This window comes from Lichenostomus cassidix, chromosome 7 (assembly GCF_008360975.1).
Source record: "Lichenostomus cassidix isolate B80296 chromosome 7, HeHo_3.0, whole genome shotgun sequence".
NCBI lineage: Eukaryota > Metazoa > Chordata > Aves > Passeriformes > Meliphagidae > Lichenostomus > Lichenostomus cassidix.
In genome coordinates this window covers 2,423,336-2,535,000 of record NC_139488.1, presented here as the reverse complement: position 1 = coordinate 2,535,000, position 111,665 = coordinate 2,423,336, and the positions used below count along the sequence as shown (strand labels likewise).

General features: G+C 44.8%; 2 protein-coding genes and 2 long non-coding RNA genes across 12 annotated transcripts in view; 1 reads left to right on the top strand and 3 right to left on the bottom strand.

Moving 5' to 3' along the window:
- LOC146434307 (uncharacterized) overlaps positions 1–12,966 on the bottom strand; it is an 82,485-nt gene extending 69,519 nt beyond the window's left edge. For all 3 annotated transcript variants that reach the window (XR_014853254.1, XR_014853256.1, XR_014853255.1), the window contains exon 1: positions 12,886–12,966. This is a non-coding gene — a long non-coding RNA (uncharacterized LOC146434307). The remainder of the gene's footprint in view (positions 1–12,885) is intronic.
- A 2,398-nt stretch (positions 12,967–15,364) lies between these two features.
- On the bottom strand, positions 15,365–21,166 carry LOC146434306 (uncharacterized). Its single transcript, XR_014853253.1, has 3 exons — positions 21,038–21,166; positions 16,391–16,486; positions 15,365–16,121 (listed from the first exon to the last, which is right to left on the bottom strand). It is a non-coding gene; the product is annotated as an uncharacterized LOC146434306 (long non-coding RNA).
- Positions 21,167–36,665: 15,499 nt separating this feature from the next.
- FN1 (fibronectin 1) lies at positions 36,666–88,493 on the top strand. 7 transcript variants are annotated; one of them, XM_085065732.1, is made up of 46 exons: positions 36,666–36,883; positions 37,117–37,245; positions 38,717–38,854; positions 40,652–40,783; positions 40,911–41,048; positions 43,425–43,583; positions 44,985–45,179; positions 45,656–45,835; positions 47,307–47,483; positions 47,902–48,054; positions 49,890–50,018; positions 51,586–51,729; positions 53,512–53,633; positions 54,848–55,025; positions 55,148–55,324; positions 56,890–57,018; positions 57,134–57,223; positions 57,766–57,960; positions 59,274–59,546; positions 62,518–62,784; positions 64,346–64,440; positions 64,743–64,911; positions 65,186–65,272; positions 65,991–66,182; positions 68,496–68,768; positions 69,809–69,991; positions 71,244–71,333; positions 71,462–71,731; positions 72,030–72,146; positions 72,501–72,665; positions 73,317–73,472; positions 74,215–74,328; positions 76,011–76,280; positions 78,078–78,265; positions 79,320–79,407; positions 79,575–79,751; positions 79,971–80,060; positions 80,269–80,448; positions 80,963–81,052; positions 81,876–82,336; positions 82,880–83,018; positions 83,908–84,072; positions 85,115–85,240; positions 85,805–85,911; positions 86,452–86,562; positions 86,855–87,716. In XM_085065732.1, exons 1-46 carry the CDS (start codon positions 36,727–36,729, stop codon positions 86,927–86,929), a joined length of 7,440 nt encoding a protein of 2,479 aa, XP_084921858.1. In that variant the 5' UTR covers positions 36,666–36,726; the 3' UTR covers positions 86,930–87,716. The 7 variants fall into 7 exon arrangements, with proteins under 7 accessions (XP_084921858.1, XP_084921854.1, XP_084921856.1 ...); XM_085065727.1 differs by lacking the exon at positions 68,496–68,768 and adding an exon at positions 87,758–88,493 and having other exon boundaries at positions 36,667–36,883; positions 86,855–86,973; XM_085065729.1 differs by lacking the exon at positions 68,496–68,768 and having other exon boundaries at positions 36,667–36,883; positions 81,876–81,975; positions 82,105–82,336.
- Positions 88,494–91,329: 2,836 nt separating this feature from the next.
- On the bottom strand, positions 91,330–110,560 carry ATIC (5-aminoimidazole-4-carboxamide ribonucleotide formyltransferase/IMP cyclohydrolase). Its single transcript, XM_085065724.1, has 16 exons — positions 110,403–110,560; positions 109,774–109,900; positions 108,558–108,634; positions 107,522–107,588; positions 105,216–105,304; positions 103,769–103,920; positions 103,481–103,637; positions 102,183–102,308; positions 101,984–102,091; positions 100,677–100,762; positions 100,041–100,130; positions 99,011–99,139; positions 97,988–98,080; positions 93,099–93,281; positions 92,098–92,253; positions 91,330–91,646 (listed from the first exon to the last, which is right to left on the bottom strand). Exons 1-16 carry the CDS (start codon positions 110,422–110,424, stop codon positions 91,527–91,529), a joined length of 1,782 nt encoding a protein of 593 aa, XP_084921850.1. The 5' UTR covers positions 110,425–110,560; the 3' UTR covers positions 91,330–91,526.
- Between the last annotated feature and the right edge of the window lie 1,105 nt (positions 110,561–111,665).

The following is a 111,665-nucleotide window of genomic DNA, read 5'->3' as shown; positions in this document are numbered from 1 at the left end:
CAGAGCTGCTGTAAATAAAGACTACAGGCTTCAAATATGGCATAATTTGTCTACCATGAGTGCTACAGAAAATACAGTCTTGCCTGTAATATATTGGTTAAATATATATAAACACCACAGATATTAATATGAGAAGTGTAAGGCAGAACAGGACTTGGGGAGCCAGCTCAGCTGAGAGTGCAGGAGCACAGGGAGATTACCCAGCAGATGCCCCTGGAATGTAGAGCCATCAGGCTATCCCTCTTGAAGTTTGATTATTTAGCCATGATTAGTTAGGTGGATGCTAGTTTGGACATACCCATACTAGTGACCACAGGATGGAATGGACTTTCTTCATATTTAGTAGAAGCCAAGGGTTTTTAAAAGCATTCAAAAAATACTAAAGGCAGATGGGCACTCAGCATGAAACATTTCAATTGTCCCCAGGTATGAATAGAAGAATCTTCATGCCTGATTAGCCTGGAAATCTAAAAATCTAATCTTCAGCTTCAACTGCAGCTTCTCCTCAGCTTGGAACATTTAGAAAAAGCTCTCCTTAGTGGGGAACTCCCAAGTATCCTCCGAGCAGGAGGTTACAGTTTACAGCTAAATTGCTCCACATATGTTGAGAATTATTCAAAACTCACATTTAAAGAGTGATCAGATATCAGCAACTTGATTATTTGATAATTATACAGAGTTTTAGAATGGAACTTTTTGTGTTGTAGCACCTGAGAAAAGAGACAAGGTATAATATTAAAGAGAAGCATTTGGAGATTGGGAAAGAAAAAAAGAAGCTCATGAATGGGACAAGGATGGCTTTCTACAGAAAATCCAAGTGTTCAAGAGAAACACTGGCTGGCAGAAAGCATGGAGAAAGGCGTGGAACAGATGAAACCACATGTGGATTTACCAGTGTCCTAAGATCATCCCTACTGGAAATTCACTGCTCATCTGCAAGAACAAGGGATTATTTGACCATAGCTGGATAGAAATCAAAACCCTCAGGAACACGGTCTAAAATGCAAGACAACATCATTCTTGATATTTTTCTATTTTGCTCCTTACATAAGAGAAGGAAGACTGGACCCAATGTGTCTTTGGGCTTCTTATAGAATACACAGACTATTCTGCAAGTTTTTGGAGCTGCAGAAATGCATGTAACAGCTGGAATCATATTTAATGACAAGTTATGGAAGGAACAACCTGATACATGAAATAAAGATAAGAAACAGCACAAGGTCTCAGAGAAGGTCACTTGAAGGCTTGTAAGACACAACAAAAGGGAAAATCTCAGGAGAGATGCCCAGGTCAAGGTGCAAATCTGGAAGCAGCAGGGTGGCAGCAGCTGGCTGTATTTGAAGAGACACGTTTAGGAGAGGCTGGAAGTGGTGTGGGGTTTGCCTTCCATCAGCAACTTTCTCACAGCTGCACAGGAAAATAGAAAAAACACAAAATTTATCTTAAAGTGTCTCTAGCTTTTTATGAGGATCACACTTTTTTCTAACAAAGACAACCAGAATTTATGTACTTTCCTTCATACCAAAGCAATAATACAAGCCTTTACATAAGTGTTTAGATAAATGTTTGTTAGTCTTACAGTCCTAAGTGATGACTAAACCCGGATAAGAAGTTTTGGCAGAGACCAGCAGCCAGGACTGAAGGAATGTTTTACCAAAAAGACAATAATAAGCATTTTTGTTTGCTTTAGGTTAGTGGATAAGGCATACAGGGATATTTGAAGTCTTTATTCAGGTCCCTGCTCTACTTTGCTGTGCCGAACACACTAGGATCATCTACAGGATTGTCAATTCTGATACAGATCTTGTTATAAACTTCTAAACCACCTTAACAGAGGTGGTTTGGGATAAGCTTTTCATCAAAATATGTACGTTTATGGTAAAATTTTGCATTGGGGAGGCTTTAATAATACATTTTTTTAAAGCTGTAATAATACAGATTATCCCTCTGAAAAGAAAGAGTCGCCACACTGATTATCACTCAGGAGCTAGAAAATAATTCTGTGCAAAGTGTAAATCAGCTCATCCAAGAAATCAGATTATCTTCTATATCATGTAAATAGATACCCCTTTTTCTATTGAAATCATTGGTTAAAAATAGAAAATTATGGATATTTGACACACACAGAAGTAACAAGAATGGCTGAGACCTGCATGGTTATGGTTGCTGTGCCACAGTGCTGCCACAGTTATTTTGACTTCTACTTTTCCAAAGTGTTCTTTTCTGGCAGAACATGGATTATTTTCAGCTGGATTTTCAGAAGCAAGAAGCTGAAAAAAGTTCTTCAAATACTTCATTTTCGTTACAAAACTGTATCCTACCAGATCTGAACAAAACCCAGGTGAATCCAAACTCCTGCTTTGGAATGCATATTGACATAAATCTGTAGTGTCCATCACAGCATATTTGGGGGAAGAATTTACTGCTGTTATACATGATTTTTACAATAATTTTATTGCATATTCTTGAGGGCATCCTCTCAGACCAAGTTCTCAGGGTTTCATGTTTTTAAGGTTCTTGTTTTTTAAAAGTATAGGAATTTCAAAGCAGCAGGTATTTCCACATGAAAAGTCCCCACTGTTGACTACCAAGATCTAACACTGAAGCACAAAAACCCCAGATAAAACCATGGATAACACAACATTCCCTTTAAGCCTTCACTGCTGTCTAGCTGAAAAACTACAGCTTGCAGAGTAACTTAAGCCAGTAGGGCGGGTGTCTTATTTTAAATCTGAAATGCACAATAAAAAAAACCCTTTAACTTATGTTTATTTATAATGACATTGATCAGACCAGCATTGGGAATATGTATAAACATCACACTGTCATAGCTAAAATAACATCCAAGATCAAATAATAAAACCTGGGATATGGTTTTGAACATACAGAGTTGATTTAAAGCTGCACAGCTCCACAGCAATACCATTTTCTGAGGCACATATTAAACTCTACAAACCAAATTTATCATTGTCCTAAAGTGCATGCTCTTAATTATGCTCCTGTTCAAAAAAATCTTATTATTGCTTTGTGAAATGCGTGCATTGCAAATGGAAAAATTAGAAGAAAGATACATTAAATGTAAGACCAAATAAACCCTTTTCTCATGAATAGCTAAACTGACTGTATTTAGTTTGCTTTTCTGTTTGAGTGTTTTTCTCTTAGCAACAAGGGGAAAAACAGCCTTTTAACTATAAGAAACCATAACAGTAAGAGCATAAAAATTGACATAGAAAATAGGCTATCTGAAATGACCTATAACAAATCACTTACACTGTTTAAGCTATAAATTGAAGGTATTCCTCTAACTTTGAAGGAACGCAGTTTTGAGTAACTACAAACAAACATTTAGAATTGTACTTTACACAAAGACATTCTTCCCAAAGAGCTTTACATGTGGAACCCATTCAAACCCTAGGAAACCCCTGAGGACTTTTATTCAGACTATTTCCATCTCAGTGAGATTATTCATTTATTTAAAATTAGTCACCAGTTTATGTATTTGTAGAAGTGAGTGTGCATGAAAGATTTCTTATATTCCACTGAAATGAAGAGACCTCTACAGCAAGACAAAGCTGTTCAGCAGCTCTACACCACAGAAGGCACCAAAAAATAAAACCATCATGTTCAAGGAAGGCAGAACACAACAGCCTAAGTTAAAACTTCACCAGGACCAGACTTTACATCATTTCCCCAGGCAAAAAGCACAACACGAGCTATTCAGCAATATGTTCACAAGTCAAAACTTTGCCTCTGCATCTCAGAGGTGGTTTATCTTAATTTAGCAAACCCCAGAGGAGAGTGCCAATGATCTGAGTGCCATTAGCATCACCTGCATGAGATGAAATATCGCACAGCAAAGCTTGGAGAGGAACATGTTCAAACGTTTTCCAGCCTGGAGGCTGCAGAATTTCTGAGTAACTGGAGGGGGTAAGTTTTACTGAAGTATTAGCATACAGCTGACAGAAATAAAACCCTCTGAACCTGTTATCATCCTGTAAATCTCAGGCTGGGAATGACGGCCATGGCCTGTTAGGCAGGTCTCACACAGCCCTAAAGTCTCCCTAACACCTCCCCACAGATCAGTGTGATGAGCAGCAACAAGCCAGTCCTGAGCTCTGCTTTTCACAAACATATTCCAAACAAATATTGGTTGTCAGTAAACCACCAAGGAAAACATGCACACCTTTGCACCTTCCAGCATGGCTTGGAAATTAATGACCCGTGAGTTGGCAGCACACTTTCTTGGGGTTGGAATAATTCAAGTAAACTACAATAGCAAAGTGCAAAGCAGGATTTTAACAAGAGACTTCCCAGAGCATGGAGGTCTCCAGCAAATTCCTTTTCCTTAATCTCCATTACTGTATAACCAGCTGCTGTTTGTGAGCTTTCTGAGGAAGCTCTTATCAGGTGGGGGAAATCAAGGGTCAGAAAGAGAGCTGGGCACTGCTTAAGCCTCTCCCAGCTTTTCTTTCTTCCATCACCATGCTAATCTCAGCCTGCATATTGCCCACAGGTAAGAGTCAAGCCCTCCTGCAGTTAGGAGAACAGAAAGGCAAAGAAGATTATGATCTTGAAACAAGATGGGAGAACCAGGTGGAGTTTGCTGCCATCCCTTGAAGGGTCAATGTGGCTTTAGCAGGACCAGTCATATGCTCAGTGAGTTAGCTGACAGCAAGGATGGGGTCATCCCTCCCCCTTTTGCTGTACAAACTTCAGCAGGCTCTGGGAGCCTTGCAGCATCACCAGGACTTGGGTTACTCTTAAAAACCTAAATTGATCAACATTGAAGGCTGCAAATAAATTGTCCTAACATTAAACACCTAACATTAAACTGCCCTCCAGCATTTAGGACATAGCTGCAGAAGCTGTTTGTAGAGCCAGAAGAGATCAGCAGGTGCACCTGTGCTGTCCCAGGCTTCTTGGTAGTTTCATGGTTAACTATTTGTGCATGTGACACAGACTGTGATACCAAGTACTGCTCACTCTGGCCTGATCCCAGAAGCTCTGGGAGCTCAGTGCTAAGCTCAAGCTAAGAACCCTGCAGCTTTTGATCCACTCAGCAAGCTGCATCTGATATCCCATAAGTTTTCCCCAGCACTCCCCACAAACCCACCACACATCCTCTGAAGGCACAGTTTTGGCTTATCACATTGCGTTCCCACCAGAGCTGCCACACAAATCATCTTGGGGCACACAGAGATGCAAATAGGATACCACCTCATCAAAAATGCACCTTTTGGTAGGATTTGGGAAGCAACAACTTCCTGCCACAGCCTATGGCAGCTTTGTCTAAGCAGTTCTGCTGACTGAGCTACACTATCAGTCTTGGAGGAGAGACATTACCATAGAAATGTGTTTCCTTTCAGCTTACTTAGTGTCTCTTGCTCAGTTTCAGAGTAGAATTGGCTGCTTTCATTCTGCATTTTCATTTTGACTCCAGCCCACAATTAAACTGTAAGTAGACTTGAGCTGTATGTGCTTATTGGAAGTGGCAGACTGGTATGCCTCCAAGTTTGGGGAATAACCACACTCACTGCATCCTGCCACACCCAGGGGAGCCTGGAACCAAGTGGCACCAGCTCCTCTGCCCTAAAGCACCCTCATTCTGTGTTTGGGCAAGCCCAGAGCACGCAGTGGTACCTGTGAAGATCAAGGGGACATCAGCAGACAGGATCAGCTGATCCAGAATGCTGGAGTTTACATTTCCTGGATGGTTTTTGATCAACAGGCTGACTGCATCTTTTGTTGATATAAAATAACAAGTCAAACCCTGTTGATGTCCTGCTGCCTGTGGTACACACTCAGAGCAGCTGGTTTTCATCCCTCTGGAAAGCAGATCCTTCTAATGCATCCTGGAAACAATCCCTTCAAGGAAGAATTCAAGACAGAGAGGCAAAGAGGTTGCTGCATGAGGAAGTCTGCAGGGTTCAGCCACAATCTCTTTGGGGTTAACTTGTGACTGAGAGAATAAAGGGAATGTGATGGAAACTCTGGATGTCCTATCAAGGCATCATCACTTGGTACAATGGAAAATGATACATGGCTGCTTATGGGTGCAGGAGCTCCTACCATGCCAAGCTTTGCCTGCAGCAGGACTGTATGGATACACCTTCAACAGGAAGATAACCAAATTTATCCTTAAATTAGCTATAGGCTGAGGTCCTCACATAGCAAAGCCAGAAGCAGTTTAAGAAAGTCCTGAGCAGAAAGTATTATGTTTGGACAGACTGACAGGGCACCAATATAACCCTACTGCTGCTGACTAAACCTTTTCACTACAAAACATAAGCCCCAACTACGTGCAGGAGCAGGTTTTTAGCATGAAACATGGAACTCAGAAAAAAATGCAACTGTTTATATGTATAGTAGATAGCTAAGAGAGAACTGGCAGCATGAATCAGAGCTGGTTTGAAAAACACTCCCAGGACTTGTCTTTAACAAGGCTGACAACCTTTTGGTTTCTGAAATCATTGCATAGAGAGCTTTGAAGAAACAAAGAGCACTATAAAAACATCACAGAGCCAAGTAAACACTCCACCCTAATAGGAAGTCTCTCCCCCCGTTCCTGATCAGACATTTTTGCGTGTTTTCAAGCCTGAATTTCAGATCCAACCTCAGAAGTCCCAGTCTAATGACTATTGGACAAATCCCCAGTACCATGCAGTGAGGAACCTTATTCCAAGCAGTATCCTCACAACAAAAATAAAGCCAGTACTCTGGGTTTATGTTGGATTTCCTGAGTGACATATCTTGGTGTAAGGTACGCAGGAAAATTCAGCTAGTTACAAACAACAACTTAAAAGCCATTAAAAACTCCAAACTGGAAGCAAAGCTTCAAAAGTCAGCATCAGATTTCAACTGATTTTAATCCTGTGGGGTTTGTGACAAACTCGCACCAATGTCATACACGATCAGCTGTTCTAAAGTCTGGTGCAAAATACATCTGTTTTAGAACAACAAAATCATCCCGCCCCTTTGGATTACCCTGTATTTTGTATTAAAATAAATTTATGTACGATGTGCCATATTTCTCTTCCCTGAGATCCTCCTGGAATGTCACTAAAGCTTTTTGCCTTTGTCCCATTGAAAACTTCCTAGTGCTGTTTAAGCCCCTTTGCACATTTCTGCCTAGGATTGTGGCTACCATTTACAGGTAAAATAGCAAAGATTTTTTCCCCCAGAAATGGTCAAGAGAAGACACTTTAGTACAATTACTGCAAGGACAAGGAGCCACACTCCTGTAGCAGTCCTCAGATAACTTCTTCACCTCAAATATTAGCCATGTCCAGAGCAGAACATGAGCCAAAATATTTGGAGATCCAAAAAGCACTGAATCAGAATGTTTTCTCCATTTGCACATTTGGAAAAAGCCAGATTACTTTTGGCTTGTAGAGTGTGAGAAAGTTCCTACTCAAAGCATTTCCAAGAGAGAACAAGAGCTAAAAAGCACCTTCACTCAAGAAATATTTGTTTCCGGAACATTACAGCACTGGTTGGTAGGGGTTGTGAAAAACTGGATGAGCATTAGTTCTCCTAAAAGCAGGATCAAACTCCAAATTTTCTGAAAAGGTCCATCCTCAATAATTAGTGCAATTGATATTTGTTCAATTGTTTTTCAGTTATTGTATGCTCTCAGTAACCAGCTCCACACATGCTGGAAAATACAATCCTGAAGGCTTCAAAGACTTGAAAAATTAGGAAGTGACTTTCCACTGGTTTAGCGAGTTGACCAGTATGAGCTGTTTGAACATTACCATAACAAACCACCATTACACCACTTAAAAATAATATTTATCTACTGCAGTTGTCTGTTACAAAGTCATCAACTTTGAGCAGTTTAAAAATGGCATTAAATTATAGGGTGGAAGTGCTTAAACCGTTTTATTTGCAGAGAATTTGCAGGACAGTTTTGCTCTTTTACCAAGAGCTGGCAGACAAGGATTTCACATGTTTTTATGATCATGGCATAGAGGAGGTTGTGGCTGATACAACCATTTATGGCCCGATCCAAACACTACCAAACTTTGCTATTTACTGACATTCAGTACCCTCAGACATTTACATCTAATCTTGCAAGAGTGGTCCCATCAGGACTGGTTTGTTTTGGTGACCTAAACAACCAGAGCCAGCCAAGTGCCATTACTCTGGATGTGGGGAAACACTTTATTGCAGGACTGGCATCAGCACCTACTCCACCCTCCTCACAGCAGCCAGAGCCAGGGCAAAATGAGGCAGAAAATGCTGCTTCTATGCAAGTATCACTAGGAATGCACCCAGACCTTTTTTCCTCAGCCCAAAACCAAAGTTCTATGGCTGATAGGAAGGACACCGAGTTATAAAACAAGATTTCTCAAATCTGTTCCTGGTCCATCACCTAACCTTGTGACCTAGGACAAATTATCTTTTCTTTGTCTACCTTGTAATACTTCTTATCTACTTTAAGCTCTTTTGGAGAAGCCAAAGAAGGGAAGGAAGGATACAGCTCATGGTTTATCCATATGATCTAGAGGTACAGGATTCCTCCCACGTTGTGACTAACATCAGTAAGATGCATTAGTGTTTTTTTGCCATTATGTCTGCACAGCCCAACATCATCAAGAAAGCAACACTCATGTCCTGCTTTAAGTGATAAACTTCCCAGGTAACAGACACTCCTCTCAGCATGTGCCATTCCCTGTGCATCACTGAGCTCTCATTTAAAGAGGTAGAAGTCTTTCAATGAGGACAAGCACAGACCAGAGCAGACAGCAGCCCAAGGAGACAGATACATACTACAGAATATTTTAAATAAGGGAATTAACTCCTTAGTGCTGACTCACAATATTTAGAGGGCAGCAGGAGGTCGATTTGCAATGCCAGGCTCCCACCTCTGCTTCCATGCTCCAGTGATGAATCAGCAGTCTGACTTTTAGTCAACACAGCTGAAACGTTTCTTTGCTGTCCCCACTCATGATGTCCTGGTGTGGAGTCACTGTCAGCTGCTCTGGGATGAGGCAACAGCCAGTTCATCCTACAGCTAGAGAACGAAGCAGTCACAGCTTCACCTGTGGCATTCCCAACAGGCCTCATGTTTGAGAGCACAGCTCCTGGGACAGCAGGCTATGGACACAAGTGGCAGATGGGGAGAGGGCCACAGGGAGCTGTGCTCAGCAATCCTTGGCAGCAACAGCTTTTCAGCCTGGAGGTTTCTCTCTTCAAGTGTCCTTCCTTTCTGCTCACCTTTGTGGCTTCCCTCACAGCACTCACAGAGGCAGACTTGGCTAAAAAAGTCCCCAAAGGACCTCCTCCCTCCATAGCCCCATTGCAGCAGGATCTTAAATTGATTTCTTCTATAGATGTTTTCTTCACAGTCTTTCTTCAACACTTAAATATGTCCCTCCCAGCTTCAGACACACAGGAGCTCAATTGCAAGGCTAATTCCTGTCCATAGCATTGATACTTGGAATTGGCACACAGTTATTGATCACAGGAATTAATTCATGGAAGTCACATTCTTGGAAGTAGATGCTTAAAATGGGGTTTGGCACTTCCCCTACCCTGCTATTCAAAGTTTCCTTCCATATGTTGAGCACAGTCAAAACTCCCAACTGGAGATTTCACTTTTACTGGAAACCTCCAAGTTAGTTTTCTTCCCATATTAGTGAAGTTTCCTGTTTCAACAATTAAATTACCATTTTAGGAAAATGTCTGCTGGAGTCAAAAGAAATGATTCTATCTCAATAAAATTGAGACGATTTGTTCAAACAGTGGTGTTTTGAAGCTTAATAATACTGCAAACTCAACGTATTTCCAGTGAAAGCATTATTGTGAAAGGAAACCTTTCATCTTTGTTTGCTTACGTAACAGAGCTACACCAGTGCCAGCATTTACCATAAAAGTTTTGGATTTGTTAAAATTAATTTGTTTGACGTGGAAATTTTCTGTCAGAAAGCTTCCTACCACATGTGCTGTCCAGAGCTGCTTCCTGAGCCGTCAGCTCAAGGCTCAGGGGGCAGTGGGCTCTGCGAAGAGGAGGCAGGAGGATGCAGACAGGACTCCAGAGATCAGCACCACCCCACTGCTGAGAGACCATTGTTTGCTGTCAAACAACGTTCAGCACACAAGCTTTCTATTCCTTTCACTGACTCCAGCTTCCCCTGTTATTTCTTCAGCTCCATTTTTGCATGGTTTCCCCACCTCAGTGATTTTTGGTCAATAAACCAAGAGGAAAAAACAACCCAAAGCTGTCAATATATAACTTATAAAGCTTCCAATCTCAGTTTCTCCCAGCCATGTCTCAGGGTGGTAATTATCCAGGCAACATCCACACTGAACACACCAATTTACTGCCCTGCAGGTTTCAGACAGGTAAGTAGAGTAATGTGTATCTATAAATCATATTTCTATCCAGGCTTTTGAAAGAGATATGTAACATTTAATAAGTGGTAGCCTTTTTGTAACTTAGGACTAGAACCTTAAAATACTTATGTTCAACCAAGTGATGGCAGATACCACTCTTCTACTCTTGTATTGATCATTAAATGCTTCTTAGAGATAGATCTCATATATGCAAAGGAATTAATTGCACTGATAACTTTCCAATAAGTGGAATATATGTTTGTTCAAAAGTAGCCTTGATATTCTACTAGTATAATCAGCAAATAAGCCAGAAAAAAGTGTCAAAGCAAAAAACCAAAGGGCTGGCCAAGAAAGAAGAAACAAACAGATTTAGGGGCAGTAATATTAAGATTGGGATGATTCAAATAGTGGAAGGAAAATGAGGAATATTGGGCCACAGACTGCAGCCTTTTCTGCTTCTGCTGTTGGTGTGATGTAGGGACAATGCATTTCAGCCACTGTTTGGAAAATGAGAAATCTACTTCACAGGTGTAAAGCCAGAGGTGGGAGCAGGGATAATGTGGTGGATGACTGTGGCTAGCACAGGTCTTTCCCATGAGAATTTTTTCCTGTGTTCTATAAACAAAGATAAAGTTTGGATGTTATTAAAAACAGTGTCTCGAGATTTGGACAGTTCAGGCCTGGCCAGTCAGGCCTAGGGGGAGGTTTCTGACTGACCAACCTGAGTGACCTCTGAAAAGTCTATGTAAGTTGGAATTAAATAATAAAAGCACTTTTTTTATGCCACGCTGAGAATCCAGGTCTTCTTTCTCTGCTAGCGGCTCAACAGCGACAGATGACCATGGCCCAACCTCCCAATTCCCTCCTGACAGGGAGATTTTAGTTTGCCATCACTGCAGAAAATAGAACAAGCTCCAATTCTGTTATTCCATCCAGCTGCTGCCTGCACTCCCAATACTCCAAACTGACTGTGAACAGAGACTGGGCTCTCAGCTAGTTAAAGAAAGGAGTAATACTTAGTTCTATCAAGCTCATAACCTCCCCAAGCTGTGAGCTGAACACTCCTTTCAAAAGCAATGTTGAAGCTTGACCTCCTGGCTGCAGGTCAAAGGAGTCATTTCACTACAGGAGAGAGCTGCAGGGTGAAGCCCAAAGACACTGATGGATGCAGCTGAGTGCAGCCCAAGCATTTGGAATTGCCTGGGCTGGAATAAAAGTACCAATATGGCATTTCAGTATAAATGGATGACACTCAACATGATAATGATAATGGTTTACACTTCCTCCTGTTGAGCCCTTAACAGCCAACCTTGCCAGAGCTGTAGAAGTCAGGAGCAAGGCAGGGTGAGGCCATAAATATCCAGGAGGGATCCTAACAACTTTGTGATAGGAGGTATTAGAGTTGGTGATTTAGTTTGGCATTTGCCCAAAATCCATTAATTCTGGCATAAATTTCCCACCAGCCTGTACGACCACAACCACAGGCAAATACGACAGCAAAGAGCCATTAACTTGGACAAGACTTGCACCCCAGCTCCATGCTCACAGATAATCCAGACAGGAAGTATCCAGTTTATCCTTAAGAGATTGGTTACAAGTACTGCTCATCATCTATTTAATTTCACTGCATGTAGTTGCCAAAACAGGCAGTGAACAGGAATGAGAAGAGATAGTGGTTTACATTTGGACTTCACTCTGCCTGCTCCCCAGGGACCAAAAGCATGTAAGATAGGTGGCTCTGTGAGTGGAAGACAGAAGAAATAGGATTCCTCTAACCCTTAGCTGCTCCAGCTGCTCTCTGTGCCACCCTCCATAAACAAGTCAGTCTTTGTCTCAGCCTGGACTTCTGTGCTTTGCTCAAAAAGGGAAATATCACTCTGTCTAGACCTCCTTACAAAAGCACTTTCAGTGGTTTTTGCAGCAATATTAACACTTCCTCAAACAAGAAAATAAGACTTTCACCGTTTGAAGATGAGAACAAAGAAGTGGGCTAAAAAACCAACAACAACAACCCACTTGAATTGGGATAATTCACAAAATATGGTAAGCTCCTATTTACACTCCACACTTGTTTTTCAAAGAAATTTGTTTCCTTGTCATAGAGGCCAAAAACTGATTTTTTTTTAATGACAAAGAAATAAGCTTTATTTTTCTTCTGTTGGATAATAGGAAGTTTGCAAGCACTATCTGAAGTGTGCAGAAAAAAATTATTCCATTACCTTGGCCGGGGAAAAAGCAAGAAAAAGCCCAATATTTGTAATGCTGTTTCTCAAGAACATCATGGGCAATGTTTCTGGTGAATCAGTATCTCCATGGTCAATCACTGACCATCCATTTGCTCATTTCCCACACAGGCTTCTGTACCGTGAATGGCCTCAACTTTTCCACATAGAAACATAGAGAGATACCTCTGAATATTTGTATTTATACAACTTTTTTTTTGCTCTTTTTCACATCAGCAGCTAGAATAGTTCTCTAACATGTAAAACTCACTGAACTACACTGAAAAACACAACAGCTACCTCAAAACTTGATGAAGAGCATTACCTGCTGAAAATTTTGAGGCTGCTCTCTTTGCTCAGTCACAGAGCACTTGCTGATATCAAATATAAGTGTTTGCGCAGGAAGGCACTGAAAGAGAGCACACACACAAAAAATCACCTTAAATTGCTTTCGAGGTTTTTAGCCAGTCTCACACTTCAGAGGTACTCAGAGGAAGCAGGGTAAAATGAGTCCGAGGGTTTATTGCAGTCACCCCTAGTCAGTACCAGCAGAAAGCACAGGCAGCACGAGGCTGACTATTCCCCACTTTAAACATCCTCTTGGGCTTAAGGGAGAGATGAAGAGTCAGCTCCACGCTCTGTACTGCTTTTCAGGTTTTAAGGATAGTGGTGCATAGTTAGAATGAAGCAAAATAGTCAGCATCTAAAAACCCCTTTCACACACAGACACAGCAGATGCTGCAACAGGGGATTCATTCTTCAGGGAAAAAAAATAGCCCAAGAAAACAAATTTTTACACTTTTGAGCTGGGAGGAAGCTTCATGTGAAGTTAGGGCAAACAGTAGGAATCCAAGGAAACAGGACAACATAGCCTATCCCAGGAATACCTTTCCCGAGCCAGGACCCACAAATAATTTTACACTACAAAGACAACAACTCAAGCAGACTTTCCCTTATAGCGTACCACAGCCAGCCCTTCTCCTCCATTTAAAGGGTGCGAACAGCAACCACGCGGTCCTTACCACGGAATCCACCGGGAATCCTCCCCTCCTCCCGTCCAGTTGCCACCCCAGTAACGAGCTTGCTAATGAGCTCGCTAACGAGCTAACGAGCATCAGCTTTCTGCTTGTGCAGCTGGGCACGAACATCGGGATCCAGGCTGACAGGAGTTGAGGTTATTTGATTTCTCCGTTCCTTTCCAAACAACTGAAAAGACCCAGTGAATTCAAAGCTTAATTTGGTTCAAATTTTGTTCAGTACACGCTAAAATTTTGTATTTCAGAGGCAAGGATTCAGTCCTTCTTGCACTACTCTCCCTTTGGCTCTGCTGTCTAAATCCCCTGCCATGCACAGGGGGTTTGTCCATCTTAGTGATGCCCTGAGGGCTTGAGAAAGATTAACATTTTCCATCAAAATTCTGCTTTGACCAGAAATTTACAATCAGTTTTCCTTTACCCCGAATATATTAGAGGCAACAGGAAGGGGTTGTCAGTTTTAAATCACACTCCTCGCCCAATTTATTTTTCATCCTATTAATGTATTTATTTCTAGCCACAACCTTTAGAACCATCAGTGTTCCTCTTATTAATATTACAACCCATTTGATTTTAATTATCACTCATTTACAGGAAGGGCGTGGCCAAATTAAACTGTAATTTGTCAACCGACAACTCTCATTTGCAAAAGAAAACAGCTGTACAGCCAGATTTTTTACCATCCCTCCACTAAGAAAAGCTGAAAGAGAGGAAGAACTCCAACAAGGAAAATGTGTGACAAAGAGCTTTATTCGTTCTCCTGGACACTTCTAACCCTCACCCTTTAAGCAGCATATCCTGCTCCCAGGGGGATGAATAGCAAAACTCTGCCTGTTCCAGTGGAGCCAAGGTTGATTCCGTGGCTGGAAGGGAACCGCAGATGAAATTCCGGGTTACTGGTCCAGGAGCATCCCACATCATCTGCTACACAGATGTGTCCAGATGTGGGGTTGGCCGCCTCCTGGTCCAAGGCAGGCACATTTTACAGGAAGACAGCTCCCAGGCAGGGCAGGGTATGGCTGGAAACCCTCTGAGCTTGGGATTTCCAAGGACCACCCTCACCTCCATCAGCAGCTTTATAATGAATTTTTACAGGTAGAGTCTAAGTAGCTGTAAATATTCTAGGGTCAATAGATCATGGAAGATATAGAGAGGGATTTTGCTTATTAATCTGCAGACAAAAATAATGCTCTAGCAGAATGTGGTCTCAGAAGGGCCAACAGAAGGCTGCACAAGGGGCCCATCCCATGGCTGCACAGACAAAAGGGCTTTGAGAGGAAAACGTATCCGCAGACCTGCAGGAATGATTGCTTCCAGAAGAATGTAGGAAATCCTCACCGGAGGGAAGGCTGAGGCCACTGACTAATCTGGTGCAAGGCGAAATTACTTCTTCACAGTCAGAGACCATTTAGTTTGGAAAAGACCTTGAAGATCATCTAGTCCAACCACTAATGCAGCACCACTTCTGCATCAGGGAAATTATGCTGATTTGCAGAAGCTTCTGCTCTGTGTCTAATGAAGTTGCACACAGAAGTTTTCTCAATCAGCATTTTTCCTCACACTCACCAAGAGCTTGTGTGTCCCCCTCTGATGGGTTGGTTGGAAGGTTTGTTATTTTAGTAACATTCCCCACCACCCCATGGAGGAGAGTTGAAAATTGTCTTGGAAATAGGCATTTACTCTCAGTTAGAATCAAAACATCAGAGGCTCTGCTCAGACAAAGAGACACTCTGGAACCACACTGTCACATTTCTCACAGACATAGCCAGTAATGCTACCAAAAATGTTGCCATTTATTGCTATTTTAATGGGCCTTTCAACATCTGGTTATTTTCCTAAACACCCCAAGTTCTGCATTACATGGTAAAACACTGGTCCTGTTGTTAAATTCTTGTTTCTTATGTTAAGATACGTAATAAAGCTTGAATCTAATCTAACATCTTTAAAGACATCACCCGGTAGGGAAGAAGAACAGGATTTTCTGAGCCAGCCATGTCCCAGGAGTAGGAGCATCAGACTCTCAGCAAGATATGGATCAGAGGGGATTTCTGGAAGTCATCTGGTGCAACCTGCCTCCTCTTCAGAGGAGAAACAGTTTTGATCAGATTCTTCTAGGCCTTTTCTAGGCAAGGTTTAACAATAAAGCCACTTCAGCTACTGTAGGAAGCACAAAGACACCTCAGTTAATCCAGGCAGGCAGCAGAGTAAATCCATTGATGGGAAGGTATAGGAAAATGGATGGAATAGTATATAAAAAGCATTACTTTTTTCTACCAATCCTACCCAGAATAATGACCATGAAATTGTTTCCTCAGAGTTCATAGTTTCATAGAGTTCCTGTGGTACATCACCTCTGGATCTCCATAGCGTTATAATCCAGGATTCTCCAAAGACCTCTTCTGTGCTTTCAACACCTTTAATTTTACCATAAATCTCAATTTATTTGGCATTTTTCTTAGCAGCTCAGCTTCTAAAGGCACAGGGTACTAGAACAATGTCGACTTTCATGGTGAAAACCCTTGCTAGACTGTGGAGGAAAGCAGAACAGAGAACCTTACAGATTCCAAGGCCACAAGTCAGAAGCACCCCAATTAATTTTATTAGTTCAACATGCAGTGAAAGCTGATTTGCTACTGAGCCACATCGGATATGGGCATTCTCAATCATTTCCCCATTAGTGGAGCTTTCATAACATCTCTCCTGGGCACATTCAGACCTACTCACACCTGAGCGAACACTTCAGTCTTTCAGTCACAAGATCTCTCTCCTACTCAACCATTTATTGCTGAGCCTTACAGTGACAAAATTATCCTTGACATTTCTGCTCTTCTTGTGCAACTAGTCTGCATTACTCAGTGGGTTCAGAAGTCGAGGGGAGAGGAGGATGATAACCTAAGGAAAAAAAGTGTAGGCAACACAGCTAAAAAGATCTCACATTTGTAATCCAACCTCATCTTTTCTAGGAATGTAACTCCCTTTTTAAATGACTCTGCTTGCAAGTAGAAAGACTCAAAGCAAGGCTGAAGCTGAGAGCAGAATTTATCACAAGGAAGCTCAAATGGGAAATGTGTTATGTTTTAGCATTACTCTATGGGTGCATAGACAGATAATATAATGTTTTATCCTGGGAAGTGGGAGGCATGGAAAACACCTGCTGAGAGGATGATCACTTCTTTAATATATTAAATACAGGCATGCTGTAAAAGCAGATCACCCCATGCATTATTGAATTAAAAAATAAATATTGCATTGGTTTATATCCTGGTTTCCTGTTGCTCAAGAGACATTTGTGATGAGGTTTCTGAGGAAGCAGTGTTTCACAAGCAGCTATCTAGCTGCTGTGTCATGTTATGGAACAAGACTTTCTTCAGAGCGTTGGACTCACCACCCATTTGTCTCAACAAAATTCCCTGCAAATATTTCTCCTTTTTTTTCCTCTCTACTACCAGTTCTGCCCTTTGTGTCTGACTGATGTTTCTCCACAAAGAATGAGAAACCCACTCTTTTCTATGATCACTTTACTCTTTTTCTAATAAACCCCTACTGCTAATAATCACTAGCTACCTAATTAATGGCCTGTGGTTAGAAAGCAAGATGTTATTGCCTGCGTTTTTATTCCCTTCCACTATGGAAAGTGTTTAACTTTTGTCCTCATTTTGACCCTGCCTTTTGGAATTATTTTTGCTTTGTAAAAGGCAAATTCCCAAATCCTTGTTCTCAGCAATTTCTAAGGGTCCTAAATCCATGAACAGAAGAACCTCTTGCTGCAGGAAATGGAGTAAATCTCCCCCATTTTCAGACATATTGACTGTTTTTATACTTCTGACCATTCATTCCGCATTGGATCCAATTAAGAGTCACTCCCTGGATTTTAAAGATCTCCAAGGTACTCATCTTGTCCTGCCACTCTGATCTCATGTTATCTTGGTCCACCAGAGACTCATTGTATTGCTTTCACTTGTAATTCTGCTCTGCCTAAGTCACCCCAGTAGAGGATTGTCATTTCATTTGCGTGGGTCCATCTCTTCAGGACTCTTTCTCCTGTTGCTGAATCACTTCCTCTGCAACAAACTCCTTTTTAAAAATCAGGCTATGTAAGAACTGATGGTAAAGCACTTTACAACATGCTTTTAGAAAGACCCACGGGAGAAAACGGTTGTATGACAATATTTCTGAGTGCAAGTTGCTTGTCAGGAAGGACTCCACTTAAAAATCACGTTAACAGAACCACCCAACTTCATAAAGCCAGTTTTTGAGGCATTAAGTAGACCTTTGGTGGTCAAGACCAGCTGAATGTATTCCAGCCCCAGAACACTGAGTAGGCTGTGTAAATGGCCTCTGAACTGCTAAATTACATGGCATTGTTTTTACTGAATGATTAAAACACTCCAACACCCACAAAAAACTTCTAAAACAGCTGAGCAAATGGTTTCAGAGGGTGTCACACTTTTTCCTTTCCATTTTTGAAACACGCACTTTTCCACTCTTGTACTGTTGTAAATAAAAATGGTCGGACAGATGTTAGGAGAAAACAAATAAAAGGGATCACAAAGCCCATTAATGCAAAATCAGCCTGTTTGGAGCTGAAGATATGGCTCACAGTTTCTCTTAAAAAATAAATACAGATTCATGTGTCTTTATTTCAGTGAGCACAACCCATGTTCATTTTATGGTATCTTCTGAGCAGAGTGAAGAGGAACGAGCCATCACCCAGAGAAGGAAGAGCACAGAGAAAAGAATAACAGTAGAATAGAAAGGCCAGAAATTCTTCTCAAAACAAAGCACATCATTAAAGGAGAAAAAAGCTCCATTAAACATAATATCTGAGACAGCAACTATTTTTTGTACCTTATACTAGCACCACAAGGCTTAAAATGATGATCAAGAACTCTAAAGCACAATGTTTTGTAAAACAAACTACAAGACAGTCCTTGCCTTGAAGTGTTTACTGCTTCAGCATGGAAGGCAAGAAGCAGAGGAAAAGAAAATCTAGGCCCTGAAGAATTGTAACAGAGGGATTGGGAACAGGACACTTATTCCCCTGATACCAGTTAAATGTTCAGTGAAACAACTCCCTAGTCTGTTATTTTCCTGCAGAAAGAATAGATCTCTGCCACTTAAGAAGTGTTTTTAATTTAAAACTATTTTTACTTCAAAGTCTGATGTGCTGTTTTGTAAACACATCAGTCTGGTCTCTCACCAGTGACATTTTCGTATCAATAAGGAAAATAAGAAAGGCAGCAGAAAGGAATTGAGAAGAGGAGGAATTTCAGGACACAGGAGTGGCCCAAGAAAGCTGCACTCCTGTGGTCACAGGGACCAAGGTTTTCCAAAATCAGTAGGTCCACAGACAGGATTGCCAGCTGGGCTATCCTGAGATGGGAATCAGTGTCACGGTGACATGACCTTGGTCGTGCCACAACACAGTCACAGTTCTCAGCTGTCTTTCATCACCATTTACAACCAGACATCAGGGCAGGGCTTTCCATACTGGCAGATTCCTGGAAGCACTTGGCATTCTTGCAGCACTGAAAACAAGGCTATGGAGGAAAGAGAGGACATTTTGGAAAAAACCTTTTGGTCTTCTTCAACTCCAACTGGTGCCCACAAGGATGGACCTTGTGAAAGTGAACTGGCACCACCTGAACCTCTTGACACTGAATAGCTGACTTGGAAGAAATAGACGTGAAAGGAATTTGGGTATCCACATGGCAAACATGAAAATAAGCCCTCTTTGTACCTATATGCAGCAACAATGCCCTGCTCTAGCAACTGGGACCAACACTGAGCTGTGTCAACATATGACTCAGAAGAGGAGGAGGAGAAGATGGAAAAACAGGCCAAAGAAAGGCAAAGCTGCTGGAAGAAAAGCAAACAAAAAGCAGCAGAGAAAGCAGCTGTGCTCTGAAGGGAACGTGTGCAACTAGGAAATCAGTTAAATTACGGGGAAATTCACCTTTCGTACTTCCTTATGCTCCCAACAAGCCCAGCTCACATTCTCAGAGGGGGCAGGGGAATGAAAAACATACTTGGGGATAATTAAGCAAACACAGGATGATTAAGAAGGCAAAGCTGCTCTCCCTCCGTTCCAAACCGCCATTCCCACCACCCCAGCTGAGAGCACATTCCATCCTTATTTTTCCAATCAGCCCAATCCTGAACTGCCAGCTGCTTCCCTAAGCAGGGAGTACAGCAGGTTGTGCAAGCGAGCAGGACAGAAGTCCAACCATGCAGGAAATGCATCAGGAGCTGATAAACCCCATGCAGGTATGGGGTTTCAAGCCCCATCCTACATGCTACACCTATTTAATAGAGCAGGGCAAAAAATGCCAGAGATCTCATGATCACCACTTGAAAGACCCTGAAAAAAAAAGAGAAAGTTGCTTTCATTTGGTGGCCTGAGACTGTAACACAGAAACAGCATTTAACAGATTCAGGGACATACCTGTGCAAAAGTTAGCCCTAATTCATTGGAATTTTTTATGTGTCACTGAGGTTCAGTACAGACCTGTGTTTGAGGTAATAAACCAGCAATCTGGCTTTCCAATCAGAGCAGACTCACATCCAAGGCATTTCAAAAGCCCTGCAATTTCAGCATTTATTTCCATTCCAAATTAAACAGGAATATTTCATTTCAAGATTCTGATCAAAACAGAATCAATCTGACTTTCATACCAGGTTTTAAAAGAATTTTTTTTTTAAAAATTTGAATTAACATAAACTTAAAAAATCAGATTTTCTGTGTTTTTGGGGGTATTTGATATTATCAAAATGCTGGATCTGATTGTCTGGGTATTTTGTGGACATTTTGGTTACATTTCCGAAGTTCTGACTTTGAGGACCTAGTACCTTCCAACAGCAAAATATTCCATTATGGCATTTGAGTCCCACAGATTCTCACCCAGGAGTACACTTAACCCCTCAGGTCATGAAAGAACTAGAAAAAATAGCCATTAAGGTAAGCAAAAGGAAATAATACAGATTCCAAAGAGACATAGAAGGCATTGCCCAGCACTTTTGATGCCACCTCATGACAAGGGCATAGGATAAAGTCCACTAAGGAGGTAGGAAGAGTCAATTTAAGGGGATCTTCCTGCTTCTCCCAGGAGGTACCACTCTACATCATTGACTGTATCTCATCACTAAAAATCCCATCCCATTTGCCACAGGCGTAGGAGTGAAAGCCCACAGCCCTGGCTTAGTTTCAAATGGGATTTCGCCTGCTTGTAATTTCAGTTGTGGTTTCAACCAGAAGAAGTTGCTGTTCCTCTCTTGTTCCTGTAACTGCTGCTATGCAGGGATGGTGCGTGGATATGCTGCTTCATTCCTCCTGATCCTACTTTCTCCTCACTAATTATTTCCCTTGAATAAGTGTTTCCACTAAGGAATTATTCTAGTGAATAATTATCCTTGTGAATAAATGAAAGCACTTCAGGATCTTACAGGGTGGAGCTGTGGAGCACATCTCCCATCCCAACTGTTGAACAGCTGGAATAGCTGTACCCTTGGCCTCTCTGCTGACCTCCTCATTTCAAGCCTCTTTCAGAGCTGCCTATGGTAAGAACAAAGCTCTGTAAGAGACAGCTTATGAATAGTGAGGTCCTCGGTGTAAACCTTTCTGAGGATTCCCACCCACTCTGTTTCAGGGAGAGTGGCTCCTCTGGAATCAATTAAATTACTCCCAACTGCACCAGCTAAAGATCTGCTCAGGTTATTCTCATTCCTGCTTCTTGCCCCAGCTCTGCAGCACAGGAGTTCATGCCTCCACAAACACCCTTGATCATCTCTCTGTGAAAATCTGTCTATGACTGGTTTGCCCGGCTTTGTCTACACAACATGCTGGCTGCTGTAATGTCAAGGTATTTGCATTGCCAGGAAAGTCTTGGGTGTGAAAGGAAATTTTAATTTCCTCCTTAGCTGAGCACTTTACAATATGTGTTTTAATAAAACAGAGAGAGTCAAATTATTGCTTGTAAATGCCAGTGCACAAGAGAATTAATTAGGGCAGCAGCAGTCTGGCTGTAGAGCCTCTCTTGAGAGGCTCATATGCTCAGGACAACCAGAACGTGGATTCTCTCAATAAAGGTCTCCTCAAATTGCAAGCTTATGCATTTAGTCTCTATGCAAAAAGTCGCTGCTTTTGAAATCAGACTGATGATACACCAAGGGCCAAGTTTATCTCTGTTCCTACATTATCATCCATCAGCCCTGAAGGAAATGGTGATCCTGATATGAGGGAGGTGTGTCTGCCAATGTGTCTGTAACCTGCAGGAGATTATAAACTATTTTTTTATAGCTTCCAGCAAGAATATATCTTGAGAGGTATTAGGCAAGATGGCATAATAGTCCTGCTAATCTGCTCCTCCAGAGATTGGGTTTAGGCCAGTACATAATGTTTTAGTCAAAATAACCCCCAAAAATGTAGAGGACAATCATCTGCTATGTGCTTAGATCCAATAAATACCCGGGGTGTTTAATTGTGCATCGTTTTACATGCTGTAATCCCTCCACCAACACCTCAGTGCAGCTCAGAATGCTGTCAGTCATCTTAAGCTTTCACAAATCCTTCAGCTGACTGTAGGAGTGAGGCGTACTTTTGCTGTCTCTCAGAGGGCAGTATAAACTCTGGCCCATCTACCATAATTAAAGGTGGGGATACAAAATTAGGTGGAAGTGTGAGATGGGTGTGCCTCCAGAGAAGGGAACAGGAGTGAGCAGGATCTCATGCTGGAAGGATGCTGGGGTGGGTCAGAGGATGGAGGATGCACCCCTGGAGGCAGTTTGGGTGTATGAGAAGAGGCTGAGCATGCCCATCAGGAGAAGCACCACCAGATGGGGACATTAAGTGAAGGGAAAGTCCCCTCCTGATTGACACAAGTGAGAAAACAATTGCTACCCCTACCTGCCTGCAGACAAGGGGTTTGTGTGAGTCTGCTCTTCCAGGCTCTGCCAACGACACAGCCTGTGAAGATCTTCCAATATGATTCAGCCCAGTTTATTTTGAAAAGCCCCACATATCCACAAACACATGTACAGGAGGCACGTAAAGTGCAGCTTGTGTTGGGAGCAGAGTTGCTGGGTTTATACAGTTCAGCCAGAAAGAAAGGAATTCTTGTTGAAACTTGTGCTGTCTGTTGCTCTGTATGCAAACTTCACATATTTCTTGGGATGCTACATCCACAGCAAGTAATCAGAATGCGTGGAAAAAAGGAAACATTTGCACATAATCCAGTTTCCATTTCTGCTTTGCTGCTGCACATTATTAGCACATTGAACATAACTGCTAGTGCTCGCTTATGAAGACTCTGAATAAATCACTTCTTTGATCTCTTTCAAAATTCAAGAGAAAGAACAGATAAGATAGGCTAAGGATTGCATTAAATCTGATAATGTTTAGAATTTCTTCAGTCGTGAATGCTCTTTTTTCAGGGACTGACGTTAAGTTAAAAATTCAGATATTTCCCATTAAAACATAGTTTCCAGGTACAGCTATCAAGAATAAATAGAACATAACTAGGACATTTGTATCTGGCCAAAAGTCACCAAAATTTCCAAGAATTCTCAAGGAGACCATCAGAATCCAAAATGACCTTGACATCACCTCTGAATCAATAACTTGACATCTGATGGAGATGAGTGGAGATGCTCAGCAATAAAGGAAGCTTATGTGGTTCAGCAGCAGAACTCAGGCAAAGAATTAAGGAATAAGGAAAACTTCAGAGTGTAAAAATCAATGAGATGCTGTTGCCAAAAATTAGAATTCTCATTTTGGGCTGCAGGAAGGGAGAAAAGCAGTAGAATAATGTAGACAATACTCAGAAGATGATTCCCATCCTGTGCCTGATCAGCTGTGATGCCACTCCTGTTATTCTGAAGCCTTTCAACAAGCTGTGTAGGGACAAATTGTAAAGAGTCTAGAAGGAAGCAGTAGGAAAGGTATAAAAGATGATCAGACATGAAAGTGAGTTTTATCTGGGGAAAGAAGGAAGGAAAGAAGGAAAGAAAGGGAAAGGAAGAAAGGAGAGAGAAAAAGAGAGAAAGAGAAAGAGAAAGAGAAAGAGAAAGAGAAAGAGAAAGAGAAAGAGAAAGAGAAAGAGAAAGAGAAAGAGAAAGAGAAAGAGAAAGAGAAAGAAAGAGAAGAAAGGAAGAGAGAAAGAGGTAAAGAAGAAGGGAAAGAAGGGAAAGAAAGACAAAGTGGAGGGAAGGGAGGGAGGGAGGGAGGGAGGGAGGGAAGGAAGGGAGGGATGAAGGAAGGAAGGAAGGAAGGAAGGAAGGAAGGAAGGAAGGAAGGAAGGAAGGAAGGAAGGAAGGAAGGAAGGAAGGGAGGGAGGGAGGGAGGGAGGGAGGGAACATCCACAAGGAGAATAATTTAGTACAGTTTTTTAGCTTGGGTGATTTAGGAAAAACTTTCTGCGGTAGGAAAGTGCAGCCCTGATTATAGAAGCAATCTCCTTCACAGGAGGGGCTCAAATCAAGGTCAAGCCAACATGTTCTGGACCACTTTACACCTCTGGCATGTTCAAACCCCGGACTGGAGCATGTGATTGTTTGGATGCTGTAACATTGCTTTCAAACAAGTACAGGCACCTGCAGTAACCAGCTCTCCATCCAATTCCTCTCTGCAGTCAAGATTAAAAGCTGAAGCCTTGAACTTCTAAGAACCGATGGAGTTCTGCAACACACATGAAAGTAGCTCAGATCTAAGCACACTAAGTGGTTGACATCAGGATCTACAGAGCAGAGATCTCCATATTTTCTTTCATTCATTGTACATTATGTCATTCCCACTTAAGACATCCAAAATAGCTGGATTTATGACCCTTCAATATACTTTGCAGGAAACAATCCCTGCATTGACATCTTTCCTCTCTGAGTTCTCTCAGTATTGTTTTCCAAGTGAGTATCAGGATACTGAGAAATTTTAATGGATATCAAACTGGTTTATTTTTTTCATTTATTGTTAAAATTTGCCATGACATTGAAATTGAAACATTTCTCTTTTTTCATTACATAAATGATACACTTGGTTTGTTCAACATTAGGGCTTTTTTCCCTACAAACATGAACTTGAAAACTGATTTTCTCCCTGTTAACTTTCAGTTTTTCAAAGGGGAGTGCTGCCAAACTTTTCTGACTTGAAGAGAATTTAAAATTGAATTTGAAAAGAACTTCAGAACTCGAAAAGAGCACAGTTAGCATCATGTTATTCCATGTAGCACCTGAATCTAGGGGAAAATGATCCATGATTCTCTCAGATGCATTTGCTTCAGAAAGGGCAGCAGGCTTTCAGAAGGATCTGGCCACAAGTGAATCCCTGTGGAACACAGGGGGAACAGTTCTTGCAATCCCAGTATTTCAGTTCTTTTAAAAAAGGAAACAAATTTCTTAATGCTGCAAGCTGAGTAAGGGACAATCTGCACAATAACAGAGGTGTGTTCAAGGGAGGATTCCTGGAAGAATGGGAAAGGAATGGCTGAAAATACAAAATACACAAGGAGTCAAGGTATTTCACCGTAGTGGTAGGAGTGATGATAAAGACAGAGATGTGCGAGTCAAGGTTTGCCCATAAAAGCCTTTGATCTTTTAAACAAAATGAAAACAGGCTGTCACACCAGCATAAAAGATGGTTATTACTGTAGACATAATAGACTATAAATTCACTTTTTGTCTGGCTTGGCCCTCTGCCATAAACGTGTTGCAAACATCACAGTGATGCCTCATAGCCTTCCTTGACATAGCATCCTAAATTCTTTCCTTAGAAAGTGTGCCTCCAAATTTCCATGTGCATACTGCTAATTTAATTCCTCGTGTCGGCTAGACACAAAATTTTTCAGATATTATGTATCTGCAGAGATGTAAGTATTCAGTAGAACAAGAGAAATCCAACTTGTTCTCAGGAAAGTTTTTCCAAGATCTTGCATATTAGATCCCAGCCATATTAGAACCTGTCCACCAGAGCACCACAGAGCAATAACACCACTGTTAGCAGATAAAATTAACACCTTCTTCTTGTGTTTCTACTGCTTCCTGCTCTGAGCCCACTGTAGCAAAAGGGAACATTTGCTAAAAATGTCACAACTTTAATTTTAAAAGAAGTTTTGTGATCCAATGTAGCAACAATTTTATTTCAAGAAACATCTGGATTTTATTAGATGCAAACACAGTTGGTAGAAGTTGGGGAGAGTGGGGAGACAAAAAACGCTCTCCCTGGAATATTTTAAACCAGAAGCATTCATCATGCACAGCATACCCTTATAATCTAACACAGGGGTTTAGGGTGATGGTGCAGCTCACTGCAAAGCTAGTGCTACTGCAGTGACTTACTGTATTTATACTTTCATTGCCACTGGCAGCTTGCAAATGGTGACAGGTGAAAAGTTTCCTTTCTTTGCAGGATTCAGCAGTTGCTTGCAGCCTCATTCAGATTCCTTTACTGCAGGAAAGACTGAAGACTGATTTCTGGTCATTTCCAGGGTTATGGATATTTGCTGAACCTTTTCCCTACAAAAAAACCCTTTATTTTTGGGAAGTCATCACTCACAGATGATGTTTGTGATGCACTCCCTGCTCTTGGCTCTTCTGGCACCAGTTTAACAAGGCCATGTCTTCTAGTTCCCACTTAATAAACATTATGTAATTTGTTCATTTAGACTGAATTTATATTTAGTAGACACACAAATACAAATTTGAATGTGAATCTAAATTTAAAAGTCACAGGTCGCAACATCCTGAAGTTATGCTTGGACTTAAAATCATTATCAAAAAGCAGTTTTTTAAAGGAAATTTCTTCTTTCAATAAGGCAGAACAAATCAGTGACTGATATCCAGAAAGTGTTACCTTCCCTGGAGGTAAGGGTAGTTCAGTTTATTTATATTCTACCATTTAGGAGAGAATTTAATCTAAATGGACTTAAAGATGTAATCAGCCACCCTTAGCTGAGGCATGTCTGCAGCATCCCTGTGCACTCATAAAAATAAATGGTGTGCATAGCACTGGACACACTATTGAGCGTGGTTTTAAAATTAATTTTATCTCTGTATGACCCCTGATTTAAAGTGCTATGATCTGCAAATTTTTCCGAGTGTGTGCCTAACCATCAAGGCGTAGGTATGCCTGGGATGCTCTGGCATATTCTTCCATCCCTAAAAAAAAGGCAGTAATGAATGTAGCATGAATAAATAAACAGATTTCTGGAACAACTCAGTAGCACTGAAACCTGCTGTGTGGCACTCGAGGACAACCGCAAATTAATCATTTTAAGATTGTCCTGAGGATGGATTAAGTTCAGGACATTTCCTCTTCCCTCCTGCATCTTGGCTATAACCAGCAATGTTGGAAGACACATTTTGTGTATCTGAGAATCCAATCTAAAAAGCCATTTAGCACCACTCATAAAAGAGTAAGCACACAAGAGTATAAGCACACAAATATTAACTCATGAGGTCTCACTAATTCATGGTATGAACCTACACAGCTCTCCAGGGAGGGGGCTTTGGCCAATATGCTTGAATCATGGGAGGTATTTTTCTGGATACCAAAAGGATTAGGGTGCTCCATTTTCATTAATAATCAGGCACTGTGCAAGGACCGACAGTGTCTTTGAAAATTCTTCTCCATGTGTTCGTTTCAGTATGAAATCATCTGGTGGGCTGCATCCTCCAGTGGGTGCATATCTGTTTGTTTCTTTTAAAAAGCTTGACTGCTTCCAAGAGCAGGAATAACCTCTTAGAAAGACCTAATCAGCGTATTCAGATCATAACCAATACAGCACTATAGGCTTTTATTTCCTGTTCTGTGTTGATTTTTAATTAACGTTGACATTTATATATAAAATAGTTGGTTTTCAAAAGGCCAACTGGAAACTCTCTTGTGGATTACCTCATCCAAGCACAGATTTTTTGGTGTGCATATTTGTAATTGTTTGAAGGTTTTCCAAGCATATCTTAAAGTCACACCACAGTTCTCAAACACATGTATAAGAATGCTATAAGGGTATGAAACTTCAAAGAAAATAAATTAATTTTACATGGTAATGATGCTTAGAGTTTGTGACGGACACTGGACACAGAAAGAATATTTAGGCCCACATCCTGTGAAGGCTGACACACAAATTTAGGGATGTAGCTGCAGCCCATGGATTTGGAGATAGGCATGCACAGTATGTATGCTTTTGTGAGATTGTTCTGGCCTGCTTCAAAATTAATGCCACTTTATGGGTTTGATTTTGACTTTTCTACAAAGAAGGCAGAATTTTTAATGGTCCTAAAGCATCAATCCTTCTCCACGAGTTGAGACAAAAAGAAAAACATTAAACAGAAATTAGGTGACTGAGCCTACTCCTGAAGAAACCAAGGTCAGAAATGGTCTCATTTCAATGGAACAAAGTCTAGTAGTAAAATTTCTGCCTTCCTCTTGAATATTAGTCTTCCTTTGCTTCTCTCCTCATGCGTCTGCCACAGCTCTCATCTCTCCAGCAGCTGTGATCTGCTGCCAAGATTTGCTCTACTCTCCCTGTAATTTATGACCCTGTCACGCAGTTTATTCACACACACTTTCCCAGTGGCAAGGCTGAGGATGCCAAGGTATCTAAATGCTGCTCACAGAGGTGCAGAGAGTGAGCTCTGGAGAGACAAAGCACATGCCTGCCTTTATTCAGGTGACAGTTGAGGTAAATCAAATAGTGGAATAACCGCAACAGGTAAAGCTACACACCTTAATTAGTCTTTGCAGGGTCAGAATGTGAGCCTTTCAGCTACAGATCTCGCAGATCTCCAAGCTGTGAGCTGACAGCAGCAAGGAATTCAGTGCCCTGAGCTGCCTCTGGCTTAACAGTGCGTCCCCCAGCTGATCTGCTTCCCCTTGGCAAGGTTTCTACCAGACACTGCTCCTAGAGGAGCCAGGGGCTTAAATGACATGGCTGTATGGACTCAGGCATGAGGACACCAAAACTTACTGTCTTTCCATGAGTCTCAGGCCCACAAGTCTCTGGGACCTGTCCTATCAATCTCAGCTCACAAACACAGGGCAGTAGATGTCCTTAGGTAGACCTGAGCCCCAGGCTTAAACAAGAGGCTTAAACACTAGTATTCCAGAGCCCAAAGCTCTACCACAGAGTCATCTTACAACAACACTGGGAAAACACTACCAGTTTTGCTGTGATCCTTAGGATTTGGTTGTCTTAAACATTTCTTTCCCATGCACAGATGCTCCATCTTCTATAAAAAATTCCTATCAAAGGTATGTCTCTCTCTTCCTCACTTTGTTTTCTGTGTAAGAAATATCTCTGGCTGATTCACTTGATAGAGAAGAAAGAGTAGTTTTTAGGATTTATGTATCAGGAAAATTTTCTCTAAAGAAATTAGACTTATACAGGCCCTTTGCAGCCTTCCATTTCTATGTCCCCAGACACCACTGAAACAAAATCTGAAAAAAGGGAGAAGGAAGAGCCTGTCAGGAGATAAATGCTTTGTGTAACATTCATTTTCAATACTACACATGATGTTTCTGACTGTAAATTAATTGAAGAGACTTTCTGTCAAAAACTTTCCCTTCATTTTATGAGCATGTAACCTTCACTTTGTGCTAATGCACTCTATGGAAAATGTGAATGTTGTTCCTGGAAAGTGAGCTACGATTTCTTTCCACATTGTGTATAAATCTGGAGAGTATAATCAGATGCAGAAGCAATGTATATCTCCAGACTCTGAAGCTTCTACCTTCCCCTATAAATCTTTCAGATGTGGAATGGACAGCAAGTGGGTTCATACTAATCCTGCCAGATTAATACCCCAATGTGATGATATGTATTTAGGTAATGTTTACTTCAATTTCTGCATGACCTGCCTAAGCAAAAATGTGCCTCCAATAAATATAGCTGGCTTGGGACATATTCAATCAGTACAAACACCAGATGCATCATCAAGAGCTTTGGGATATTTGTTTTTAGCATATGACCACAAGATATGATGCATCCTTGAAAAACTTCCTACTTCACTTAATAATGATGTTCAGCTTTTTTGGTGTTGCCAGAAGCTGTCCTGGACAACATAATGAGACACTTTCCTCTTTAGACTGTGTCAAACTACTCAGGCTTTTTCTTTTTTTCCCTTGGAAAGAGCTTTTTTTTTTTTTCCCCTCTGTTTCTGTGTCTGTGGAAATGCTAGTCATTATCCTAGATCATCAAGGATAATTTTCAGCCTGCAAACAGGCTGAAAATCTGCTCCTCTTAAGAAAAATGTGAGTTTTCTTGTTCAGTTCAGTGGGCTGGACTGCAATCACCTTATTGTAAGGTAAGAGATTTAGTTTTCCATCCACTGCATGCCTAAGTGCCTGCCTGGCCACTGCTCCCATGCCATTACAGGAGAAGTGTTGCCAAGAAAGTGTAGGGCAAACTACAAAGCCATCCCTCTGCCCAGCAGGCAAAGGTGCTGGCTGGTCTTGACAGGAGAATTCTGAAAGAGCAGAGATGTGTCTGAATCACCAGCTTTCCTGCAAAAGACTTTGAAGCTTTAAATCAGTGTGTAAGTGTTTGGAAGTAGTGAAACAGATTCCTGGAATATGGGCATGGCTCCTTGTTCCGGGCAAACTGACTTGTTTTCACTTGTGATGTCCCAGTGGAAAACCTCTTGCAGCATCTCCAGCTAAGCCAATCCCACACACATCATGGCTCAATCCTATCAGTGATAAAACTTCCATTTCCACATACAAACTCCTTTGGTGTGGCTGTATCAGGATAGATGGCAGAAAGAATTATGTAAAATGGCCCATGAAACCATGGATATTTATTGTTACTACAGTAATTCATCAGCTCAAGAGTGAGGACACTGCAAACTCTTTAAATACTGTCAGAAAGGTAAATGAAGTAAATGATGGCTGTTGGAAAGCTCCAAATCTGTATGATTTCATGGATAGTAGCTCGCTACAGACTGAAAATACGAGCTCTGAGCCAGTCCAAGATGCAAAGAAATCCCAAAACCAGAACAAGGACCAGAATCAAAAAATGTATGCAGACTATCATCAGTTTTGAGAGCCAGAAAAAAAATTCAGCTGTGGCTAGCACAGGCTTTTCCCATGAGAATTCTTCTTGTGTTTTATAAATAAAGATAAAGTTTGGATGTTGTTGGAACAGTGTCCCAGAACTTGGACAGTGCACGCCTGGCCAATCAGGCCTGGGGGAAGGCTTCTGACTGACCAATCTGGGTGACTTTTGAAAACTCTATATATATGATGAAATCAAAACAATAAAGGTCGTTCCTTCTTGCCACTGAGAACTGGTGCCTTCATTACTCTGCTAGCTGCTCAACAGCGACAATCAGCAGTTGAAAAGAAAGAAATAATTCAAAGGATTAATGACAGAGGAGAAATTTTCTGAGTCAGTATAGAAAGTCCTTTGCCATGAGGCCCAGCTTTGAACCAAAATGAATTCAAGCAAAACTAGAAGGTAACAAGTAGCCACCCCAGAAACAGTTAAGCAATGAGATTTTGGATTAAGGTAGCTCCATTTATCAGCTGGACTCTCATTAGAGGTTTCCAATGAAAGTGATGGGAGGAAAAAACTCTTTTCAACAGTGATTCCTATATAGTACCAAAGCTCTCCCTTGGTAAAGCTCCCAGGGGAGAATCATACACGCAAGTAGCCTTGACTTCAGATTAACTATGAGTTGACAGATTGACACAAAATGAAACTCCAGCCTGCTTTATTACAATTTCTTGCTAGAAGCTCAGCCTCCACAAAGGGTTTGAATAAGTGAGAAACAGCCCTTCTGCCTTATTCTGGGCCTCTCTCTGGGCTGCATTCCCATCCACAGAAGAGAAAGAGTTGTGAAAGTCCCACAGGAGAAGTGACACTATTACTGGGCCATAGAAACAGCCAAGTTAAAATAAATACATCAGAAACCAAGGAACATCTTGCTGGCCTGGAGTGCCGGAAGGCAGAGGGTGGAAGAGCAAGAAGAAAGTGAGAAAGAAGACAGGGAGAAGACTGAAGTTCTACCCCAGAATCTGGAAAGTACAGAGCAGGAGGCCAATGAGAACTTCTGGGCAGGGCTGAAAAACAAGTGAAAGTGAGAGCTTCTCTCATCTCTGAGAGTGCAGCCAAAAATCAGATTACTTACAGTAAAAGAAGAAGAAGGAAACAAGAAAAAAAAGAAAACCCCCTCAAAACTGGCAGCAAAGAATTCTCCTTGGCTCCATGTAATGCTGGGTGGAAGGGGTAAGAAAGAAGCAGGGGACAAACTGCAGCTTGAAGTCAAAATATTTCCCTTCTGGATGCTCCTGGCACAATTCAGCCCTTTGTGACTCTCAATTTCAACCCCTTATGCACTCCCCTCCCTATAATCACCATACTATGTGGCTGTTTGCTTGCTCAGTGTATTCAACTTCCTCACAGCAAGCCAAGCTCAACCCAGCATTATTTCTGGATTTTAACCAGGCCTGCCTAAAACCAAACAAGACTCAGTGTGGTTTGCCATATTCACTGGGAGAGAATAAAAGGAATTGCATTCAAACACTGGGGTTTGTGGCCAAGTTCACCTCATGCTGCTGGTGGTGACATCACTGTTATTTCACTTTGCTTTAGTACTTTTGAAAGCGCTGTGGAAAAAGGAAGGTTTCAGCTCTGTTCCTGGGCTTTGAGGGAGATGCAAGTGTTCCTAACAACATGGACATTGCTAACTGTTGTCCTTTCATTAGAAGGAAAAACCATCTATTAGTCAAAAGTCAAATTATTGTTAGAAACCCATAATGACTAAATAAGAACAGCCACCAGAATGCGAGCAGGGCAGACATCAGCTTGGGAGATGGAACAGCCCTCAAGAGAAAACAGTTCCAACTCTGCCTAAAATAACATCTTTCAAGAGTTGGCCCCACTGTGCTCGGTGTCAGACACCAAGCCAGGTCCCACAGTCCCAACCAACGATGCTCAGGACACATCCTGAAATGCCGACTCAGACTTCCTGAGCTGTCCTGAGAGTTCCCAGAAGGGCTGCAGAACTCCCTGTTGGGGCATCAGGATGGGGTTTTCAAAGGGTTTAGGGCAACATGAACAGGACTCAGGCATCTGTGAAGGTCTCCGCCAAACACCTCAAAATGTGATGAAGAACAGGTTTTCTTTTCAGCTCTTTGAAGCTGGTCCTGCCCATCCAGAAGCTTCACCTGGGAACAAGGGACTGTCCCATGCCACTTGCCTGCCAATTCCCATTGTCATGGATCTAATGAGAGTTCTCATTTTTGTTGATGTTTTGGCATCAGGAATCATGTCAGGATCTCAGTTTCTATTCTTAAATCACTTGTATGTGATGTAAACACTGCTTTAAAATTCAGGGAAACAATCAATGTGAAAGCCACAGGAGAACTCCTCTACCTGGGAAAGAACGGAAATCTCTTCTCCCTTGCCCTTCAAAGCTGTTCTCTTAATTTTACAGGGAGTGGCTCACAAGGGTTAAATGCCTGGGGCTGACAGGACTGCAGACTAATGCAAAACAAGAGCTGTGGCTGCAAACTTCTCAGCACTGGCAAACTACAACAGTTTGGGTAGACCAAACTAAATATCCTAATCCACGGACAGCTAGAGAAAGGAAATGCGTCTTTCTGTGTTGATGACACTGAACAATTCGTTGAGAAGGACTAGGGAGGAGGGAGAAGGAATTTCCATTGAGTGTGCCAAGGATCCAATTAATGTCCTGTCACAGAGCATTTATACCCGATGAAGTTCATTCCTGCACTGAGAGCCGGCATAAAGTTACGTCTCCCTGAAGCTGCAGTTAACGGGCAGAAGGAACGGATTTCATTTCCAGAGTGATGTTCCGGATTCCTGGACGAGACACTCAGCAGTGAATGAAGCACTGTGCAGTAGAGCCTCAGCAGCCTTGAAGTGAATTTTGCTGTGACCTAACAAAAACCACAGACTTGAAATTGTGATGATTCAGAAATTTTCAGTTCGCAACAGGGGTTCTTGCAAAATATTTGGGAACTGCAGGAAGCATTTAATGGTCTCCCTATGTCAAGGAGAGGAATCCTGACCTTTTCTCTTCATGATTCTCATTCCTTATAAGCAATAATTTTAGAAGGAGATGATGAGGCCCAGGTGGCCTTTTTTTCTAAGGTTGCTTATAGAATAACAAGTGACTTGGATTGGTTCTTCTGTACTGATTCATCCTCTCTTTACTATTGGAATTGCTACAGGGACAGACCATGCTCCCAGTCACACACACAGTTCCCCATAAGCATGTGCAGTAAAGGAAATCAAGTGGAGAGGTTTATCTGCAGAGCAATGCAATGGAGCAACAAAAGTCAGGAGAACCTTATAAGGGCACGATCTTTTCCTAGCCAAGAATCGAAAAGGTAGGATTTCAGTAGGAAAAAGAATTTGAATAGACCAAGAACATGAATCAGAATACCAATGGCTAAAGCAGAGGTTTGGGACATTCCTAATCCTTATTTGGATGCAGAAACCATGAAGGGGTGGTTTATAAATTCAAACTGATGTCATCTGAGGGAATACTTCAGGTGAATCTTCCTGTTAGCTTGAGGGACAAACTGACAGCAGGACAGACAAAGGAGCTACATCCATTTCCCAAAATAAATAAGAGACTTCTCGCAAAGTTTAACAGCATGCAGTATAATAATTACTACATGCTTGTGCCATAATTCCTGTCAGAGATTCCTCGAAAAAAGGAACCAAGCTGTTCCAAATCATCTTGAAATACTACTTGTAAGGCTGTTTCTGGCTGCTTGTAAATGATGGCTATGCAAGAAACTAATTTGAGCATCACTGGAAATTATAATTTTGTTTTGTGTGCTTCCAGTAATGTCTTCTTAAACAAGGATCTTACATTTGTCCCTGTATTTGTGTAACTAATTCTGTGAAAAGCATTAGACACAGTCACACGCTTGCTGACACTGTCTTTTCTCATTCAAATTTCAGACAATACAATTTTCAGTTTGTGTAAATACTTATACTGCCCTTGAAGATCTAAATGCAGTGCAAAATGATGTGAACTGAACTTAAAATAGACAGAAATGAGGTAAATGTCAATAATTTAGCCTTCATGGGAACTATACCTGATATATGAACCTTTTATATGCCACTTGCAAGTAACTGCTAAAAGCAAATATTTCTTCCTCATGTTTGCTTTTTCCACCCCATCCTGTTCCTTAGGTACATAGTTCTTACATTCAAGAAGGTTTCTCCCAGCAAATGTTATATATCATAACCCTTCTGTCCTTGAAAACTTCTCATAACCCTTTCCTTTTCTGTGTCAATTGAGCTTAATTAGAAGCTCGTATGAGCAGCAGGATCCATTCACACATTCATTGGATCTATACTCAATAACTGGAAGATGACCTCAAATTGCCTCCTCATTGCACATTTGTGTTTCCTAGGAGGGAAACTCCTCTTTTCCACTGATTTCCACTCAGTAATTCTTCCTTTGGACCAGGCTCGGTAAAATACATCCAACGCTCATACACCAACATTTTCTGACAATATGCTTTTCACCTGGCTTTTATCAGAGAATTCCAGACATAAGCTGGAATGTGAGATGGAATTTGAGGATGATACATTATATCTTAGGTCTCAGAAAAGCAGGAGCAGTTTCTGAAAGCAGGTTCTCATTTCAAGAAGCTGGATATTTGCTGGTTTATGATGCTGAGTCCCACTTCAAAAGCTAATATGCTCCCCCTCTGTGGCCACCTTAGTTCTGTGAATATTATGAGGGATAATGTGTGTCCGGTGACTCAAAAAAATAGATAAATAGAAAAAAAAGGCAGTGCGGTGGATCTAAAAATAAAAATTAGGAAAGGTGGGAATTAGCTTACCACAGCTCACCTCAATTGCCAGGTCCGGTTTCAATTTCCAGTAAGTTTTCAGCAGAGTAGCTTGTGCAAATGTATCTGTGGGCACTCCTCATACAGGGGAAAAGAAATTTCCTTGAAAACAGATACCTGACATCACAGCTACGTCTTTTCCTGGAACAGAGCACACGTTGGATCTGTACTCTGCCTACTGACATAGTCTTCATCCCAGGAGTGGTATTACTGCTTGCATGTTGGGCAAGATAACTCAGTGGGTTTACAGTAAGTGGAACCAGAGCTTGGTGCCAAAGACCTCTTATGGAGAACTGTGGATGTTCACCTTAAGATGTCTGGAAACAATGTAGACTACTTCATACTCAAGTTTGTTGGAAGAGTTGCTTTTAGACTTCAGGAACCACAGCAGACTTTTTAGATTAACAATCCCTTTGCCAAGACAGAGTATGTGTGAGAGGCATGAAAATGGTTAGCAACACAACCTTCCCGTATGATCTAAACTTGGGTGCTGGTCCAGGTACTGTACCAAAGCGGGGCATGCGCTGTGCTTTGTTCACTGGCAGCCTGAGAGCCACACTTACTGTGCACACTCTCTGCTTTGCACTGTTCCTTCACACTAGGGAACAGAAAACCCCCCAGAGAGCAGAGATGCCCATGGGAAGAAGACACATGAAAGAGCTTGATAAAATTTGTGTACAGCAGGGCATCACGCTGAAGAACCTTTCTACTTAACAAAGGTTCAACACCTAGCATTTCTTTTTTCCACTTTTCTTTTGTTCTCAGAGTTGATTTTGGACAGCAAGAAATCACATCAGAGAAAGAGGGTGTTAAATTTATTTTCAATGGAATGCAATGACACCGACTTTTCCAACTGAGGTGTGAAAGCTTTTAACGTTGAGTTCCCGGCAGTAGATAAAACATCACTCAGGGTTTCTCTTTCCCACCCGTATGTTACACCTCACCTTCTCCCCTGTGCAGAATATTAGTCCTCCCGAACGGAGCAGTATCCACTTACAAGCAGCGCTGCTCCAAGGGAAAAAGAAAAGTTTGCCTCTCCCCTCCAAAAAAGCCATTTTGTTCAGCCAGATGTTCTACAAAATGGCACGGCCGCTGTGCTTGAGGGGGGCCGGGCCTCCCACCCCGGCGAGGCTCGGCGGGGCGGTGGCAGCCCCCGCCCGGCCCCCGGCGGCGCCGAGGCCAATGGGCGCTGGGGCGGCGGCGGCCACCTCCCCCCGCCCAGCCCGCCCTATATAGCCCGGGCGGCGGCGCCGTCCCGTCCGTCGGGCTGTCCGTGCCGAGCAGTACCGAGCCCAGCCGTGCCAGGATGCCGGGCCGCACCGTGTGGCGGCTGGCGCTGCTCGCCCTCTGCCTGGGGGCCGCGGCGGCGGGGGGACAACGCCGAGGAGCCGGTGGCAAGAGCCGGAGGCAGGCGCAGACCCAAACCACCTCGCTCCCGCAGGGCACCGCCGCGCAGGGAAAGCGTGAGTACCGCCCGGGGCAGGGCAGGGCTCGGCGCGGGGCTGGGGACGGCAGCGCCGGTGGCCCCGGGGGCTTTGTGTGTCCCCCGCGCTCGCCCTCAGCCGCCCCTCGGCTCGGCGGGACGCGCACACGTGTGCGCCCCGCGCCCCTTCCCTCCCGGCTGCTGCCCTCGGGAACGCCGAACTTTGCTTTCTCTTCCCCCTCTGCATCCCCGTTCCTCCTCCTCTCCCCCCAGAGACCTGCTATGACAATGGACGGTACTATCAGATAAACCAGCAGTGGGAACGCACTTACCTGGGAAACACGCTGGTCTGTACCTGCTACGGTGGCAGCCGAGGGTTCAACTGCGAGAGCAAGCCCGAACGTAAGTTGGTGGCCCCTTTTGTCTGCATCGAGACCCCAGCACGGCTTTTGGTGCCGAGTAAGCCAAGCCTTGTACGAGTTAGGGCTGGCAGCCCAGGTTTTCCGCTGAAGTTTGGTACTTAGGGTCAGTAATGGGATCTACACTCAATTACACTGAAGATCTGGCTTGGGATTTTAAGAAATGCTTTTCATTAGCGATGGGCCTGCCACCAGAACCCTGAGTCAAACATCACTCATCTCTCTGGAGGATTGGATCTAAACATTAATTTTGGAGCCAACCTCTTCTTTATAATGAACTGAACTGACTCCTGGACTCGCACGGGGAAGTTCAAATCTGGAGTCACTTTGCAGCTCTGGCTCTGCTCTGTTTGATTGCTTCACCCCAACTTTTCATAGCTGTGCAGTGTCGTCAGCTTGTTTAAAAATATTTCAACTTACAACTTTCCACAGCCCCCCGGCCGTGCTGTGAGCTTTCTATAATTGAGTGTAAAATGAGATTGTTTAGTCTGTGCAGAAAAAGTTTAGGGAACAGAAAGAGGTTTAAATGTAAGGTCTGCTGCAGGATGCATCTCTCCAGGATTCAGTGTAGTTCAGATTATCAGATACAATCTATCTGTATTTATTGGTCTGAAGCCACTGGTTTGCCATAATTTCTTTATGTTGCTCTGGAGATAGAAGAGAAGAAAAACTGGTTCCTGGCTGACAGTGTTCATGTAAGACAGATGTGAGCATCTCAGCCATCTGTTTTGCAAGGCTTGTGTGCTGCTTGCCTCACGGCTGGAGTATTTTAAGGAGTACTCAGTCCCCTTACTCCATAAAAGAGGGTTCCTTCTCCTGCAGAGATTTCCAAGTTTTACAGTTTCAAAGTCCAATAGCAAGTTATTCTTAATGACACAATGAATTTTATCTGCCCAGCAGTGAAGAAAGTTGTTCTCCTGCAGATCTTGAGTCTGGTAGCAGCACTGATGTTCTGTAATCACACAGGCATGAGTGTGAGCAGTACACAAGTAGTGAACTTTGCTGTTGACTTTGGTGGGACTGCTGCAGAATTTGGGAGTAATCTACTCAATTTTTGCTAAGTCAGTGCAAGGAGGATTAGCATGACAAAGCACACAGCTTCCAGGGGTTGTTTGCTCTCCTGTCTTCTGCACTGTTGGCTTTGAACAGCTGGGATTGATGCTTTCAGGCACGCCTGCCATGTGCAACTTTTGGCTCCCCGAGGAAGGGAAGAAGAGGTTGTTGAGGTTATTCAGCATCATGGGAATCTTGACAGGGCAAATTTCACCCAACTTCCTCAATTCTGTTTCATCCCCTGAAGAAAGAGGAGATTGATAGGCATTTTTCTCCAGGAAAAAAGGACTATTTGTGTGAGGAGGCTAGGAATGTGTTTCTGTTGACTGTAGATGTTACTGGTGTGGTTACATAAAGTGTGTTTTTTTTTTTTTTTTTTTCTTTTTTTTCCCCCCTCATAGCTGAAGAGACTTGCTTTGACAAATACACTGGATCCACTTACCGAGTAGGGGAGACTTACGAGCGCCCCAAGGACTCCATGATCTGGGACTGTACTTGCATTGGAGCTGGACGTGGGAGAATCAGCTGCACCATTGCCAGTATGTAACTAAGAGCTATTCCTAGAGCTATTGTTCCTTAATGTCATATTTTCCAGAGCAATTTACACAATATTCCCAGTGCCTATTAGCTGGAGTTGCATGGGGTTTAATCCAAAGCCTGCTAAAGCTTTGAAAGTCCTTGCTCCATGTACATACATTTGCACTACCAAAGTCCTCTTTTATTCAAGAGGTCAAGTGCTATGTGAGAAAACATAGGCCAAAAATTGCTGCTAGTGTCCAGCTGTACAGGTTAGTAATTTATTACATACAAGAGTGTGTTACATCTTCACAGGCTCAATTATGAAAGTAGTTTTTTGACTGGAAAAAAGTCTGCTCTGCAGCTGGTGAGTCAAAATAACACCATCAGCATTAATGGGACTAATCAGAATAAATGATAATAAATGCCACTTGAGAGCCAGTCCTCCATCCTCCAAAAATGTCATCCAACGCTTCTCTGAGTGAACTGGGATTTGATATCCAGACAGCAGCTTAATGTGTTTCTGCAACTCCATTTTCACTAGCCTGATCCATACTTTCCTCTTGCTCTTCCCTGTCTTCCCTTGGTCCTTTCTCCCCAGTTCCCCTTTCACGTCTGCCTGGAAATCCTTTCCTTATTGAGTCACTGAATTGTTCACAATTTCCCTTCAGTTCATAATTAGACTTTCTGTGAGCACAGAGGAAGATTGCTGTGTGTCAGGATTTTTAGACTGAGATTTCAAAGTCTCTGATGTACCTTTTGAGAAAAGTCTTGCTCTTAAAAGTATCCAGTTTCTTGTGTAAGACACACATGCAGATCCTAGTAGTGTTGCCACAGAGGACTCAGAAACCAGCCATCATTGTAGTATGGGAAAAAAATAATGCATTAAATCTAACAAGTAAAGCTGGAGCCCTTCTGAATTTAATGGCATTTTATTGGGCAGGGATGATAAGTGTTGTAAGAAAAAGAGTCAGTAAGGAAATTGCGAGCGTAAGAGCAGCCTTGTTTCCTCATCATCAGCCTGGTTTAGAGCTCACTGGAGAATCTCACTGACTGCAACTGGCTTTGAATCAATCTTCAGAGCTCCTAGATTGCCTGCTTTCATAAATGAGCCCACAAAACATTTTACTGGCTCCTAATAAATGATGGGATGTGGGTGTATTTTTCTTTTTTTGTCTTGGATTCTTCCAAAGAAGCAAATCCTGTGTGTGCAAACTGCCTTGCACCATGCTCCTCCCTCAGCCTGGGCTGCCTCAGGGCTGTGGGGCCCTGCTGGGCTGGAATATATCTTCTCAGGGCAGGCTTTCCAAACCCAAGAGATCTAATTTCCCACTGGACTGTCACACCAAGCATCTCCTTATCCTCCACATGCTGTTCCTGGCCACCATGTCCCTCATGAATGGCCGCAGAGAAGCCCAAGCAGGGTCACCTCAGACAAGATGGAGGCAAACCCCCCCTCAGCAGCCCTCAGCCTGAGACTGGCTGGGAGGGAGAAAGGGCACCTTTCAGGCCCTGGCATTCCCTTTTCACCAGCCAGGCTTTGGCTGTGGTTTGGAACATGGAAGGGTTAGGTGAGGGAGAGGACAGGACGTGGGAGGTGCGGAAAATGGCAGACGCCATGTGAAAATGGCAGGTGCCAGTGGAAAATGTTGAGTGCCGTTTTACAGGCTGATGCCCCCCTCATTCTCCTCACTGTCCCCCTCCTCGCTGCCCCTTGCCCCAGCTGACCCCCTTTGCCCCAGCCAGGTGGCCCTTACCTTGTCACCGGCATGCCATCCCTGGTGTGTCCCTCACCTCAGCTCGCCTCTCTCCCCCCACAGATCGCTGCCATGAAGGCGGCCAGTCCTACAAGATCGGCGATACATGGCGCCGGCCCCATGAGACAGGCGGGTACATGCTGGAGTGCGTGTGCCTGGGCAACGGCAAGGGCGAGTGGACCTGCAAGCCTGTGGGTAAGTGGCTTCTCATTCCTTCCCCCTCAGCACAGTCAGGGCGTGTGGGGCCTTTGTCGTTTGTCTTCCCTGAGGTGTCCCCATGGGGAATGCCCTGGGTGGGCTCTGATCCACTTTCCCCTCACAGCTGAGCGATGCTACGACAACACTGCTGGGACATCCTACGTGGTGGGAGAGACCTGGGAGAAGCCCTACCAGGGCTGGATGATGGTGGACTGCACCTGCCTGGGTGAGGGCAGCGGCCGCATCACCTGCACCTCCCGGAGTAAGTGCCTGCCTGGCAGCTGCTGCCTGCTCTGTTTTATTTATCTTCCTTGCTTTTTCTTTAATTTTCTTATTTATTTCCATCCTCCGTGGGAAATGAAAGTTGTTCCTTTGTCTGCCCTGTGCAAGTAAGGGTAGATTTTGAGAGGGCTGGCTGTCCCTTGAGAAATGGCGGGAAGCAGACCCTTGTGAGGGGAGAGGGCTGTGTGTGGTGTCAAGTCTGGGAACATCCCCCCAGCTGGTGATCAGTGCTGGGAACAAGGCTGCCCAGATTATTTGGGGATTTAATCTCCTGGAGAGAGAAAGGTTTAAGGAATCTGTGTGTCAGGTGAGCCACAGCTGGGCATCTCCCAGGAATTTGGGGGAATGGCTCTGCCCAGGAAGTGGTGGACAGTTTAGCCTAGGATGTCCATTTCTGTGCTTTCCGGGAGGCTTCTGAGGGACAATCAGGTGCTTTTAAAGTTAATACCCTTTCCAACAGCAGGATCTGCTAGATTAAAATATTTTCTTATTTTTTTGTCTCTACTACTGTTTAATTTGTGTTAGCTAAACCAGGGTTTGTTTTGTCTGCTCTACCATCTCGCTATCAGTTTTCCCACCCCATTTCCTGCTCCAGCAGAACAGGTGATTTTCTAAAAAAGTTTTTGCATCATTGATGGACATTACCGTAAATACTCCATTTTATTTGTATTTGCACAGCAAACAAGTCTTTTAAGATCCAAAATCTTGCTTGTTTATTGACCTTCTGTTCCAGTCCTGTTAACTCCACCACAGAGCTTGCTCCTATCTCGGGTTTACACCAGTTGCCTCAAGAAAATTTAACTTTGTACCTTACACCTTGGTTTTGCAAGCTTGAGAAGCTCTTCTGTAGCCTTTCAATTGCCTCATATTCAGTTGCTTTAGGGCCCACAAGTAATGGATTTTTGCTGATACAAACAGCAGACCTGTAAAGAACTAAAACACTGAGGAGGATTGGGATTAAAATGGAAGATATGGAAAGACTTGGTCAAGAAATAAGCTATAAAAATCAACCCAGCCTTGACAATATTAAGTCTGTTAAAGACACATGGGGAAAAATCATTAGCTGTCAAATAGGAATGAATAAAACAGAATGTGTTTGTGAATTTTGGAGGACTTATTACTAATAAAATGTATTTGGCAGTAGCTTTCTTTCCATAACTCAGGTCTGCCCTGTTGTATCATGGGGGAAATTGCAATATAATGACCTGTTCATTTTTAATTTTGTTTTCCAATTACAATTGAATAGAGAAATTCAAATTTGTGTATATAAAATAATACCTCTAGCCCACAGAGTGGCATTACACTTCAAGTATGTGCTGCTTTTATATGTCTTTTATGGCCAACACTTTCCAGAATCACAGCTGGTTGCTTCAGTGGCATTTCAGCTTTTCATTAAGAGCAGTGTCCATAAGACATGTTTTTTTCACATTTGAAAAATTACATGATGAATACCTCACCAATTTACCATTCTTCTGGCAAATGCTTGATTTTTGGCCATCTTAGCACTGTGAATCAGTAACATGTTTTCTACATTCACATTCTATCCCATGTCCTCTCTCAGTGGCAATCTGGCTTAATGCATATGTCCTTCCACAGTTCTTAATAAATCTATGTTCATTGATCCATGATTATATTTGAGCCATAGTATCAAGTTTCCCTTGAATAAGAAGGTAAAATGTTGTAATGGAAGAAGAACTAGTTAATCCATGTGGATCTGGCATCCAGACAAAAGTAGTTTGTTGTGCTGTCCTTTGAACCCACTTACTCAATTCATCAGAGGCTGTGGGTTATTAAAGAGATTTAGAAAGTCTGGTACTCATGGTATGATTTGAGCAGCTTATGTTAACTCCACTGCAGCTTCCTGCAGGCTTCTTTTGGAAGAAATGGGATTTAACATGTTGCCCTCAACCAGGTTTTAGTCACTTCCAGATGAAAGAGAACCCTGAACTTGAACTGTGCCCTGTGTATAGTATGAAATGACCCAGGCTACAAAGTTTTTTTCTTAAAAGAAGTGGCATTAAAACAAGTGAAACTTTGAAGGTATATGCTAGACAGAATGGGTTTAGAATAGCTTTAAAAAGTAGCTCATTTTGACAATGGCCACAAGGTGAAAGCGCAGTTGTGGAAATGAATGGAAATTTTTGCTGAGGCTAAAGCGCCAGGATTTTGGGATGCTTTCAACCTGGCCAGTTTAGTGCACATGGGAGTTGCAATAGGGACTCCAGTGAATGAGTTGAGTTCTTAATTAAGGCTTTAAACCATCAGCTTGTTTGATAGTGTTGGTTGTTGAGTACTAGCAACTGCCCAGTGAATCCACCCAGTGCGGGCACAGCTAAGAGTCATGTTCCTTACCCAGATCGCTGCAATGACCACGACACCAAGACTTCCTACAGAATTGGAGACAACTGGAGCAAGAAGGATAACCGTGGGAACTTGCTCCAGTGCGTCTGCACCGGGAATGGCAGAGGGGAGTGGAAGTGTGAGAGACACACATCCCTGCACACCACCAGCACTGGTAAGTGGGACATCATGGCATGGAACATAGGGAAGGGGAGAAGAAATGGCATGTTTTGGCTGGCTAGGACTCGGAGTTGAATTGTTCCATCCTAATTCAGGTATTTCAGAGTCTTGTCTGGGAAAGATCAGCAGCAAAGAGGGTCAGAGTTCAGGAGAGGCTCCTTGTTTGTGCCTGTGGAGATAAGATTAATTGATACCTTGTTTCCATGCACAAATAGGGCTGGCACATACAGATGGGGTTGCCTGCGCAGTCAAGGGGCAGTAAATCACATCTAGAGCCCTGCATCCACAGGAACTGTCTTTGTCTTGGGAGCATGGCACTCCAAATTAATGTTTGAACTTTATGTATTTGCCTCAGGGTAGCTTTCTTGAAATGTCCCTAATTTAAACCCCACTGAGACCATCTGGTTTCTTTGACATGATAAATACACCTACTAATGGCTGAGCTTTAAAAACCTCAAAATGCCAAGGAATGTATACAATGCTGTTTTATACTTGTACATGAGATAGCTTGTAATTTTGGTATGAAATATTGCCTGGTTTACAGATAGCATATTTTTTGTGCCCAAGGTTTAAATCTTCAGCTCCTAAATTCTTTTTTTGTCATTTTAAGGATCTAGGTTTCTTATCAGTGAGTGCAATGTAGAACTTCTGTTTTTCTGCAGTGCCTGCACTAAATTTTTCTTGGTAAATGACCTTTAACTGTTTGGTACCATCAGGTTAACTTCAAACTCTCAGAAAGTCTAAACTTCAAAATGCGTAACACTTCAAGGTGCCAGTGTTTTGTTTCCGTTATTTCCCCTATTTCAGCAGAGCTGAATTTGTGGAGGTTCCTGTGGGGGTCATTAGCAAAAATTTATATGATGTAGACAGCAACAAGCCTCTTTGTCTTTCAGTATTATTCCAAATGATAACGTGCCGAAAACTTTGATTCAAAATTTTAAAAGTCCAGAGTAAACGAATCCATTTTAAATTTATTCTTCTTGTTTTTCAATGAGAAATTCAAAATTATTCCTTTTTTTGCCTTATCTCCAGACTTCCTTGGTATTTTTTTGTCTTTTCACTTATTTTTCTATCCTGCATTTCCTCCAACTAATTTTTTTTTAAAACAAAAGAATGTTTTCTAAACACCTCATGTGAAAAGCAGTTTCTAAATCCTTTCTAAAGCCACACTACATGGTTGGAAACCAGAAGCTGTCATTAGCAGAAGGGGGAGTCGTTCTTTTAATTTTGAAATTTGCTAAGTGGAATAATTAAGCTGCGTCTCGGGAAGCTTAAGAGAGCTGTGCCTTCCGTCTGATGGAGTGCCTCAGGTTTTATTATCTCAGTATTGAATGGCAGCATTCTGTTGCCCAGCTTTGCGTGCCACATGTCCCTTGTGTCCCGTGCTGTGCCGCAGGGTCTGGCTCTCCCAGCATCACCAATGTGCAGACAGCGCTGTACCAGCCCCAGCCGCCCCAGCCGCAGCCCTACGGCCAGTGCATCACCGACAACGGCGTTGTCTACTCCGTGGGCATGCAGTGGCTCAAGACACAGGGCAGCCAGCAAATGCTCTGCACCTGCCTGGGCAACGGAGTCAGCTGCCAGGAGATAGGTAGGAGTTGGTGTGGGGTGCCTGTTCACTCCTGTGGTGTCTTTAGCACTGTCCCGTGGCTTAACTTCTATGTAGAACCGTTCGTGTGAATATCAGAAATGCCTTCTGAAGAAGACATACTGGAGAAGGGTGCAAGGGGGGAAGAAAGAGTTTGGTTATTTGGATCCTGGTTGTGTAGGGCACAAACGTTTCCCAGTGAGCTATATATAACCTCCTGAGCAGAAAGAGAGCCCCGGGGAGCTGCATTAGTAACTTTATTCAAATGGAGCTGCAATAATATATGTCTGGAAAAGAATGTAAAATAATGCCACAGCTGTGGAGCTATCTGTTGGTGTGTATTGGCCCAGGTCCATGGCAGTCAGTGTGGGTTCCCAGCAGCCAGCAACTTGGCCTGGAGGGACTGTTGCTGTTTTAGAGCCCTGAGATTTGGGGATTGCTTTAAACCACAGTCTAATGCTGTGATTTTCTTTTTGAAGCCGTGACCCAAACGTATGGTGGCAATTCTGATGGAGAGCCCTGTGTCCTGCCTTTCACCTATGATGGAAGAACTTTCTATTCCTGCACCACCGAGGGCCGCACTGATGGGCACTTCTGGTGCAGCACCACTTCCAACTTTGAGCAGGACAGGAGATATTCCTTCTGTACCGAGCAGAATGGTGAGTTCTTCTCAGGATCTCCACATGCATGGGACCCTGGTGTGGAGATGGAGGAAGGAGCAGAGGACACAGGAACAGGCTGCCTGACCAATTCCAGCAGTCTGGAGAGAATCAAGGCAGCAAGGCAGTGCTGTGAATGGAGGGCTGCCTGATGACAGAGCCCTTGTGTGCTCCTGGCATCTTCAGAGGGTGCTGCAGATGTACCCTTTGAATCCTGTTCTCTCTCCTCTGAGCTGACCTTACAATGGGAGTACCAGGTCAGGGTGGAGCTTTTGCCCAAAGGATGCTTATCTTTGGCTTTGCTTGGATGAATTGCTTCGAGCAATGCCCATATTAGGCTGCAAAGAGGAGGATATCCATGAAGTACAGTTTGTGCAGTCCTGTCACTCCCTCCATCCTGGCCAACTAGCCATGCTGCCATATATAGCAGCGATCTTTGTGTGATTTGTGGTCACTGATCAAGAGCTGGGGCATGACTAATGCAGCAGCATTCCCTCTTGTGTGTGGATTCAGTGTTCCCTTCACAGCACAGATCTACCTGTGTGGTTGCCCTGCCTGGAATGCCTGTCAGACATCCATGGAGCAGTGTCCAGACAGCTTTTGTGGGATCTGACCTTGGAAAGAATATTTCTTATTCCCACATGAAAATACTTCTTACACTGCATAGACACTTTTAAAAAAAATTCTGTTCTACTTTGGTTGTTTTTTTTCCTGATGAAAGGTAAGCCTTTCTCTGCAGGGCGTATAATACTTTCTTTTAAAAAAAAACAAACAAACCAACCATCCAAATGAAAAAAAACCCAAACACTGTCCCTGTCCATGCACACATTCATGTTTTAGAGAGGCATCTTGTGATACACTGTGGAAAAGAGAAATGTGAATTTAGAAAAATCTCAGTAAATGTCTTCTTGTTCTCCAATATTTGTAAAGCAGAGTTGCTCAAGAGGTGATTAGTTCAGGTAGATTACAGCCCTCTTTCCACTGCTGCTTGCAAAACATGAGGCTTCCAGGCTACAGAGAGGTTTTGGCTTGTGCTATTGTACATGACTAAACTGTAACCCTTTCCTGAGGGTGAAGGCTTCCCTTAGAGCTGAAAGGCACCACTGGGAAATAGCTTTGGGGAGATAATAAAGGTATGCTGGGAGTTTATTCTATTCACTAGGCTTTGGGAGAAGTGATCTACAAAGCTACTCCCCAAACACAGTAAGCTTTGGTTTTCCCTGTTCCCCAGGAATTCCCATGGATGGCTCTGCAGCTCCTTCCAAAGCAATGCTTGAACTGAACTGACCTTGTGCAGAGCTTATTTTTCCAGATTTGAATTAATTAAAGCCAAGAAAAGAGGCCTGTGGATAATATACAGGGCACACATGCGAAAAAGGAGTGCTAGTGGTTTGTTTTCTAAGCTCTTCCATGCATGTTAAAACAGAGTGCAGGCTGAATTTGCATCTGTTCTCTTTTCATTTTTGTACAGTTTTGGTCCAGACACGTGGTGGCAATTCCAATGGTGCTCTGTGCCACTTCCCCTTCCTGTACAACAACCGCAACTACACCGACTGTACTTCCGAGGGACGCAGGGACAACATGAAATGGTGTGGAACCACTGAGAACTATGATGCTGACCAGAAGTTTGGATTCTGCCCCATGGCTGGTAAGGCTGAGAGCCATAAAGGGGTTATGGAGCACCTGTATGTGGTTCTTTGAGCTGGAAAGTGAAGACCTCTCTGGTCAGTTATTGATGACTTCCAATGAGCTGCATCGCAGCCCTAAGCTCTCTAAGGCATTTGAAATTCAGTTTTGTTCTTTTTCTCCCCATTGACCACCTCTAGCAGAGATTTAGGCAATGCCATTTCATCTTTGCTACAAGCCAATGGTAGGCATACTCCTCAGCTGGTGCAAACTGGTGTAGATCTGTTGGAGAGCCTAAAATTTGAGTGGGTGCCTAAAATTTCCTTGTTAAGATGCAGAAACCACTGTGTGGTCTGAAGGGGCATTTAAATGCCCCTCAGTCCTAAAGACCTAGTAAATTGTGGGCCTCATAAATATCTTCTTGCTTTCTTCTCACCCAGCCCATGAAGAAATCTGCACAACCAATGATGGTGTCATGTACCGTGTTGGGGATCAGTGGGACAAGCAGCACGACATGGGCCACATGATGAGATGTACTTGTGTAGGAAATGGCCGTGGAGAATGGACCTGCATTGCCTATTCACAGCTCAGAGGTACTGATTTTCATGTTGATGTCACCACTTTAGTCTAGCTGGGGGATGGGAGAACTTGGTGCTCTTCTGTGTCATTGTGGGCTCAGGCCCAGGCTCAAGAACTGCAGTTTACTCTTTGGAGTAAGAAGGGGGGAATTAGAAGAGCTGTGAAGTTCTTGTCTTGTTTATGTGCTGAAAAGGGATATTCCAGCCTTTGCAGGCTCTCAAGCAGAAGCAAACCTTGATTATCTTGATTGTGGTATCCCTTCCCTCCTTTTGTCTACACTTAAGAATTGGCACCACTATGATTTTACAGTGAGCTCAGTATAAACACCTCCCTGCCTCAAGAACAGACAAAAATCCAGACTAGTCTGAAGTTTGAAAGCAGAGCTGTTCTATTTTATTGTTCTGCAGTGAAATTTTCAATTCCTCTCAGCTGGATTAGCCTTTTGCTGGCTAATCTATATGAAAAGCTGGCAGGAAAGCATGGAGATTACTCTTATTTATTTACTCATTTGTGTGAGTGGTCCAAGTGGAGAAGTACTTAAGCAATACCAAAAAAAGAAGACTTAAAAGCACAGACATTTGATCATCCTACAGCTAGCTCACAACATTGGCTTCATGTCTGGAAAAGGCAGGGGGGTTGCTGTCAAGAGGCCAAGAAAGGACTCTTTAACACCACTGCTGAAATGGGATATAATTTATAGGGAAAGGCTCACTCAAGGGCTTTGGAAGTTGTTTTTTTTTTCGAATGTGTGTTCCTTCAGAACAGTGAGAAAGGCACTGCTCAAAGTTCTGGTCGGTGCAACTCCTGTTTCCACTTACACAGCTAGTTCTTTGCAGTTCCATTCTGGAGCTGAAATGGTCTCTCTTGATGAGGAGGGTAGAGATGCTTTGCTTTTTCAAAAGGCAAAGGTTATCTAAGTAGAGCTGTTTAAACACAGCAGCCAGACCTTGGCGCCTGCAGGAGAGTCTGAGCGCTCCTTGGTTTATCCTGATGCCATGCCCATGGTGTGGGAAAATATGATGGGGAATGAAAGCCTAGACTGACTTCCCAAAGGACAGATGGTCCAGGCTTGACTCAGAACTGAACTTGGGTCTCCTGGGTCCTACTTAACAAAACAAAGTGCTTCTGGGGTGGTTTTCGTATTTGTTTTGTCTTTCTACTCCTTGCTGTGATTAGACTGGCTGTAGGAATTCTGGGCCAGATCCCATATTGACACTGAACCTAATAGAGTGATACCATTGTACTTGAGCATGGGGTCTGGTTACGGTGTTTGGAGGGAAGAGGAAATTGGTAGGCACCAGCAGCATCTTGTGTGCATAATAGATCTGCCTCTGCCTTCAGATTGCTACAGAGAGTAGCAGAGATACCCAACAGAATAACATCATGATGGTGGTTGTACTTCCTCATTGTATCCCTATGAATTTGGAGCAGCCCTCTTTTCCTTGTGTAGTTCCAGTGATTTGAGGCAGTACTCACTGAGGAGTTTCAGTTGAGATGTTCCTCAGAGGAGATGGTTAGAGAGTCAGTGTGGTGGTTTAGATTTTTGTTCACACATGGAATCTGTCCAAAGGAACAAGGCAGTTCTGTAGCTGGATTGTGTCTGACAGACCTCTTTTCTGCAAGTGTTGCTTATTTGCACACTGCTGATAGATGAACTCAGGAGCAGGGGTGTGTATGCAGCATTGTAATGGTCACAGCTTCCAGGAGGACCCCTTTCTGCTTGAATGGAGTGTCATGGTCAGTCTGTGTGCTAACCAGGCAGAGGGAATGATGTCTCTAGCAGAGGGACTAAGGGTTCTGTCTTAGTGCTTAGACCTCTTGCTGACAAGCTCTCTGCTCTCTTCCCCAGACCAGTGCATTGTGGATGGTATCACCTATGATGTGAACCAGACCTTCCACAAGCGTCATGATGAGGGGCACATGCTGAACTGCACCTGCTTTGGCCAGGGTCGGGGCAGATGGAAGTGTGATCCTGTTGGTAAGTCACCAGCTGTCCCCACTTCCCACCACCCTTTGTGGCTCTGTACCAACTGGTTGTGGTGTGGAGAAACTAGTGTGTGAATTTGGCTTTCTGTCCTGAATTTGCACAAATGCACAAAATTGCACAAATTTGGCTTTCTGTCCTTTTCTTCCACTTTCTGTCCTGAATTGCACAAATGCAAAAATAGAAGCAACACTGGATTTGCTGGAGGGTAAGTGAAAGGGCATTTGTTAATTTAAGGACCCAAAGTTGTGTCCTTAAATTACACCTACCACAGAAGAGTGATGATTGTGGCAAGCATATGTTCTAAAATGTAGCAGGTTGTGGCAGCAGGGCAGTTAGCCCCAGGCTGTGGTGATTTGGCTGATTTCTGGTACCTGAGCTGTCAGCAGGGCTCTCAGCCTAGACACTGATAGAACATGCTGGACATTGATCCTAGGATCAGTTTTCTTTCCTTTCTCTATCATAAAATCTTCCTGAGTTTTCTCCCTGAACTGAGGAAGGGGCACCAGTGTATATTTACTTACCTTGGACCGAATTGATTTTTTGGCTGCCCTTTGTTCTGGCAAAGAGAGAAAGCCCAGGATGGGAACACATGTTCATAGTGCTCTGGAGGTTAGCTGAAACCATCATGGTTCCCTGCAGGAATGAGATTTCATCTCTTCTGCCTACCCACCTTCCCTAGCAAACATTGATTGGAAGATAAGACTTGGCTGTTTGGTTTGCAATTACTACATCCAAGGGAGCTTCAAACTATTGCCAAGAAAATCTATTAGAAATTATTACTGATGAAGTTCTGCTTTATTAACAGTAATATCTGTACATGTTTACTCAAGGAACTTGGATTGTAAAGCTCCTGAAAATTACTAGTTGGAAAGAAGGGGTGGGGGGGTGGTTTCTGCTATCTGTATAGGTGCAATTAAAGTTTTAATTTTGTTGGCTCTTGCTAAACATAGCACTTGTTTATCCAAGCAAACATAATGCTAGTTCTCACTGAAAATTTCCATTGAGCCAGGCATACAAGCAGTTGTCAGAGTAGGAAGTGTACTGAAGTGCTGTACTGTGTTGTATTTACACTAGTTAAGCTGATTACAGGATCTGATCTGTCCCCCTTTGGTTTATACAATGGTAAAGCTGGAAAGATTCTGCTGCAAATTCGTGAGATTTTTAAAACATAATTGAATTCTGCTGAAGGCAGGAGGAATTTTTGCCTTTGATCTCCTTGAGAGCAGCATGGTTTAGCTTTGGATGAGAAATGAGCTTAGTTGGCCAGGGCAGAACTGAGCTCCAGAGTGGATGAAATCCTTTCTAGAAGGAACACCCCAGTGAAATGCAACACAGCTGAATTAGCCCCCTGATATCTAACTTAATACATGCAGTGCTATATCAAGAACCTTGATTTGAGCTGCAATTTCTGTTTCCACTTTGTCTTTATGTAAATATATTTGTAAATAAACATTGTTGTTGCATTTCTTTTTGCAAAAGTCTTTTGGGACTTACTCTTCTATGTAGATGTTTCACTGTAGTTTTGGTTACAGTGGTGAAGTGTCTCTTTTGCCTTCAGACCAGTGCCAGGACTCAGAAACCAGAACCTTTTACCAAATTGGAGACTCCTGGGAGAAGTATGTCCATGGGGTCAGATACCAGTGCTACTGCTATGGCCGTGGGATTGGAGAATGGCACTGCCAGCCTCTGCAGACCTACCCAGGTAAGAAACCCAACAGAAAATGAGCTCATCTGCTCAGTAAGACTTGGGGGAAGCTGACTTTTCACCCCTAACCTGTTCAGCTTTCTGTACCTGATGCCTTTTAGTTTCCTTTTAAAACAGAACAGATGGCCCCTGTCCCTGGGCAGACACAATCTGGTGGCAGGGGTTTATAAAGGGGAGCCCAAGCTGTTTGCAGCTATTCCTGAGGCCAGGATTAGTTCAGAGAGTGACTGTCGGTGCACACAACAACTTGGGTTTACATTGCCTCTTGGTATATAGTGATATCACACGTGTAATCTTCAACTTATATTGCCTGAAACTCACACATGTGTAGCCCTTCCTTTTCCACTCATTACAGAAGCGAAATCCATCATGGAACAAAATGTTTTTCCTGATCAGTGCCCCAAAGAAATTAAATATTTGAACTCTTGTTTGTCCAGGCAGTTCCAGGAACTCTTTATAGGGATGGGCAATGCCTGTTTGTTGGTTGTTCAGCTTCAGTTCCCCGAACAGAATATAAGGGGAACCTCTCTATTTTCGTGTTAAAGTTTGCAACTGCCACTGGCTTAATCTGAATAAGATGAAGTATTAGGGCTTGCTGAGCTTCATTGACTCCTGTCAGGCTGCTTAAAGAGACATCTCCCTGAGCTATGTGAAATATGCATGCCTTTAGCCTGGAGACCAGAGCTTTGGGCTGCTTTAGACACAAGAGTGACTGAAAATGTGTAAATAAACCAAATCTAATATTTCTGAATGTAGGTTTGGGGTTAGGTGAGCTTTGAAATTTTCTGCCTGTGGGCTAAGGCTTGTTTGCCTTGAAATCCTGTTAAATGGGGAATAGGTATGTATGTTACATGGTTGTCCAAATAAATTATTATTAGAAATGTTGTGAATGAGGTGAGGGTACAGCTATTTAATGGCTAAAACACTTTCCTGCAGATTCCAGGGATCTCTTTGCTGGGATTTTCTGAGAACTAATGTGAGGACAGTGCTGCTGAGTGTTCAGTGAAACTTCCCAGCGGGACTGGGGGGGACTGAAAGGAGAACCATGGGATCATAAAACCTGCTGTCTATTTGAGAGTTTTGTAGAGAAAATAAGCGTGAGCCTGACCTAGCTGAATGCAATCAGTAGTCTTAAGCATTAGAGCACTGCAGAACTTGTATTTTCATGAGTTCATGGGCCTGTTTTGTTTTTTGGACTTCCACCAACCCTTCTGGTGGGGTTTGTGTGCAGAAGACAAGTCTCACTATCTGTGGAGTGCTCCACAGAGTCATGAAAATTTGGTGTTTCAAATGAACTGATGAGGAAATGTAGTAAAATAGTGAGAGATTAGTGTCTCTCTTCAGGGTGTATTCAATGTCAGATCAGGAATTTCCCCTCACCATGCTTCGTGATTAGACTTGGATTTGGCAGATGGTTTTTGTCAGCTTCCCTGCTGCCATTGCAGAAGATAATGATGAAAATAGTTGCTGAGAAGTTCCCTCCATCTCTTTGAATGATACAACTTTGCTTTGCAAACCTTTTCCATACTAGACCCTCTCCCATTTTCCATTTAATTGATAACTCACAGGAAATGAGCCTGAACAGTGCACATTAACTCCCCACAGAATATATTCCGATTCATTAATTTTCTAGGCAGCAATGAAGCATTAAGGATAGAAAGACAATACAACTGATTTCCTGTCTATAGAAATATGGTGTGAGCCTGGAAGTTTCCTTGCTTTTTGGTGACTCCACGACATCCCCAGCATGTTAAAACTGGCAATTCCTTTATTTTTCAGGGTCAACTGGGCCTGTTCAGGTGATCATCACAGAGAGTGCAAATCAGCCAAACTCCCACCCCATCCAGTGGAATGCTCCTGAGAGATCTCACATCACCCAGTACATCTTACGCTGGAGGCCGGTGAGTGCCACATTTGTCATCATCATTCGTTCATCAAAAGTACTTTATTTGGCTTTTTCTGGTGTCTGAGAGAAGTGGCTGACACAATTTCAGCAAACTTGAGTTGCTTATTCAATGTCTTTGTCCTCTCGAGGTCAACAGCTACTCTTGAGCATCAGAGAGCCAGTGCTAGATAGACACTTGATGTTTTCCTGCCCAAACTTCACTGGTTGCTGTGTTCATAAAGTATTTTATTAAACAAGGCACTAGCACAGCAAGCAGAGAAGTTTATATCCTTCCTCACCTTAAGGAATGTAAATCCTTGTGGAAGTTTCTTCATTCAAAGAAACACTGTTTTAGGAGCATGCATATCCAGAGACAACTGGGATACATTTTATTCTATTAATGAGGAGGTAAAAATGAGTAAGGTATGAAGACATAAACAGCTAAGTGTAGGATTAAATAAACAGTCACTCCCATCTTCTCTAAAGTCTAAACCAAAGCTAGTTAACCACTGCTTGTTGACTGATTCCTCTATAAGGAATGATTTGGTTTAACCAACACAGATGAGCTGTGTTCCAGCTCCCCTGAGTACAGCTGCTCAAAAGACCACTTAATGATTAAGAGCATTAGTACCTCAATGCTGCCTGTTATTGGGAGAACAATAAAGGCCCTGATCCAAAGCCATTCAAGGCACTCAAGTCTTTTTTACTGATTTCAGTATATCTTGGATGAAGGCCTGAGTGAAATGGACTTTAAAGCACTGGAGTACAAACCTCAGAGGATGGAGCATTATTTTAAAGCTTCCCATAGAGTTCAAACCCAGGGTAGAAGGGAAGGACTTTTCTGTATATTGTTTTCAGATGATGGCTTAGAGTGTTATTATGAACAGCCTTCAAGTGTATGTTTCCCAGCCACTACTTCGTGCCTTACTGTGCTTTTGTTGAAGGAATGAGTTGAGTTTATAACAAATAGTGTTTCTTTTAAAGGGCAAAGTTGAAAGCTACGTTGTTTGCAATTTACCCCAGTAAAACCTGATCACTCAATGCCATTAGCCCTGTTTCTTGGCATACCTTTGTCATCTCCTTTGACTTGATTCTGTCTGTGCATTAAAGCCATGCAAGTCATACCTGTTTGAATATTACAGTGATTAGTAACCACACAGCAGGTTAGGTCACTAGATTCCCCTGCTTGCAGGCTAGGGAGTCTCTCACTATGAGTGTTTTTTCTTGCAGAAAAACTCTGGAAGGCAGTGGAAGGAAGCCACCATCCCTGGCCACCGGAACTCCTACACCATCTCAGGCCTGAAGCCTGGTGTGATCTATGAAGGACAGCTCATCAGTGTCCAGCAGTATGGCCACAAAGAAGTCACCCGCTTTGATTTCACCACAACCAGCACCACAGCAGTGACGAGTGAGTTGAGCAGTTGGACATCCAGGAAAACCTAATCTCCTTCACCCAAGTCCTTGCTTTGTGCATCCCACTTAACACAGAAGTGGTGGTGCTTAATGCAACCTCTCTTTCTTCTCTTGTAGGCAACACTGTTTCAGGAGAGACAACTCTGCTTCCTCCCGTGGTTGCTACTTCAGAATCTGTCACTGAAATCACATCCAACAGCTTTGTTGTCTCCTGGGTTTCTGCTTCTGACACAGTTTCTGGATTCCGTGTTGAGTATGAGCTCAGCGAGGAGGGTGATGAACCACAGTACCTTGGTGAGAAAAGTGGGATGTGCCAGACCAAAGCCTTGCTCACAGTCAGTGCCTCACTGTTTTGTGGCAGTCAGCAGAGCTGGTGTAAACAGTGAGCATCTCCCTGTCTTTCAGTTGGAGTCAGTTAGAATATGAGAGTGGCAGGACCAACTCAGATTAAAAGCTCACTTAGTTCATTGTCTTTTCTCCATTAATGGCTGTAAGACAACAATGCAAGTATATAGCAATGCCTCCTCAGAACACTGTCCCAGAATTCTGCAGAGGAAAGCTCCCTGAGCCTGGAGGGGTGGATTTGTAATAACTGTGGATAGATATATTTTATTCTTTTTATCTCCATTAATTTGTCCAGCTTTTTTTTTCTTTTAAAATCATGTAAAGTTACTGGCTTCCACAGCACCCTGAAGTGATCAGCAGTGCAGATGAGAACTAGATCTGTTTTTTAAACCTGCCTCCTGGCTAATTTCCTTTGCCATACCTTTGTCCTTCCATCAGAATGGACAGAACGAAATCTTTCCCAAATGCCCTCTCTTGGCTACTTGTTATCTCATGGATACCTCATGTTCCAGTCTGTTCTGTCAGTTGTTTTGTTTGGATCAGATCTTCCTCATCTTTGATAATATGACAACTTAGCTGAGCTGGGAAGCTGGTTAAAGGCACTGGACTCAGACACAGGAATGAAAACTGCTTTTCCAACATCTGCTGTAGACCCTTTATCACCACATCTAATTTCGTCTTAACTTCTTTTTCCTCATTTTCTGTCTTAACAGTGGTAATAACAATATCTCACCTCAAATATTTGAGGTTATAATAGTTATTGGGACATGAGTGTGATAGAAGAGCATGACAAAAAGACTAGTAATCCCCTGACCTAGTAATTCTCCCTAGACTGTTGCTCCCCTGAACTCACAGGCTTGGACACTGAACAAAAGTGGCTCACATGGGGACTGCCAGCACTGTCACCACACTTGTCTGCCCAGATAGCTGAGCTGTGCTGTGAAGCAGCTCCTGAGCTCATCTGTCTACAGACAGAGGTTTACAGGCAGATTGAAAGGCAATTCCCAGTTTCCCATACGATACTTGCCTTCAGTCTGGCCAGCAAGGAGCTGCTTCTTGGGGAATTTTCTACATCTGGCACGTAGGTGGACATCTGGGAGAAGGGAGCAGGAGAGAAGTTCACCAGCCCTCATAATGTCATTCTTCTTCACTCATGAGTCAGTGTTTCCACATAACATATTCATGTGAAAGTTTTTCCATATATTGCTGTACTGAAAATGCAACAGTCAGAGTATGAAATGATTATTCAGCTGAGATGGCTACAGTGTGCAGGGGGCTGCTGCTCAAGTTGCTCTGCCATATCCCACATCCAGCCTTGCTGCCCTTGGTGGTGTCTGATCCCAGCTCTCCATACAGCTTTTCTGCAGTGAACCGAAGACAGTGCAGAAAAACTGTTTTATTGCAGGAAGGTTGTGCTTCAGCCCGGATGAGAACAGACATCTCTATTATTTAATTTGGAGAGAAAGCATGAAGATGGAAATGTTAAAATTTTTTCTCTCCCCTGCCTTCCTCAGATCTTCCAAGCACAGCCACTTCTGTCAACATCCCTGACTTGCTTCCTGGTCGCAAGTATATTGTTAATGTCTACCAGATCTCTGAAGAAGGAGAGCAGAATCTGATCCTGTCTACTTCACAGACTACAGGTATGTGAGGGTGGCTGTTGCTGCACTTTGAAAGCTGTCGTTACTGTTTGCTCAATAATTTAGTTACCTCTTATCCTCACACTTGCTCTCCTCCTCTGTTTATTCCCTTAAACAGCTCCCGATGCACCTCCTGATCACACAGTGGAAAGTGTGGATGACACATCCATTGTCATCAGCTGGAGCAGACCACAGGCTCCAATCACAGGTTTGTCCCATTGGAGAGCACCCATTCTGCACTATGGGTAGAATCTGAAATGCAGGTGAAAAAGAAAATTAAGTGTAACTCAGGGACAAAGTTAGTGCAAAATTCTGCCCAGCCAGAGACTCCAGCAGCTGGAAAGCACATGGGCATTAGCATTTGCTTGTCTTCAGTGACTGAACTGAGCAATTTGTAGAAGGCTGGATGTAAAACAGTTCTGTCTGGATTTGTGTTAAATAAAACCAAGCCTCAAGACCTTGTATTTGTATCTGTCATCCAGACCATCCCATACTTAGCATGAGAACTGTACATGCCTAAATGCACATGTCAGACCTCAGAAATATTCTAACCCAGGTCAGATTGTGCTTTGGAAGGTGGTGTGAGTGTGTGGTCTGTAGGTGGGACGTGAGCACAGGCAGGCTGCAGGTCCTGCTGAAGTTCAGGACTATTTTTATCAAAGCTCAGTAGGGAGATCAGTCCAGCCCTCATTTCTAGCATTCTTTGTGCTTACTGATTGTGCTGAGGATTACATATTTCTCTTGCTTCAGGCTACAGGATTGTCTATGTACCCTCTGTGGAAGGCAGCAGCACAGAGCTCAATCTGCCTGACACTGCCACCTCTGTGACACTCAGTGACTTGATGCCAGGGGTTCAGTACAACATCAGCATCTATGCAGTGGAAGAAAACCAGGAGAGCACTCCTGTCTTCATCCAGCAGGAAACCACTGGGGTCCCACGCACAGGTAATGCTCAGGCTCTGGATTCCAGCCACTGAGTTTTCTGTTGCTGGCTAAATGAATGCTTAAAAGAACTCAGTTATGGATTTGTGGGTTTGAATTGTAAATTGCACTGGTATTGAAGTTCTGTGGTAAAATCATGCTTATTGACACAGCCAAGACACCACTGTGCATTAAGAGGGTTGTAATTCCTAGGGATTGGACTGCAGGCAGATCTTGCATTGTCTGCAGTAGAGAGATCAATTTCCCAAATTATCTTAGGGGGATTCTGCTAAGAATTCTTCTGAAGTGCCTGGTGTATCACCTTGCCCCAGTACTTGGCTCACAGATGTTGAAGGTTGTGTACTCAGACACCACAACACACATTCAGATTGTTCATCTGACTTTTCCCTCTCCCTTCCAGTCCTACCCATTATTTTGCTTTGCAATAAAGGGGATGGGAGATTGCTCAGCATTGACTGATGTGCCAAAACAACATCATACGATCTAAACATGAGGCACCCACTACTTAAACTACTGGTTTAAGGGTTCTTTAAGTATCCAGTTGGACTGAATAACCAAACCAAAGGAAGGGATAGTGAAAGAATTGGGATCTCATGTGGTAAGCAGTGGAATCTGATGGTCCTGCAAGTTGCAAGCACATGTTTGCAAATGGGAATTTACCAAGAATGAACTCGGCTCAATGATTTTATGGTTTGGCATCCACGTCTTCCAAAAATGTGCCCTGGTTAACCTTAGGGCAGTATCAGTCCTAGTCTCAAGAAACTTACTTTAAACACAGGAATTCAAGAGTGCAGTACTGTGGCCCAGCACTGAGGGAACTGGATTTTGCCTTTGACTACAGTAAGGCCAGATCAGCCCCTGTACTTGTTTAATTATAAAAGGTGGATTTCAAGTTAATCACAGACATTCAGAACATGCTGTGGGTTTTCAAAACCCTCTCTTTTAATTCTAAAAGGAGGTTACTGCTTCCAACCCCTGGAGTACTTTTTTTCCCTCAGGCTCTGCTTCTGCATATACTTGGAGTTCTGTAGCATATTACATCTGGTCTTTTCAGTTTTTTCTGTCACAGCAAGATACTTTCTGAAGGCATAAAATCCTTTAAAGTAGATAGTGATGTTTGGAATTGTAGTCTGCTTGAATATTGTCTGGGAATGTGTGTAGGCATGTTTATAGTTACCCTGACTTTTTTTATTTAAGTATTCTCGGGCTAGCTGCTGTTCATGCAAAATTCACTTCTTTTTCCTTCCATGGAAACCTCTATCTTCCCCTCCTGCTGAGGGCTCCCTCTGACAACTGTTGTACCCCTCTGCTTTCAGATGAAGTGCCTTCCCCCCGAGATCTGCAGTTTGTGGAGGTTTCTGACATCAAGATCACCATCATGTGGACCCCGCCGCAGAGCCAAGTGTCCGGCTATCGCGTGGAGGTGATCCCTGTCAACCGCCCTGGCCAGCATGGCCAGAGACTGCCCGTCACCAGGAGCTCCTTTGCTGAAGTCATTGACCTGATCCCAGGAACAACCTATCTCTTCAAGATCTTTGCTGTAAACCAGGGCAGGGAGAGCAAGCCTTTGACTGGAGAGCAAACCACCAGTAAGTGTCTTTCCTCTGTGCTTTTTTCAGCCTTTTGAAGCGTGTATTTCTCTGTCGCTTGAAGAAATGTATAAACAGAGCATTTGAAGTGCAACAGTTACAGCCCAGGAGGTATCCCATCAGTAGGATGACAGGGCTGGGAATTCATTCAGTCTAACAATGATCTCTTCAGCAGATTTATCCTCCTCCAGGGCTTTCCAATGGGAGTTTAACTCTCATGGCACTTTAAAACAATTTCATATGGCTGGAATTCAACTTTTTTATTACTGACTGAGAATTGATGGACCCTGCAGTTCTTTTACAGCACAGATCACAGCCTGTGATTTTTATAATTTTTTTTTTTTTTTGCTGATACCTTAGGGCAGATTTCAGCATGACTTAGAAGCCTTGCTGAGGTTCCTGTGAAAATCCCCATCTCCCTTCTGACAGCTCCATACCTGTCTGGCTCCACTGGCAGCACGAGCAGTGGTTGCCTGCACATGCAAGGAAAGCTCATTCAGGATCCCTCAGAACCTGATTGCTGATGATCTAGCAGCAGTGCAGCACCTCACCAGTGTGAGGAAAAGTGCACTTTGTCAGGCATTGTTTTTTGCTTTGCAGAAATGCAGAGAAGAGAGAGGAGCAGCGGCTGGGCAAGATGTAGGTGTAAGAGTAGGAGTTTAATGGAAGAGTAGGAGTTTAATCTGGGTTTGGGTGTTTATCTCCATTTTTGATCCAGGAGAAGTGGATCAGACAGAGCCTGGGACATGGTTTGTTTGATCAGATCTTGTTTATTGGGTAATAGAAGGGTGGCTGGTGTTTGTGGGGTTCTTTGCTGGGTCACTTTATTCAAAGGGACAAAATTCAGCTGTGTGCATCTGTGGCTCTTCTGATACTTTTCAGTAAATAAGAGCAACTTTTGAGAACCTGGCCTGGCTCTTAGTAATATGAGAGGGAAGGAAAGGAAATGGGATAATTTGTGAATATAGCCATGCTGTTTGAGAAATATCCTTAATTACATCCATGAAGTTATGAGCCATGAATAGTGCCTGTCCCTTGACTGTGCAGGGAGAATGGGATCCTTATGTCTGTCCTTTGACACATAGGTGTCTAATTGGAGCACAGCACAGATGGTGTGAGCACCCTCCCTCCTCTTTCAAGTGAGGCTTTCAAAAGCAAGGATGCGACTTAGGAATCTGAACTCCCTTGGAAGCATTTAGAACAAGAAAGGCTCAGTTCTCAGTCAGATCTGTAATTTTTTGTGGTTGTTTTGAGGAGCCTGGGCTAGGTGTAGGGTTCCTCTGAAAGTCCGCGTAGAGGTGTACATGGGAGTATAGACATTTAATTCAGACAGCACAGTGCCAGTCACAAATGTCTGGAATCATTTTCCATAGGCTGTGATCATCCGCGTAACTGCTTTGCCTAAACCGCATGGCAGAAACTATTCACATAAATTGCATCCTGTAATCGAAAGTCTTGGGAAACAGAAATCATTCAGGGTTCCCAAGGAAAACCCTGCAGCACAAGTCTCTTCCCACGGTGTAAATGTGATTCTCTTTTTGGCCTTCGGTTGAAAAGCAGTCTACAAATAAACTGAGTATGTGCGTGTGGGTTTTTAATCTTCTCCATTTTCCTCTAGGATGGGGAGAGGAAGTGATAAAAGCCTAATAGAGCTGTCAAATTAAATTGGGCAGAAAGGAACTGACTTTAGGCTACACGTTTTAGGAAGATACAATCTTTTCCAGATGAGATTTAACACAGATCTAAGTGCCAAAAAGGGATAAAGTTGACTTTCAGCCTGTGGGTTGGAGATGGGCTTAAGCAGGGTCACACTCATCCTTTCTCTTTTAGAGTTATCTCACCTGTTTATTCCTGTGGTGGAAGAAGGGAGACTTCACTTCCTTTTTCCTCCCTCCTCAAAAATGGAGAAAACAACAGGGGAGAAAACAGAAAGGACAAAAACTGCTTCCCTCTGAATCACTGGGAGAGTGGTGAAAACATTAATTTTTATCACCAAAATAGTACTTCTTCAGAAGGAGGAAAAAAGCATTTGCCAGCAAAAAAGAGCATTGATGAAACCTCTTCTCACTGCTCTTAGTTTCAATGTATGATTAGAACCTAGAAAAGGTGGGGAGACTTGCCAGGTGAACACTATGAGCTCCTTGCTGCAGCCAGTGCTGCCCTGCTTGTGTCTTGCCTCAGCCTAAGGCAGTGACATCTCCACCAGTCACCAGGCTCCAGGGTGGTGCTGAAGGAGCTGTGCCGCCTCAGTCTCTTGTTTATATAGTTATCTCGGTTATCAGCTTCAGCAGCTTCCCAGGGGCACTGATAAAAAGGGGAGGAAGCCTGGTAAGAGCTGTTCCTTGAGTCCCAGGGGAGAGATGAGCATGCTTGGAATTGTTGTATGGTTGGTTCCATGGTGTGAGTATTTTTGAGGAGATCTAGGAACTTGTTTTCTGCAGAAAGTCGCTGACTATTACTTATTTTGACATTCAAATGACAAAGTAGGGGTAGTTTATTTTGGGAAGGGATTTTGAGAGGACTGGGCAAGGATTTAAAAGAATAAATCTTTTTCATGGAAAAGGGCTAAAATTAGGTTTCCGTGCTTATGCTGACAAGTCTAAACTGAGCTGGTTTTTAAAAAATGCTCAGCGCTCATGAGAAACTATTGAAATTCCTGAGTGTGTTGGGTTCATCTGTCTTGCCTCAGCCTTTAGGCTGCCTTCCCCATGGGATGCACACATGGCAGTGACCCAGATCAGTGCAGCCCAGATTGCTCAGGTCTGCCTGTCTCAGTGTATTAATGGATGACACTGAGGCATGGATGTAGAAGTGAAATAACTCTTTCCAGCTCTCCCATGGTCCCACCTTCTCTCTTCCCTACTGTTGCACTCGCACAATACATCAGAAATTCGGGCCCAGTGGTTTGGAAGTGGATGTGAAGCAGAGATTGAGCTGGGAAGCTGATGGATGTTGTGCTTTTCCTCCGCAGAGCTGGATGCCCCCACCAACCTGAGGTTCATCAACACCACGGAGCACTCGGTGCTGGTGCTGTGGACACGGCCTCGTGCCATCATCTCGGGTTACAAGCTGACAGCAGGGCCCACCAGGGGAGGACAGCCCCGCACCTACAACGTGGGACCCTCTGCCACCAAGTACCTCCTCAGGAACCTGCAGCCTGGCACTGAGTACACCGTGTACCTCGTGGCAGTGAAAGGCGACTTGCAGAGCAACAGGGAGACTGGAGTCTTCACCACTTGTGAGTGAGACACACACATCACATATTCCTCTTCCTTTATGTCCTGGCCCTTCTTCAGAACTTGTGCTGAAAGTGCCTATTGTGAATTGATTTACAGGAGCAGCCTTTTGAAGTAGCATTCCAGCAGAACAGCTTGGGAAATACTCCTTGTTGTTCTTTCTGAACTAGCTGGCAGGAAAAAGACTTACTTGCATCAAAAAGCTTTTAGTAAAATACATTTCGGCTTTCCTGATGGTTAAAAACAAGAGGGAAAACTTCCTGCTGGTACCTAAGTTTTTGCTTAACTGGATGTCAGAGAAATTTGATTTTACTTGATCTTATTGCTTGGTTTTGGCGTGACAAATCAAGGAAAGCATACAACTTCCTTAAAATGGGCAAGGAATAATTAGTCTGTCACTTATATAAAGCTGAAAGCAGTCATTTCTCAAGCCCAGCCATACCATCTAAGGCAGCTCAACTGCAGCTCCCCAAACTGACACAAATATTGCATTCTGTCCTTTTACTATTTTTTCTACTTTTCAGTCATCTGTATTTGTGATGCTGGCTTGGAAGAAATATTAAGCAAATTTTGGAAGGAAGGAATTCTGTAAGAACCCACATATGCTTCCAGAAAGAACAAATAGATACAATGTTTAAATAATGATGATGCCATCATAGAAACAAGCAAAATTCAAAGCCAGCCAAGCCCAGAACCACATCTGCTTTTCAAAAGAGAATGTGGTTTCTTTTAGAACAATGTGAAACTAAAATAAGGGCTCAAACTTTTAATCAGAGTAACATTGTTGACATTGGCAAGGTGCTTTTTGCTGACAGACTTATCTATAAATACCACTCAATTAAAATGTGATTTGGTATCTTAGATTAATACTGTCTTCAAATGCTGGCTTGTCTGAATGAAACCAGTCCAGTTTTAAACTATAGATATGATTATCCAAGCCTCTTCATTAATAACATTACTAACAAGGTCATTTCAGATTAAACTCAGCGGTGTTATTTAGGCTGATTCTGGGATACACAAAGGCTTTGGCCTCTGTGTGATGTTTCTGATAGATATCAATGAGACCACAGATGCCTCAAACTGACTTTGAGCTCCTTTCTGCTGACTTCACAAGATGTTGGTGAGGGATGAGATGGTCCTTGCTGGGACAGCTGGATGACAGACAAGGGTGTAGTGTTCTGCTGACTGGAAGACATATGGTGTGTGAATAAAAAGAAAAAGCAGAGTTTTGAGGAACACTTTAGATATCATGCCAAAACTCAGTATTCCCCAAATTCTTGGGGCTGGATGCATAGAGGATCATGCATCCAGTTGAGTATTTTTGTTTTCCTCAAGAGCAAAAGGTCTGGCTGCGATTAGGCTGCTTGCATACTGTGTCTGTCAAGCCCAGCAGCAGAAAATAGCCATCTGTCAGATCCTTCCCAAATCACTGGCTTTTCAGAAGTGATCTAGTTCAGCACTCATCTCATACCTCTGGCTATTTGTACTGCTGTAGGTCAGGTTTTCAAACTGATAGGAGCCAGCACAGCAGGTAGACTTCAACTCTGTCAATTCACTTCACAGATCAGCCTGCTGGCTCTGTTCCTCCTTTTAACACAGAAGTGACTGAGACCTCTATTGTCATCACCTGGACACCTGCCCCAAGGATTGGTTTCAAGGTAGGAGGAGCTAAGTCCCATGTTGGTTTTCCCTCTTGTAGATGGGAGGGAGGGAAGGCAGATTAAAGCCATTTCCTGTGGACTGCAGTAAAGATGGCAGCACTGGAAGAAGTGCAAAGGGAGTGGGTCTGGGTGACAGAGGTCAATGCAGTCATGGGGCTTCAGGTCAAGTGGGAAACGTAAACCACAAGTTACAGGATTGACAGCAGGAGTTTAGCAAAAGGGCCCATAGTGCTGCTGTTGGATGATCAGTCAGGATGCTGAGATCTTGTGGCTGACAAGCAAACCTTGCTCCCCTGCAGCTGGGAGTGCGCCCGAGCCAGGGCGGAGAGGCTCCGCGCGAGGTGATCTCGGACTCGGGCAGCATCGTGATCTCCGGGCTGACCCCTGGGGTGGAGTACACCTACAGCCTCACAGTGCTGATGGATGGCCAGGAGAGAGAGACCCCCATCGTCAGGAGAGTCACCACACGTACGACACTTGCTTTTCCACCATCATTCCTTCTGCCACTCCCCACATCAGTGGCTGCCTTCTGGGAGGCAGTTCTGGTCTTTCCTTCCTCTCATGGTTTGGTTTTTGTTTGATGAATAGGTGACAGTAGCTCTGTCTCATGCCATGTAGGATCACCACAGGGTCATATTTTTATTTAATTCTAAAGGTTGAGGATATAGTGGGGAGAGGGGTGCTGAGGCAGCCAGCATGATTCTCAGGGCCATCAGTGACCCATTTGTCTGAACATTTGCAGCTCTGGCTCCACCAACCAGCCTGCGCCTGCAGTCCAATCCTGATACTGGCATCCTGATTGTGTCTTGGGAGAGAAGCACTTCTCCAGGTAACCATGTGAGCTCACACTGTGCTCAAATCTTCTCTTGTGAAGTGTTAATGCTTGTTCTGTGGTGCCTTGCAGTTTGGTGGGAAATTTGCTGTTGATTAATTTAGAAGCATGTACATTTTTCCTTAGATATATTTAAGGATATAATTCAGAGTTAACTACAACTTGCCTTAGGACTCTTAATGATTTTCATTCCATGTAAAATACTATTTTGGAGCATGAATGTGTTGGAATATTGCAGCTGCCTTAAATATTGGAAGGGTTTCTTCAAATATCTCCAGTGGTTTAAAGGTAGTTGAAGGGAAGGAAAGCAAAATGGATCACAAAGATTTTTTGGAAGTGACAAACAGGTTTGTGCTATTGAAAGTGAGCATGGAAGTTCTGAAAGTGTTCAGGATGAACTCTTCTTCCACAATAGCTGATGGGAGCTGCACAATTGACTCCCATAAAAGATGGATTGAAAGTTTTCAGAAACCCCTGTGTGTTGATAGCTGAATCTTTTCCTGACAAGTCCTGAGATTTTCAGTTTGGTGAGGTCTCAAAGGGAGCTGAAATGCTGTGAGGGTGGCATGGCTACCTCCTGGGAAGCTCTTCCCTTCTGGGCTCAAGGTGGCAAATCACTTGTAAAATGTCACATGCTTGCTTCAGTTGTTGCACTGAGGTCTGATGGGAATGGATCCAGCAGGAGATTCCTGACACTGGCCTCTCTGTATTTCAGGCATCAGTGGCTACCGTGTGACCACTGCTCCCACTGATGGGCAGCAGGGCTCCACCCTGGAGGAGGTGGTGGGTGCAGACCAGACCAGCTGCACCTTTGAGAACCTCAACCCTGGTGTGGAGTACAACGTCAGTGTCTACTCTGTCAAGGATGACCAGGAGAGTGTACCCATCTCAGAAACCATCACCCCAGGTAATGAAAGGATGAATGGCTCTAGGTTGAATGGCTGAGCCTGCAAGTTCTACATTGCAAAACTTCTATTGGTCTGGTGGTGGAGGGCTTAGACTTCACATTTAGTCTCCAGAAGCAGAATAGCCATGTTCCAGCATCTGTCAGAGCAGCTCCCGTGGAATTCTCTGCACAGGCAACCTACTCTGTGTGTCACAGGGTGGTGGTAAATATGTGGATCTGTTGTATCAGTACACTGAGCTGGGCAGCAGCAGGGATTGAACCTAGCCCTGAAGTGCCCCAGCATCTGGAACACAGCTGGTGGGAACAGGAAGTAGGTGAACAGAGATATGAGTGGGAAGTGAGCACAGGAGAAATTCTGGCAGCAGTAGTGGCAGAAGATCACTTGAGCACAATGGGGAGGGAAGCCAAGATGGAAAGGTCCCTAGCTTTAGCACTTGAGACACAGAGTGGTGTGTGCCACCTCACATGACATGTGTGGGGACTGCAGAAACTACAATAGCCACAGTAACAACATTAATATGCGTTTCCCTAAATGGTTGCATTTAGTTTTCCTTTGTGAGGGCTTTGTTTGTTTTTGTTTCTGCTCAGCCCTGAGATGATGCCAGCTACTGTGTTTGCTTGCTCTTGTAACACTGCTTTAAAATTTCTGTGCTTCACTGAAGTGCTGTGTTCTCCTGGGGGTGAACTAATAATATTGTGATGCTGCAAAGTTATACAGTAATAGCTTTAGCCCTTCACCATCTTCTGATGGGGGAAAGCTAAGAATGTATGTGTCTGGCTTTTACAACTCTTTAAAGGTGATATGGTACATGCATTCCAAGTGGATAAACAATTATTTTACAGAAAACTGGCCTTTTTTTTGGTACTTGTTCTGTAAAATAAGTGTTCTCCTAGAAGGACATTAAAATAGAGCATAACCACTATTATTAAAGCAGTATTTCTATTTCATAATTCCTTTTTAAACTAACCTGTAATGAACAGGATGGATACAGAGTCCTGCATCTTTGACTTACTTACTGGTGTCTGATCCTGAGTGAGGAAGAGCATCCATTAGTTCCCACTGATTTCAGGATCATCCTGATAAAGTTGCACAGCCAAATCTTGTGGCTTAAATTAATACCAGTTTATTGACTTGAGCAACTGAAGATTTGGTCATTGTCAATTAAAGATGCATCTAAAATTACCCTTTCCCTGCCCATTTCTGCTGGTCTTAATGTGCAGGAAATGAGCACTTTTGCTAATGGAATAATATCAATAGGGAAAACAGTCCCAGCTGTGCTTATTTTCCCTACAGAATTCTAGCAGCATGTAAAAGGTCATTAAAGAGCATCCTTATTCAGGGGCTAAAACTTGAGATTTTGAACAATTTTAGCCAAATACGTATTAGCCAATTTTAGCTCTTGGCCACATCATGTACTGGGCATAACTTCTGAATCTGGAAATGTTGTCACTCTGATAGAATTAATATCATCTAAAGGTCATTTTTAACCATTTATCCTGTTTCCAAGGAGGTGCTTTATTGCTCACTGTTCCATGTCATCTGTTTTTAGCACATGTATTGCAGGAGTTAGTTGGAAAGTAGAACTTGAGGAATTCTGGGTCGGATCATCAAGCTACTGCAGGGATTTGAGAGTTTTTTTCCAAGTCCAGTGTAAATAGTTCAGACAGTGGATGATCTGCCCTGTAACTCTGTGAAGGTTCTCACTAGCTGAGGGTGTAGTCTTATTTAGCCCCTTCAAGTGAGTTGATATATTTATGATCCCAGTGATAAGAGTTAGAGTCACCATTTGAACAAAGCAAGAATTCTAGAGGGTCAATCAACTGTTATTTCAGAGTTGTTTTATTTATAGTTTAATAGACTTTTTCTCTTGTAGTTTACCTGTAGAAAGAAAAAAGGGCTGTGTTTTTTCTGCTTCTATTTTTGTCAGAAAATGATGGGTCTTTGTGGCTTATCATTGCTCAAAGTAAATGCATTGCAAGTTAAGTGCCTCTTGTAGGGCTCTTTGAAAATTGTATGTCTAAAGAGGATCTGAGGGGATCGGGGTTTCAGCTTCTGCCCAGGGAAGCAGCTGGAGACTGCACTGAAGGGTAAATATAAAAAAACCAAATTGAAAACAGCAAAAGCAAAACCACAAAAAAACCACCCCATCAAACTCCTTTTTCCCCCAAACCCCAAGATAAATTCTGCATATCACCGCAATTGCTTCCGAAGTTCTGTCGATGTTAATAGTGATGAACACTGCTTTTCTCTCCCTTGTCTTTCTTTTGCCTCCGTGTGTCTTTGCCTCTCCCGTTTGCTCTTTAACTCATTAGAGGTGCCCCAGCTCACTGACCTAAGCTTTGTTGACATAACTGACTCGAGCATCGGCCTGAGGTGGACCCCGTTAAATGCCTCCACCATTATTGGGTACCGCATCACAGTAGTTGCGGCAGGAGAAAGTGTCCCTATTTTTGAAGATTTTGTGGACTCCTCAGTAGGATACTACACAGTGACAGGCTTGGAGCCGGGCATTGATTACGACATCAGTGTAATCACACTCATTAATGGCGGAGAGAGCGCCCCTACCACTCTGACACAGCAAACGGGTGAATTTTGAAAACTTCTGTGTTTCGTGACGTGGGTGCTGTCACTGGCTGTCACTGGCTGTCGGGGTGACGGGGCTTTGTCCAAAGAGGAATTGAGCTGCTCGCTGTGGGGAAGCCAGACAGACCCAGCTCACTCCCTTCCCCAGGTGGCAGCTGGGGATGGATGTGTGCTGCTCGTTTTCCAGCTGGAGGCATTTTAATACCATGAATGACTGCAGACTTGCCGGGCCCATTCACCTTCTGCTGTTCAGATTCCCAGGATCCAGTTGGAGTCAAGAGCCTGAAACATGAGCTGTGTATTCACCAGACTTTAAAACTGTGATTCCCCAAAATAGGAGTGCTAAAGGGCGGAGCAGATCAGCAACACCCTCCAGCCTTGACAGCTGTTTGAGCTTCCAGCAGCCTGTTTCTGTGGTGGCTCCACTCTTTCCACAATGCCCCAAAGGATGCAGATGGGCACCACTCCCTGAGTACATGCCAGTGACAGCCATGCCACACCTTCGAGGGTCTCTATAGTGCATGAGCTGAAGGCGAGCTGGAAACTGGTTCTTGCATGAAATCCTGTTGTTTGAAAGTCCTGAGGCTGTAAATCCTTCGACACAAGTAGAAGTAGAATCATAGGAAATTAGCGATATACCCTCTCCTCTCCTGTGTGTGCATGTATGGATTCTAGATGAGATTACTTTTCCATCTGTAAGCTGCTGTATGGCAACTTTAAACCTCTCTTGGCACCACATCTGTAATACAAAATCCAGCTGCTAGAAGCACATTACTGAAACTTGCTACCTTGTTTTTAAATTAGCCCCGTGGGGTGCATTTAACATATCAGGAATTGCCAAGAGGTTAAAGCAGCCTGACAGTAGTACAGACACATTTTTCTCTTAACCATAGTAGAACCAAATGTAGTTTAGAAGTCTGTTTGCATGAGTCTGGTGCAGTAGTCTGTTGTGCATGAGATACTTTCTCTGGTGATTGATTCCCTGAACAGACATCTTGCTAATGAATCTGAGAACTGAGGTGATTTGTTCTTTGCCGTGTAGCTGTGCCTCCTCCCACCGATCTACGCTTCACTAATGTGGGGCCTGACACCATGAGGGTGACCTGGACTGCCCCAACCTCCATCGTGCTCAGCGGCTTCCTGGTGCGCTACTCACCCGCCAAGAAGGAGGAGGATGTTGCAGAGGTGACAGTCTCACCCTCAGACAACATGGTCATCTTAACAAGTAAGTGGGTTACCTACAGAGGTCAAACATAAGAGGCTTCTCATCGTGAAATCATAGAATTGCTGAGGCTGGAAAGACCTCCAAGGTCATCGAGTTGGACTGTCAACCCAGCACCACAATGCTCACCACCAAGCCATATCCCCAGGTGCCAATCCACACACCCCTGAACACTTCCAGGGATGGTGACTCTCCACCTGACCAGCCTTTCAGTGAAGAATTTTTTCTTGATATTCAGCTGTGACCTCCCCTGGTGCAACTTGAGATCCTTCCTTGTCCTATCACTTGTCACATGGGAGAGGCTGACCTCCAAGTTGCCTACAACCTTCTTTCAAGTAGTTGTAGAAGGTGAGAAGGTCCACATGACACAAGATGAGACAAAAAAATTTGCTTAAGGGCTGGCCAGATTCTCAACTGATCTAAGCTAATGCTGCAAGTAGCCTCATACAAACTCACACTAAATGGGGTTTGGCCTCTAGCTTTACCCAGGTTAAAGCCAAACCACAAGCAAGCTTTTTTCCTATCAATCCAAGGACAGTGATGAATCAGGCTATGAGGCAATTGCATTGATTTGCAGCCTGGTTAGGTATTAACAGTAAATACATGTTGTTCACCTGGTTTGCCAAAAACGTCAAGGACTTGCAGTGCAGAGGTTCAGGGAGAGGATCAGAATATGCAAACAGTCATTGCTCCTTTGATTATGTGTGCTCAGACCAGAAAACACATACTGTTTAGAACCTTACAGGGCGTGGGAACAAAATATGGGCATTTTCAAAAAAGCTGACACTAATTTTTGGGGCAAAAGCTGTGTTGTATTTATAGTTGGGTTTTTTTCCCTCTACTCTAGAATCAGGTTGGTTGAATGAGAGACAATACCTGCTTTCAGAACAAAAAAACTAAATCTGGAGCTTGTCTGAGTTAGAATAGCTGTGTTGGAAATCTTGGCCCTATTTCAGTTTGTATCAGCTAAAGCTTTGGCCTGGTGCATAACTCAACTACTAGGTAACTAGAAGGGATTCTGTGAAAAGCTAATTGCTTCTAGTCAGGCTCCACAAACTAATGAAGCGATGACACAGGATATAAGCAACCACAATGCCACAGAAATAACTGATTTAAACTTTTGATTGTCCTGAAGGCTCAGATCGTCCATCAAGCAAATTATCTCTCTTAAGAAACACAGTTAAAATTGTGTAGGTTGATTAACTTCTTGCTATTAGCAAAGAAACGTCTAAATTCCTGTTCTTCAATTCCACAGACCTGCTCCCTGGTACTGAATATCTGGTGAAAGTCTACAGTGTTTCTGAGCAGCATGAGAGTGCACCCTTGTATGGAATCCAGAAAACAGGTACTTGGATGCACATGTGGTTAGTGGCATCCTTTAGGAACTCCTTAGTGGGACTTGCTTGCCCTTTTTTGTGTGAGGATGCCAAGCAGATTGGCTGAGCTCAGTCTCTTGTCCCTTGAAACACCCAGGTCTGGATTCCCCCACCGGCCTCGACTTCTCGGACATAACCGCGAACTCCTTCACGGTGCACTGGATCGCTCCCCGTGCCACCATCACGGGCTACCGGATCCGCTACCAGCCGGAGCAGGGCGGGGCCAGGCCCAAGGAGGACCGAGTGCCCCCCTCCAGGAACTCCATCACCCTCACCAACCTGCTACCAGGCACCGAGTATGTGGTCAGCATCATCGCCGTCAATGGCAGGGAGGAGAGCCTGCCCTTGGTTGGCCAGCAGACAACGGGTGAGCCTTGAAAGGATTCTGCTTCAAAGTTACTCTCAAGGTTTGGAGGGTCCTCTGGCAAAGTAGTAGTCTGATTTAGGAAAAGGTGGGATCTTTTCCCATGCTACTTTCAGATGTTTCTAGGCCCAGCAGAACTATTTTCATTGAATCCAGTCCAATGCCATATGGTTTTTAACCAGATACATCCCTTTGGAGAGGAGTGTGCACTGAGCCAAAGCAGATGAGCATGGTATAAGTGGAGTATGTAGCTGATGTAAAACTGTGTTTAAACTCTCTTCCCAATTCTCCCATTTTCTAGTGTCTGATGTCCCAAGGGACCTGGAAGTCACCCCTACCAGCCCAACCAGCCTCAAGATTTCCTGGGATGCTCCTGCAGTGACAGTCAGATACTACCGGATCACTTACGGTGAAACAGGTGAGGGCAGGCTGCCAGTCACAGAGTCGAAACTCTATTCTGAGGCCACCAGAAAGCCACAGCAAATAGCAAAGGCACCTTGGACTGTAGCAGACATATAGGTGCCTTTTTTAAAGAAGAGCAAATCATATTTTATCTACCCAAAAGAAAGAGCATCTGGAGTGTTCCAGTAATGAGACATGGTTCTGTGTGTCATTCTTTTCCTTGGAATGGTCAAAATGGCTTTGACCCAACAACCACTGAAATCAAAAGGATCCTCTCTCCAGCTCGATGCATATAGGACTGTCCTGTTTTTGTGATTTTAAATGTATGCTTTACAGATCCATTACATTTTTCTCAACCTACTCTTCCTAGGTGGAAGCAGCCCTGTGCAGGAGTTCACAGTGCCTGGCACTATGTCTACTGCCACCATCACTGGCATCAAACCTGGTGTTGAATACACCATCACCGTGTATGCTGTGACTGGCCGTGGAGACAGCCCAGCCAGCAGCAAGCCAGTCACTGTCACCTACAGAACAGGTGAGACCTGATTAAACCAAACAAGACAAAAAGCCCCACATTTGTGTTGGCTTTTCCCCATAAATGTGTATCACTGATCCCTGGTTTCTTTCAGAAGTCATGGGCTGTAAGGCCATCAGTTTCCAGGCAGCTGCATATCTTGGTGGCCCAGCATGATAATGAGAGGGCACAGAAGGGGATTATGGACTTGGAGGAGGGAAACCTTGTGAAGCCCATATGGGGGTGAAAGCAGTGCTTGACTGCTCATTGCAGAGCAGAAATCCCACTGGGCTCTCATAATGTCACTGCAGGCTTAACTCTAGTGCCTCACTGTCAGATTGTGTGATCCTGAGGAGACCTAACTTTTTAACTCCCAGACTGTTGTCTCATTCCTGATTTGGATATAGTCTAATCCTACTCTGGCTGTAGCTGCAGATAAAGGCATTTAGTGGCCTTTAAAACAACAAAAATCCTCAGCTAACATTAATATGAGGTCAGTCATGCACACATCGTGGTTAAGGCTTTTTTGCTCTAGGCTAACATGAGGGACAAATAAATAGCAACATGTGTTTTCTCTTCCAAGCAGTGCAGAATAAAATTCAGGCAGGACACAACACTGGAGGGAGGGTTTCCTTTACCAGCATACTCAGAAAAATTGTTTTTGTTGCCCAGAAATAGACACACCATCCCAGATGCAAGTCACCGATGTCCAGGACAACAGTATCAGCATCAGATGGCTCCCCTCAACATCCCCAGTCACAGGCTATCGGGTGACTGCTGTCCCCAAGAAGGGACATGGGCCCTCAAAAACTAAAAATGTCCCTGCAGGTAAGAGTCATGTCATCCTTCACTGGATCTGTAAAGAATGGAAGATGTGACCACGAAAATCTTGCTGCTGCTTGTATGTTTTTTTACCATCCTGCTGACTTTCAGTTGTCTCATGCAGGAGAAGCTAGGGCAGATTTTTGCCCCAAAAGTTTCATGTTTCTTTGACACCACTGTACTACCAAAATTTATTCCTGACAGCCATGGTGTGTCTGAGAAGCACCTGCATTTCAAACAAATACCATTGGATTTTCTAGCATCCAGCAAAACCTGCTCTGAAATCCTTCTGCAGGTCACATAACGTGACCCTTGTTCATGGCTTGGGCTCAGTCACATACACTGCAGGTTTGTAGTGTACTACCTGTGGAACCTGCCCTGTCAGCTCTCAGGAACACTGCATTTTGTGAGGATCAGCAGAGCACTTGGGGATGCTTGACCAGCTGGGTCAATGATCAGTCTTATCCTGGAAAATGATGAAAGCTGGTCTCCCTGTGCTTTGTTTTACCCACTGTGCTAACCTGCCCTTTCAGCTGTGGGGCCTTGGAGCAGGTACAAATTGCAGTTGTGCACTGCCAGAGAAGCATGGTGCAATTTAAAAGCAAATTTAGTTTGTCAGTCCCACCTTGTTTTAATGACACTTACTCATGGCATGACTTAGACAGGCCATTCATTCAAGGCTACTTTGAGGCCAGCTCCCTGCAGCTTTGCACTGTTCTTTCTGACTGATGGTGTTCTTTCCTGCCAGATCAAACTCAAGTCACTATTGAAGGTCTGCAGCCCACAGTGGAGTACATGGTCAGTGTCTATGCTCAGAATCAGAACGGAGAGAGCCCGCCCTTGGTTCAGACAGCTGTCACCAGTATGTATTTCACTTCATGGGTAAAAACAAATACTATCTTTTGATGTCTGAACCTACCATCATGTTCCCAGGGATAGCAAAAGCCAGGGGCCTGATCTCCAGGAGAGTGTGAGGTGGCCTGCCCTGTGAGAAGTACCACGCACCTCAACTGCAGATGCTGGCAAAAATGCAGTCCCTGTGCCTCAAACACTGCCAAAATGCAATTTCTCACCCCCTCAAAATGCTGCGCTTCTGATTTTCTTTCACTAAAGCCATAAAGTCTTTTGGGGTTTCGTCAGCCAATCAGTGGACAAAATGTGCCAAGATCTCCTCTGTATGGAGCTAGGTGGCAAAGGTGATGGCTGTTAAGGGACTGGACTGGGCTTGAGGACACTTGCCCTTTGTGAGGGAGTAAAGGAAAGTATGTGAGTTATACCAAGAACCTGGGATGAAGCACTGCAAAAGAAAAGACAGCTCAGTCCTGGAACTGTTCTGTCTGTCTGTACAAAATAGCAGTCCTGCTCTGGCCACAAAGGGGACACAAGAGGGGCCTTGTAACTCAGAGATATCTCTGAGATAAAGTGCCTTTTGAGGGACACCTCTGGGGTAGGGATTTGTGTCCCTGTTGTTCCCCTGCTCAAGCTCGTATTCAAAACCACAACTCGGCCCCAAACACTACAGAATTGTCCTAAAGACACCTGGAGCTTCTCCAGAGCTTTGCAGAGATGAGTGAAGAGTCCACATTCAAACTAACAAATTCCTGGACAAAAATCACCTTTGCCAACTAGATAATGTAGAAAATTGAGGACTAATACAACATGGCAAATGAAAAAGCTGAAACCGTGTAGAAAAGCATGATTTTGATCCAGTATGAAAATGACATGCCAGATTCTTCCATTTTGTGTAACAGATGGGTGTATTTCTGTGATAGCCACTCCAGACTTCTGAGGAGCAAGGTTCACTTTCCCTGCCATCCAGCACTGAGCTCTTACCTTGCCAGGAAAATCCCACAAATTGGTTTAATTGGGAGCTGTGCATATCACCCACTTCCACCTGTGGACATTCCCTGTGCACTCAATACAAAGCTGAAAAGTTTGTTTCTAACTGGGTTTACAGTATAATGTGCTGAGTAATTTTGCTTTCTTGATGAGTGGTTAATTGGATATTAATTTATGAAAGAAAATAGCGGGATGGATTCTTCTTGGACTGGCACTTTGCACAGCAGCTCACAGGAGTGAACAACAAGTGTAGCATGAACCCAGACTTAGTCAGGTGGGTTCTCTGGCTGCCTTTGTCACTAGCAACCATTTACGTGGGGGAAATGGGTCTTAAAATTCCCATTTCTTTTTCTTCTCGTGTCCACGTTTAAGGTAGCTTCATCCTTCTAGAGTTATGTAAAAAGGGATTTGGTGCTAAGTGGACCCAAAATAGATAAAAATTGGTGTCCTGGCTACTTTGAAGGTGGCAATGCAGGTCATTTTGGTTTCAACAAGGACAAGATTGGTTTCCTGCTGCCTGGCACCTGCAAACTCAGCCTTAGGGATGTGAGCATGTGTGCTAGGTGCAGCTCACAGGAGAATCCAGTGCCCCCTTGCCACGCCAAACTGAAAACTGCTTTGCATGTAATCGAAATGCTTTTTATTTTCCTCACCCCACAACCTGCTTTTTATCACTTAACCTCTTACCGTTAATTTGCCTAACAGACATTGACCGCCCTAAAGGACTAACATTCACTGAGGTGGATGTTGATTCCATCAAAATTGCTTGGGAAAGCCCTCAGGGGCAAGTCACCAGGTACAGGGTGACCTACTCAAGCCCTGAGGATGGAATCCATGAGCTATTGCCGGCCCCAGGTGGCGAAGAAGACACTGCTGAGCTGCATGGCCTCAGGCCAGGTTCTGAGTACACTATCAATATCGTTGCCATTTACGATGACATGGAGAGCCTGCCCCTCACTGGGACCCAGTCCACAGGTACAGCTCCCACCACCCCCAGCAGGCCATGGCAGCAGCGCCTTCTGCCCCTTCTGTGGGGTAAAGTGTGCTTCCATGTGCAACTGGTGCTCCGCGCCGGGACAGCCCCAGGGGCAGCCCAGGGGATGGGATTGCTCCTGAGGGATGGCTTTGCTGGGGCCAGAGAGCTGCTTGCCAGCAGAGTCAGCCTGCATACACATCAGGGAAGGGCAGAGAAGAGAGCAGGCTTGAAGGAGCAGATCCTAGGGAAAGGAGGGAAAGGTGTCTAGTAGTGTCCTGTCCCTGGTCACAGAGTGTGATCCATGGGGACCCACAGTGCTCTCACAGCCCTCTTGTCTTGCCTTTGAGGTATGGGACACCTGAAAACACAGGTAGTGGTCAACAACAGGGGTGAGGGCAGCTTTCATCCAGCCTTGCTGTTGGATGGAGCCAATGATCAGCAGGAAGGGCTAGGAGAGTGCTGAACCCTCAGGTCCCCCAGAGCCTGCAGATCCCTCGCTGGCACTGCCCTAGGGAGCACAGCCCACTGCATGGCCACACCCTGCGCTCTCATCACCTCCACAGGAATGGGAAGAGTCCCTTCTGTGCCAGGCTGATCCAGCTACCATTCCATGCACTGAAAATTCCTTGGTGAGAAAGGAAAATTATTGCAAGGAATTAGCTTTACATTGCTTCCAGCAATATGGGATCCATTGCAAGCTTCCAGCATTACCAGATGTGACTTTATTACAAAGACAGGTAGCACCTGTGTAATAAAGGTCTCCCATTCATTTGTGGCTGAAAAGTTGGCACTTTAATTCCAGGGGTGGAATAAATTCAGAGGGTCCTAGTGCACAGATTTGCTGTGCTAAACTGCAGCAAAGTGATGTAATGATGAAACAGCTGGCTGACTACCTGCCAGAAATGCAAATACAGTACTTTTTAAACCCCCCTCTCTGTGGTTTACCTTTTGTGGGCTGTTCAGAAGTGGATTTGAAGTCATTCAAGACTTTCCATTGACTCTCATGGGCTTTAGATTGAGCTCTGAGCAAAGCAAGAAGGAAGAATTATCCTGTATTTCCACTCTATAAAATTGGAAAACTTTCACAGCAATGTGCCATAGTGGGCGCTTATGGTAAGGTGTATCTTTGCTCTGTTCACAGCCCCAGGCTTACCAACAGGCAAGAAGATATTTCAATGGACACTCCCCTTTTCATGCAGACATTTGTTTGTAAGGATATTGGATGTGTTAGCTCATGAACAGGCTCTTGTGTGATGAGCCTTATGGCCACCACAGCTCTGCTTTTCCATTGCCTTGCTCGCTGTGTGACTGTAAAATGCTTCCCCTCTCCATTTGCAGTATTTTTATATCTTCTCTGCAATTCCTGAATCTCCTTCCTACTTAGTTTTGTAAATCATCCACTGTATTTTAGAAATGGACAGAGGCAAGTGGAGCAGGATTAAACCATGAGCTGTGTGATGAAAAGCAGAGACTGGTAGAATAATTAAAACACACAGGCCTACTCTAGATTTAAGCACCTTCCCAAGCCTTTACCTTATATCATAGCAAATGTCATTGCTCACTTAACTTCAGGGTTGAAGCCTTGATATCTCCTTATTTCTGCTGGAAAGTGTTCCTGTAGATTTGAGAATCTCCTCCTGAATACCATGTCCCCTCCCGTGGTGCTTTATGCCTGTGTTTGCAGAAGGCACTCCACTTTCCTGGCCTAAAACTGTCTCATGTTCAGGAGAGAGTATTGTCTTATCCAAGGCTGTCTTTTTTTTAAAATAACCATGTGCCAATCTGGGGTTTTGCAGCAATTCCACCTCCAACAAACCTGAAGTTTACTCAGGTAACTCCCACCAGTCTCACCATCAACTGGAATGCACCAAACGTTCGCCTCACTGGCTACAGAGTCAGAGTGACCCCCAAAGAAAAGACTGGTCCCATGAAAGAAATCAACCTTTCTCCAGACAGCACATCTGCAGTCGTGTCTGGCCTGATGGTAACTTTTTTCTTTGTGTTGTGGGAAAGAGATTTTGGAAGCAATTTCAGATTCCTGGGTCGGGAGCTTCAGTTGGAGTAGATTGTTACACCTCCTAAGGGTCTGAAGATGGTGGCAAGTCAGACTGTAGCTACTCAGTACTGTAATTTTGGTTTTTTTAAAGGCAAGTAATTGGCTTGCTGAATCTGCATTCTACCCCCTTCCTCATCTAGCACAGAGAGACTGGATGGCTAATCAAATGCAAATTATCAGGTTCACAATCAAAAGTAACCCAGCAAAATGCTTTTACTCATCTTTCACAAAAGAGGTCAGATAAAGTGATCTAACGCAGAGGTTTCAAGCTGTGATATGGGAGCTCTGCCAGTCTATTGCCTATTTTTAAGACATCTGCAAAATACAAGTTAAAAATGCAAGTCTTTTGTGAGTAGGCTGAAATTTGCTATATAGCCATCTTCTCCACTGGAAACATTTCAGGAGTTCCTGAACTGGAGAAGGCTGAAAATCACTGCTTTTATGGTTCCTGCTATCTTAAAAAGCTACTGATCTGTTTTTAAGGAGTTTTATGAATCATTTTCAAAAATGAGCCTTAAAAAACATTCTAATCTAAGTGGACCCATGATCTGATGCAGCCAAGGACAAAAACCCCCATGCTGTTACTTTCACAATTCTCTTTTATTCACATTGTTTTATTCCTTATCATAGCAAATGGCATCCATTAACCCTGGGAAAAATAGGAGGGAAATTAGGGTTTTTCTGAAGAATCAGCTTTGAAACACAGATTCTAAAATGAGGGGTGACAGATAAGCTTCTTCCAGGATTTCTTCTGCTCCTGAGTGTGTACATGTGCACTGCTTGTCAGGGTCCATGTCTATTCTTTTATTACAGCTGGAAATAATTACTATTATCCCATCAATCCTCTGATTTATTTGAAGGTTTCATATTTCAGTAAGTGGTGACTGAGAAAGGTAGCTTCACCAAACACTGACTGAGGGCAGGAGTGTTTCCCCCTGTGCTGGGTCCTTCTCATAATGTGGTGTAACTCTGTCCATTCTAGGTAGCAACCAAGTATGAAGTGAGTGTGTATGCCCTGAAGGACTCCCTGACCAGCAGACCAGCCCAGGGGGTGGTCACCACCCTTGAAAGTAAGTGATGGCCCTCCCAAATGACCACTTGGTGCAGAGGCTGGGAGCCTTCTCTCTGTCCAGAGTGGGGCTCTGCACAAAGCTCCATCCCAGGCTTGACCAGTGCTTGGCTGGTGAGATTCCCAATCCCCACTGTGCTGACAGGATCCCTTTTCCTTCTGGTACAGATGTGAGTCCCCCTCGCAGGCCCAGGGTGACTGATGTCACTGAGACAACCATCACCATTACCTGGAGAACCAAGACTGAGACCATCACTGGCTTCCTAGTGGAAGCCATCCCAGCAGGTGGCCAGAATCCTGTTCAAAGGACCATCAACCCTGAGCTCAGGAGTTACACTATCACTGGTAAGTGAGGGCTTCTGCAGCTGCAGGGCCATATCAGGAAGTGCATTGGGTTCTCGTTTTGAATTTCCTTAATGAGAAATACTGTGGGAACAAGAGTTGGGAACAAATACCTGTGTTACCAAGACTAGGCTTCAAGGAGAGTTTGTTGAAAGACATTCTGATGGCCATCTTAGGTGGCTTCCTCTCACTGCTAACATTTGTGTTTCAACTCCATTTCAGGCTTGCAGCCTGGCACTGACTACAAGATCTACCTGTACACTCTGAATGAGAATGCACGCAGCTCCCCAGTGGTACTGGATGCCTCCACTGGTAAGGATCTTGTCTGACTTTTCTGCTCATGCTAACACACAGTAAACACATATGGAGTTGTCTATATCCAACCACATTCAATATTTGCCATGACTTACAGTGATAGGTTTTACTCCTGAGTTTGGGAAGGGTATCAAGCAGGTGTAGCTCAGGTAAAAAGATGCTAGTCCTTTCTGCATTTGACTTGTTCCCTTTTGTTTCCACCCAGCTATTGATGCTCCTTCCAACCTGCGCTTCCTTACAACCACAAGCAACTCCCTGCTGCTCACCTGGCAGCCTCCCCGAGCCAAGATCACTGGCTACATCATCAGATATGAGAAACCTGGCTCACCAGTCAAGGAGGTCCTGCCTCGCCCCCGGCCCGGCACCACCGAGGCTACCATTACTGGTAATGTCTTTGTTGTGTCTGGGAGCTCTTCACCTGAATTTGAAGAGAGGGAGGGGGAAGGCTTAATTATAAAATGCGTTGATGATTAGCTAATAGGGAAAGTTGTGTTCCTTTATTGTGGTTTCCAGTACCAGAGAGTAGTGCTATAAACACGTCTGTCCTGCAAACACATTCCACTTCACTGCTCAGAACAACCACCACATTTGAACAGTCCAGATGTCTGTTTCCATTGTCACCACAGTTGTTGTCCTTGCAAGGAAAAAAGCCTGTGACTCTGGCACCCCACCAGTCACACATGCTGAAGGTCCCTTATGGTTGGGTCCATGATCCCAACTGACATTGCAAACTTGCTCTGAGGAACAGGAGGCTGACTTCTCTGCACTGTCCTGAAAACCTCGATCTGAAATGCACATACCCAATACATCTCTCATTCTGCCTTAGATCTCACACATAGTCTTAAAAGAAAAGCAACTCATAAGTCTAAAATTGTTTTATGTCCTTCCTCCCCCCCTAGGTTTGGAACCTGGCACTGAATACATCATCTACATCATTGCTGTGAAGAACAACCAAAAGAGTGAACCACTGATTGGCAGAAAGAGGACAGGTAAAACAAAGCTCTGGATTGTTCTGTGCCAACAGGAGATGTTGTCTTCCACTTGGGGAATACAATGTGGGAGACACTGGAGGACAATTGTGGAGGACTGAAATAATGTTTTTTAAAACATCCTGTTCACATCACTCAGCCACACCTTGTCTTTGAGTCAAATAGGCTTTGTAAGGAGATTTTCCTTTCTAGGATGAAGGAGGTAGACTTCTGAATTTATATTAATCACACTTACCTATGTTTGAACACTAAGAACAGAACAGTGTGCTTGGTGCTGGATTCTTGCTTGGGTGCTGAATTGATAATTAGATGAGGATTATCATTACTAACACATGATGGCATCAAATACAGAATCCATTCAATTTGTTGCATGCTGCATTTCTCTTACTTTGCAACCTTCACAGTACAAGACTGAGATACCTATAGCAAGCAAAATAACAGCTGAACATCCAAATATGACCGAGGAGCAAGTTTCTTCCTGCTCACCAGTGATTCCTCTTAAACTGATTACCTGCAAATTTCTCTTATAATCTCTTATCAATTTGTGCAGTGGTGGTGGCTTCTTTTGATTGCAGTGTTCAAAAGTGTTGCTCAGCTGTATGGAAATTTTCATACCAACACACTTCTTATGCCTATGGGTGAAATACAAATACACAGAGAGATGGAAATTACCTTGACAGTCACAATGAGGTCATAAAAAGTGTGTTGCATCCTGGGATAATTGCTAATATTTGATGCTTACAGTGGTGTAATACAGCCGTTTAATTTGCCATTGTTCATTTGCCATGCTTTGCTTGATGGGCTCTAACCTTTCTTTGGGCAGACGAGCTCCCCACGCTGATTAGCCGACCACACCCCAACCAGCCTGACATCCTGGACGTGCCTTCCATCGACCAGGGGACCCCTTACCTCACCAACAATAGGTATGACAATGGCAACGGTATCCAACTTCCAGGCACCTCTGGGCTCCCTCAGGCTGTAGGACACCAGGGGCAGCAAGTCTTCTTTGAGGAGCACAGGCGGCCTGGCCCCACCACAGCCACTCCCCTCAGGCCGGGCTCGCGGCGGCAGCTGCCCAGCGTGGACGAAGCCATTGAGATCCCGGGCTACCAGGTGCCCGTCATCGTGGAGCCCTTGTTCCCTCACTCCAGCGGGCCCCGGCGCAACGACACCGCCGGCCAGGAGGCTCTTTCTCAGACCACCATCTCCTGGAGGCCACTGCTGGAGAGCTCTGAGTACATCATCTCCTGCCAGCCCATCAGCCAGGACGAGGACACTCTGCAGGTAACGGGGCTGTCTCAGCAGAGGGATGGTGTAGCCTCACTTGGGGCAGCAGTCCCTTTGCTGTGCTAAGAGAGTGACAGGAATTAACCTAAAGAGTCTGTTTAATACATGGCTGAGACTGGGAAGAGTAAAACCTCCCTCCTCTGCTTTATGGAAAAGCCTACAGGATAAAACTGCTAAACCTGAAAGCTTTGAAATGGTGTCAGCAGTGACATTTCACCAGGGGAGAGGACAGTCAGCGAGCTGAGTGGGAGTTTCAAAGACTGAGGTGCTGCTTCTCCAACCCAAAGACTCCTCCTATGTCTCTTGGTTTCTGTTTCCCTGAAATGGCAGAACTAACCCCTCCTGATCCATAGTCCAGAGTAGCCAAGTTTAACTTTGGTATTATTTGAATTTTTCAGAACGTCCAAGGGTGTTCTGGCTCCATCATGGTACAGAGCATAGGGCTCATCCTAAACACCCTGTCTTTCCAGTGAGAGAGGTAACACCTAAGTGGTATTCCCACCTCCCTCTCTGGTGACCTGGCACTGTCTCTTGTTGCAGTTCAGGGTTCCTGGAACTTCCTCCAGTGCCACACTCAAGGGTCTTACAAGAGGGGCCACCTACAACATCATAGTGGAAGCCCTGAAGGATCACCGCAGACAGAAGGTGCTGGAGGAGGTGGTCACAGTTGGCAATACTGGTAAGGAACAGCCTTAGGGAGTCTGGCTGAACCTGTGCAGGCCCTGCCTCACTCCCCTAACTCAAGGTAACCTGCCTGGTGCCCAAGCTTGACAATGGTTCAGAAAAGAAACTTCTCCTGACGAGGACAGCTTGTAGCAGGACACTGGGACAAGTGATTTGTGAGGTCCTCTGGTGTTGTATAACTGACACATGCTGATGGTGGGATGAGAGCTGTCCTGATCTGTTGTGTAACCACAACATGCTTTGAGGCTCCAGACACACCTCAAGGGCCCAGGAGAGACCAAGAGATCTGGTATTTGCTGTGCATAGAGAGAGTCAGAATCACTGATGTCTTCTGTCTGTCATAGACTGGATTAAGACCATCAGATCTTGACCCTGATCATCACACACTGAACTGGTGGTTCTAAGGCACACACCTGAGGTGACAAATCACTCTGCCCAACAGCAGGGTCTGCTCTCCTTCTCTCATCCCCCTGCCATGAGATGGAGCATGCAGCACCCCAAAAATGTGCACATGTAGCTACCAACCCCCTGCTGTACCTCAGCATCTTACAGCACATTTTTCCTTAAAAACAGGCAGAGTCAGGTTGTTGCTCACCAGCAGCAAATGCAAAAACTCACACTTGCCTGAAACTTGGCAAATCAAAATGAAAATAGCCTTTGTGTCAGTTTTTTTATCGTTCAACTGCTCTGACACATGCAAATGGAAAATAAATCACAAGGAGCCTGGGCTGCTGACAGAACCATCAAGTATATGCCCATGGGGTAGCTCCATTACTGCCAGGATATTGCAAGAAGAAAAAAGTGTGTATTCAGTGAAAATCAGTGTGTCTTTCAGCAGTTCCCATTGCCATGTGTGATGCCTGTTTCTTTTCTTTTTGTTCCAGTGTCTGAAGGACTAAACCAGCCAGCTGACGACACCTGCTTTGATACTTACACTGGCTCCTTCTATTCCATTGGCGAGGAATGGGAGCGCTTATCTGAAACTGGCTTTAAGCTCTGGTGCCAGTGTTTAGGCTTTGGCAGTGGCCATTTCAGATGTGACTCTTCTAGTGAGTAGCTTGCTGTTAACCATCCCCATCCCCACTGTCCCCCAGCACCAGTGCCATGTTTGACAGAGCCAACCTGATCCAAACATGATGCAAAGGAAGGCAGGATCTGAAGTCGTTAAACCAAAGCAGTGTTTTGCATCGTGGGAAGTGATGGAAAACTTTGGTTACCTCTGAGCTGTGCAGCTAACCTAGAATTGCCATTCAGCTACATCAGCCACAATCAATATTGTGTTGATAAGTGACTTTTTTACTTTGCCAGACATGTCTAGGTAATATGTTAAAGTGTGGATTTCAGTGGGTATTACAGACAGTGCTGGTATTACAATAAATCTGGCTTGCATTGCAGGCAGCCTTTGCAAAGCAGCTTGCAAAACCAGTTTCTAATTGTCTAACACTTCTGCCCAGGGCATTAAGTTTTATTCTTTGCAGGACTGTGGTTTACATGGAAGAATATCCAACTTGACATAAGGGAATGGAACAAAAGTCTGTGATTGAGCAGTTCAACACAACACATACCCAGCTAATTGAAATTAGGCTTTAAAATTGTGGAATAAGCTCAGCAAAGAGAGTATTTCTGCAATTTGCATAGACTCAGAGGAGTCTATGCAAAGACACTTATATTACAGGATTAATATTTGTATTTCATTATTTGATACACATGGCTTACCCATTGTGTCTTGCAAGCCTCTGTGATACGATTTATACTGGATATTTGCTCAAAAAATGAGCACTTAAAATATTTTTCTCTCCTTTCCTGCCTCACAGCTATTAAATTCCTTTTCATTTCTCCTCTTCTCCTACAAACCAAACCTCTTCTCCCCACTCTTTGCCACATTCTACTTTTTCCTAGGAGCCTCTACCCATTTCCCAGAGCTGGAACAGCCTTCAGCAGTTAAAAACTGCAGGAGCTGAACCCATTTCCTCCTTGGGACTTATATGAGCTGAAAAGATTCTTTCTCCTGCCTTTCCTGAGACAAAGCCAAGCTGTTTTCTTCCTGCTGCATGTGCAAACTCCTGATTCTTGTTCGTCTACCTTCTCCAGAGTGGTGCCATGACAATGGAGTTAACTACAAGATTGGGGAGAAGTGGGACAGGCAAGGGGAGAATGGCCAGATGATGAGCTGCACCTGCCTTGGCAATGGGAAAGGAGAATTCAAGTGTGAACCTCGTAAGTCTCTTTCTGCTGTTAGTCTGAGCTCCCATTCAGGAAATCCCAGCCTCTCAGCTCTGTCCTGCCAGGGGGACAAGCAGAATATCAGTGTGTCTGTTTCACGCTGAACTGGTGACAGCTTCAGTCTGTTCTCACAAGAGCTGAAGGCATAAATCTCACATTCCTAGCTTGAAAAGAAGAAAACCATTTGTTAGCTCAGGTCACAGCACACTGAGCTCCTGTCTGCCTCTGGCCCTGGAGCTGCACACCAGGGACATGTCACTGTGCTCAGAGGGGTGGATTACCCCAGCTGGACTTTCCTGCAGGGCCTGTCACCTCAAGCTCCTTTGGCCTTCACAGTGTGACTTAAACTGCATTGCTCTTGTCAGGAAAATACCCTCCTGTTGTAGTTTAAAGTGTCTGGAGAGCTGTGACCATGACTGATGTTCCCCTGCCAGTCAGGGAGCCACAAGGGGAGCACACTGGCTCCTCTGATCACCAAGCTGTTTTGAGAATGCTTAAAGCCAAGCACAGGCTCTGCTTTAAGCATTCTCAAAACATGCTCTGCCTGTTCCTCCACAGATGAGACCACATGCTATGATGATGGGAAGATGTACCACGTTGGGGAGCAGTGGCAGAAGGAGTACTTTGGAGCCATCTGCTCCTGCACTTGTTACGGAGGACAGCAGGTAAGGAGGAGGGATGTGTTGTGTTGGACATAGGGAATGGACAGGAGAGGCTGTGCTGGGGTGACTTCTAAGACTGCTGGGTTTCAGGTCATGAAAAGGGCTAAAATGGGCATCTAGAAGAAGAATAATTGGGAGAGCTTAAGGACTTGCATCAGTGCCTGCGTGGTGTAACACAGGAGCAGCCTCCTTGCTGGTGGTGGCTCTGTGGCCACATGTATGAATGTGTATCAATTAATGGCTTTAAGCTGAAGGAGGGTAGATTTAGATTGGATACCAGGAAGAAATTCTTCCTTGTGAGGGTGGGGAGGCCCTGGCACAGGGTGCCCAGAGAAGCTGTGGCTGCCCCTGGATCCCTGGAAGTGTCCAAGGCCAGGTTGGACAGGGCTTGGAGCAACGTGGGATAGTGGAAGGTGTCCCTGCCCAGGGCAGGGACTGAAACAAGATGAGCTTTAAGGTGCCTTCCAAGCAAACCAGCCTGGGATGCTGTGAGCCCTGGCAGGTCCTTGGCCGTGGCACTGACAGGCCCGTTGTGTCCCTCAGGGCTGGCGCTGTGACAACTGCCGCAGGCCCAGCGTGGAGGTGGCTCCCGAAGGCTCCGCTGGCCACACCTACACGCAGTTCACACAGAGGTACCACCAGGCCACCAACACTGTGAGTACAGCTTTCCTTCTCTGCCCTGTCCCACTGTGACTGTGGTTTCGTGCTCCCCAGTAGTGCATGACTCCCCCAGAGCACACACACCTGCTTGAGCTGCCCTTCCACACACACTGGCAGTGCCTCAGGCCCGGCAGAGCCTCTCCTTGCATGCTCCGAGGCCAAAGTGCATGGAGTGATTTCCAGCTGTGTGCTTTGTGCTGGGAAACAGCCCCACGGGCTGCCAACAGCTCCCAGCACAAACCACACCCAGGACAGAGCTCTAACTGATTTCCTTCCCTCCTGACAGAACGTCAACTGCCCCATTGAGTGTTTCATGCCCCTAGATGTACAGGCAGACACACAACATCCACGGGGAAAGTAACATCGAGCAAGACTTCTTGCGGCCATGGCAACAGACAAACCAAAGTATAAACCCCTATGTGCCACGATTACCATCCAAACTGGAGTGATGCTAGCAAAACTGCATCTAGTGAGAATGGCTCCCTGCTCTGGAGCCATTTTCCCAGCTTAAGCTCAACTCACAGCTTCTCCAAGCGCCACTCTTGGAGTGTTTCAGACTTTTCTCATGATTGATAGCGATTGTCTTGGTTTTGCTCAAAGTGTTGAATTCCAGTCAATATTTTCAAATTTAAAGGGGGGAAAGAAAAGAGGGGAGGAGGGGGAGAGGTGGTAAATTACAAATTTGGTGGGGGATCAAAATATTAAGGGGGAGGGAGGGTGTAGCAATTCACGGTTCCCGTGCTATGCAAGAACATTTGAGTACAACATTACTGAGGTTTAGGGATAGGAAAGTCCACCAAACACTTCTGCTTTCACATAAGCGTGCAGCCAGCAATAAGATAGGAACAGCAAATCCAATCACTGTGATATTTAAAATATGCACAGTCCTAATTCTTTCTTGATGATCCTAGTATTTTTCTAGCTGTATCTTTATATCTCATACTGTTATTTATCAGTTTTGTTCCCCTGACCTTCAAGTGTTTTTATATGGGAATAAAATGTATGGAAGACACTTAGTATGCAGTTGACAAAGAGGAATTTGGTGTAATTATGATCAGTGATTATTTTTATACTGTAAGTGCCAAAGCTTTACTACTGTGGAAGAGAAGAAAAACCAACTCTTTTAATAAAAAGATTTACAAACCAGACACATAGTTCAAGTGATTCTCTTTGCTGCCGTGGAATTTAGGATGAAGATGATTATTCTCAACCGGATTATTCTGAGCGGGATTATTCTGAGCGGGATGATTCAGAGCTGGAGTAACATTGCCCTGACACGAGATGGAACAAACATCCCAAAGAAGCATGAAGTAAACCTCGAGAGAATATTGGTAGAGCAGTTTGTTAATTAAAGGCTTCCCGCTGCACCCCTGTCCCCGTAGAGCGCAGACAGTGGGTAGGTATGGCATGGGCAGGAGGCACAGGCTTGCTTGGGGGCAGCAGGGAAAGGGAGGGAGAGGCAAACAGCCCCTGCTTTGCATATGAATTGAGCTAGAGCTGGTTCCACACCTAGAATCAAATAAGCTTTCAGTGGTTGAGCTGCCAGAATTAGCGAGACCGTCCAAACCTGTGAAGTTGAATGTGGTCAGAGATTCAAAACCCAGCCAAGAGCTGCGCACAGGGTCTAAGCCTGGGTGTTACAGGCACAGGCCCCTTGTCTCCTGTGCTTCTACCTCATGGTGAGGAGGGAGGTAAACAAAATGCTCCTCCCAACCCTTTGGCAAACAAAGCCAGTCGTGATTAGAGTGAACCAAGCCAGCAGTGAGTCCCTTCGCTTGCGCTGCCCAGACCTGTACAGCCTTTGCAAACGCAGAACAGGACAGGTCCTGTCAGGATTGCTCAGCCCCTTCCCCTCAGCTGCACATGCACTGTACTGCTCCAGTCCCTGGGATTCTCAGCATCCAATAAAGCATCACCTGAAAACACAGTTTGGCTTGGTGACATGTGGCAGTTGCTGTCAGGGATTGCTATCTACAAACCTCTGCACAGAGTGGGGTTATTGCAGCAGCAATCAGTTCTACCCCACCAGCGCTCAAAAGCTAACCACTTCCCTTAAAAACCTGAGAACTAAAGCTGGCCTAGACAGAGACACCAAAGAATAATTTCCCATTAAACTAGATTGGTTTTCCCAAGTGCAGGCTACATATTTTGGACCAGATAACTCTGCAATGATCCTCCTATAGTCACTTTGTCACTAAGGAATTCACTTCATGGACACACTGAAGAAGAGTCACAGTCCCCCTCACCTCCTCCCTCCACTGTCACATCACTTGGACCAGCAGCAAACACCTCCCTCTCCCCACTGGGAGCATTTAAAGATAAAATCACTTAAACAGCACATTTTCACAAGCCCCGTGTGGAGGTTTGTTCCTTAAAGCACAAGGTGCTCACAGCACTGCCAAGCCCTGCAGCACTGAAGCCCTTGGCAGTTCTTTTCCACAAGAGGAGGCACATCTCCACAGGGTTTGTCTGCTCAGCTTTGGGTAGAGCCCAGGAACAACCTGAGTCAGGCTTTCTACTCCAGGGAGTAGTCCTTGGTGGCTGGAGGAAAAAAATAAAAACCTCTGCTAGTGCCTGCCACGGCCCAGAATGATTCCTCCCTGCTCTCCATTCACTTCCGTGCTGTGGGAGCTGTTCTGCCAGCACAGGCAAGGTGCCACTCAGTGATGGTGCAAATCCCAGCCTGGCAACAGCTGCTCCTCAGAGCACATCAGCTGAAGGGACATTCCCTTTCCTCTGGGAAACAGACACCAATCAGAGCTCACAGTCCACTTGTAATCCCTGCAAACATCCAAGGGAGAGGTCCTTCCTTCAGCCAGCAGATCAACAGGCTTCAGAAGGGACCACCTCAGCCTTTTCTTACAGACAAACACTCCCACAGCTTCAGGGGGAAGGCTTCAGGCTAGTTGAAATGGTGACTGCAGCCCAGGGGACAAGCCCTTCCCAGGGACATTCCTGTGAAGTCATCTCACCTCTGGAACCAGACTAGAGATTTTTATCATCCTTAATCCAGTCAAGTGAGGCAGGGTGGTCAAGAACTCGTTTGGGACATTGGACAATTCAATTCCCCCACTCTGACAACTCCTACCTATCCTTTACCCTTACCACAGGCACAGCAGGAGGCAAAACCATCCCTGAGGTGCTGAGATACTGTTCACAAGTCATGCAGCACAAGTAGGACAGCAGACATGCCCTAGACAGGTATCACCTTAGCGAGACATTTCCTATCTCATGCACAGATCTCACCTGGAAGGTCAGTACCTATTACCTTCCCTCAGTAAAACAGACTGCAAACAAAGGATTGGGGCAATACACAGAACAAGAGCTGCCAGATTCTTGCTGCCTGTCTCTGTTTTAGCCAATGCTGTAGAAGATGCAGGTGAAGAATGGGACAGAGATTCCCCAGAGACCCTGACAGCAGGGTCTGTGCCAGCTACAGCCACAACACGGGACAGAGAAGATATGTAAGGAACATTTTGGACTCTTCTCTGTGGAAGAAAGGGTCCCAAAGCCCAACTTTCAAAGTTAAATTCCAAGCAACAACAATTCATGGGAAGCAACAGCACAGAAAATTTTCAGAGGCCAGGGTTTGGGTTAGCACAGCAAATGGGCCAGGAAGAAATGGACAATTTTTATTTTGGATTGCTGTCTTAATCTGTACCAAAAAAAGTAGAATGCTCCCTATCCTGTCCTGCCTAATCCACTCACTTGGAAATAATCCACTGTAGAGATCAGAAAAGAGAAAATAATCCACTGTAGAGATCAGAGAAGAGAGGAGTTCACTCCCTTTCAGGCTGGAGCAAGGGCAGATGGAATGACAATGTTAAAGGAGAACCAGTGTGTGGATTATGTTATTTTAAATAACTCACATCCCCTAGGAAGGGTCTTTGCTTTGCTCCATTTGAACCCATCTGGATCAAACAGACAATCAGGTAAAACAAAATACATGGCCACAGTCACAGCAGGGCAGCAGCAAAGCCAGGAGCACCCCAAATTTCACCCACCTGTGCAGCCCTGCTTGGGCCAAGGGCACAAGTGCACACTCCCTGCTCTGCACCAGCTAACAGCTGAGCCCACAAAAGTGTTTACTGAAATACTCTGGGCTGCTCCTGGGCAAAACTGAGCAGATTTCATAAAATGGAACCAAAAAGAGAAAATCCCTTTGGAAAGGGCACAGTGATTGCCAGCAAAAACATCTCTGGGCTCTTCCTTCACTCCTCTCACTGCACTCCAGATTTTCACTTTGCTTTTTCCCAATCAAGACTTCAAATCTGCTTAATGCAAACTGTGGGCAGCAGAGGAGGAAAGTGGCTCCAGACACTTCCCCCCTTCCAGCCTGTGAACCCTGCTCTGCTCCCAGTATGGGAACAGGCCTGGCAATGCATCTTTCACCTTGGAGAAAGCAACGTGGCACTCCCAAAGCACAGGGTGTAGGGCAGGATTCAGTGCACCAAACCCCAGAATGCCCCATGCCACTGACATGCTCCCCTCTCCTCCTCAGGGAGAAGGGTAACAGATGAGAAGCAGCTGGGGAGAACTCCCTGCTGACTCAGAAAAAACTCCTGCAACCCAGTTCAGTTCAGTACAACACAGATCTTTATCAGTCACATGAGAAGCTGAGCAGAAGCCAGGCTTTCACACCATTCCACAGGCCATCTAATGAATTAGTAGAGTCTGCACCACAAAACCTTCCTCAAAAACAAACCTTTTTCCTGAGGACACAGTATTTGGGTGACAGGGACCACACTGACTGCACACAGCTAACAATTTTAAGTTTATTTGCAAAAAAGACACTGGTTTTCTACACTGGAAGCCAACGTCTAACGCTTCCTTCTCCCTTACCAGGGGGTAAGGCCTTCCCAGAGTGACCAACTCTTGCTAAGCACAGGCTGCAGGAGCCCCCATGCATGGCAGTGACACAGCAGGCCTGGCTGCAGGTGAGGCTGTGCCCAGAGGGCTCAGTGGTGGAAGAGGCGCAGGTTGGTGTGGATCAGGGTGATCCCCAGCTCGTTGCACGCCTCGATCACGACGTCGTCGGCAGTGGAGCCTGAGGGGGCAGCGATGAACTGCACTCCACTCTGCACAGACAGGGAGGAGTGCAAGGATTAGAGGATGGAAAACCAAAATCGCCCCTGGATGGAGCAGTCCCAGTCTTTACCCATAACCCACCCAACAAACCAAGGCTTCCACCCCCAAAGCTGCTCCTTAAGGGAGCAGGAAGTTCTCTCTGCTGTTCAGAAATAACCCTCAAATGGTTCCTCTGGAAGTGACAGGCCTTGTATTGGTATTATTAAATGGTTTAATAAACTTTAATCTCCTTTTGATCCCAAATCAACAAACTGAGTAGTGGCTGGATAATTACTGTCCTTGTGAGACCAGAAACTACCAGGAACATCCTTCCCAGGATCTGCTATCCTAGCCAGCAGTGCAGGGCAGGGACTTTGCTCAGCAGTGCACACAAAATGAACATGAAAAGCTCAGGCTGCACAGACATTCCACCCCAACCTCCTGGCCCTGCCATGACCTTACCCGCTTGGCTCTGTCAACGTTATCCCTGAAAGGGAAGAACGCATCAGAGCTGAGGGACACAGCAGTCATCTTGGCAATCCACTGCTTCTTCTCTGCTGCTGTGAGCTGCTTGGGCACCTCTTCAAACAGGGCCTGCCACTTCACCAGGTCCTCATCCTGCAGGGACGAGAAGCCAGCTCAGCCCCAGAGCACAAAGCTCCCAGCAATTCCTGCCAGGGGGATGAGTGATGGCATTCCTCTGACTGGGCTTTCTGCTCCATGACTCTGCTGCTGGGAACTTCATACCAGGGGGGTTTAAAACACACCACCACCATCAGCTCTTTTTGCATCCTTTTAACTCCTTCCCTCTGCTGGCCACAGGGCTTGAAGGATTCCTTCTCCCCCCACCCCTTTTCAGTCCAAGATGCTCTGCCTGCAGCATGCTGCTCCATAAATGCCAGCAGGCACCTGGTAGATGACTTAACCCCTGACCAACAGCAGCTTCATTTGTGATTCACTTTCTGAAACGGCAACTGCTCCAGCTCTTACCCCCTTAAACAAGCAACTGCTCACGAGGTGATTCACAAGCTGCCTCATCCAGCTCTTGGCTTTTGCTACTTAAAAAGGACATACTATTTTGTTGTATCACTGTGGCCTGTAACGGGGAGGTCACAGGGATTGAGAAATGCCACACAAACAAACAGCACTGGGTGAGAAGGTGCCACTGACAGGGCAGGGAGAACTAGAACATCAGCTGTAGGCTGAACACCTCCTCACTGCTGGGAAGAACCAGGAGCTGAAGCCAAGCTGCTCACTGAGGCACAGCCAGGCTCCAGCACTGGAGGGGCAAATCAGGACACTTTGCCACAGGGCCAGTAAATGACCTCGGGGGATTACCACCCTGGGCCCAGGATCCCCAGCTCTCTGGGGTCACCCCTTACAACACCCACAGCAGGGGTAATTCCTCCACAAAGGCTCTGGCAGAAGCTGTGCCTGCAGGGCAAGCAGTGAGCAGCCCTTACCTCTCCGATGGTGTCAGTGACATACTGATCGATGGCGTTGGAGATCTCAGCCCTCTTCACACCAGCCTTGAACTTCATGCCCAGCACTCGAGGGTGATGCCGCAGCCACCAGCTGTTGGCCTTGTCCCCAGCCAGGCGCGTGCAGTGGATCCTGGACTGCTGCCCAGCGCCGATCCCGATCACCTGCAGCCCGGGACACAAAGCAGGCTGAGGTCACAACCACAGCTGCATTCCAGACAAGCCACAGAAAGGTCTCCCACAATTTAGCTGCTCTTCACCCAGCTGGAAAGTGTAAGTAATTAGTGGGGAGAACTTGGGAAATGCCTGCATCCCTGATCCTGTAAATTGGTTACAGGGCCAGCTCTCTGCACTGCTAACTTCCACAGCTCTGCTGAGCTGACAGTCACTCTCAAAACACTTATGTTCTTTCACTCTTCTAAATAATATAGCTGCAGCCATCAGACTCAAACCCTTAACCTCAGGAGAGTGATACAATTATGGCTTTTAAGACAAAACAAAATCCTGTAGGTCACAGATACAATTGGGACTGCCAAGAGCTGGATGCCTTCCTGCCCCTTCTGGAACAGGGCACTTCAGTCAGAGCATTAATGCGTGAGCCCAGGTCACCCAAACACCATCATCTCTCCATTGAGTCAGGCACACAGAGCTTATCCACATCATCTGAGAGGTGCAGGGGATGAGGGGCAGTTTGTCTGGCAAGGCTGATAAGAAAGTAAACCCACTGCTCACTCAGGAATGCTGCTCAGTGGCACCAAAACACCCCATGAATTGTCAAGGCCCTGGAGCTAACACACATCTCCTGTGCTGCCATCTGCCAGAATACAGGCTTTTCAAAATAGCTGCTGCTAACCTTATTTAACAGCACTTGTGCTTGGTCTCTAACAGACAAGCAAAATCCATGGCATGGTTTTATCTTGAGGAAGCTGCTATAAAATACAGCACTTGCTCAGCTTCTGTAGCCAGACCCAGCCATCAGGCATGTCAGCTTGGGCTGGTAACTTTGGTCATCCTGTGGGTCCTGCTTCCTACAGAGCTCCTGCCATTTCAGTCTGGAGATCTGACAGGAAACACATCTCTCCCATCATTTCCCGCTCAGCCACAGCTAAGCTGTTCCCCACTGTTCTCCAGGGATGCAGTGCTGAGGCTGGAGGTGCTGGCCAATGCCTCAGAGTTCCCAGCTCAGCCTGGGACAGATGGTAAAGCCATAAGCTGGAGGCTGCCCTCAAAGCAATGAGTCATTTGTCTTCCCATTCATCAAGACACGGTGACTTCACCTCTTACCAGAACCATAAAACATTCTGCAGGATCCTGTTCCCCCAAGGAGCAAATGAAAGGTTTGGGCTGCTATCAGATAGAATCTGCTCAGCCATAACTGAAGTCATCAGTGCACAATAAACCCACAGGGATATTGGTGGTAGCACAAATATGGAACAGATGCAGTTTGTTATGGTTTAGTGGCACCTTGTCCCTGATAAACCCTGCTGAGGTCCAGCCTCTGCTCTCAACCCTCCCAGTTAAACCTGCAGGGAACTCTGGTTCCCAAAGGAACTCCATCCCAGCTGCACACTGGTGTGCTGTCTCTTCCACACAGGTTTATCCTCCCTCCCTGCACAAAGGAGAGGGCTGGCTGTGCCACACAGCACACCAGGAACTGCCACCCAGCCCTTCACAGTGGGACTAGCAAGGCTAGGCTAAAGTGGGGATTTTTAGCTGGGGATGCAGATGTTGGAGAGTATCAGACTGACTACTGCTAGCAGGGGCCAAAATACCATGAAACATCCCTGAATTTCTAAAATATGAGTTTCTTCTTCATTCTGCCCTTTCCCAGCCAGAATGGTGCCTCATCTTCACCATGTCCCATGTGAGCTGTGACCTGGCAGTCCTGTGATGGAACAGGGTGCTCTCCTACCTGTCAGCACCCAACAACCTTTCTAAAAGAGCCTTTTCCTTTCCTCTGTGAACCACTCAAATATATCATGTATTTTTTTGACCTAAATTTTGTCAAGAGATGAGTAACTGAATTTTGGCTTGTATTCAACGACCCCAAAGTGGCAGGGACTTTGTACTTCAGTTGATCAAAGTGATGTAGCCTGTAAACTCTTCACAAGCATCCCCAAATCTACAGAGATTTATCTGCAATGCTGGTTCGAGCCACTGTTTTGCCTGTTTTAGAACCACAGGTTTTGATGGAACACTGCTAGGGAAGATTTCCTCAATCCAGCCTGGAATTTCTGGTCTAAAGAAGAGAAATAGGTGGGTCAAGCTTCTGCTCAATGCAACCTCTAGACCTGAATCCTGCCTTTTTCACTTTATGAAAATCCTTTTTCCTACACCTCATCTCTCCCTTCCCCCATACAAAAACACAGCCAAAACCTCAAAATCCTCCCCAAAGGAGCCATTCTCCTCCTTTTCTACAAAAAAAGTTAATTATGTTTCTTCCAGAGTTTAATCTCCTGGGAATCCAAAAGTGCTTAAGCAGAGCCTATTAAGTGTGAGCAGTGAAAGGAGACAGCAACACAGGGTGAGTAGAAAAAAAATATTACTTAATAGAAAAAAGATTGGGTGAAAATTAAGAACTACTTGACTAAAACACTTTGGTTCATAGGAGAGTCAAACATGCTCCATAGCTGGAATGCTGTGCAACAGCACAGAGTGGATGAGATGGATAATGCCCAAAGGATTCTTGCAAAATGATCCAGATTGGTCTGGGTTTACTCAGATTTACCCTGGATAATGAATGAAAACAAATACCCTAAAGACACTTGGAAATATAAAAACCTAATAAAGGACTTGACCACTGGGAAGAGAAACAAAACAATGAAGTCACTGGGAAAGTGTAAGGTAAATTAACAGGTTTGTTTTATGCTACTGTACAGAGAATAAAGGAAGAATAATTTTAAATTGCTAATTTAAAACATGATGGTATCATTAAAGCAAGTGTAAATCAACATGTTACAAGCTGAAAGTCAGCCAGAACAAGTGCAAGTGTTTATTGCAATTAGTGGCAGCTGGCTTCCTGCAAATTAAGTGATACTCAGGTCCAGAAATGCTTCCCACTCCACACTTTCCCAGAATGTACTAACACAACTACCTTGCTGGAGTGGCTGATCCACTCATGAGCCCCATGAAGCCAAGCTGTCAAACATTGTGGATGTCTCACACACCAGAGCTTTCCTAGGCATCCCCCTTTCCTAGGGATGCTGGGAGGCTGAAATCACCCCTGGAAAACCAAAAGCAATGGGACTGAAGGCAAGCTGGGACTTCCCAGGCTTGGCTCATGTAACCCAAAGCAGGTCAGACCCTGGAAGAGCATTTGAAGTGTACCAATGTGGAAGCTGCTACCCATAATGTATTTGGTTAAAATCTGCAAGCCACCCTTGCAGCCCAGCCAGCTGAATCCCTGCCTGCCCAGGCTGCTTCTCCCTGCTCCTTCCTGCCCTCTCCCTTCTGTGTGCTACATCCATTACCACACACACTCTGGAAACATCTGCAGCACCACGTTCAGCCCAGACTTGCAAAAGCACCAGGGAAATTGGAAATTGCTGTGATGAAGGAATAGGAGCAAAGACAGTGACACCTCTGTTCTAGGGCTGTGAGGTCTAACACTCCTGAGTGCAGAGAATCATTTAAAAGAAAAAAAAAAATCACCATAAACTGGAACAAAGACAAATGCTGGATCTCCAGAGATATATTCTGAGGAACCACAAAGCACACAACCCCAGGAAGCCCTGAGACAGCACTGCAGTGTTTTCAAGCTGTACCAACAACCTGACAAACACACATCAGTGCCAATGCAAGGACAACACTGCAGCTCAGTCTCTACCTGTAGGGTTCACTCTTCGATCCATTTTGCTGATTTCTGATGAACTAAAGCTCAAGAATATTCTTTGTCTTTTTCTCCTGTGTTTTTTTTAAAATAATCCAGGCCTGTGGAAAAGTTTCCATGGAGCACAGAGAAACAGCTGAACAGCAGCATTACAAGAATGATCTGGGCAAAAATACAACTTTTAATACATTTACAACAACTTTTAGGTAACTGATAAGGCTGAACACCTAGTGATAACTTGGAAAGAAAGGATTTTTTTTTTAATTACAGATTCAAACAGAAAGAGGGGAGATTTAGGTTATATAATGAGAAGGAATTGTTCCCTGTGAGGGTGCTGAGGCCCTGGCACAGGGTGCCCAGAGAAGCTGTGGCTGCCCCTGGATCCCTGGCAGTGTCCAAGGCTAGGCTGGACAGGGCTTGGAGCAACCTGGGGTAGTGGAAGGTGTCCTGCCCATGGCAGGGGGTGGAATGAGATGAGCTTTAAGGTCCCTTCCAACCCAAACCATTCTGTGGCTGTATGATTCATAATCTCAATTACACATTTGACAATTCCCCTATAAAGCCCCACATCCACCATCAACTTTTTAAAAAAACAGAATCAGGGAGAACAAAAATTCTTGATGCACCCGGATGGGTGGAAAAAACAAAGCATATCACCTCTTTGCTATGTAAAAAGTTAAAATAAAGAAGTGTTTGGACATCCAGAATCCAGCTGTGAAATCTACTGTAATTTCCTAAGGCTCTACACTGATGACAACACTCCCTGAGAAAAATGATGTAAAAGAACAGAGTAGTTAGAAAGTAAATGACTTAAGGCCATAATGTAGAAGCACATGAGAACTTTTCCAACCCCACCACTGGAAGAGCCAGCCCTACCATTGCCATGAAAACATGACAGCAAAGTTTTGAAGCAGCCCCTTGAGAAAGAGCTGTTCTGCAGAGCACTGTGCAGGGCAGCTCCCCTGGAGCTGTTCAGCAGTTCCCTGTGTGCTGGAGGGTTTTCCAGGCAGCAGTTGGGTGGGGAAAGCCCTGCTGCAGTTACCTGCCCATCCTTGGCGTAGCAGACGGAGTTGGACTGGGTGTATTTGACAGCAATGCTGGCCACAATCAGGTCTCGGACAGCAGCCTCAGGCAGCTGCAACAGAACATCACAGTCAACACCCTCCTGTCATCCAGGAGCAGCCATTCCACAGCCCCCAGCCACCATAGTTATTGAATCAGAGACAGGGAAAACAAGGTAGCCAAAAATATCCTGTTTTGTTCAATCACCAGCAAATGCTGTTGAGATTAAAACCTATAAATGATTGGTTTAGCAGCTGATCTCCCAACTCTCAGGGGTAAGACTCAATCTCACCATGTGCTATCATTGCCCTTAAGCCTGAAAATTCCTCCACAAAGGAGCCATTCTGACTTACTGTCATCAGATGTGCTCATAGGCAAAAAGCAGGACCACAACAATTAGAATAGCTCCCAAAGTCTGCATTATTAAGTTCCATTCCTAATTTATGAAAACAATTTTTATTACCTCAATGTCTGAACTTGCTTCTGAGCCCATGACTAATCATGTGCTCATTAACATCTGTTTTTTTAATGAGAACGAGATCAGAGGCAAAGAAATCACTGAAAACTTGCTGGTGATGTGGGCTGTTAACTGCTGAGCAAGAGCAGCCAGGCCAGAGTTTACACAACACAGTGCCCACAAAAGGGTGATGTAAACAATGAGTCAGGAGATGTGATGGATCCTTAGCACATGGCTGTATCACCATAAAAAACTGCACATGGTAGCTTGTTTACAGAGTATTCACATATATTGCGGCAATCTCAGTAATGGCAAAGGTCCAGCTCCTCTTATTTATCCAAGGAATCAAAACAAAGGAAAGCTATCTTGATTTACCCAAGTATATCAGGTCCAGAAAGCTCGCTGCATTGTTTGGTAAGAGCCAGTTGAATCTCATTAAAATACTTTTGGAGCTCTTAAAATTGCCCAGTGATGCCTTCCATGATGAAGGCACAGCAGTTCATTCATTCCACGTGTCTGTAAGCTCATTTATCTCCCCACACTCACGTTTTTATTCTTGGTGACAATGTTCTTGAACAGCGACCGGTCAATGACCGCGTTGTTCCTCTTCTGCATCAGGTTCAGGCCATAGAGAGTCCGAACCTCCAGGTCATCAGGCTCATACTGGGGATCCATCTGAAAGCCAAAGCCAGGCCAGAAAAACACTTTTAGACCAAAATCTACAGTCTTCCAGTTTTCACACAAAGGGGAAAAACAATAACACTTCCAGCTTTCGAAAAGAAGGTGGAAATATTTGGAGCTGCTTCTTACACACCTCAAACTACAACTCCCAACTCTCTGTGGCATTCAAGGGAACAGTCAATGTGATTATTTCCAGAGCTGCACTCTTGGGGCTCATCTCCATCCAAGCTGGAAGCACAATTAATTTACGCCAGCCTAGGATCAGGTTAACTGGAACTGTGACACTGCACTCAGGTCCACCCATGCATGGTCTTATTTGGAATTCTGGTAGCTCCAGCTGAGGTTACTGAGACAAGAAACAATCCAGAGTAAGGTGACCAGCTCCAAATAGGAGTCTGCACACACTTTATGTGGTTTCCCTAAACCACTGAAATTTTTCAGACCAACTTTCCTTAGCACTCCTCTGCAGACAGGCCCTGGAGATACAGGCTTCACCAATACGACCTCTTCCTTGCAAAGTTAATTGAATTCCAGGAGGTAATCAGCTGCCAAGGCTGTCTGCAATTTCATTCCTTCTTGCCTGAAGCTCCTGCACCATCTTCTCCAGCTCCCCTGGCAGCTACACTACAACTGAAACTTCAGCTAAGCCTTGGATTTTCTTTTTGTGATGCTATAGTGAAGTTCTCTGCTCATTTGTCTCTCAGAGGCAGGCAGAAATAGGACCTGACAGCAATCTGTGATCCATTAGTCATGTTCACCAAAACTGGGTAGTTTTAAAGTCCCAACAATCACTGCAGGAACTAGGAAGGCAACCTGACACCTGTAAAGGTGCATCATCTCAGGTCCAAAGTGTCGGTGCTTCCACCTTGATCCCTGACAGGAGCAGGGTACAAACCTGGAGCACACAGTAGGCACCATTCTTCTTTTTGGAAAGGATTTTGAGAGCTTCTTCCTCATAGCCAGGAGCCACCACACCATCAGACACCTGCAACACACAGATTTCAGTTTCCACAGGAGAAAAATGAACAGGGGGTTAAGCCTGAAAGTTCCACCTGCCATTTCCAGGAGGGAGATTCTATGAAAAAAGCCCAGCCTGGGAAGTGGCTGAGCCTACAATGCAGCAACCTATGTCCAAATTCCTGCCCTGGGCAAGGGGCTGGACATAAGCATTCCAGTCCTTTATTTTCCTATTATAGCTGCTCAACCAGACACTTGTGACAGGCTAACCAGGGTTCCTTCCCAGAGGCTGGCAATCATTCCTTGGAAAGCAGCATTGGCACCACTGCTGTTTCACAGGCTCAAGCACACAGCCAGGTATTAACTGGTAGGAGAAAAAAACACCACCAAAAGACTGGTGTAAATTCTGCACTCCAGATCAGAGGATTACAAAAATGGATTACAAAAATGGACCAGATAAAGTCTTCCAAATAAAATGGGTCAAATTCCAACAAAAAGGCTGTTACAAACCAGTGGCTGCATCTGGTGTGCTTCTCCTTGTTACCCTGAAATGATTTGCTGCTGAGTCACTAACCTCTCTGGAGATGATCTTGGCAGTAGGCACGTCACAGATGTCAGACAGGGCAATGAAGTCACCAAAAGAGGACATCCGATCAGCACCTGAAAAATCCTGATTTTACTCATTTATGGAATTACAGCATCAGACAAAGAAAACTCTTCACTCCTACAGTCCAGTCAATTGCTATGAGAGCTAAGAATTTAATCCCACAGCAAAAATAACCAAAAAAGAGAGGCCATAAAAGCAACAAGGATGAAAAATCCTACCTCAAACACATGGACCTTTAAATATTCCCAAAGTTCAGATATTCTTCCTTCTTCACTGCCTCTGTCAAAGCTCTAACTCTGTAATGACTACCTCCAGCACTGCAAGCAGCTCAGCTGTACCCTTGGTGGCAAGAGGACAAGGAGAGGCAAGGATCACACAGAAAGATTTTAGATGGGAGACAGTTGGAAAAAGAGGAAAGCTTTTAGATGGCTATGCTCCCACCTGGCTTTTCCTGCAAGAAAGCAGACCCAGAAATGTAGCAACTTTTTTCTTCTTTTTTTTTTTTTTTTAGTATTTTCTATATTTAATGGCATAGCTAAGGTTTCAATTTTTCAATTCCATCACAAATGCTCCACTACTCAGCAAGGTCAATTCTTCTGTCCCTGCCATTCTAAGGGTTTATTTCTCTAGCAATCATGCAATGGTTTTGTGAGAGCAACACTCAAAGGTGGTCTGAGGAGAATGAACCCAAACCAATGTGCTCCTCAGCAAGTTTGCCTTGTTTTCTATGATCTGTGCAGATTTTCTACGAATGCCATGGAAAACGAAAGACGTAGCAAAGTATCTCAGCTAAGCAGAGGAAGCTGGTTTTGTTTACTTTTTTAGGGGTTTTTTGTGAGCTGTGCAGTACAAAAGCATTAAAAAACAGCCACTGAATACCAGACAGGAACATTTCTAGTCAGGGTAAATATTCCTAAGCACCCCAATGCTGAGTGTGCTACCTGCACTGCTGTTTATCCACATCCTTTAGTCAAAACCCCATATATACATGTGTATGTTTGTAAGTGCACACTTAAATTTAAAAAAATATCATCTTACAGATCTTCCATATACATCAAGGAACAGAATCCTAGTTTTAGCTCTTTGGAACAGTACACAACGGCTGCTCTCTTGGAAAGTAATTTTCAGTAGGCAGTCAGGCAGATCCTCATGGAGGAAACCCCTCCAGGGAAGGAGTGTGTACAAAGGGAAGAGCTGAGGATGCTGCTCTGGTGCTGACCCCGAGCTCAGCTCTTTGGCCACATTGGTTAGCTGTGGTTATTCAGAGCCCTCACCTCTGCTCCGGGCGTAGGCAGAGGCCAAGGGCGTCAGGGTCTTGTGCAAGTCGTGCACCATGCACACTTGGGCCTCCTCGTCGCTGAGAGGAACTCCAACAGCAGCACCTAGTGGGAAACACGAGCCAGGGCACTCAGACTGTGCTGCCTGCCCCAGGACCTGCCCACCCAGCCGGGGGAGGCTGCAGCCCCACCCTACCTGCGGGACTGACGTGCTTGAAGGAGGCCGCGGCCGGAATGCCCAGCGCCTGCTTGAGCTCCTTCACCAGCTGCCAGGCATTGAGGGCATCGCAGAGGTTGATGAAGCCGGGAGAGCCATTGACCACTGCAAACACAGCACAAGAACACGTTAAAGCAGGCAAAGCCCTCTCCCCAGAGCCTGCAAAGCCAGCACAAAGGGCCTCCCAGTGAGCACTGAAATCACTACAATCTGTTCTTGTTCAATGACCCTGGCTCCTCAGCAACTGGTGGAGTGCCCAGAAATCCACACCAAGAGTAAAGGCCATTTAAAAGTCTGCTCTCAAAACATTTTGCTCTGGCCTTGAGAGAAGAACTGCTCGTACTCTGACATGGCAGCACTGTGAGCATTTTGGGAGACTGGAGGAAAAAAGATCATTTTAACAATAATCCACATCCCAGAGGAGTGAACATAGCATTGTTCTGCTGCCATACTGGGAAGCAGACTTGCAAGCAAATCAACCTTCAGTGCAGGAATGGAAAAGCTTCCTAAGAGATCCGAGAGATGCAATGGGGAAAATGCTACAACACAAAGCTTCACTTTTTATTCAACAGGACAATGCCTGCAACCATTGAAAGCACTCTCAAGAACAAGAATAGCCAGACTGTGCCTCCAAAACAGGGGTTTCCCTCACTACAACAACACTGTGGTGAGCAGCACACCCTGTAAAATGACAGAGAGACACACCAGCGCTGTCCCAGACTTGCAACTGGGACTAGTATGCCTTCCTGCTGCCACCATCAGCAGAAGCAGCATTCTGCAAAACCAAGGTAATAAACCCCTGCTCAAAACCATCAAATAAAGAAAAAAAAAGAACAAAACCAATTCAACCTAGAGAAGAGCAGCTTGGTTTCTAGGCAGAGTAAATAGTGACACAAGAAAAAAGAAGATACTAAACAAGGAAAATGGCAAGTAGAAAAGCATCTTAAAAGGATGACGAGGTTTTCCTTTGCAAAATATGGATCCAATGTCAAGCACAAAGTACACTACATAAATCTGTTCAAAGTATCTTGGACACACAATCCTACAGCAACAGAGAGCACAGAGCTGCAATTAGCCTTCTAGGGCTCAGCAGAGCTGGTTTCCCATCTCATACAGCTCAACCTTTTAACTGCAGAGTTAGTGCCACTCACTAATAAAGCAGTTGGGAAGGCACTGCTGGCCATCCCTTGGACTAAGGTCACTCAAAGACATGTTCAAGCACCTCTGTTCCCAGCTATCCCAGAGTTCCCTTTCAGCCAGCATGGCCAGGGCCTCACCTGTCAGGGGCAGTTTGGGTCTTGTGGTGTAGAGCTGCGCAGGACTCTGGTGAGGATTCATGCCATACCTCAGGGGCAGCTGGGACACTCCCTTGCTGTACTCCTTCCTGAAGTAGTCAGAGATGGCTGCATCATACTGGGCAGTGTGGGTGAAGGCCTGGGGACACAGCACGGAACACCTGACAACTTAGAACCATCAACTTACAGCAGATGTGGTGTTTAAAAAGGTAAAGAACCAAAGGCAGGTGAGCCTGGCCCAGCCCTTCATGGCAAGGAAATGTGACCAACCTTCAGTGCCAGCAGCCGCCGGGTTTCCATGGCAGTGTCCTTGTCCCCTGATGCTGCCATCTCTTTAGCTACTGCAGCGTAGTCTGCAGGGTCACACACGACTGTCACACGGGCATGGTTCTTGGCAGCTGCCCGCAGCAAAGCCACTCCCCCTGCAAGAGACAGGCACAGCTATGCAGCACTTCCCTCCTGGACACAGCACGATCAGGGGGCATGGCTGAGGCCCAGAAGGGACATGCACCATCAATCCTTTGTGCCAGATGAATGTGTCTCCTCCCTCCAGCACACAGCTGGGTGAGAGTGCTCTTCAAAATGCACAGGGTTGGTGGGTGTGACTCAATCTGCTGGTGAAGGTGCACACTGCCTGGCTTTGGCAGACCAAGGGTGAGGAAACAGGCTGTGGGTTGTGATGAGCAACTGGGGCAAGAATATCTCCAAGCAGCACAGCCACATCCCAAAGAAGATGGCTGTCCCTACACATGCCTTAAACACCATCCTCTGCAACACTGGGCTTGGCAGGGGTCTGCAGAAAGATTTGCTTTCACACTGCCAAACAACAGAGGTTCCCAAATGTCTCTGCAAATAATAATGAATCTTGCCCAGGTCCTCTGTGTGAGATAAAATGCCACACTTTCCCCTTCAGTCTGACTGCACAGCTACTGCAACTCTTTAAATCATACAAGATACTAGGCTGTTGCAAAGGAAAAGTAGAGGCTGGCACTGCTTCATGCAGAGCAAGTATTACTCCATAAAACATTTAACAGAGAGCTCTGCTGGGCATCATTTGGACTAAACTACTGCAAGAAAATCCAATCCCAATCCAACCGCATGGCACAAAACTGCCTGTACTGCTCACAGGCTGCCAAGCAGAGATGCTGCAGCGAAGGCACAGCAAGCCTTTGGGGGTTAATAACTAGCAGCAAGAGAAAACATGCTAATGCAGGTCTCCATGCTTCCCAACTCAGGTCCTGAGTACTCTCCCACAGATTCAGACCAACCCTTTTCCTTGAAATGCCTTCCTGCCATGAAGTTCTCAGCCACCCTCAGAGCACTTTCAGTGGTTCAGCTTTTGCTCTCCAAAGCTCATGTTTTTTTTAATTTCTATTACACTGTCAGAGGCTGCAAAAGGGGTTTAGTCTGCTCCCCATGTTTCAGTAGGAAGCATGGTCCAGCTGGCCTTTCCTAGCACAGCTCTCAGACTCCTTTTGGGCAGTGCATGACTTGCCCCACATGCAGCATGCCTTGCAAGCCTGTTAAGGCCATTTTAATTCCTTAGGAGCAATGATGCTTACCCAGCTATGCCTTCAGTCTGCTCCTTGCAGCTCCTGAGCAGACTTCCCTTCTAGGTGTGCAAGGCCACCAAACAAAAACAGAAGAATTGAGACCACTCAGAGTTCAGAAGCACTGAGTGTGTCTGGAAAGCAGATTTGCTCTCCCTTTAACTTACCAATATCAATCTTTTCCACTGCATCCGGTACAGTCACACCGGGAGAAGATACAGTCTTCACAAAGGGGTACAGGTTGCACACTACAACTCTGAGAATTGAGGGGGGAAAACTGGGTTATTCAGCAAGAAATAAAAGTGCCAAACTGGGCTTGGCAAGCACAAGGTATCACCCCTGATTTTATGGTCTTGTTTGTCAGATCAGGGACCAATGTAAAATGCTGTGGCCAAGAGTGGAGCTCAGCCCAAAGGCAAGTTTAAAGGAAAAGCTTCTTTAAATACATGTGCCTGGATATAAATGTCTCGTGATTTTGGTGCACAACTTGAGCCATTTCAAAGGACCTCACAGTGGGCTCTCAGCAATACTGAAAATGAGCATCCACCAATTCTCATTACAGAGCAAGCACCCAGGGAAGGTCCATTGCAAACAAAGTAATCTAACCTTTTTTTCAATCTAATTTTCCACAACTTTTCCAAGAGCAGAAAATGGCCTACATGTCACCTTCTGGACTTTTAAAATACCAACATATGAAACCTGAGTGTGCAGCCCAAATGCCATAAAGCCTCTGTAGCACATGAAAGCAGAGGAGAAAATCGGCTTTTTCCTCTCAAGCTAAGACTGGACCTTACTGGAATTAGTTTTTCCATCTGATTTAGAAGCAGGTCTGTATTCCAGTGAGCACAATGTAATAACTTGCCTGTCCCATCCTACCAGTGCCACAGGAACTGCACTGAAAGGAGGGATTTGTTTTGACCTTCACAAACAGTGTTTTTAATCCAAGAGAATTAATTTACTCTCTTGATCTAAGTACATGAAGGTATTGGACTCCTAGGTGTGCTCAGTATGGCAGTGAACTGCTGTGACGAGTACCCTTGTGTCCAACTTATAATATTCCTTTGTTCCCACTCCATCTGAACTCCAGCAGAAGGGATGATAAGCTTCCAGTACAGCTTTCAGAACCCACCGTGTCTCTAGATTCCCTACAATGTCTTTTATTGTCTCTTCTGTTTCTAATGCCCACTTCCCCCATTCCATTCATGCTCCTGACCTGTTGCAAACCATCAGGAATCTGTGGACTTTAACACTGCTAATGCTGTTATCTGTGCAAACCAAGACAATCAGTATCAGGCTTTCCTACATTGACTTGGATATGCAAATTTTATGCAACTATGCAAAGACAGTCCTGCTGAGGATCAGCTACTTCTGCTTTTTGCAAGAGAACCTGAATCCAAGCTATCAGTCTGGATGCAAGTGCACCATAAGTCACTGATGTAAGGGCATGTTATTCCCCCTGCAATTCAGCAGAGCCTGCTTTAATATGCAGTGTGCTCTGAAGAGCCACCACTGCTGAGCCATCTAAGAGGATTCCTGCGGTTTTAAATTTCAGGTTTTCAAATTCAGCCTGGAAATCCATCCATCAGTTTTTAAAAGTAATTTTAAAAAACTCCAGATGGATTCTGGCCCACAGTCGTACTGTACCTCCCACCCTGGCTATACCTACAATTTGCTATGTCCAGCTCAGCCATTTGGTCCTAAACCAGGAGCTATCCCTGATGTGTAACTGGTATTCACAAGCAGTAGCTGGATGTTAACACCAGTTGGTTACACACAGCCTCAGACTGCCCCATGTGACTGAACCAAGTAAACACATTCTAGCAAAAACTGAAACAAAAATAAATCTCTGGTACATTAGTGCACAAACTGTGTTACTTCAGCTTCTGGATGCAGCTCACTTGCTCCCAAGACAGCTCTCAAAGTTTAAGTTTTCTGTCTCTTATCTGTGTGTTTTCTGTCTCAACAAACGGCGTGTTCCTGACCCAGTTTCCGTGTCTATTCTTTATTTATGTGTTGAAACTCAGTAAACATTATGCAAATATCAAAGGGTATATTTACTAAGCAAGCATTTCAAAATCAGGAATTGCCATCTGATGAGACATGTGGAACCTGAGGGAAGATGCTTCAAAAGTACTGAACTCAACTCGGTAACACGTGTAATGTGGCCCTACACTGACTGTGTAACGTGTCAAAATTCCCAGGGAACCAGAAGAAATTAAGACCTCTGAGTTGCCTGTAGAAACCACAATGTAACTTTGTTTTAGTTTTCTCTCACTACAAGTGATGAAGATGCACATGTAGAAAACTGTATTTTTAAATAGGTAATACCTCCTGCCAGGGCAAAGTAAGGAGACAGCAGATCTGCTGGTGTGTAGATGTTACAATCTCTACTGCTCCCATTCCCTGGTGCTGACTGGGCTCTAGTGTAGGCTTTTGATTACTGATGGATTCCATCACATCCCCCAGCATTTACCTTACAAGGCTGAAATCCTGCTTCTTCATATCAGCGTTATCCTCTGGAATATTGCGAGCCAAGATGCCTAATTACAAAAAACAGTGCATCTTCATTAAAAAATAACTAAATCACCAACAGGTTTTTAATTCAACATATCTCTTCAGACTGTGCTTTTCCTCAGAGACTTTCTATCATGAACTTTCCAGTTTAGACAACACCCTCAGCCCCTCCTCCATTATCCTGCTCTACAGAATCTTTCCACACTAACTGTTCTTCCCTCAATGCTAAATCCTAGAGCACCCCAAGTGCTGAGCAGCAATCTCAACAATGTACTTTACAAGCACACAGGTGTTACCCTTAAAACACTGAAACTGTCATTAAGGACTTCCAGGGAGAGCAAAAGGGCACCTGCCCTGAGAGACAAGGGAAGCAGGAGAGAATGAGCAGTGTAGGGGGCTGGTGGGGTCTAGGAACTCGGAGAAACACGAGGGTGACAGGCTGGCACTATCAACAGCACAATCCTGGGGTCAGCAATATCAGAGCCCTCACATATGATGGGCAGCAGGTTCCACTTGAGGTACTTCAAGCACAGCAACAGGAGATGAAAGAGCACATGGATTAACATGCAGATAGACCAGTTATCAGAGATGTTCCCTGCCAGAGAACATCAGAGGATGCAGAAATCACCCCTAAGGACCATGCTGTTGTGTTCTTCATGCTACACACCAGACCCATTCATAGGTTAAACTCCGTGGAGCTCCCTGCCCGAGCATGTCTGCAGCTGACTCTGCAACGGCATTTACAGAGGAGCTCTGTTACTTATAGCCCCGGGGAGAGAGCTCTGCTAACTGCAGAGATGCCAGCGAAGCAACAAGGAAGTAATTCAGCCACCCTGCACCTCTCCACCCTGTGGCTTTTCACCTCTCCTTCTGCTCCTGGGGTGAATCTGCTCGCATTACTCCGTTCTTCCACACAACTCTTAAAAGACATCTGTCAACCCCTCCTTCCCACCCTCCCTGTCCTCTTTTAGAATGAAAAATTAGCAGAAACATACCAGCATGGACTGCAGGATGAAGGGTTTTCACACGTCCACCCAGCATCTCAGGGAAGCCTGTCAGGTCCGAAACATCTCTGCCCAAGAGAACAGCACAGTAACAGATGTGCTATACTGACTTTATCTAAAGCTTGAATGACCCAAACCAAAAAAGTGTGTAAATTTCACTACAAAACCTCCCTAAGGGGCAACAACTGCTGTTCCCATGAATGAAAATAAGGTTCATGGGTCACACTCAAAGATGCTGAACAGTTATTTCTTGAATACACTGAATAACCAAGATAAGCAAATCTCAAGTCAAGACAGTTTACAGAGAGAATGGAAGGCCATGTGAAGGTACTCTTCCTTCCAGCTTAGTTTCAGCACTCCTTGGAACTGTTTAGGGTGGTCAATATCAATAATGAGGGAATGGGAAAAGTGAGCATCCTTGCTTCAGGCTTCACTGATAGCACAGCCAAGGAAAGAAGCTGGAGAGACACAGCCAAGTGCTGGGTAACAGTGAGCTCTGGGGGTGATGTAGACTCGTGCTGATGTGCCCCAGGGGCCAACCACTGCATTCATGGGGAGCAAAACAGAGTCACAGTCACCTCTTCTGCCAAATAATTGACTTTTTTTCATCACCCCACTGAAATGCATTTTTAATTGTCCAGAGCTGTGTTTTCAATCACATCGTGGAAGAAACCAGAACTAATTTACCCAGAATCATGGGCTAAACCAGCCAGTGACTGTAAACAACTCTTCCAACAGTGGATGCACAAAACTTAAAGGCTCTGTCTGCACTAAGTGCTTGCACTGTGAAAATTATTTGTGACCAATGAACTCCAGTGAGCTTCAACACTTTCCTGAGAGATCACTGCTGTCCCAGGCCCAGGCAAAGATCAGCTTGCACCTGGCTGTGAGGAGCAGCACTAGGGCCAGATTATGAACATCAAGGTGCCAGATTGTCCCATGGAAACCAAGCTGGCTGGAGACAGACAAGGCATCCCAACAAAAGGCTCCAACACCTCTCTGCACAGTAAGGCTCCTCAGCCAACAGAGCCCTGGACAACAAGATTCTGAAGTTTGCTTTGGGGCAGGGTTTTTGGGGTTTTTTTGGAAGGGAAGACTTGCTTTCAGACCAGTTTCCACTCACTTTTGTTCACAGAGAAAACAATTTAAATAACCTCAGGGCGCAAAGGAGCATTTTTGGCGGCGATGTCCAGGGCAGTGTGTGTACCTGACAGGCAAGCCAGCATCCCTCAGGGACTTGGCTGTTCCTCCGGACGCAATCAAACCCAGGCCAAGCGCATTCAGGCTCTTCGCAAATTCCACCAGGTTGGTCTTGTCAGAGACGCTGAGTAAAGCTGGCAGGCGGGAAGAGTGTTGGAGTTTTAACAGTGGAACAGAGAAAACAACAGGACTAAGCGAGCGAACCTTTTACAGGTTCCGTAGTTTCGGAGTGCCTGTGGCGAGGGGAAGGGCAGCACTAGAGCTTGGCGCTTCTCCTCAGAGTAAGCCGCCCCTCGGGCCAGGCCGCAGCTCAGGAATGAGGCGAATAGCGCGGGGCCTCATGGCTTCAGCGCCCACAGCTCCCCCAGCCCTGCCCCGGGAACAAGGGCCAGGCGGCCCGGGGTAGAACAGCGCGGGGCCTCATGGCTTTGGCGCCCACAGCTCCCCCCAGCCCTGCCCCAGGAACAAGCGCCCGCCCGCCCGGGCAGAACCAGCGCCCGCCGCCCGGCACACGGCGCGGGAGCAGCGCTAGGCGCCTTCCGGGGCCGCGCCGCTGAGCGACGGGCGGCCATGGCGGGCCGCAGGGCACCCGCACCCCTCACGGCACCCTCCCGCCGCCATCACCCCCCGCCTTACCGAGCTGCTGCCGCGCGGCCATGGCGCCGTGGGTGGTGCGGGAGGCGCGGAGGGAGCGCGGAAAGGACGAGCGGCGGCGGCCCGGCGGGATTTGGGCGCACGGGGCGGGAGGCGGAGGGGGCGGCCCGGCGGGGCGGGGAATGCGGCGGTGCCCCGGGCGGGTGGCACGTGTGGCTGAGGGCACAGTGTAGCCTCGGGGTGACACTGCGGTGGCCTGCAGGGCGAGGATGGCCCGTGTGTGATCGTGTGTGCGACACGGGTGTGCTGAGGTGTGCCCGCCCCCCGCACATGTGCTCAGTGCACAGCATGGGTGCACCGAACGTACAGAAACACGCACCCTACACACGTGCATATATGTGCACTGGTGCACCACACACAGCTACATGTATGTGCACACACATGGATGCACCACATACACAGAAGTGTCCCCAGTGAGACCCCCAGCTTAGTGCACAGGTGAAAAACGAGGTGCAGATGAGGCTATTCCTCATCGCAGGGGAAGGTGGTGCAGCAAGGACCATTAATTTTTTGCAGGAGTTCCATCTGTGGAAAATCCTCTTGCAGAGCTTCCCCACGGGCAGAGGCAAAACATTCATTTACCAAGTCTGAGGTAAAATGATGCTTTTCTTCCTTTATTTATTTGTAATTTCCCTCTGTAAGGAGAGCTATCAGGGGGAGCTTTTTCCTTTACAGGCCTCCAAGTTCCCTGATACTCCGTGCAAAAGAGCTTTGCTCATTTTCACTCTAGCTTGTGACTCACAGCTAACAGTGCCTGAATGTGTTGGTTTTAACTGGTTAAAATCCCTGTTGTGCCCCAGCAGGGTTTAGCTGCAGCACCGGGACAGCAGTGCTCTGCAGGGAGAGAGCTCTGCGGGTAATCTGCAGCACAAGCCTTGGTCCCACCTGGTGATCCTGAATCAGCAATAATGTCAGCATGGCCAGGCCCCTGAGACATCCCTGGGGACTTCTGCCCCGTTTTCATCGACCACACGGGTGTTCACTGCACACCTGCAGCTCCCAGAGCACTTACACTGCATTGGGCTCTTCACTTGCATTGGAAAGGAAGGAATAAGTGGAAGTTTTTAGCTCTTGCAGGCAAAAAGGTGGAAAGTACAACGCAAGTGCAGCTGGAAGGCCCAGACACTTGGCTGCTGTGATTTGTGAGTCTCTGGGCTTGGGCAGTATTGTCTGTGTGAGGAAGAGTCAAGCCAGAAATACCAAACAGACCGAATAAACCCAGTGTATGTATTAGTCTCAGCAACA

Excerpts from the sequence above, each read along its gene's own strand:
- FN1 (XM_085065732.1), top strand. The coding sequence starts at position 36,727 with ATGCCGGGCCGCACCGTGTGGCGGCTGGCGCTGCTCGCCCTCTGCCTG. Across the intron at positions 38,855-40,651 it reads AATCAGCTGCACCATTGCCA|ATCGCTGCCATGAAGGCGGC; the intron begins GTATGTAACTAA and ends CTCCCCCCACAG. Across the intron at positions 41,049-43,424 it reads CATCACCTGCACCTCCCGGA|ATCGCTGCAATGACCACGAC; the intron begins GTAAGTGCCTGC and ends TTCCTTACCCAG.
- ATIC (XM_085065724.1), bottom strand. The coding sequence starts at position 110,424 with ATGGCCGCGCGGCAGCAGCTCG. Across the intron at positions 107,589-108,557 it reads TCATCCTGCAGTCCATGCTG|GCATCTTGGCTCGCAATATT; the intron begins GTATGTTTCTGC and ends TTTTGTAATTAG. Across the intron at positions 100,131-100,676 it reads CCAAGATCATCTCCAGAGAG|GTGTCTGATGGTGTGGTGGC; the intron begins GTTAGTGACTCA and ends TGTGTGTTGCAG.